At 44.3% G+C, this 138,698-nt stretch overlaps 5 protein-coding genes across 5 annotated transcripts; 2 read left to right on the plus strand and 3 right to left on the minus strand.

Annotated features, from left to right (window-relative positions):
• Positions 1 to 3,444: 3,444 nt before the first annotated feature.
• RASGRP3 (RAS guanyl releasing protein 3) lies at positions 3,445 to 33,959 on the plus strand (the record flags this gene model as incomplete). The annotated part of the gene is made up of 16 exons (XM_081998589.1): positions 3,445 to 3,514; positions 5,045 to 5,162; positions 5,806 to 5,862; positions 6,873 to 7,004; positions 8,288 to 8,435; positions 10,879 to 11,052; positions 11,466 to 11,582; positions 11,890 to 12,165; positions 19,004 to 19,081; positions 22,980 to 23,096; positions 25,375 to 25,490; positions 26,290 to 26,437; positions 29,896 to 29,932; positions 32,287 to 32,412; positions 32,963 to 33,327; positions 33,864 to 33,959. The coding sequence occupies 16 exons, from the start codon at positions 3,445 to 3,447 to the stop codon at positions 33,957 to 33,959; spliced, it is 2,175 nt and encodes a 724-aa protein (XP_081854715.1).
• A 9,754-nt stretch (positions 33,960 to 43,713) lies between these two features.
• FAM98A (family with sequence similarity 98 member A) lies at positions 43,714 to 60,848 on the minus strand. The gene is made up of 8 exons (XM_081998152.1): positions 60,781 to 60,848; positions 57,749 to 57,897; positions 56,047 to 56,181; positions 52,975 to 53,159; positions 50,494 to 50,574; positions 48,999 to 49,115; positions 46,122 to 46,289; positions 43,714 to 44,574 (listed from the first exon to the last, which is right to left on the minus strand). Exons 1-8 carry the CDS (start codon positions 60,831 to 60,833, stop codon positions 43,747 to 43,749), a joined length of 1,716 nt encoding a protein of 571 aa, XP_081854278.1. The 5' UTR covers positions 60,834 to 60,848; the 3' UTR covers positions 43,714 to 43,746.
• Positions 60,849 to 72,151: 11,303 nt separating this feature from the next.
• Positions 72,152 to 99,954, minus strand: ZNF318 (zinc finger protein 318; the record flags this gene model as incomplete). The annotated part of the gene is made up of 10 exons (XM_081997378.1): positions 72,152 to 76,170; positions 76,622 to 76,740; positions 77,773 to 77,872; positions 78,379 to 78,582; positions 81,493 to 81,779; positions 82,547 to 82,646; positions 85,622 to 87,046; positions 88,219 to 88,852; positions 94,278 to 94,423; positions 99,583 to 99,954. 10 exons carry the CDS (start codon positions 99,952 to 99,954, stop codon positions 72,751 to 72,753), a joined length of 6,807 nt encoding a protein of 2,268 aa, XP_081853504.1. The 3' UTR covers positions 72,152 to 72,750.
• A 7,677-nt stretch (positions 99,955 to 107,631) lies between these two features.
• On the plus strand, positions 107,632 to 123,443 carry ABCC10 (ATP binding cassette subfamily C member 10; the record flags this gene model as incomplete). Its single annotated transcript, XM_081997722.1, has 21 exons — positions 107,632 to 107,792; positions 108,729 to 110,097; positions 111,395 to 111,622; positions 111,816 to 111,972; positions 112,678 to 112,817; positions 113,299 to 113,378; positions 113,526 to 113,697; positions 114,636 to 114,734; positions 114,968 to 115,157; positions 115,538 to 115,615; positions 116,012 to 116,203; positions 116,634 to 116,769; positions 117,172 to 117,367; positions 118,163 to 118,506; positions 118,641 to 118,810; positions 119,115 to 119,275; positions 119,690 to 119,943; positions 120,261 to 120,406; positions 120,892 to 120,989; positions 121,167 to 121,279; positions 123,308 to 123,443. 21 exons carry the CDS (start codon positions 107,632 to 107,634, stop codon positions 123,441 to 123,443), a joined length of 4,620 nt encoding a protein of 1,539 aa, XP_081853848.1.
• A 2,554-nt stretch (positions 123,444 to 125,997) lies between these two features.
• DLK2 (delta like non-canonical Notch ligand 2) lies at positions 125,998 to 138,069 on the minus strand (the record flags this gene model as incomplete). The annotated part of the gene is made up of 6 exons (XM_081997044.1): positions 137,767 to 138,069; positions 132,457 to 132,558; positions 130,781 to 130,844; positions 128,124 to 128,254; positions 127,317 to 127,461; positions 125,998 to 126,775 (listed from the first exon to the last, which is right to left on the minus strand). Exons 1-6 carry the CDS (start codon positions 137,837 to 137,839, stop codon positions 125,998 to 126,000), a joined length of 1,293 nt encoding a protein of 430 aa, XP_081853170.1. The 5' UTR covers positions 137,840 to 138,069.
• Between the last annotated feature and the right edge of the window lie 629 nt (positions 138,070 to 138,698).

Consider the following 138,698-nt stretch of genomic DNA (forward strand, 5'->3'; position numbering starts at 1 on the left):
TGCATTGAACCATTGACTATCAGAATATAATTGATTTAATTTATGTAGATGAAATTTGTAGTTGTGTTTTACCCATCCATTTCTAGAGGTGATGTGTTGTTGGATACCATTGTGGCATAATATAGACAAGACGTTTATTGTTCTAGTAGAACACAAGTGCTTAATCACACAAATAATGATGCAATGGTTGTGGTGGTTGGAGTCTGCAGTCAAGAGATGTGATATCAGGTTTTGGCTCAGCTGTGGATATGTGGCTTAGCCCCAGTCAGACAGTTCTTCCTCCAGTGGAAATGATCTATTCTTCTTTTAGAAGCATTGTGAGAATAAAACCCTTTAGTGGTCAGATAGGCTGTTTCGGGGGGTGGTACAGTAACATCAGGATCTAGGTGTCTACTAGTTAAGTAGTTGTCATATAATTAAAAAAAACCCTGCAGTTTTACACAGAGCATTACTTGTTAATTACTGTATGGCTGCCTTTATACTTTTGCCAACAGAAGACAGAGATGATACTCTCCTATGCTATATGTTATGGAGGATGGTAATACTGACAATACTGAAAAAACAGATCAAATCTCTTCCCCTCCTACATTTCATGCTCAGCAATTTTCAAGGGATAGGCAGAACATGCAGTGGCTTTTCTCAATTCTATATTTTGAAGAGATGACTAAAAAAATTTTTAAATAACCAATGTAAAATTTACTTTATTTTTGTCCTCTTGAAAGAAAACCTAATTCAGATGAAGTTGAAAGAGCTAGATAGCTGGCTCTGTGAAAAATCAAGCCAGTAATTTAAGCATTTAAAGAACAATTTGGGGATGGTCAAAAAGGACAAACATGCCCAAAGAGAGATTCTAGAAAAAGTTAGGTGCCAAAGTACAAAGTTGTGCTCTTGAAAAACACTGCTCAACTTCTGGCCAACTCTCAAAGCACGTAAACCAAACAAATGCTCTACTCTACTTTTTTTTCACTTTGAAAACTTTCTTCGTCTTGGGAAGAAAGACTGAACCTAGGGTAACCCTGGCTCATGTGTGGCCTGACCAGCAGGTTAGAGAGCCATATATCTCCCTGTATTCTCTCTCTGGTTTACTTTGGACAACTTTGGGTTTTGTGTGACGGCACACCTCTAGCAAGAAGGGTTGAGCCTGCCCAGCTTAGCCCCAGAGCTAACTGTTAGGACACCTGCTACAATGCCAAGCATTGGTTCAAAGCCAAGGGCCGCTGCGTACCCACCTTCCCCTTTTTCTTCGGTGAGTGCTCTGGCTGCTTACTGTTGTGTGGAAGGAGTAGTTTTTCCCCGATTTGTTGCAAATAGGAGCTCTGCTCGATTCCTGGAAAAACAGAAGTGTGTTCCATCAAGAAGGGGTTCTTTACCACCAAACTCAAACAGGGGAATTTGCTTTCTTCTGGCTAGGAGGAAGGCACTAGCAGGACAGGATTGATGCTCACCCCTCTGCTCACATTTACTTTTGGCTGACTTGCACTGCTGTGGCGTGTGTGCACTGACTTGTAGAAACTCCTTGCTTGGTGAGCTGAGTTTATTTCATGCAGGGTCCTTCTCTCAGCTTCAGGGAAAAATGTCTCATGTCTAAATCCTTTGTTGGATGGGATGAGAAAGAATCTGGCTGTAGGCATACATTTAAAACTAATAGTATCTTTGACTGAATGGTGCATTTTGAAGGCTCTCCAAGCAAAACACCACTGCATGCTTAGAGCAGCCTGAGCCCTGCAGGACTCTGAAGCTGGTTCTATGGAGATTTATCCAATATGGGACACTTTTCCCACATTCCCGTGCTGGGATACAATACGCTGTGCTGCTGGAGGGTCCCTGACCAGTTAGTGGTCTCCTAAGTGGATCTGAAGTGCAAGTGGGAGTTAGCAAAGGCCAGCAATGGGCAGTTTTCACAGGCGATCTCTGGGAGATTGAGACTTCACTGGCATAGATATGGGCCAACCTCTACTAGTTGGCCTTGGCACCCGGGAGCCGGGCTGGGTATGGTCAGTTCAGTAGTGCAGACCTAGCCTGAATGAGCAGCATTTTCTCCTGTTTCTGGGAAGTAGGAGTTGTGCCAGGATACGTTGTCCCTGCCTTTTGCTGAGGAAGGCGCATGCCTGCCCATGCCATGGGTGTGAGCTGGCTGACTGAGGTGGCACCAGCAGGGCCAGCAAAGCTGCCACTGCCTGGTGTCCCTTGGGTGGCTGGACCACGGTGACATCTGCAGGGCAGCAAGTTCACCGGGACCTTAGCTCAGAGCACTCTGTGCTTGTTGTAACAGTGGCATTTGGGAGGGGGTCAGGGTGCGCTAGTAAAAAGGGTGAAGGACATCAGTCCTACCAGGACTGAATTCACAGTATGCGGTGATATGGTAGATTTTAAAGAATTGATATTTGATATTTGTAGGTGAATTAAAGCAGGTATATAGTTCATCGGTGCTTTACATGACCAACGTTTAAAAGTTATGTTACGTGCAACATCTTCTAAAAAGATATTTTCCAAATTCCTGCATAGTTTCTCTTCAAGGACCATTTCAGCTCTACTCTTGGCTTTTTTTTTGTAGACAAGTTGCTGGATGTACTTTGTTATTGTTTGTCACATTTCAAACACTTGTTATGGCCAGGCAGGAGTGGGGCTTAGTCACAGATAAACAGTAAAATATTGATTTCTTCTCTTCTTGAAATATAACCTATAAAATTATTTCTGAAAACTTGTAACAGGGTATTTTGTGCATCTTTCAGGTAAATGGGTATTTGATAATTAAATGCATAGTAGATTTCTGTAGGTGTTCAGCTTTTTGTCAGTGTTCAGCTACCATGGGAAGATTTATTTTTAAAAGGTGTATGGACTGATCTTAAAGTTCTTGGAAAAATTGCCTCATAATTTAATGTTTGCTATGAACTTCATTAAACATTTTATGTGGTCTGTGCCAATTAAGTCCATTAGCATTACCATGAACCGGTAAACTTAGGGAAAAAAAAAATGGTTATACTTAAAAACATAAAAGCAGAGTTATTAACAAGAAGTGACTTATCAAGTGTAAATAAAATGACCTGAACAAAATGTGCGTCATTGTACATGCATGCCCTCGTTTACCATCTGGTTTCTGTTTTATGACCCTTGCTATGGATTTATTTTGTGCTAGTGGACAAACAATTGGACAACACTTAAAAACACAAGCTGGAATGTAGGGAAAGCTTGTGGCAGTCTTTCACGTGGTCTGTATCTTGTGGGGAAAAAACAGTTTCTAGAAAAGATCAGTTGAACTGTAAACACTGCATCCTGATAAGTCTTCCATATAGTCATATAATTATTTCTTTTACTTTCTTCAGACTTTCCTTGAAGTCCAGATAAGAATGCAAGCAACAATAAAGTGAAAAAGCTGTGCAGCTGAAGAAGCATCTTTCTACTTGCTGAAAATGTCTCTTATTTTTTGACAACGATTAAAGGACAATGGGGTCAAACACACTTGGGAAGGCTGCAACATTAGATGAGCTTTTGAACACTTGTATTGAAAAGTTTGGTACGCTTTTTCAATATTTTACTTTTCTGTTCTTGAAATTCATCTTATAATATAACCCCTGCTCTTCTCTGATTTAGCCAGTCTTTCCCTTGGCAAACAACATTTCTATTCTGTAAAATTTTCCGTGTTTCGTTTTGGCCCAGAATCACATGGGCTGGAATTTTAATCAGATGCACACTGTATTAAATTTTGTTAATACAGAAAATGCACAATGGTGAGTATGGTGGTTTTTAAAATGCAGGCCTTCACCAAGAGAACTGTTTAGTTGAATTGTTCAAGGAGTTATTTCTGGCATTGATCTTTGTCTTGAGTGGTTACACAGCTGCACTTCTGACCAGTCATTTTTTGAAAGGTTTTCCAAATCATCATGCAGTAATTGGCAAGAATATGACTTAAGGGTCATGTAATATTTTTACTCTTATTAAAATGTGATGTACCGGGTTTGAGGGAAAGAAGTGATGAAATAGACCTTGATCCATAACACCATTAATCATGACATATGTCACATTGCAATCAGATGAATTCATGGATGGACTTAAATGTTTTGAAATGGGGCCTTAATTCACAAAGCTACATTTAGATTCTCTTGAAATGCAGGACAGCTTTAGATTGGAACAAGGTGTAGATTTCCCCCCCCCCCCGCCTTGTGGAGAGAAACAGGTATCTAAAGGTGAGAGAGATGAAATAATTAAGGGGCAGATCTTGCTACTAAGTGTAGTGCATGCCTATATATCCATGTTTGTTGACCGCTATCAAACCTGATGTTCTAAATACCTAATGAGAGGTAGCAGAGCCCATATACTTGTTTTCTGTTGGAAATCATGCCTCTCTTCCTGGTATACACACTCTTGACAAGTGTAGTCCATGTGTTGTTCCCGTTTCATACATGCGTATCATCTGCAGTCTTTTAAAAGAGTGACAGAGAAAGAATAATCTAAGATTGCAGATGTTGAGGAACACCGATGGTCAGCCAGCCTGCCAGGGAATAACTCCTTGTGTAGACTCAGCAGCTACATTGCAAAGACACCAGGGTCTGTACAGCAGCTGGAGAAGGGACCCTGGGACACAGACGTGAGGTGCTGCTTTGACATTGAACTCTTTGAGGCAGATCCCTTTTTTAACAATCTAATTGTTAACATGAAGCTATAAAGCTGCAATAAAACAAGTATTGGAAGTGGTTGTACATAAATCACCTCCCCACCCTTTTGATAGGCTAATTTTTGATTTGTTCTTTGGATTATTGGCAGTCTCTTTGTATAACCTTTAGCATACTGCTATCCATACCCTGTTTTTCTAGCTATGGCCTGTAATTTACACTGATTTTTAAATTTTTTTTTACCTACCACTACAATCTATCAGTAGTTATCACTAAATGAACATTTGTGTGCTTTCGTTTTGTTTCCTACCTCTTTGGTAGAAAATGACCAAACATTTCCACTTTTGATCCTTTCTCTCTGACTCCACTTGAAGAATAAAAGCTCCTCTCTATTCATGAATAATGTGGTTAACTCACTTGTTTCTCTTTTGCAGATGACAAAGGCAATCAGTGCTCCAGCCATTTGCCAAGAACCTTTCTTTTAATGCACCGGTGGTATCTGCCTTCCACAGAGCTGGCTGGCAAGCTTCTGTCCACATATCCTTTTAGGAAGTCTTGCAAATAGGCATTCCAATGTCAAAAGCAGGGTTTTTTTCTGTGACTGCATGTAAAAATGTGTCAATTAATTAATGACAAAGAAGGTTTAGGGGTGAGATTTTTTTCAGCCTAAAAGGTGGAAGTCTGTAAGCGTAGTTGTGCTATTGGTTGTGGACTTTTTCCATACGTACAAGTTTGCTGAGGCATACTTTGAATTAACTTTGAGTAAATGGAAATATAATGCCAAGATAACTTTTCAAAAGCGTAATGGACGGCTGGCCTTGGACTAGTATGAACTTTCAGTGGTAGCTAAGCACCTGCATGTCATTTATACCTCTTAAAGCCTTCAGTAATCAGAAGCATTATCGTATTTGGTTATCCAGAGCTGGCAAGAAACTGTTCAGCAGAATATTCAAAATAGTACAATAGAGTAATTTTTCCTAGGGCAAAAAAAAAAACTGGCAGCCAGGAAATGGTCTGTGTCCCCTAAGATGCTGTGAAAGTGAATGAAATATCAGAGCATACTGTGGTTATCTCTAGAAGAAAAGTTTGATACTCTTTTTTTATTCAGCTGGTCTAGCATCAGAGTCTTGTATGGATAAAAACATCATTACTGAATTAAGGCACACAAAACTTTCTTTAACTAGCCTACATATAGAGATGCCAATGGGGAGAATTGCAATGAATTCAGATTAAAAATCTGCTATTTCATGAGGTAAGCATGCTTCTGGTACTCTGGCATTTTGTTTTTAGGCTTCTGTGAATGCTATAAATGTAATGTCTTTTTGTAAAGATTAAAATTAAACATGGAAATATAAAGCTTTTCTTTTTTTTTTTTAATTTGATCTCCAGTCCATAGTGAAGAGTGAATTTCTGTGCTTTGAAAACAATTGTTTACGTTGAGCCATCCAGCCTTTAAGACTCAATTGTATTGACCTAAAAAGCTGATTGAAAATTTGCTCTGTAATTTACCTTGTGTTTGAGTGTGACACCTCTAGGAGGGAGACTAGTTCAGTGCCACACAGCAGAGACACATTTTGCTTCAAGATGTAATCTAGTGTGGTAGAGGAAGATTGTCTCTGGGCTGTCGACTTCAGTTCACGCAATACCTACATAACTTATGATGACAGGAGTGTGTTAGTGATGCCAAAGCTATTACAGGTCGGGTATGTTCTGATCTTCACACCAACTGTGTCTGACCTTGTTTCTATGGGAAAGCTCTCATTAAATAGCAGAGGAGACATCTCATTTACATGGTTGTCATGGTAGAACTGCCACTCAAATTCACATTTTCATTTGAAATGAAGAATCACATTTCAATTAAAATTTTAATTTTCCTTGAAAAATCTTTTCTGAGTAGACCCAAATGTCTCACTTGGACAAGGGATAACTGCGAGTGTCATTTGGGTGTCCTGGAAGTGTGAGTCAGGACACGTATGTGTTTTTTTGTGTGTGTTGCTGAGGTACTTTAATGTCACTTTTCAAAAGGGTGCTGCTGTAGTGAGTTAACCAAAGGAAATTATATGATAAAGTGGCTTTTGCCACTTCAGTGTCACAGATAATCACAGCAGCAACAAGTTGGGGTAGCTCACCCTCTCTGCCCAAAGACCAGTGTTTCTGAAATATTGTAAGTCCTTTAGAATAAAATGAAGGTACATATATGCAGCCACTGAATGTTACACCTGAATCCCTGGGCATCTCTTAACCACTGTCTGTGCATTTCAGATACTGGATTTTGGAATTTCCTGCAGAGTTTAACTTGGATCTTGGGCTGATTCGTTTGACGGAAGAGTTTCGAGAAGTAGCCAGCCAGCTGGGATATGAGGATCACATCCGTCTCATTGACATCTCCAGCATGTAAGCTTCAACATCTTTCTGTCTGCCTCTGTAACAGCAGAATTCTAGTTCTGTGCAAAATATAAAACTATTAAAACTTGATCTTCAGAGAGCAAAAAAGCAGTTACAAAAAGATTGTATTGTCTTCTAAATTTGAAGTTACTGAAAATTTGAAATTCTAGTTGTATTGTCACAATAAAAAGAAGATTCTTATCTGTATGTAAGTTTTTAATACAAATGGGAAAAAGGTAATTTTCCTGACAAAGCTAGTGCCAATTATGTGTTTAATATTACTTTTTTCCTATAATTTTTTTATACAGAATGACAAGCAATGCAGTGACTGGCATGTTGTGTAAATCTTGCATTTTCTCAGGGAAGCTTTTTTGTTCTCTCATCAGTAACTTGTTAATTTTTTCTAATGGCTTTCTGTGTACTTCTTTTCTGTGATTTAACCGGATAATCTCTACCATTCACATTTTTTTTATTGCATCAAAATGATTACACTACTATTTCCTTGACACGCTGAAATGAAAGTTACCTTTTAAATATCACCAGGCCAACTCTTATATCTCACCTGGTATTGTAGATTTTCTTTTAAAATATAGCATATGCATAGTGATTTTTCCTTATTAAAAAATGCCATAGTAACCTGGAAGGACTGCACTACTAATCTCAGTGAAGGTTGCAAGACTTCCTGCAAGAACAGTACCCATGAAATCACAAGAATATTGTCTCTTAAATCGTCATTTTAAAATATTGTTAGCAACCTCTTTCTGCTCTCTGAAGTGCTTTTACTGTATATGGGTAGGAATTATTCCACTGCTTGCAAGCAAACAATTTGCCTTTTTGTCCACTCACTTCTTACTGTTTTATTAGCTCTTTGACTGACTGTTTCTGCTGTTCGGTTATTTCATGGACCTGTAGTCTTACAGAGTAAAAATTAATCCTTGATGTTATTCAAGTCTTTTTTTATTCTGTATCAGAATTTGATGTGACCTGTTCTTCTTGTATTTCCAAGGCATTTTTAAATTATGGCTTCCTGTATCGTAAAGAAGAGCGCGTTGTCCTTTTCTTCTGATAGAAACCTGCTATTATTTATCATTTGCAGTAGCACCTCCAAAACTCTTGTCTTCTGTTACGCACCTGAATGGGTCTCACTCTGAGTGTTTGTTATGTGCTGGATGTCACAGATCAGAAAGCTCATGGTCTGCCTCTTGGTAGTTTTATACTATTTGTTCAGACCATGGGCTACACTCACATATACCCAAACAGAAATGAGAATTGTACCTGTTTTTCTGTTGCAGTCCTTCCTATGACTGGATGAGAAGAGTTACACAGAGGAAGAGGATTTCCAAGAAGGGAAAAGCCTGCCTGCTGTTTGACCATCTGGAGCCCATTGAGCTAGCTGAACATCTCACTTTTCTGGAGCATAAATCTTTTAGGAGAATTTCTGTAAGAAGCCTACAACTTTGTCACTTGCAATTAGGAGCCTGTCCTTAAAGAGTGTTCACGTGGTTTAACATTTAAGACTTTGTTCCCTTAACATTTCAGTGTAGTAAATCTTTATATCTTTCTATCTTTATCTTAAATCTTTATCTTAAATCTTTATAATCTTTATAATCCTTCCTATGATGTACATAGCCATGGCTGCACTAGCACTTCCTGATTTTTTTCATGACTGATGCTTTTAGTGATAGAAGTTAATTTGGTGGAGAAATTCTGGGCAAAAATTACTGCTAAAAGCTAATGCAGCCTTGTGTTGCAGCAGTTGATTAAACTAATATTATTGTGCAAAATCTTCAGGTGTTTTTTCTTTTTTTTTTCCCCTCTGTGGAAAATAGTTAATTACTTTTCAGGAAACATCAAAGTCTTTGCACTGAATAATTTTTGAAGAGACTGAAATACATATAATCCCTCCGTAGTCTCCATGCGCTCCCAACCACTTCTTCAGAAACTTTCATTTGCCAACTTAAGATCAGAAGATAATTCAGGTTGGAAGGGATCTCAGGAGGCATCTAGACCAAGCTCCTGCCCAAAGCAGGATCAGCTTTGAGATAGATCATGTTCCTTAGGTTCTCATCCAGTTGGGTCTTGAAAACCTGCAAGAACAGAGACTGCATAACTTCTCTTTCCTCCTTCTCCTATATTGGCACTGAGGAAAATTCAGATACAGTTGCTCCCTTTCACACAGAAAAATATATGAAGTTTTTTGTTTGTTTCAAGAGAGGAAGGAAAAAGAGATCAATGAGGAGCTGAGACCAGTCTGAATAGAACTGCTTTGACGTAATTTAATAACGTTCAAAGGTTTATTACTCTAGACTTCAAATCATGGGAAAACGCCCTGCTGTGATCTGTGCAATGCTAACCTCAAAGAAGGAGGGAGGGACAAAAAAAAAGGGATGGATTTCTAACTTGACTTAAGATATATTTTAATTCCTTTGGGAATTCCAGAAAGAAAACTCAGACCTGCAATGAATTTTCTTTTTACCTTGCTGTTTCTAATTTGTCTCTTAGTTCTTCAGCTTGAATTTTTCTCTCTCAGATGTTTCTCCGCAACCAGTTAGAGTTAATTAATCTTATACTATCCTGTAATGCAATGAAGAGGTTTGAAAGATGTGTTGCTTGTTTATATCAGACTGGTAACTAACAATTGTAAGAATGGTACATTTCCAGGAAATAAAGTGAAGGGCACACCTCAAAACAGGCCCAGTATCACTAACCTAATTTAAAGAACAATTGAGAGCTGCTACAGAGAAACAACTAGCATTTATTTGGAGATGTCAATGAGACCAGGTGATTTGTTGTAAACTGTTCAGAAATGTGAGAGTGTCACTTATTTTTGCAACATAGATGAAAGTGTTATCTCAAAGCTGTGCAGTTGTAAAAGATTATTAGTCTGAATCCTGCCTTTGGTTTTACCTATTTTAAAAAATATGAGGGAGAAGGAAAGGCAGTGTTAACTATAACAGAAGAGACATTTAAATGTATCTGAACACTGAGATACTGTTTATCTGCAGCTCTGAGATGAGCATCTGCTGTGTGAGAGCATATGCCATCATATGGTCTTCTAGCAGACAATTTTTGATCAGCTAAAACCAAGAAATCCATGTCGGCTGGCATTGCTATCAATTCCCTGCACAAGCTAAAGTTATTTCATAAGATTTTGAAAATCCGTCTTAAAGGGACAGCTGAAAAATGTTTTCCAAACATTTAGGGACATCTAATTCCTGGGAGCAGTAGCTCTTCCTATGTACATGAACATAACAGGGGCTGAACAGTAACGTGGAAAGAAGCAAGACTTAGCAGAAGTATCTCCTTGTGCTACAGAATTTTTTTGACATAGGAGGAAGAAAATGGGTGCATAGTTAGCTGCTTGCGATGCAGTTCAAGCTCCTGTGAAGAGTGACAGAGTTCTTAGTGATTTCAGTGGGGCCAAGATTTCCCCCTTTACATCAGCAATGTAGTTGGTCAGGATATTGGAGTGGGATGAAAGCCTTTATTATAAATAGTGCTTCTTGCTTGTAGCACCAGATAATTCCTATAGAGTATCATGCCATGAGGATGTCAAGTAAAACTACACAGAATAAAATGTTGTAAGTGTTGAGTAAATTATGGGAAAGATGATTCCATGGAAGTAGTAATCATGTTCATCACTCATGCTACTGTTATTACCTGACACACAAAGACTGAAGTTTTTAAGTTGACATTTAAGTAATAAAAAAGCCACCACCAACAACAGAATTTTAAGAAAGAACTGATATGCAGCAGGGTCTGCTAATCCTGAGTCTTGGTAACTTTCGAAACAAGAGGACCTTTAAAAGGAAAAAATTATCGAAGCTTCAATCTGATGCTTAAGTTGTCCACCGTTTTACTGAAAATGCCTTTCCTCTGTTAGTTCACAGACTACCAAAGCTATGTGATCCATGGCTGCTTGGACAACAATCCTACTTTGGAGAGATCTATCGCTTTATTTAATGGTATCTCGAAATGGGTCCAGCTCATGGTTCTCAGCAAACCAACACCCCAGCAAAGGGCAGAAGTAATCACAAAGTTTATCAATGTTGCACAGGTAAGTCTTGCATATGAGCCTTTTTCCTCCAGCATAAAGCAATAATACAAATACAGATTGCAATAAACAAATGGACTGGATGCTCTTTGTGCTGTTTCCTCAGTGAATAGCTGTTCAACATCACTGCAGGTTATTTGTTCAGGTGTGCTATGTCTGCATTTTTTAACTAGCAGACATAACTATAAAATAATCTTTCTTCGTTGTATTCTGGTTGACAATTGTCACTATTGCATGTTTCTTGTTTAAGCTAATTAAAAAAAGAAATGCTGAACCATTCTGTTATGTCCCCTGGTTTAGTGATTTCTGCTTTAGCAGTGATAGGTTGTTTCCTTTTGCGTGTCATGTGTGACACTGGATAGCTGTCACATGTTTTTCCTTGATTTTTAATTATGCATGATCAATCTCTCCTGCAGAAGCTCCTTCACCTCCAGAACTTCAACACACTGATGGCAGTTGTGGGAGGTCTAAGCCACAGCTCTATTTCTCGCCTGAAAGAAACTCATTCTCATCTGTCTTCAGAAGTCACAAAGGTATGGTAGACTCCAGAATATAGACATATTGAGCAGAACATCACCTCTTTGAGACCTGATGGGCTCTGCAGTGCAGGTGTCCCAGCAGCACAATAATTGGATCATGGCAGGGCATCCTTAAAAGGCACTTTGGTTGCATTCCTCTCAGTGGAGAAGGATCAGCTCATGGAGATCCTCTGCTTGATTGCCTGTGCCAGAGAGGAAATTAACACTGTCGGCACCCTGACATGAGTTGTGCTCATTTAAAACAGATTAAGGAAATGCTATGAATGCTTTCACAGAGACTTGCTTCTCTGGCTATTTGTAGGACTGGAACGAAATGACAGAACTGGTCTCTTCCAATGGAAATTACTGCAACTACCGCAAGGCTTTTGCTGACTGTGTTGGCTTCAAAATTCCTATTTTAGGAGTTCATTTGAAAGACTTGATTGCTGTTCATGTCATTTTTCCTGACTGGATAGATGAGAACAAAGTTAACATAGTGAAAATGCAGCAGCTTTCCATCACCTTGAGTGAACTGGTTTCCCTGCAAACGGCCTCTCATCATTTAGAGCCTAATATGGATTTAATTAACCTGCTAACTGTAAGTATTGAACATGTTTCAATTCACTTCCGTTATTCAGATGCTGGTTGTCAGTAGGAGTATTTGTATCTATAGAGATAAATGTGCATTGTTATCCCAGTTAAAAGAAAAGGGAGAGAATACAAAACAGAAACAAGTTCACATGAGGTGTGAATAAAGCCAAAGAGAGTTTCATTACTGTAGTATGTGATGGCTGAAAGCAGCAACAGGTTTATTATCAATTAAGTATTTTAAGGATGACAGAAAGAGGGCTGTATTTGTCTTAGGAAAAGTAAAAACTAAGTTCTGACTTCTTAGAATTGAGGCAAAGATTGGGTGACAGGTTGACATGGACATACAGGTGAAATTCCAGCTTGGGCATGACTCTATTCTCGCTCCCCAGTGCTTTGTATGTGATACTTCCTATCTAGTAAATAAAAGTGCTCTTGAATGGTGTTAAAAAACCCCTGCAACCCCTGCTCTTTCCCCTCTCCTTCCCCCTTGGCAGTGGCTACATTTGGGGAGGTTTGAAACTTGCGCACACAAATTACAGATAAGGATTTGAATGTCCCATGTCAAACCAAAGGAAAGTGAGATTTCAAAAAGACTGAATAAAACATATTTTTTTAAAAAGCTGCAACTGAAAATGCTAAAAGGAATTAATTTTCAGTCCCCTTTTTGATATGTAGACAATGAATGTAGTTTTAACAAATGTTACACTCTATTTCAAAACATACTGAAGAGTGGAGCCTGAACCATCAGGCCAAATGCTGTTTTTATTGAAATGTAGTCATTTTAGGACTGATCTCAACTGCAGCAGTGTTTGACCAGCACCATAGCTTGTTCAGGTCATCGGCAAAACTCAATATCTTGGAATTAAAGATAGGACCTGTGAAACTTGGAAAAAAAAGCATGTTGTTTGTTATAAAACAGTTGATGTTGCAAACAAATAAAAGTCACCTACTCACCTGAGAGTAGTCTGAAACATGTAAAGGTTACTCTTGATATGTAATCATTTTATGCTGTTTCTGTTCTTGTTATTTGACTTAGTCTTTCAGATCTCTAATCTGGACTGAAAGAGAATCTCTTTCTCTCCTTAACTCAATAGAATTCTTTTAAAAATAAACGTAAAACTAAACAAGGTCTCTATGTAAATAGGACAAATTTGAGAATTTTTACAGTGTTTATTTTGTTGGATAGCATGAACTCTGAGACCATGTTTTTCTTCAAATTCTTCTTTTCTTTTAGATGACAGAAAAAAATTTAGATCAAAAGCCAGGGGAAAGAATTTGACTGTCTCTGAATAACTGTGTCCAGAACAGGCAATGTCTCAGCATTGTCCCCCACTCCCTGGGGAGGTAGGAACCAAATTCCAGTTTTCCCTCAGTCAGGTCACAGGCTTGAGGTGACCCTCATTACCTAGTTCATTCTAGGTAGATGCCTTAACTGGAGGGCTATTGGGCGGGAGCCTTGAGGTTTTTCCCTTTCATGCTTTGCTTTAAAATGCTCAAAAATGTGCATATCTAGAAAGTAAACAGTGGTCCTAGTTTGTGACGGATTTATGCTGGGGCTGATCAGGTGCAGAGCTTTACACTACAAAGGCTGACAAATATGTGCCTGAGCTTGGAGCTACCAAGCTGGTGTCGATATACCTGTGGGTTCATTGTATGAGGAATGGGGAAGTTTGGGAGAATAGAAAAACCTTCTCCTGTTGCACCTTGTATGGAACAATCTGGGAAAAATTCCTAATCCTGGTTAGTGGGACAGGGAAGAGAAGGGACCATGTGTTGCCCCCTGCAACACCTCTTTAATTTAAATATTGGACTATAAAGGCAGATATTTATTATCTTGTTTTGTTTTTGTAGGGATTGAGAGTTGCTTTCTTATCTTGTGCCCCTCTTTCCCTCCCTGGTCGTTTCTGAAAGTTCAGTTTCTTACAAGCTTGGCTGTGAGTAGGGGGAAGTGGAATCCCAGGCTTTAGGGAACTTAGCAACAAGAAACTGAGCCCAGAAGGGCAGAAATTAGACAATGTGAAGTGAGAGATGGAAGCTGAACTGCTGCTGACATTTTCATTAGCTGTTCTTCTCTCTTTTGGGTGACAGCCTGCTTTCCAAAAGGAGCAGAATGCTTCAGATTTTTCTAAGACCTTTCAGGTTCATATCCATCAATGTATCAACTGCGGTTTACATAGTGTATCTGTCTTTCCTTTTCAAAAAAAATCTTTTCCTTGTTTTGTTTGTTTTCAGCAAAATGATAGGGATTTTATTTATATTTTCATATTTAATTCAGTATATTTCATTTACCAGGAGAAGCAATTGAGTACATGACGGGTACTTTTTCACTTACGATGCTCTGACGTATTCATTCCTAATATTCCTCTGCTGACTTTGGTTACAGTTGAGCCAATCTGATCGTAACTAAGTGAAGCTTCGTGCTGCAATGTTGATTCCAGACCTGACCACGTGTTAAAATCAACCTGTGCTGCTTTTTACCTGTTAGCGTGCTTTCATGGTGGTACCTTTCACTAATGATGGAGACAGCCATGGGTATCCTAGGTACACAGCTGTAGGTATCCTAAAACCTTTCCAAGGTAATTATGTCTCCATAGGCACTGGAAGTGTAGTTGTGGCTCAAGTACATTTGATAGTGTGGGAGTTTTGATTTAAGATGGTGAATCCTGGAAAGAAAAAAAAAAATGTCTACAAAAGGTTCCTAGACCAGAATTTTGTTACCTATCATAATATGAATATTCTCATTTTTCTTCTAGTATGTAGGTTTTGTCCTCATCTGTACGTATGAATACAATACTTTTTTTTTTTACAGTGGTCTCTTAAACAGTAATAATGAATTCATATAGTAGATGAAATGTTTCTGTCAATTTTTTTGTTAATAAGAAAGTTTTAATTTCTAGGCTGGGTTCAGAGAAAGAGGAGAAGAAAAGCTAGAACTGCTGCCCAAAGCTGACAAGAACTGCCGACTAAAAATAGTTGACTTTGCTATGTGCAAATAGCCTTTTAGCAGATTTAGCCTCCCTTGCTGCCAAAGTCAGTTTTCAGAGCCTGAAGAAATAACTATTCTACTTATTGCTAGGTCTTCCCTCTCTAATGTATACTGTAAAAAATTTTCTCATCTTTAACTTACTTAACGAAGTTAAGTTACTTAGTTCCTTAGCTCCCTTTCAAAATTAGTGAATGTGTATGAAAGTGTAGAGTGCTTTTCATCTGCCTGTGGATCAACTGACCCAACTATTTGTTCAACTTCTGCTGTTTTCCCATTAAGCCACTTCTCCCCAGGCAAGCTTTTAGTAGGTGTTTTGTCCTGATAAGCAATGTGTAAATCCCCTGCCTGGCCTCCATCCCTTGCAGCGTTGCCTTTTACACCACACTTAGCGAGTGCTAACAGCCTGGCCTGTGCTTGCTTGACGAGTAAATCACCGGGCGCTCGTTTGCTAGTCCAACAACTTACACAAAAAGATAAAATGGGTACTTCATGGGCATGTGGGAATTTGCCCCGGTTTTTCTTTTCCTCGGTGGTGGAGCCCTATCTGCTCTGGGGGAGCTAATACCTTTGAAGGGGTTTGGAAATGGTGACATTTGGGGAGGCTGTGTTAAGAGCTGTGAAGTGAGAGCTCGACTTAAGAGCTGGGGCAAGGGCTTGGTAGTAAACTTCAGGGCATCTGGTCAGGGGTCTTATGGGAATTTTTCAGATGTTGTTGTGTGTATAGACCAAAAGGTTGAATGGGGAGCAAGATGTCTCTCTGGCTTCAGTGGTAGCTGCTTGCATGGTCAGCATTTTGGAACGGTGGTCTGTCTCGTGCCTTAAATGTCTGCACACAATCTTACAAGTCTGCTTCCCCTCACCCCATATTATTGTCAGTATAAAAAATCATCTTCTAGCTCACATAATTTTAGTTTTGAACAAATAACTGAAAGAAGCCAATATTTTACATGGAAGTTGACATGCCACAAATAAGGCAAAGGTTTGCTGTGTGGAGGGCAGGGAGACAAATGCCAGGTTTACCTGCATAGGAGACTACAAAAGCTGAGAGGGAGCCTTTAGTGATGCAAGTTCTCCCTTGTCATGTGTAAATGAGACTGAGTTATATGGGCAAGAGAAGCAAACGCGCCCCAACTCATCTGCCGGTGAGCCAGAGTGTTACCCAAAGATGGACTCACTTCTTAGTGCATGCTTGCTCTTAGTCTGTGTGGTTCTTCCTCCTTTCCTGACTTATTGGCCACACTCGCTCCATCTCCACTGACTCTGTACCCGGTTCTGTACCAGGCCCTGGCATCCGAAACTTGAAGCTCAGCAGAAGTAGTAAAAGAGGACCTAAGCTCAAGCTTGGCAGTGCACCAGAGAGGAGTCAAAGTTCTAATGACATTTTCATCATTAGAAAACTTAACATTTGGTAAAGATGCTTAAGGGGTTTCCTCACCTGCTGTGCAGTATTTCCACATTGGTTTTATTTCACAACATGAATAAAAGCCTGGGGGTAAATGTTTCATCACTTTCTGTGGATTGGAAGACGATCTCAGTCTCTCAACTAGTCTAGAGTGTATTTATACTAACTGTATTAGAACCTATTTGGTGTCACCATTTTTCCCCCCACTATTTTTAGGTCTCAACAGCTATTTATCTAACCTGTTCTGAGACTATATGCAAATGACTGGAAAGTCCCAGTCATTTGTACAGTCTAGTGAAGGGAATGAGAAATATCTAAACAATCAAACTGAAAGTCATCCACCCTAACTTGTGTTCAGTAAGTTCCACTTACAAAAAAGAAGCCAAGCCTTTCTAATCTCTCCTCCACCCTCCTCCCCCCCTCCACCCCGCAAATTACTTGGAAAAATAGGACAGCAATGAAAGTCAAATTAGAGTGGAAATTGTCACCTGCTGTAAAGGTTGTCCTAGGAAAACTCTTATTAGACTTTATCTGTCAGAGCAAAGCTGTAAATGAGATATAAAATTAAAGTTTGTATGACTGCATAGTCATCATGCTTCTAATTTTTTTTGCTAGTATTTGAATCTTCTGTGCTAGGCAACACCTTGTCCACTGTTTGGGTTTATACATTGTGCCTAATGAAGTTATAACTGCTGCTTATGATAAGGTCAGATAATTCAGGGAGGGGAAATACAAACTTGTTCAGTAAATACTAATGCATTTCCATCCCTGAATCCTGCTCATCTGGCCTGCTGAGAAGATGATGCTCTTTAGCAGGAACAGGGCAAGGCCTTTTGAGCTAGAAATTCTGCTGTCAGTTCCAGTCTGGCCTGATAATATCATTTGCTCCAACTGAGTGCCACTTATTTATTCCACCAAGGAACTTCAAGAATACAATCACTGAATAAATAAGTATATGAGTGATATTTGTTACAGCAGCTACTGGATCTACGTTATCTTTAGGACAGGTCCTTACATTCACCTGTGACAGCAGCATGCTGGCTGGGTGAAGGAACCTGCAGGATGCTCAGGCTTTCACTGGTGTCCATAACCAAATTACGAAGCACAAAAATCAACATAGTGTTACAGCTAGACAAAATGAATAATGCAAAATCCAGACATCTATAAATCCATGTGTTCACTCTGGATGTGTACCTATCTTGGGAAAGGGCACAACTCCTGTCTTACCCATTGCACAAAATTCTGCCTACGAGAAGGTGGTTCCTAGAGGTGGTTCTGCAGTACCATGTCACTGGTCCTGCTTGTTACTAATATAGCACTTCAGGTTCTCTAGAAATAACCTTCTGTTACAGTCATTTAGTCAGTAATTCTGTCTGGCTGCTGGGAAACATCCTTTTAGCTCAATCTTAGCTTAACTGGGGATTTACAAGGCAGGTGATGACTTCAAATCATGTCAGTTACTCCAGAGCTAGTTAATGTAGGGACATGATCAGAGGAGACGTGCAATGTTTGTTTCCTCTCATTGCAAAGCATTGGCCACAGTGTTAATTACTTTTCTCCTTCATCACTCCAAGCAAGGGGGAATTTACTGCAGACCTGCATCAGTACAAGACCACAGCTGCCGAAGTAAAAACAGATTCATCTTACTTGAAGTGTATTTATGCCCCCCCTTTTCTCTCAATAAGTCCTCTAGGGAAAAGAATGAATATATGGAAGAAAAATCTTTCATTTATCTAAAAAGAGATGCTGAAAAGGAATTTGCCTTACTTGCTGAGAGGGGATTTGGAACAGGCTGAGCTGGGCTAAAGTGACTGGGATTGCTGTTCATGGAGCACTTTGCTGCATCAACAGCAGTGCCAAACCTGGCCTGTGTCTCCTGGGCTTGTCTCAGCAGTCAGCAGCTGCCCAGGGCTTTCCCAGAGAGGCTTTTGCTGCGTTGGCTGGTCTCTGTAGAAGACCTCCAGTACTCAGGCGCATCTTCAGGAACAAAATTTGACCAGAACACAGTCTGAGCTGCTTCTAGCCTAGCCCCTTTACAACTTCTTTGCTGCAGTTTCTGTATTCACTAGGTTATTTCTCTGAGATCTCTCATGACCATTAGGCTGCTGAAAGAAAGTCTTTTGCATGAGGGTGGTCTTTGATACCAATGTCCCTCTTTGGATAAGGTCAACGCTCAGCCCCTCTCATTCAAGATGTTGGGATGCAGGTTGTGACAGCCCTCAAGCACAGCACCTGCTGGGATCAGTACAGGCAACGTGTGCTCACCAGCGTGGGTTACGTTAGCACTGTGAAAAGCTGCTTTCCCAGCAGCTGCAAGCGGCTTCGGCATGTATCCTGAGCTCCGAGTAGCAAAACTTCTTGTTTAGCTTCAGTGGGAGGTGTATCTCTGCTTACAAGCCTGTTATATCCAACACAATCTAATACACATTACTGGTTTTCTCTCTTTTTTACATACAGCTGTCCCTGGACCTCTATCACACTGAGGATGATATCTACAAGCTCTCACTGGTGTTGGAACCAAGGAACTCCAAATCTGTAGGTCATCTTTTACTGCATTTTGACATATTTGCTTATTTTGCCCGCATACAATCGATTACATTTTTAAATGACAGTTAATGGCTTTCCTTATTTGTATTCAGATAAAGCTTTTAGTGTGTATGCTTGTGTAGTAAACACAGTCACTATTTATAAGTTTTAGAGCATATTGGGAGAAGTAAATAGTTAAGTATGCCAAACTTCATTATTAATTATTTTTCAACAAAACCTCTGCAAGTCCTGGAAACATAGTTCTGCTTTATGTGAAGATATCCTTTGTAAGCTTATATCAATTATGTATTGCGTGACCATTACTTCATCTTCTGGATGCTGGTACAGTTATATAAAACAATACTGAGTCCAAAGATTTGGTTTAGGTAAGCCACAGCACTAGCTGTATTGTTTTAAAAACTATTTGCTTATGTAGAATTGGCTGTATCTTGGGCTCTCAAGCACTGTTTAAACACCTCAGAATAGATACTACTTTTTTTTAGCATGTGCAACTAAAGATAATGCTGCATTGATGCATTTTTCATCATGCTTTGCAAGGCTGAGGATACAGATAAATGTCCTAATTAATAGATGGCTTTTCATTTGAAGTATGACTATCTCTCCTGCTGCCAAACTCTGGGGACTCTTCTTCCCTCTGAGCATTTAATCAGTGCATTAACAGACTTATTACCTGTCATATCGAGAACATGATGCTTTCAGGCTGATTCCTCTCAAGTCTGACACCAACAGAAACTAAGGGCAGCTGGAAATGCTTAGCAGCATGGGACAGCAGAGTCCAGTAGTCTGAGGTGATTCATTGCAGTGATTTTTATGTTTTTGAAGTATTCTTATAAGCAAACAGAGAAGAAAACCTGCATAAGTTCCAAGTACATGTCTTCTGTGGGTTTTAAGATAGTTTATCACTCTTGGAGACCAGTTTGAGGACGATGTGCATGTGCTTTCAATAGGGGATGATGAGCAATAGTAAGGAAGCTCTTGAGTATTTCCATAGTCAACACTAATTCAGTCTGAACACCTGGAATTTCTTCACTGAGTCTCCAGTCCTTGTGGGATATGATTTGACCACAACAGTTCCCAGCAGTCATTCTGGCTCCCTCGTGCCTCCACGACTGCCAGCAAAGTCGGATTGTTACAGCTCTATTTTGTGGAAGGACTAAAGGGCCACTACCGTAAATGAAGAAGATCATCACCTTGCGGCTTTGGTCTCCAGCCTGAGCTTTAAGAAGGACAAAAGCAATATAAACAGTGCTGTGAACTTTAACAGTACCCAGCAATTGTGGGAGGCCTCTGCATGATGATCAATGAATAACCGGTGACATTGAGCTGTTACAGCACCCTGATGGGTAGAAAGCTGCAGCTGGATCGACAGGAGCCGGACTATTTGAAGCATACTTCTCTTTGATGGAGCGCCAAAGCACACAAGATATTTTAGAGGGGGAAGAATCTGTAGAGCTTTTGTAGGTAGAAAAATTTGTCACAGGCAACATGACAGCATAGTGTTATCATTCCAACTGCTCCTTGATTTATTGCTGTAGGGGTGCAACTCCTGTGCAGGTGCACTGCAGCCTCATGCTGCTGCAGTCATTTTTGAGGCCAAAGGGGAGCTGATCTGTTAGCACTCCAGCCCGCTGTCAACAGCGACTTGAGCAAGACTTTCATTCTGCTAAAACTGGGAGGAGACGCTTCAGTCAGTGTAGTGGCCTAAAAAACTGCCGAAGACTGACCGCCAGTTATACCATAGCATCTCCCCGTCACACCGTTCTGCTCTTCCCTGCGCATTAGTTAGCTACCTTCTTGTTGGGGGGCTTGCTAGAAGACAAATCTGCCTAGCAGAGTCATGCCACTGAAGGCACACTTACACAGTTTTTTTGCTTTTGAGTAGAATTTATTTCGATGCCAAAATACGCAGAGGTTTGCATCCTTGGGATGGACACCATTATGCCTGTGCTGGTGAAGCAGATGGGAGATACAGGCTGAATCACAAACAGCGTGACCAGATACAGTGTTTCCGAATCTTCAATAAATTCAGCTAGGTAGTCTCTGGGCACTGGTTAGCACCTTTCCTCATAGCACACATTTCAAATACGTAAATAAAATTATGGTTGCTCATACGAATCTGTCAGTGAAATAGGAGGAACTGACATTTCCCTTTGGCTAGTGAGTAGTAACATGAAGTTTCCATTGCAGCCTATCAACAAACATAAAAGCTGAATGAGGCTTCAAGTGAAATAGCCCAGAATAAAGAGAAATTCTCCAGTGGATTCCGTCTCTTTCCGCCATTTTCCGCTTGGACTATCAGGAGTTAAAAGCTCTCTGTGAGGACTTGGTAGTCTAGCACCACTCTGACACTTTGATACTGATCTTTGAGTCCCTTTAGTCTAAGAGTTTTTTAAGCGAAGGCACATTTCAAATTTCTTCTCTGACCATAGCTGTAAGAGTATGGCAATACTGGTATGTTACATGTAACATGTCATCTTTAAAAGATTGCTCCATTTCTGCATATTTTTAGAGCAAAAACACTTGCAAGCATGTTAGTCTGTCACTGTGTGGCGACATTAATTTTAGGATTAAAACATGCTTTTGGCATATAGAGCTGGATGTCCAGGTTCACTGTATTTCCTCTTGGAATTGAATTCTGTGGATATAGGGATGTTTTTCTTCCTTAGCTTACCTGTGCAGATTTGTAAGATTAGTCAAGAGCCATTGAGGAACTGATAAAAGCTGTTCTGACAATTGAATAAGGAAAAGCCAAATCAATAAAGCAACCCACTAACACATCCTTTTTTTTTCCCCTACCAAACTTGGTAGAGCATGACCTTGTGACCATTTTTCATGTCGGTGTTGAAGTCTACAATATCTTTGTTAAACACAATAAGAACTAAAATTTTTAGATGGCTTAATGATCTCCCTTTTAACTCGCACCAATTAATAAGGGAGACAGAAGGGACACAGATTTCTTGCTCATCAACTAATGCAGGGGCCTTCAGAGGCTGTGGGTCATCTCCCTTCTGACCTAAGCCATGCTGACTTTTTTCCTCTTGACACTGCTTCACTTGCTGGATGTACAGTGGCAGATGCAGGAGAAGGCCAGTATGCCTTGCAAGAATTTTCATGCTGCCTGGTGGGTTTTGAAGCCTTACCTGAAACTGTGTTCAGGTTTGTCCTATATTTTCTACTTGGACAAACTGAACTATGTGCCAGAGCTTCTCCCAAGGTACCGTAGTGGCGTGGAGGGAGACGGACTGCGTGCTCTGTGCATCAAGTGAGCTGTCAGCTACCATTTCCTCAGGACATTTTATTTTCAAAATAAAATTTGAAAATTTTATTTTCAAAATAAAATAGTCTGGCTGGTGTTATCTGGAGAGCAAGTCAAAGGTTAACCCCTTTCTGCTCAGGCTGCCTAAGTGAATTAAGCTGTGCGTCCTGGCACGTCTCGGCTGGAAACCTGTGGGACTGAATTGCTGAGCACAATTCTGCCCCCGCTTCTGCATCCTGCTGTCGTCTTGGTGCTGCACAGAGCAGGAGCATTAACTTACTTGGGCCACTGGAGTCCCTCACATGGCTCCTGGGCATGGTCCCACCAGCAGGAGCTGGGGCCAGTCTGCATCGTGGTGGCAAGTTCCTCAAGGGCTATATTGGGGAAAAGAAAAAAAGGGGTTTGGGCTTTACTTCCTTCTGAATCCCACTGTGTCCAGAGACCCTCCTTCCTTCCCCCTTCCTCCGAGTCTCATTGCAACATCTTGCCTGATGTTGTGCTAAGCACATTTTTACAGCACGGGAACTCCAGTGGTTTGTGGTTGTAGCTCTGACATAGAGAGCTGCTTAACGGGAAATTCAACTTTGTAATTCAGATTTGAAAATCTTTGTGTTCTGATCCATCTCTCAGCAGCCTACCTCCCCGACCACCCCTAACAAGCCAGTAGTGCCACTGGAGTGGGCGTCTGGAGTGGTACCAAAACCCGACCCTACAGTCATTAACAAGCACATACGAAAGCTAGTGGACGTAAGTATTTTGAAGAATATATTGGCTGAAGGGAGCAAGAGCTTTGACATTATCATCACTATAACGAAGTTAAAGCTTTTCAAGAAGTTGTTAGGATTGGGATGAATTTCAGACATCCAATAACAAATTTGAGCTTTTACTGATACTTTCAGACATATTTACTTTATTTCTGCAGTCAGTGATGGGATTAGTAAGCAGATTTCTGGATGAAAAGGAGCAAACTTTCAGGAGCATCCAAAGCCTGGCTGCTTTTCAAGATGTTTAATGAGCAAATATAAATTGAAAGGGCAAAGTGGAGTTTTTGCAGCTCTAGCCACCCAGTTTATGTTCAGAAACAAAAATACTCAGAAACAAGGACTCACCCATTACTATATCCAGAGAAGGTTTCCAGAAATTTTATTTCTGGTTTTCAACTTGCTGTCAGTATGCTGTCCAGAGCATACTACCTATTGCTAAAGATAGCACTGTCTTGATACCACTTTAAAAATGTGGGCATGAGGTCATGAAGAATCATAGCTGAGACCTTCCAGCTTCCGTCTGGAAGGTGACATGTTCGGTACTGCAAACAAAACCAAACACTACCAGGTTCCTTTGGAGAGACTGAGCCCTGTTTTGCTGGTGTGTCAGGGACTTTCAGTGATGTGAGCGGCGTGCAGAAGAACCAGGAATGTGTTGTAGATAATGAAGCAAGATTTCCTTCTGCTTTTTACAAATTAATAACTGATTCTGGGAGGAACTACGAAATTCTGACTTCATCTGTGTTACAGGTCATTATTTGGGGTTGTGTTGTTAAGAGACCTTAAATGAAGTCTTCAGTTCTCTCACTCAGACTTCAAATATATCTCGTGGTTTACTTTTTGTACATGCTCTTTTTTTAAAAAAAGTTTCATTTTGCTCTTAATGTGGGATGCCAGAACTGCACATGCTGTTCCTGTATTGCCTTTGTCAGCGCCATATGTGTTGATAAAAATCACTCCACATCCAAAACTCTGTGATAGCTTGTTTAAATAGGAAGTCTGTCGCAACTCCTTAATCTTTCCAGAATGTGCTGAGTGGGGTGGTTGTTCTTGTTCCTGTGGGTGGGGGAGATGCAGTCCCCCATTCCACAATTTTGGCCTGGTTCAGGATGTATGATCTCGAGTTTGACAGGATTAAAACATGGTTTGGGGCTGTTATGGATATGGCTTACTGACAGGCCCACACAACCCTCTACAGCTGTCTTTGTTTTGCCAGTCTTTGTCATTTACTAGCCGCTTCAAGTTGCGCTTTAATGTGCTAGGGGTTTTTTTATTATTGAAAGTGTTGAATACTACTTGGGTTTGTGTCTTGATTCCTTCTTGACAATGTATTCCTGAGGTCTGCCAGTCATTGGTTACAGGTATTAGGTGCTTAGAAATTGGCTTTGTCACATTCTCGTTAAGATAAGGACAATGCAAACACCCTTCAGAGGTCTCAGTATATTTAATTCTTGTCTTTGTCAACCAAATCTTAACCTGATGAGACAGTTTGTGCTCCGATGTGTCTTTCAGATAGTCATGTTGACTTTGACATGCTTATTTTTCCCATCAGCATCACATTTAATGCCCCTTACACATCTCTGCAATTAGTAAGGCAGAATATAATAATCCCCTAGCAGCTAAGGAAGGCTTCCATCACTTTATGCGACCTCTTAAATTTGATCCCATGTCTGTTTTTACTTAGTGGTGAGCTGGGGTGAGTTGATGGGAGAGAGTTTTTGTTAGATACAAAGTGTTCGTGATCTGGACATCAAAGTATTAGTGAACAAATCAGATCGAAACAGTACTGTGGCAGAGCAGAGGTGACCAGCTAAAAGAGAAGAGAAGCCAAAAACATCTGAAATACGCATGGGAAAGCTGCTGTTGGACTGGTTTTGGTTTATTTCTTTTTTTGTGATTAAAAAGCATACTTAATGAAGCAAAGGGAATATGTCACATGGGGCAGAATTTTAGTGACATTTCCAAGAAAGAAGAAAAATATAGCAAGAAAATTATGTTTGAAGAGGTGTGGAGGACCATCACAAGAAAAATACTGAGGTCAAGTTTTCTTTAAAAATTAGCCATTTTTTCCCCTACAGTCTAATAAATATGCATATTGAAGTACCAAGTAGGAATAAAAGGAATAAAACATGGCAGCAGAATATCTAATTAGTAATGTTGAACTAATGTTGAATTAATTTACATGTAATCATAAGGTTCAAGAGCTGGTGTTGATTCAGGATAGGTTGGATATTAGGACAATAATTTCCTTTTTTTCCCAGTCTGTCTTTAGGAACTACGACCATGACCATGATGGCTATATTTCTCAGGAAGATTTTGAAAGTATAGCTGCCAACTTCCCCTTTTTGGACTCTTTCTGTGTGCTGGACAAAGACCAGTAAGTTTGGAGTTTTCTTTGTGGGTTTTTTCTTTTCCTCGATTTAAAAACTCATGAAAAACAAATATTGAAGAAACAGTGTCTCCCAGGCTTCTTGTGTCTGACATCTTGCATAAGGAACCAAAGATCACTGAAGGCTGATTTCTGTTCTCATTTAACTTCTTATGCTGTAATCACTTCTATAAGACCACTCAGGCTGGAGTCCTGCTTTACCTGGTACTTTAAAAATCATTTATGTAATAGCTTAACGAGGAATGGGACTGAGTCAAAACCCCTACAGTACTGTCAAATTAAAGTGGAGATCCTGTACCCAGACCAGGCATCAGATTTTCAGCCAGACTGGTGAAACAAGTTGTGTACAGGACAGGGGAAATAAGTGTACGTAGCAGAGAGAGGGTAACAATTACTCTAGGAGGTATATGTATTTTCTAGCCAGTTGGGCTCGATAATTCTTGTTGTCCAGAGTCTCTTTGACTGTCAAGGCTGGTGGTCAGCCAAGAGCATGACTGCTTGGTCTGTGTGAGCAGTAAGTCAAGGTCTTTCACGTGATGTCTATGGTCTGTGCTCTGATACCATCAACAGGTGAGAAACCAGGGTCCATGCAGTGAGTTCAGTGTTTGCTGTTTAATGTAGGGTAAGAACCGCAAAGGCTTTAAGGTTTTTTTTCTGCCAGGACTGTTGAGGCTCTTTTGAAGAATCTGCTTTATGATGTGCTGCATTGTTTTTGCAACGAGAAAATCTTGAATTCTTCAGCGCTGTGAGCAGTGACAGATCTACTCCGCTTTTTTTTTCCGAACAGAGATGGTCTTATAAGCAAAGAAGAAATGATGGCTTACTTTCTGAGAGCTAAATCACAGTTCCAGTGCAAAATGGGGCCAGGGTTTATTCATAACTTTCAGGAGATGACCTATCTTAAACCAACTTTCTGCGAGCACTGTGCAGGATTTGTAAGTATGTTTTTAACAATAGCATATCTTAAACACAATTTTTTACCCTTTAACATAGACAGGGTGAAACTGGCTCCACACATTGCTAAAGTCTCTTGGCCAAATATCTCATTGCATTCAGAAGCTGTGAATTGTAGCTGTGCCATCCAGTTTTGTTTTAGTAGTTCCTGAATACTGGCATTTCTGAGAATTACTGTTGCAGGAGAAAAAAGAAAATTATGTTAGCTAAAGGATATTAGAGACTATATGAATGGCCTTACTTGGTTTATCTTAAGTTCTTTAATTTTACTTGATTTCCCATGTAAACAAGCTCAAGGGAAAATGGGTGTCTGGAACAGAGGATGTAGATGAAGCAAAAGCCGTTCTTTCTCAGGAAATTGCACATGGCAACATAGCTATGTTCATAATTCTCTGAATGGCCATAACAGCCTTAATCCTTTCTCAACTGAATTAACAGATCTTCTAATTTGGTCAAGAAATCAAAATTGCTTCCAGCAGTTCTGTACAGTAAGATTTTTTTTTAATTTATTTGAGGTTTTTTTTTAATTTGCTTTTTCTCTCAGCCATAATTTATCAGATGCCACTTATTAGAGTGTTTTATACATAGCTGGAAAATGATTGGTTTTTTGAATATTTGTGTTGCTTGTAAACCTCCAACTTTTTCACTTCAAACCAAGTATAGTAAAGAAAAAGGAATTCCTATGATTTAAAAGTTACATTAATGTACAAACCCCACTGAAATCCCATGTCCGCATTTAGACAGCTGAAGCAATAAGGGCAGAGGCCCATGTGCTCTGCTTATGTGTGGCCCGTGCACGGGGTGTAAACTCAGAAGAAGGTCCCTGCTCTCCCGTGCAGATCTGCCTCTGCTCTTGGCTTGTACTGCGTGAACTTTTCCACTAAGCACTATTTTTTTGTGGCTGAAAGTAACAGTAATAGCACCGCGAAGGGCCAAAACATGCCTTCCTCTCAGACAAGCTCTGGTGTTCCTGCTCTTGCCCATGCTCCCGTCTTCCACTCACTTCTTTCGCGATGCATCTGTCTTGCTCAGATGCTCGTGGTCCCTATCGCAACCACGGATCAAGGCCACAGAGAAGAAGGAATTCCACCTATTTCTGCTAGAACTGCAAAAACCTTGGAGGCAGCATCGTCAGTGCTGATTCAGGAGCGTGCTGGTGGGCTCTTGAGCTGACAGCTCCGGCAGACTGATGGGGCAGGGGCAGTCACTGGCCTGAGCCTATTGTTTCAGGCAGCCTGGAACCTCAGGAAGACGTCATGGCGTTCGTGACACTCAGTTCATGTTTGGAAGGCTTCCATAGCAAAGCAAGGCCTGAGGACTGCCCTGCAATGTCCCCTCCACCAGATATTTTTCTCCAGTATCAATTTGCTAATTGGCCCTCGTTGGATTTTTCATGTCTCCCTGATTACATCCAGTGCAGGAATACAAATAAGTAAGGGGTTGTACAGGAAATGGAAATAAGGTCATTTTTCCTGTCAGCGCACTGAAGTCATTGGCATTGTCCTGTGGATGACTTGGGCTGATAGGACAGGAACCAACTAGAAAATCTGCTGTGTATTTGTTCCGCATTTCTGCGCCGCTCATCCGTGGGTGGAAACCTAATTTCAAACTGATGCACTGATTCACAGTCAAAGTAATGTGCGCTGACAGTGCAGCAGGATGAATGGACGTGAAAGTGCAATGCACACAGTAGTCAATAAAATATCTGTTATTAAACCGTTACGAACTTTAAAGGTCAAGCTAAAACCTAATGCCATTAAGCAGCATGAAATGGATACGCCCGTGGCCGGCCACAGTTCCGTCCCACAGCTTGAGTTGCGCCACGTGGCGGGGTAGGTTACCAGCCACCCCGCTGAGCTTTATAATCTGAATTTGCACAGATCCTCTTACTTTGGAGCTGGCTCAAGCCAGCTTTGCGGCAAAGCTGTGTCAGACAGATTCAAAGCTTTAGGTCAGAATTCATGACATGGCACTTCAGCTTAAGCTTTCACTGCTGTGTGTAACCACAACAGTGGTGCCAAATACGAGCAGGAGGAAGGTACAGAGCTGAGAAGGTGAGGCGAAAGCTCTGCAGTGGGAACAGATTAGAGCTTAAATGAAAGAAATAACAATCCATGTCTCTAACTCTGATCCTGGGCAAAAAAAGTCATTGCTGCTCTTCCAAGAGGGGCTGGGGGGGCTCCGCTGTCGCTGCCTGACCACAGCAACTGCGTTCACTGTGCATATATACAGCATTAGCAGGAAAAGAGCAGGCAGCAGGCTTTCTATGGACCCTCCTTCCACTGTTGTCCCTTCTGTTCTTTTTATTCACCGTTCTTCCACCTTGCCTAATCTATTTTGCTTTCTCCAAGCCCACATTAGTCCTTGCAAATCCTTTTGTGCAGCGTATAGGATTTTTTTCCCCCAGAATCTTCCTATTCTGTTTATTTTACTCTTTCCTTTGTATTCTGAATGTTCTCCAGCTCTCCCTTTTGAACATTTCTTGACCATGTTCACCCCCTGCACACTGCACATGGATTCTTATAAATATGGTGAGGAGCCACGTGCAGTTTCAACTGCCTGGATGTGCTCACCCTCCCTGGTAATGTTTCAAATGAGTTCAGGATAAATAAACACTGGAGTCACTGATTTTCTTCCTTTAATGCTAAAGCTAGAAAAACTGTTCCTTCCTCTCTCTGCCTCTCAGAGTGGAAATGCTTGTTTTTATAATGCCATGCTGTAGATACAGCACTTCTGAGTGTATAGATAACAGTTTGCTCCTACTTCCAAGCAATCTTGTTCATGTTGCAGTGAAAGCTTCCCAAAAGTGGCACCGCACACCCTCTCTCCTGGAAGTTTAGCATTTGGTTGTTATATACATCAACAAGGACAGCTTCTGGTAGAAGGCAAAAATGGAATTTAGTGTCTTTTCTGCCTGTTTCAGTCTTCAACCTTTTTTTTAGTGGACAAAGTCAGGTGGACAAATCAGATTGGTATGGCTAGGTGTGCTGGAGACAAGTATGAGAGCCAAGAACCTAGTTTTTATCCCCAGTGGTGTTTTCTTCTGCTGTGTTTGAATGGCATGGGTCATTCATGTATCTGGAGAATGAATGCACACTGGAAAATCCCCCACAGATAACGTTAAGTGAGCTTAAAAGCAGAATGTGCTCTGCTGCTTTCAGTAAGCTTCATATGATGGCAATTTTTCACCCATTCCTGGAAGCAAATGTCATCTGTGTCTCTCCTTCTCTGGTAGTCCCACTGTAAGTAGTAGAAATAAGGGGGAAGCCACACAAGTCTTATCACAATTAGAGGGGGAGGTCTGCCTAACAGGAAGGGTGTTAAGAGCAGTTGTATCCTGTTTGTGCTTTTGTAGCCATTGGTACTTCCTCATTGTGACCTTGTTTTCCTTCCAGCTTTCTTTTCTGATTCCTTGACGTTCTTTTGTCTTTCTTTGCAGCTCTGGGGTATAATCAAACAAGGCTACAAATGCAAAGGTAAATAAATTTTTTACTAAAATGGCATCTATTCAGTGAAGTTTTGCTTCTACACTTGGTACTGTCTGTGAACAGTGGCTGCTGGTACGCTATGATGTCTTACTGCATTAGGGGACATACCACCCAGTAGGAACACATTGGTTCTGTGAGCTAAAGGCCCAAAGCAGATACTGACTCCATGAGGTGTTACTTTCTACTAGCAAAGACCTTGCATCTTGGAAAACCAAGTGTCCTCATCTTAACACTGAGACATCCTGAAATCTATCTGCTGAGGCTTGGGGTCAGGAAAAGGTCTGCTGGCAATGCTGTCTGTCATGTACATCCGCATGCCTGCAGTGAAGTCTAACTGACCTTGCAATGCAATAGTGGCTGAGCTAGGAATAGAGAAATATTTAATTAATTCCTAGACTGCCCAGCAGATCTCACTGAAGATCTTTTGCAGACATTCAACTTAAAAAAAATCCTAGAGCTCTTACAGCCCTCTCTGTTGCTTTCATAAAATGTTTAATTTCTTATGCAGTACTTACTTGCACTATATTGAGCAGGTCAGACCAAGAATGACATTGTAGTGATCTTCATTGGCTTTAAAGTCCCGGACCTATTTATTTCTTAGGAAGCCCAGCTCTGTTGATTTTCACAGTTGTAGCTACATCTTAGTTATTCACAGGGGAATATTCACGCTGGGGCTTCATAATTCTAATTATATGCACTCTTTCCTCTTAGTCTTACACTGGCTTCCAGGAGAAGGGTGAAGAATTGGCAGGATTGGTTTCTAAGATACACCGTATGCCTGCCTCCCTCTCCACCCATGAACATCTCTTCCTCAGAGAGGGGTGGGGAAAATGTCCCTGGCTAAACCAACGTATCTAATTCAGCTATTCCTGATTACTGTCATCTGAGCAGCTACGAAAGGGCTAGTTGTGGTCTATACTTTTACTGGTAGGATGAGGGAAGAAAGACAGAGTTTTGCCACAGCAGCCCTGTAAACTCAACTTGAGATCTGAAAGCTGAGCTCTGTCCTGCGTCATTGCTTGTAACAGTGGCCCAGCAGAGAGAGAGCAAAAGTGGTTCTGTAGAGTCAAAATTATAGGCAATGGAGCATGAGAGCAAGAGAGCAGAGCTTCTTGCTCAGATCCCAAAGTGGTCAACAAGTGTAATTAGTGCCTGCCCTTTGCTGCAGCAGCTGCCAGCTGCTCCATGTGCCAGCATCCCTGGAGTGCTGCACCCATTACGGATGATTTCTGCCTCCGAGCACAGCGCTGTCATCTCCTGTTTTGAACACCTGACACCGTGCTAGCAGGGGGAGGGAGTTCATCTCTTCAGGTCTGCTCCTTACCCTGGCACTGTGGATAATGAGATGAGATAAAGCTAGACTATGCGGTCTGCAAGTGATGAAAGAGGTTCTTCACTGCCAAAAAGAGATCTTCATTTTATTTGGGGAGGTGTTTACCTTTAGGGCAGGCAAAACCATAGCTGGGCACGTACTTTTATATTAGTCATATGAACAAGGTGATGGGAGAAACCAGAACTCTCACCCATCATGCTAGAGCTGCTGCCTGGAGCAGAATGGTTCTTTCAGCAGAGAGTTACAAACACAACGCTTTGGCTTGGCAGTGGCTCACCTAGAACAAAATGTTAAGTCCTGGAGCAGCAACAGAGAAACAAAGGGAGGTGGAAAGTTTCAAAGAAGGGCAAGGGACACAGAGGAGAGAGCGCCTGCGTTTGGGGCACACATCCTCCACCCTCTGGCCCTTTCTTGCAGATAAGATCTGTACTGCAGTCATACTTCAGATAAATGTACCTAGTGACGAGTGTATCTGCAGTGAGATGCAATGCTCAGCAGAGGCACATGTGCAGGCCCTCAGCTAGTTTCATCCAGGTGGATGACACATGTCCACAGACCTTACTTGGTGTTGGTGTTGCTTGCTGAGCTGCTAGACTGTTTTTAACCTACAGTGGTCTACACTAACCTCCAGCCCTCCTTCCAGAGGCTCAGAGTACGGATGCTCCAGTGTTTTCTGGTCCAGTGTGTTTACTATAATGGGCCCTGCTGGGTCAAATGAAAAAAGCAAACCTTTTTTTGGAGACTTATATGGTGGAGCAGAAGCTTTATGCATGGCATACACAGGGTCATACCAGTAATTCCAGGTCTCTTACGCTTCCCTTCTGCTGCCAGATTTCTATTAATGGCTGTGCCACAGAAAAGATCCATTTTTTGTAACACCCTTCGCACCTTCTGTCAAAGTATTTGTTCCTTCAAAGTCCCTCCTGGTATCTGTCTGCTGATAGCCCTGAGGGATTACCAGATAGTTGTGGCTTCCCATTTGGTGACTTGACAATTCCTTTCTTTACAGATTGCGGTGCCAACTGTCATAAGCAGTGCAGAGACCTGCTTGTGCTGGCATGCAGGAAATTTTCCAGAGGAACCTCAGTAGGCAGCAACCACGGCTCTCTGCCTAGCAGTCCGTCTCTGCCTCCAGGTGAGAGCACTTTTGTTCCTATTTATTTTAAACCTTTTCTGGAATCCTCTCTAACGGCCGGTGTCCTTGCTGCCATTTTTAAATTTTTCCTTTGTATCAATGCACAGAGCAGCACATGTACTTTCCACGGCACTGTGGCTTGTGTTCAGTGCTCAGATTACAACATCCCTTTCTGCAGTGATGGCCTTAGTCTCCTGCCTGAGGGTCCCTATTCTCTATACTGGCATCCCTACCCCAGCTGAAAAGAAATCAAATTATAATTAGGGAAATTGTACTTCTCCTTGTAAGCCACTTAGGGGCAGGGGCTGGGAGACAGAGGGCACAATTCTAGCTCTGCCTTATCCCCTGAGCGTGCAGACGGAGGGAGAAGGCAATGTGCACACACAGGGCCAGAATCAGTTTCCAACTAGCGTATGGATATTGCTAATTATACCACTGCTTCATATAGGGTGTTACCTCCCACCCACCCCAGGCTTAAGTTATCTTTTTGTAAAGATCTTCATGTAGAATATTTAAACTAAATATTTTACAATTCCACCCTCTCTTTCAGTCCAAGATGAAGTATTTGAATTTCCCAGTGTTGCAGCGGAACACCAGGACCTCGATGGCAGAGCTATCACTCTTGTCACTGGCTCTTCGCGGAAAATTTCGGTGCGGCTGCAGAGGGCAACCACCAGCCAAGCAACACAGACAGAACCACTGTGGCATGAGCCAGGCTGGAATGATTCAGGTTCCCATACTTTCCCCAAAATGAAGTCCAAGTTCCATGGCAAAGCTGGGAAAAACAAAGGCTTTGCAAAATGGGAGAATGAAAAGCCCCACGTGCAGGCTGATACAGAGCTAGAAGCCAAGGGCCCACAACACATACAGGATCACAACGGAATAGAAACGCTCCCAGAAAGGCAAGAATCTGAGGTGAGTTGCAGAAGAAGCCAAGACAGTTTAAAATCTGCTGGAGTCTGAGGTCTCATGAGATCATTTTATGAATTTCAGGATGCTTTTTTCATTCAAATTTGCCATTGCTTCTTGCACAAGAGTTGCTTTCAGAAGAATGCCATATCATCCATAGATACCTATTTTGTATAATGCAGTGTGCATTTAAGGTTAACACTGTAACTGGGGCTTTGGCTCTTGGTGTCTGGGATGTGCTTTTAGGAGTTGGGCACTTTTCTTTTTGAAAATCATTAAAATAGCCTGGTGGATATATGACTGAATTCTGTGCTATTTTACCCTTGCAATGCACAGTTCAGGGCTCCATGTCAGACACAAAAACTGGCATTGGTAAATATACATGTCCAGGCTAGGGCAAGATAGTGGTCTGACTTCTGTTGCTGTCACCCATAAAGTTTATATTTCCAAACCCTCGTGCTTTTATTGACCATCTTTGCTAGCATGTTAAGTGCCTATTTTCTTCTGGTTACAGGATAGCTGACTGCTCACCTGTCTCACAGAAAAATGAAGATGACAACGGTAATACAGCAAGCATCAATGGATTGTCACAGACCACATTTGGCCATGAGAAGTTTCCCTGGACCTCGTACTTTTAAATTCAACCATTGCCTGTTTTCTTAGCTGAAAGGTGTTTTAAAGCACTATTTATTTTCTCACCAGTAAGCCATTTGGATGAACATTGCACGGACACAGCAGAACAGATCTCTGCACTTAGTGTTTTTTCTTGTATGACTTTTGTGGAAACTTCCTCTACATGCCAGTGAGGATATATTTGGCCTCCTTTAAATATACTGCATCATTTCAGTACGTCTGCCAGCAACAACAATGGTGAGAAGCCAAGCATCTAAGTTTGTTTGATAACACTCCTTTTTCAGAGACTCGTAATGATCTTTTAAGGAAAGAAGTAGGTGTGTATGTTGATTAAATCTCAAACAAAAACCTTTCACAAAGTCCTCTATGCTGAAATTCTTTGCACACCTGGGGTTTTGAATTTTGGCCGTGTTTACATTGCTACAGTGAGCGTATTGGTGTTCAGCACAGCGACACCAGTTCCCAGACTGGGGATCCTTCAAGTAGGCAGCATGTGGCTGACACTGAAGGAATTCCAAGACACTATGCATATGTCTGGTTACACCGCAATGGAGAGGGGTCAGCGCTGATTATGGTAAAACTAGTTTGTAATAAACAAACACCTTAGTTTTAAGTGTGTGTGTATGTATGTGATATGTTTTTCTCTGGTTAGCAGCCTGCACATGTTAAATGTACTGAAAAGCAACCTCCAAATTAGCAGCTTGCTAATAATCTGTAACAGTCTGAGAAGCAGGTTTGAAGTGGCATTTCTCAGAAGCATTAAGTTACTTAGGGAGCACAGCCCTCATGTAGAAAAAAGGAAAACCAAAACAGCACAAAGCTCAAACTTGGAAGGTGCCATTCCATGTATTATTCTTCTTACCCCATCTCCCCACAAAAATAGGTGTGTATGGGGAACACACACTCTGAATTAAAGCAACTCGATTATAAGATTTCCTACAAAATTCAAGTTATTGCACCCTTCAAGTTCTAACCTCTCAAGCCCAGAGAGTACTTTCATAGATTTCCCTAACCAAAACTGAGAGCTGCACTCCTCTATGGCAATTTGACTGTAATCTGCACTGTGACTACATGATGCCTGCTCAGGTTTGCATCTCGAGTCCTGCAGGTTTCCTTTGTTTTCCAACACAAATAGTAACGATGGTAAATTGGGGAAGGGAAAAAAAAAAAAAAGAGAATATGCTCTTACTGTTTTAAACTCAGAGAAATAAGCACTGCAGTGAGCACTGAGTTCCAAGCTAGGATGAGGGCCAGAAGCATTCTTTGCTCTTACTGCTGTGGGCAAAGAGCAGGCTTTAGCAAAAATACGGTCTTTATTTCCTGTGGTGGCTCAGGTGACAGGTCACAACAGGCTGACCGCACAGCTACCGTTACAGCGTATGGCTTGCACACAATAAAAATGATGTGGTAGAGAATTTGAATAGAGAAATTTGGTTATGATCCAGGCTGTTGATGGATCTGTTGAGATAAGCCTTTTAACACTTCATAAATGAAATGTTGATGTGCAATTTCATTCTTAGCAACACGTAAGAGTTTTAAACAGTGCTTAATCTGTAGACCTTAGCCTATTTCTTGCAGGCTTTTAATAGTTGTAACTCTTGCTCTGAAAGGTACCTGCTTTCCTAGTACTATCAGGCCCACAAACCATGCCTGTTTCCATTGTGCTGTTGAGTGTTTCTCATACATAATCCTATCTATCTTCTCACTTACCTGCTCTCCAAGATACTTACAAGCTTCTTGCCTAAACTGTGCAAAAGGGTAAGTAAGTGCTCTATGTTCTTCAGAGGAAGGCGTTCTTAAGGACACTTTTTTTTTTTTAACATGTATACTGTCATAAAGGCATAGGTTCACATTTAAGCAAGAAAAGTGGTATCATCTACAGCAGTAGCTCCCACTTTCTGGGGGACCATTCTACTAGTAAATAGACTCCTTAAGTTTCAACCTGCTGTAGAGATTTCAGTGAATCCCTGGGAAGCCTGGTAGCTTTGGTCAATTAGGTGCTTACCTCAGCAGCAGTTGCAGATCAATCATAGATTGCAGGCTTATGCCACTGATCCTTCTAAACAAAATATCACAGCATCCAAGGAGAATGACTCATGCTAGGTGAAAATTTCAAGCATCTGCTCCTGCTGGAAACCCTTGCTTTAGGCATTTCAAGAAGGGGAACATTGAGAGGGTGTTGCTGGCAGAAAGTGTTCACAGCCATTGGAAAACTTGAGAAAAAGACACTGGGTAGAAATACAGCCTTTTTTTACCACCGCCCCCCCGCCCCCCCAAAAAGGAATAGGCCTATCATAGACAATGTAACAATTTAATGGGAGAGAAAAAACAAGCATTAACAGGCTGTTCGTAGCAAACTGCTGATCCTCAGTTCCACAGCAAGCACCTGAGTGAGGAGAGTTGGCAGGGCATGAGCAACCATTTTAAGAAGTTGGTATAAGATGAGCTCTTTACCTTGGAGGAGGCCTGAATAAATGAAATTAAAAAATCTTTTTCTCTCCTTACTTCAAGTTGACGTCTTTTTCTGAACAGAGGCAAGACAATTTTAGTTTCCCAATCTGGGCAAAGCAACAAAGATTTTTGTATTCACCTCTCCTGACTTACTTAACAAAAGGCAAAACATACCAGCCACCACCGTTCCCAGCTGAGCTATGGGCCTCTGCTGGTCTTGGTGAAAGCCTGCCTGCTAGAAGTAGAGCAATTCCAAGGAAGCGTCCAGGAGAAAGTGTCATAGTGACAAGACGGCTGGATTAATTAAGTAGCTAAAATGAGATACAATCCCAGATGATGCTGGATACTTCTACCACATCCATTTGTCCCTGTCTCAGTCCTCAGGATCTTTTAAGAAACTGGGGAGAGAAGTGAGGTGTTTTTAAAGCAAACAAACAAAACACCAATCCCACACCACCACCACCCCCCAGTGGAAAGAAGGAAGATTATGCCAAACCTTATTTTACAGCCTGATCTGCAACTGTCAAAGAATACAAGCAACAAGAGTTAGGTGGAAAATGCAAGTGCTTACATAGGCCCTGTAAGAGACAATTTGGCTGTTCAAGCCAAACCCCCTAGGACTTTCTGTGCTTGTGCAAAACCTGCGCAAAGCCTTGTGCTGCAAATAAGGGAGCTTCAGCCCTGCTGCCAACTTTACATAGTAGCCCTGGGTGCTATGCAAGGAGTCAGGGGGACATCTGGCTCCTTCAGAGTGAAATGCAAAACCAGGTTTGTACTGCAGGTCTATCCTCTGCTCTAGATGTCTTCACAGTCTTGCCCTCCTCTGCCCGCTCAGTCTTACCCAGCTGTTGGGCTTTAAAAGAACAATCCCAATGCTACAAAGAAACATTTTCCTAGACACAAGCTATCTTCTCAAAGGAGCCTGCCTCAGGCAGATGAAGTCCGAGGGAGGGGAAGTGGGGGGGGACAGGGAACAGTAATATGCTTGCTGGCCAGAGCTAATCTGAAGCATGTATTTTCCCCAGCTGGGAAAGGTGAGCCTTTTAATACAGAAGAAGATTAAAAGGTGAGCTGCAGAGCAAGTTTAGGGGCAGCTGCTGCCTAAAATACAACATTTTCCAAAATGGAGCAGACTGGCTGCCATCACCTCTGTGGACTCTTGCTCAGGGACTCCTCTGTGTAAGCCAAAGTGAATGCATGCCCTAACGCAGCCCCAAGGTCTTCCTCACAGGGAGCCTGGAAGTGTTTTTCTGAGACAGCATGACAAGCCACAGGAGGGTCCTTGCAGCCTGGGACATGAGTTCCAGAAGCTTTAGGCATCTGTATGGGAAATAGCTGCATGTGAAGGATCCTGGACACAGGAGGCCAAAAACCAGAGAACAAATAACAGACACATGGGTAGTAAGCATGGGAAGAAGCATGCTAGGAGTGCTCTCCCTTTCTACGTGACACCAAGAATAGAAGGGGATCCCAATGGAGACCAAGCAGAGGGAGAAGGAAGGAAGGAAAGAAGGAAGGAAGGAATCACAGAATCACTAGATTGGAAAGGACCTTCAAGATCATCAAGTCCAACCATTAATCCAGCGCCACCATGTCCCCTAAACCATGTCCTGAAGTGCCACATCCACACGTTTTTTAAACACTTCCAGAGATGGCGACTCCACCACCTCCCTGGGCAGCCTGTTCCAATGCCTGACCACTCTCTTGGTGAAGAAATTTTTCCTAATATCCAATCTAAACCTCCCCTGGCGCAACTTGAGGCCATTTCCTCTTGTCCTATCACTAGTTACTTGGGAAAAGAGGCCAACACCCTTGTCACCACAACCCCCTTTCAGGTAGTTGTAGAGAGCGATAAGGTCTCCTCTCAGCCTCCTCTTCTCCAGACTAAACAACCCCAGTTCCCTCAGCCATTCCTCATAAGACTTGTGCTCCAGCCCCCTCACCAGCTTCGCTGCCCTTCTCTGGACACGCTCCAGCACCTAAACATCCTTCTTGTAGTGAGGGGCCCAAAGAAGGAAGAAAAGAGATCCAAATGCAGATTTCACAGAGACTCAAGAGGTAGGAAAAACAAGGGCTTCTTGTTTCATGATCTAACAAAGGTTTGCTTCTTTCAGCATCAGCTTGCTAAGTGATGGACCTCTGTACGGCATAAAAAATAGCTCCAAGTACTTCTCAAGAGAGTCTTGACAACAGAGTTGGCCCACTTGGGGACACTGGAGAAAGAGATGTAACTTTGGAACAAGTTTTGAGTTATCAATCAGCACTGATCTGAACTGGATTTTCAAAATAAGCACTGTTTAGCCAACAGGCTAAACTCATTGGCAAAATCTGTGTGCTGAACTCTGAAGTCCTGTTTACAGCTGCTGACAATCTGGACCTAGGAGACAGAAAAGCCATCAGCAAAAGGCTACTGCTGGGGCATTATGAAATTTAGCCAAAAAGTCTGCGTTTTCCATGAGTTAAGCCAATGCCGGAAAGTTTAAAGGGTTATTATCACCTTCATCTCTGCTTCATGTGTGAAAACGAGTTATGACCTTCCACCTGCCCACAGCCCAGGCAGCCTCCCTCTTTCTTTGGTTTTACAATAGTGTTTTCCTACTGTTTGTACTTGTTTTTCTCTCCTCTGTTGTGGGAAAGACCCACGTGGACAAGAGGGGAAATTACTGGACAATAAAGGGGAAACAATGACACTGACAGTGCTCAGAGCTGTAAAAAGCGCAAAGTAAACACAAGGGGAAAATATTTTTTCCCTTCTGCCCTTGTTTGTTAAGCCATTAGAGGTGTGACTTATTTTCGGCCAAAGAGGGGAGAAGGCAATGTTTACAGCTGGTAATAGCACTTGCTTTTTCAGATTGTCCCCCTTTGAAAAGGCATAACCTGAAACAAACAAGCACATGAGTATTTTGAGAGCCTACACGGGGAAACAGAAGTTCACATCCACCTCGGTGTACTGCTCTTCGATCACAGCACTGGTGTGATTCTAACCTAAGGGTATGCTAGGAGGCTGATAAAGCAAGCGTGCAGTTTAGCATGAGCCAGCTTGTTTGGGACTGCTAAATCACACTCAACACCTTAAAAATGCATACATACTTCTGCAGCATCCCTGTTGTCCAAGGAAAAGCAGAAGTTCAGAGAGAAAGCAGGATCACAAGCCTGACAGCCTTTAGCAATGACACCACCGAGACTCTCTGCTGCAGCCCTAAATATGGCAGAACTAATAATAAATCATGTGCAATGAGTAGACAGTTGAGGGCTTTTGTGCGCTGGCCTTCATTAACTTAATAGAGAGCTGAATTAACTTCTAGTACTCTAAGAACCCACACGAGCCTTTTGGACACCTAAAAGAGTCATCGGATCTTAGCGAGAATCCTCTTACTTCCCATTCAACTCTTCCCACTTCAGCACAGTTAAATTTTCATTTCCCAGGTGCATAACCTGTTAGGGGGAATACTCTTATGCCACAGGACTTTCCAAGCTCCAGCCACTTCTCATAACTATCTACTGACATGAATCTTGCTTCCCTTCTTCCCAGTTCTATCTTAGGTACTTGACTGGTGTATAGTTTCTAATCAGGCCAGAGGTTGGTTGAGGCACTTGCCACTTTCATTCATTCAGATGCAAATAGCAGTCTGATGGCAACATAGTCAAAGGTCCACCACCTTAAAGCAGGTTACCCACATGCTCTGGCTGAGAAGTCTAACCAGTAGCTGGAGGAGTCCCTCTGGGGTCCACCAGCTGTAATGGCACATCACCATGAAGCTGCACACTTCATGGGTTTGACTAGAGAAGTAGAGGAATCACATCAAGCAAGCTAGGGATTACCAGCCAACACCAATCCTAAAGATGGTAAACTACTCAAGAATAGCTACAAGCAAAAAGGCTTCCTGGGATGAATGATGCATGGTGAAAGCTCAGCCTGATGCTCTTTCCCTTGTGTTACTGTTTTGCACACAGTTAAGGAATAAATTTTTATCCATTCCTTAGACCTGCAAGGAAAACGCAACTGTGACCACAGTGCATATGGATCATGGTATCTAAGTCATGTACTACAGTGCCTGATGTGGGAAGCAAGTGTGTCCTCCACTCTCCATAGTTATTTTACTGCACAATGACAACACTTTGAGAGAGGGTCATCCTAATAGATGGAATGGAAGGGCAATGCAAGCGAAGCTTTTAGGAAACAAAAGTTGCTAGAGAAAGAAAGGCAGATAGAAAAATGGAACAAGATGCCTAAAGCTTGTGGAAGAAGAATGGCAAGAGCAACCATGGTTAAAAGGAAGAACACTTTGTTCCCCTGTATAAATGCTTGCTTACTTAATTGCCGCCTTGATCTGCTGGAGTTCTGCTTTTGATCATGATACACAATTAAGCATGTATATCCAATCCACAAGCCTAATAATCTCCACAACCCACCTCTCCTCTCCCAGCTTCCAGTTAAGAGATTCCTTCCAGTACAGCGAGAATCATGTTTGGAAAACAGTAAATACCACAGCATCATACAGACAAAAACAAAGCAGTGGCTGTTTGCTTTCATTAATCAAAGCTGCTCTCTCCACATATACAAAGCTTGTTTTCTCCAGAGAACAAAGAAGTCACAGCACACTAGAAGGAAACAATAGAGTAAGGAAAAACAACAACAGCTGGCAGAAGCAAAATGTTTTCTTTCCTGTTAGAAGAGTAAAGCCTCCTGTTTTCCCGCCTTCTGATTTATTTTTTTAAGCTTTCCCCCCCTCAAACAGCAATGAAGTGGGACTCAGTTTACCCCAAGTCCTGGAAGAGGGAGAAGGAGAAGCAACATATTTTGAGGAGAAAAATCTAGCTGGAATAAGGGGGAAGGGGAAGCTCTGTGCTCCTAAGCCTCCCCAGCATCATTTCACCATGTCACAGTGTGCAAAAGTGAGACTACCCACTGCAGCAACAGTCAAAGCCTTTCAGAGAAACTGGCAGCTCTAGCACAGAAAGTCTGTGAAGGTGCTGATGCAACTCAACCAGAGGCTCCCTGAAAAGCCTCCTGGGTTCTCTCTTGCTAGGAACAAGTTTGCAGCACTTGAATGCACCGAGAGAAAACACCCACCTCTTTACAGTGAGGAGCAGTGTGAAGAATAGCAGAAGCTGTCAACTTGGAGATACTACATTCCCAGCAAATTCTGTCAGTCTCCATCTTTCCCAGTCCAGGATTGACCCAGTTGTAGGACTCTTAATTATTGAAAAAAACACTAATTATTTTTGCATGAATGCAGCTAGTCACCAGCTAAGGGTCACAACAAGGTATTACTCTCCCCCAAGGGAGAGATCTTCTCTGGAGCATCCTGCTGTAAGAAGGCATCAGTACCTTTGTGAAGCTGCAACATTCATTTTTAGATGGTAGTTTGGACTGTATTATGCTGAGAAAGACTGATATTGGTGAGCCTCAGAGACCTGGATTCTACATGGAAAACTTTTCCATTGTCAGGCTTGTTAGATATGTTTGAAACATGAAAGAAATAGAAGAGACATTAAGTCAGATTCCCGAGTGCTTTCCATGGAGACTTTTGTTTCCAACCTGTGAATCACTAGCAGCACCTAGTGGCCTCAATAAATTAAACGGGAGATTTCCAGGTTGATCAAGGAATGAAATACAGGGAAATCAGTTCTAAACAATGTTTACAAGCTTGTTTACATGATTAGTTTGAACTACAGCAACATGAGCATTACACAGATTCTCTCAAATGCTCGTGTTATTTCTGTAATCCAAAGAACTCCTCCTGCCTGCATCAACCTGGATTCAGCCCCAAGGGCACTTCAGGTAGCCAGAGACTGCCATCAGCATAGCCTCTGCTACAGCAATCTGAGCACAGCAGCAGGAACCTACATTTTCAAGGCTGGAGAGCATCAGGAGAGTTCCCAGCAGCAGCATACCATGTTCACATTGCATGCCGGAGCATAACCTGGGAGATGGGTGCTCACATACATCAAGAATAACTTTACACAGTGACCCCCCAAGAGACAGACCATGCTGCTACACCAGTTCAGAATGACGAATAGAAAAGATCAATTCCTCCCATCCACTTCTGTTCTGACAGCTGCTCAGGGGGCAGAATGCACAGTAGGGCTGGGATGACCAAAACATCTAAAATAGATTAAAATATAAAATAGGTGCAGACAGAAATCCCCACGAATTCCCAGCTACTGTAGCCACTGCTTTTCACTACCAAGAAGGAAAAGAAACTAAAGCAAAGGGAACATACAGATACTTTTATTGCTCACCTTTTATACAACAGCACACCTTCAGCCATTTTCTTTCACAGCTTGACAATATTTATGTACACAAAAAACCCAGCAGAAGCATTATGTGGCTTTCAGTAAAGAAAAAAAAAAAAACAACCAAAACACATTAGAACATCAAACTCAGCCAGGCTTTGTTTTCTGCAGCAATAATAAAAGGGCTTCCTCCAGGCAGGAACTAATCTTCCCAGGCCGTAGTGCATTTTGTTAAAAAGACAACCCCCAAAACAAATTGCCCTAGATTTGCTGAGCCAGTGGTATTAATTTGCAAATAAAATAAATGTCAGTTTGTAATTTCTTCTAACTGATTTCAAGTAAAAATTAGGTTTGGAGGAGGAGCAACTTGTTTTGGATGGATGCAGGTCATTGCTACACCTAACTACAGGCCTACACACACTATCGGTTCACAATTTAGCTTAGTTTTAAATCATCTTTGCAGATTTTGGCGGTGGTCAGTCTTCAGAGTTGAGCAGGTGGAAAAACTTTGATTAGCGAGAGATAAGGCTACCGAACACGGCATCCACAGTAGAGCTCATAAAACAAGACAAGAACCCCGTCTGTCAGAGGGAGTTCACTGTGCATGCACGCATGTGTGTGCAACATCTTTGAAACTAAAACGAGAGGCCAGCAAGGCAAAAAAGCAATACTCAGAACTGGTTTTAGAACATGTAATTCAACAATGATTAGGGGCAAAAAATGCAGAAGTTCTGTTGTCTATTATAATAAGACAGGTCTTGATATTTCTCTAAATCAAAGCGGAAGGCAAACACAGCAGGCAGTTTCAGAACAAGTGTTTTGAGCAGAGGGAATCAGTCCAACATCTAAAAAGCATGGCTTATTAGTTGATGTTTAGGGTGCAGTGACGATGCATTTAATTCAGACAGGGTCGGGGGGGGCAGGGAAGGAAGGGAGGAGAGGTCTACAAAAAGTGGTACTTTGCTCAATGCAAAACATCCTACCCAAAGAGATTCTACCTGCCACGTACAAACCTGTACTAATTCAAGCAGCGATTAAGCCAGGCCTCTGAAATCAGGTTTCTATTAGTGAGCTCTACTGAAGCAAAAGTTTTTAGCAGCCTCAGCTCGTGAAGTGTCTTCCTTGTCCAAAGCCAGACTGATTATACTGATAACCTCCGTGCTGGAAGTGCTGCTCAAACTGCCCCCCTTGATTAAAGTTCTGTCCACCTCTGCCTCCCCAGCCTCCTCCCTGACCTCCACGGCCACCACGGCCACCACGCCCACCCCTCCCTCCTCCACGCCCACCCCCTCGGTCAGTGTGAGGCCCACTGTCTTGGTATCTGTTGTCTTGCTGGTAGCCACCACCACCCCCTTGGTAGCCACTTCCTGAATATGAAGATGACTGGTAGCCACCATAGCCTCCTCCTTGGTAGCCACCACCACCAGCACTGTGGTAGCCACCCGTTTGAAAACCTGCATCTCTGTAGTTGCTCTCCCTGTAGCTGCCATCCTGGTAGCCACCACCTCCACCATCTGTCCAACCTCCTTGAAGCTTGTTTCCTCTTCCACCTCCTCTGCCACCATGATCATAACCACCACGTCCTCCTCGTCCGCCTCGATCATGGCTTCCTTGTTCGTGACCTCCTCGTCCGCCTCGATCATGACTTCCTTGTTCATGACCTCCTCGTCCGCCTCGATCATGGCTTCCTTGTTCGTGACCTCCTCGCCCTCCGTATGAGTCATAGCCTCCTCTTCCTCCTCGGTCATGACCCCCGTGGTCATAACCTCCTCGCCCTCCATATGAGGATTCATAGCCACCCCTTCCTCCTCTGCCACCGCCTTGCTGTGGACCGGCCTCTGGTCTTTTCTGCCATGGTGGCATCTCAGGAGGTGGTGGTTCAATTTCATTTGGTCTTCCTCCTCTGTCAGGCACTCTGCCCATTAGCACCTGCAAAGGGAAAGGGAGATCTGCCTTAGGAGTTGTAACACCTCACAGAAGAGTCACACTTACTGATACTCACCACAAACAGCAGCCACTCAAGGGTTCTTATACCCAGAGGATTTCATCAAGGCAACCTTTTGTATGTTTGAATGTGACAGACCTTTGTCTCCAATTAATAAAAATTAAACAGGGATTATCTAGTATGCTAAGCACTGCTAACAAGACAAGTCTGGAGAGCGGTTTTTTTTTTGTTCAAACAGCAGGCACACCAGTAAGGCAGCATCAATACAGTCTTTCACTAGACTGTTTACAGGTGCAGACTGCTAACCTCAACCAAGCACAAGTACAGTACAACACAGTCTCTCTCCTAAATAGTGCTCTGAATTGCTGTAGAAGTCGTTGGCTAAGATGATATCTTCGGTAAACCAAGTGCAAAGATTTTTATTTTTCAGCGAGGACACACAGAGACAAACTCACACCAACAAACACATGTCAAACAGCACTGAGCAGGGCTGAACAAGACTCTATAAGGTCTTTAGCTGGCCAAGGATGCTGTGACATTAAGAATTTAACAAGACTTAAAATGGGACAGGATACTTGCATTGCTTTGAGTTTTAAAGTGATATAACAGAAAAACTTAAATAGAAGCAGGTTATTTTGTTACTTCATGATACTGTCCCAGAAAACATGTAATATTGTCAGCGGAGATAAGTTCACAAGATATGGATCAGCAGCAGGGCAGTATTGCATACCTAGTAAAACATACCTACAGTCTCATGATAGTTACACCTGTCCTCCTGCTTAATTTCTTTTAGATTCCACATAGCAGTTACACTAAAAAGTTGTAAAATTTGTTTGGGGTGAAAGGGGGTGATCAAATCAGCACACCGCCATTCCATCCTAAATGAATTAGAAAATTACCTGAAATACAATTGATACCCAAAATGGGGAAAAGCATGCACATACACCCACAAATTTTAAAGTGCCAAGTACACTGCTGTATATACCTACTGAGCTTCAAGTTCAGCACACGTACTTTTGTGAGCCTATTACTCGTGTAAAATCATAATTTTTTAAAACAAAGGAAATTGCTTAGTCTAAATCGTATTCCTACGTCATTGCTAAAATGACAGACTTGACTATAATCTAACCTGTGAGATCCTTGCTTTGTGATCTTAATACATTCTATTTACATAGACCAGAAACATGGTTACTATGTAGGTGTTATTTTAGACACTGTGACAGAATTAGTTGCAGCAGTGTAATGACGTTAGTAATTCTTACAAGACACAGCAGGCCTACTCCCACTGAAAGTAATCAAAGATATTTCAGCAATCTTTTACTGCCCCTACGCATGGGCACTCTGAACGTAAACAGGTGAAACTACAGCTTCCATAATGCACTGCTGCATAACCTGAAGTATAAGCACCAAGTTTCTTATCCTTTATTTCCAAATTCCACTTAACAACCCTAAAAAAAGAAGGATTTTTTTAAACTACATTCAAATTACTTAAATATCCATAACAGAACAAGCCATTTGTCACCAAAGGTACCTTATTAATGGCACATGCAGTCTTTTCTCGGATGGACCCACTGCTTGTTCTCATAATCTTTGACAGATCCTGCCGAGCTGCCAAGAGATTTGCAACGGAAATAGTGCACTTAGTAGATAAGAGGGCACGTTTTGGTTGGTAGACTTTAGCCAGTTTTTCTGTTTGACTCTGTTGGAGAGAAGAGAAACAAAACCAGTCAGTTAAAGTATTAGGAAAGCAATGGGACACCTCACCAAAAGAATCAAAGCAACACTGAAAAACAAGACACCACTGCAAATAGAAGAAAAATTCATATAAAACCAGTGAGAACCACTTTGTAATCAAGAATCACTATAACAAATCTAGCTTTTCACAAATTAATTTCTTAAGTAATATAGGAAACAATATTCTGACTGAACTGACAAGACACTGATCTTCTGACAATTTTAAGATTAACAATATATACATGCAGACCACATTACTTTTAGGCAAACACAGAAGTGTTATACAAATTCCCACTGATGAATAAAAAATATACTAAAAGTGAAACACGTCTGTGTCCAGCCTCCAGACCTCCTGTGCCTGTACCCTGACCCACACCCATTCCCATTATGCTAGGATCGCTGCATCTCCAACACTGCATCAGCCAGAAAAAGGCTGTGTTAACTCTTTCGCACTCTTCATTCCAGTCAGCTTCTTCACAAAAGCAAGCCATCAAGAGGTACTCGAAGAACTAAAGTTCTCAAGTGCTTGTTCCAATTCAGTCCTTTGTCTCACCTACATAGAGCCCAAGCTGGAAACAGATCCTATGCTTTGCCTTGTATGTAATCTCCCTTCCTCTACTGCCTTTTGGCATTAACTGTATTGGCTTTTTTTGAACACCTCAGAAGCGTGATAGCAGTTTTCCAACTGACAGACAAGAGAAATCTGTGCTACCAGCCATGAGTTAATACATGAGCTACTTCCATCTTCAGTTATCAACAGAGTATAAAGTGTGATGCAATTAGGATAAACCAGATTGCAATATGCACACAGACAAAAGGGCTGCTTTTTGTCTGGACCCCAGATGACAGCAGTGAGGACAGGCAAACCAGGTTTTCCAACAAATCTCTTGATAGGGCAAGAACTTAGGAGCAAATTTTAAAATCCTAAAATCCTGTTTTCCATCTAAAGGCAGAAAACTGGAACTGGGAAAAATTGAGAGTATGTATTTCCAAGTGACTCAGTGATAAGTTTTTAGAACCAAAAGCTTCTACTTTTATATTACAAGCTGAATAAGGTTTGTTCAAAGTGAAGGAAAACATGCACATCAGTTACCTGACACTGGCTAAAGACAGGAGAAGCAACAGTATTCACCAGAGCAGCAGTTATGTTTTTCCCTGGCAAGTTTGACGAGCTCTGAGCACAGTATTTTGGTGCTATGGTATTATTCTTTTAGGTGAAATTTGAAATTTTTGAACTTAAAAATGTAAGTAATAATAAACTATATAGCTTTTACTGGTGTTCTACTATCTGAAGAAGTAGCTATTTAGTTATACTACCGTATTCTGATACTTTTCAAGTTTTAAAATTAAAAAAATAGATTACCTTCATGTATTAAAACATTGCTAAAAGTTACTGTAAAACAAACTGTATTGCATGTCTGGAAGACTATAGCCACATTCTCCAATTTTGTATTGTTATGGTCCTAACAAATTTAGATTTGCATTTCAGTAGATATAAATGCATATACACAATTTGTGTTTTTTTGTGAAAGGATTTTATGTAGCTAGTCAAGTTCAAAAGCATCTGAGAATTCTCCTAGAAGAAAAAATGAACAAACAAACAAACATGGATTTGGATGCCAAAGCTATAACACAATTAGAAGTTCCTGGGTTTTAGCCTAATCCATACTTTTGCCCTTTTTCAGTCGCTATTAAAATATTCAAGCAATCAGATAGTTCTTCAATCATCTATTAAAAAAACTGAATACAAGGTTTAAGAGGAAGGACACCAGTAGAAGTCCTGTTCAGGTGATGAAAGAGAAAAGGGGAGAGGTCACATTTTATTATTAAAATATAGTTGCTTTTTGAATAAATCATTTATCAAGAAAACACACTTGCTGATTCATATGTCACAGTTTATCACTAATAATTCAGTCTCAAACACTGCCAGCAGTATAATTAACAGCATGTTAGCAGATCTGGTTTAGTCCTAGAAAATAAACGATATGTACTATTTTGAAAATCTTGTAATTCCTTTTTCACTGTGACATGTAAGAAATAGGGAAACCATGTAATTATTTTTAGAAGCAGAATATGTATCACATACTCAGAGAGGACAGATGTCATGTCACAGCCACTTGCATGGTTCAAAGACAAAAGCAGCACATAAAATATTACCCTCTCTATGAGGTAAGAGAACAAGTAGTGCCTTAGCAGCTTTTCTCATGTGCATCTGTGGAGTTGTGCTGGCAGACACACTTTGAATTAAGGAAATCTGATCACTGTGGACAGCACAAAGTAAGTTAAGGGACGGTCAACAGGAAGATGCTTTTCTACCATCACACAGACGTAGCACTTAATGACTCACATTATGGTACTCTGAACACAAATGGTTGGATCAGTAACTTCTTACTATTTTTTTTTAGTGGCCTATTTAACTGTATGTTTTGGCTTTGTGTAGTTACACATAGCCTATCATTTCACATACTGTTTTAAAAACCAACAAATCAGTTTTAAATAAAAGTTTTTGAGTCATCTTACATTGCCATAAACTTCTTCAGAAACTCAAACCAAAACCAGACAACTCTGGTAGTTATTTCTTAATCATGAAGGATGAAACAATGACACAGTTTTCCAGAGATACTTATTATAAAGCATTACCATCAACCAGGACTTCACAGCAAGTTGTTTGTACCTTAGCTCTATCTGACCAGCCAAAGGACTGCACAGTAACGTCCAAACGTTTGACTAACAGTTTTCTTCGTACTTCGTATTCGTTGACTATGGCTTGATTAATTGCTTCAATTTTTTCCTGAAACAAAAGTTTGCAAACATAACCTATAGATTATAGATAAAATGTTTCTACTTAAGACAATAAACTATGTGGATGGAAGAGAATAAGACACACAGAGGTATTAAGCAGCGTTTAAGACCACAGTTATCTACCTTGTCAAATGGGCTCACTGCAAGCTATGCCTGCTGACGTTATTTCCCTGAAGGCTTCAAAGGCTCTGTTATCCTCACATTCAGCCTTCTACCACTTCTAACAGCACAGCTGTCTGTTTTTCACAAGGGACATAAAAACCTGCACGCACTGCTGAGGCATTTCTCAACATCCACCAGGACAGAGAAGCAAAAGTGAGAAAATACTACGTGCAACAAGCCAAAGGAGATGCAAGGACACAGGTAAGTCCTAGGGACCAGGGTGTCCTTGCCTTCTTAAAAAGTAGCCTTCCTAAAAAGCAGTGAGCTTAAGAACAAAGAGCAAAGACAGAGGAGTAGAAGTAAGTAGAGTACTTCAAGCACAATCTGCATACAGACAAGACAAAGTGTCCTACAGGGAAAAGCCATCACTAGAAACACACATGGTAGCAAACAGTGGTCTAGTCAGAGTAACAGTTGAGATATGCACCAGTAATGAAATGAGGTATGGATTGACTGAAGCCTGGCTGGAGGGGGGCAGTGGGGCACACTTTCAGCCTCCACAACACAAGCACTGAAGGAAGCAGTCTGTTGGGAGTAGATAAGCTTTAACCTTAAGCAAGAAACACAAGAGAGACTCTCAGTCTTGGAGCAGTAGCTATAGCTTTGTGCTGGTGCAGCAGCAGTATCTAACCCAGGCACCATCCTTCTAGAACAGCAGGCGACAAAACCCATCTGAAGATGATCATGGCTCTGCCACCTGGGTGTACAGCCTCTCCCAGCTTCCACCCGTGCACTCACTGTTTCTTGGAGAAGAGGCTATGAAGGAAGCAGACTACTCCAGCAGGACAGAAAGAGAGGAGGAAATGATGGGAAGACCCACAGGTTAGCTGGAAGAGAGCCATAGGAGGGGATGTAACACCATCTCAATGAGGTTAGGCCACACTGACAGTGCTGGCAAGGGGCAGGAGAGGAAGGCTTAAGCTACTGCACAAGCATGCAGGTCAGCACCACCACCGTAAATAATAATCTTCTCCTTTATTTTGGAAAACTTTCGCTTCCATCTGGACATACAGATTAATAAGCCTAAGATCTTATCAGTTGTTGAACATTTATTGTAACAACATATATGCAAAATATGTCAAGAAACTGTCTTATCTTTAAAAAGATGTAAGAAAAATCATTTTGCAACATTACACACAGAATCAAGATCAGTAATTTATATACATGAAAAAGAGAAATGGGGTCTAACACCTGCAACTACTTACCCAGTGAGCTGGTCCCAGTTGTTTCTTCAATAAAGGTTTTCCAACATGATCAGGTGGAACCTTGGCTAGGGTTTCCTTCAGCTGTTAGGAGACATATAAAAATATAAGCATTGTCTAAAAAAAAAAAAAAAAATAAAATTAGCTTTTCAAGATTCAAAGCACAGGAGAGGACTTTTGGACAGTCATAGGCATGAAAAAGCAACCTCCAATATCAAGTTGTTTTCTCTGGGACAGAGAACCAAGCCCACTTCTTTTGGAAAGCACCATTTTTATATTTCTGGTAGTCTCAGCTATAATTATTTAAAAATTAAGAGAAAGGACTATAGAGTAGATCTACAGCTAAAACAGAAAGATTCCATGAGGTATAGCTCCCCTTGAAGATAGAGGGATTATTCTACACACCATCTCTTTAATTCAGAAAAAACCCCCACACTTGTATCAAAAAGGTTGTTACTAAGATGATGTGAAATACAACATGATCTAAAGAAGGACGGCACTTTTCAATCAAAAGGAGAAAGTCTTCAATATAAAAATTTAAATTTAACTTTCATTTTAAAAGTTTGAGCGCAGCTTAGGTTATCTTTCCCATCGCAAAATTTCTGAGGACTTCAGAAGGAAGAAATGGAGTAGCAGTGACAAAAGCAGGTTGGAGTTATGAAACTTCACTTTTCCACTGCTGCAAACTACATTTTTCAACTTCCTTGGCTGTTCATTCCAGCAGTTGATTTAACATATTCAGTGACTCGTTCTTCAAAGGTGCTGAGCCCAATTTGTTTAACATGAAGACTTTAAAACCAAATGCTTTCAGAATAGCAGAGGTAGCAGTTCGTTCAAGTACCAGCAGTTTCTTTTTTTGATGTGGTGGACCATTAACAAAGAAAGTCAATTATACAAAGATCCTACTCCAAACTGTACTATGTATGTGAAAAGAAAAAGGTAGCTTGATTTTCACATGCTAGATCAGAATATTGCCATTCTAAGACCCTCTTTTTAAACACAAGAAAACTTCAGGGTAATCTCGTTATAACCATCATCTTACAGTAAAGAGTAAAATTTTCACTCTATATTATGTAAGTTTTCACATTTTGCTCAACTTTGTGACATATTTTCATTTACAAAGTGAAATAAGTTTTTCAGTTATTAGTCAGCTTTACTTTCTCCTTCTCAAATACTACCAACATCAGAAGTGTTCGGACTGTAAGCATCACAGCTATATATGATTTCTAAAAAACCCTGCATGAATTTTTTAGCTAGAAGGACTATTCAGGTCAGCTGAAGACAGCTACAAGGACCATTCAGGTTTTTTTTAACATAACCATCTATGGATATAAATCAATGAGATAACATTCATTTAATCTTGCAAGGCAATGTAAAAGAAAAGTCAATTAGTAAAACGTAACAGAATTCCCAGATTAAAAATATTTTGATCTACTTTGTATTCTCTATTTTTACAGAGTCTCTTTCACCAGCAAAGCTTGCTAGCATTGTTCATTGTTACGAATATTTTCTACCTTTTACAGCAAATGGAAGCACAGATTTCTAATGTATCTAACTACTTAATGCCCATGACAATGCCAAAACCAGAAAACAAACTGCTTCCATTCTACACCTTGGAATTCTGCTGGAAAAACATATTTCTCTTCTTAAACAGGTCAATCCAAACTGATTTCTTGCAAAGAAATGAAGCACTGTTTTCAGCTGCTGGGATTTGTTTAAGTACAATGCAACTACAAGGTTAGTCAAAAAAACTCCTCTGAAAGTATTTTGGGGAGCTTTGTAATCCTACCTGTTCTTTAAATTTCACAAAGGCTCTCTTCTGCCGTTCTGCTCTCCCCTATCCTGCAAGTTACTTGACAACTTAAAAACTTTCTGTACCCCCCTCTTTGGTCTGTGCACTGGACAGTCCACTCCATTCCTCTGCTTTATAAAAACTACTCAAACAAAAGTAAACTTCTTTTTAAAAAAAACACAACCACCTGAAGAACACATACATGTAAAGGAACAAAAATAAATGTAACCACCAGAACTGATGAAGCCTTATGGAAAAGGTGTAAACTTGACTTTCGTTACAACACTTTTTAACCCAAACATTTCTAAAACAGTAGGTTCCTGTAAAAATTTGTTTAGGTGTATTTCTTGGAATACGTTTCTCCTCAACCTTCTTCCTGAGGCCTAAGCTCAGCATTTTCCATGTCTTCTACAACAGGTGATGACATTAAAAACTAGAGGGGAGTAAGAGATACCTCACCCCATAAGGCAATGATAGCAGTAGGCCCTGACCTCATGCCTTGGCGTGGAAAAAGCCTTTAAATTCATTTTCAAAACCCTGACCCTTGGCATACTCAGTAAACCATGTTAACTTTCCTTCATAATTCAAACACTGGAGTTTCACAAGAGGCAAATCTCTCCCTGGTAGCAGAACTATTTTCCATTAAAACAGCAACATCATAAATATTCTAGTTTTGTTCCTTTGGATCTTACTTTTTTTTCAATTCCACTGAAGAACTGGAACATCGTTATGTTGGCTGGAGGCTTGGACATGCCTAAAGCAATACATATGCCTTTTAGCTCCTGAAAGACTTCACTGCCACCTCCTTCCTGTGCTTTTTTAGGAGGGGCATTCACACACAGCATTCTGGCAGCTTCCAGTTCTGAGATGAGGTATGCTGGGGTAAGAAAAATTAGATTTCAGCATCAGATATAGCTGAGTTAAGTTATTTTAGAACCAGTGAGAACTCAAGTGCTTACAACCAACAAATGTGCAAATGGACTGTTTTAGAAAGAGTTATGGCTATAATTTTGGTATCCACAGAACACTCATATTTTTAATAATCACTGAGCCCAATGCTAGAAACACAACAAACAGGGGAAAGGTTTAGTACAACCAATTAAAGCCCGGAAAAAATCCCTATGATTCCGACAGGTATTAATTACAGAGTTCAACAGAGCACAGCTCTTTTTCTTCAGGCTTTGCCCAGCAAAGACAGGAGACTAGGAACATGGAAATAAGCAGGATGAGGGACTGGGACACGTACTTTAGGCTAGACAAGCAAGCACTCCTTGAGGCTCTAGGAAACAGAACAAGGAAATGAGTACAGAGAAGTGAAATGTTGGATGAATCTCCTCTACTTCCCCAGGCAAGATGCAGAGTGGAAAAATAACCCCATTTTTAAAAGTACTATTGAAAATTCAGGTTTATAATAATCCCAGGAAGGAAGGCAGTAACTGATGAAACAGAAGCTAGAATAACTGCACTGCTTTTCAATATCAGAACTGCAAGAGCCTACCATCACATTATAACTCCTTTATCAAACAAACAAAAAAATTAACATAATTTCTGAACATGTTCTACAGCCAACATTTCAGCATTATGTGTAGGCTACATGATATAAATTTGGTGCACAGCCTTTGCTTGCAATTGTCACAATTTTAAAGTTTGAATTGAAAAAAATGCACAGGTTTAACAATATTTTTATCATTAATCATACTGAGTGACTGTAACAGTAACATAAATAATTATTTCTAAAAATAAGGAATTAAAAACAGATGCTGCACTGATAAAGACAGTCTTGTGAGCAGGGATGTAAACCCACGGCTATACAAAAGCAGCTTACTACATATAAAATTGGGACAAATTGAAAGTTACAAAAAGAAAAAAGCAGTTTAATGATCTCTAGAATTTCTTCTAGATCTCTAGAACGTCTTCTGCTAAAGACACAGAACACCTTATAAATTATAAAATTCTTAAAATGTGTAAAGCAGTGAATAACCCTTTGTAAGTTCTGTCAATGACACTTCATACAGATTTTTCTTGTATTCAACTTTCAATTATTTATACCCTGTTAGGACCTCCTGAAAAAGAAACCAGCAGCAGAATTTTGTTTCAAGAATTCAGAGATCACATTCAAGCTACCTTCAACCCCCTCTGACAAAGACTGAAATTTTTAAGTCTATCACTATAAGACACAAACATCCTCCAGATAGTGATTCTTTTTTGCAGACCTTTTCTTAACCAACCTGAAACTCTTCTACTTTTTATTTTTGCCAATGCCAGTACTTAATATTGTATTCTAGTGATGCTGCACATGAAGACAATCCTAACTACTTATGTTTATTTGGTGCTTTCCTCTCCCAGCAATACTGCTACATCTTCCAATTGACTAAACTGTGCTGCATTTTGTTAAAATGTAAAATACCCTGGCATTCCATTAAAGAGGGTTATTCTGTTTTTCCTTACAAAAATCTGGTTTTGTGGCTTACATATAACAGATTATCAATGAGTTACCTTAATGTAGGTAAAGAAAGCTATGCAAGAGTTTTAGGTATTACTATCATGGTACACACAAAAGGAGTTTGGCATCTATTGCAATTCCAGTAAACATAGTATTCCTGCCAGATGGGATACCAGAATTCAGCTTCTGAACATGGCCCTATATTACCAATATGTACATCACAGAGGACCTCTGGGACAAACTGTGTGTCACAGACAAGCCAAACTTATTGAATGGCCTGGCTTACAAAGAAAAAGCTGAAGGGCAGATTGTTTGAGCTACAGAATATTTTAAGTGCAATAATTACCTCACTCCATCTGACATTTCTGAACATACTACCAAAACACATTCAGATTAAGTCTTACTATTGATCTTTCTCCTACTGTTGAAATACAGGAACGTACTCTATAATTCATTTCTTACACCTCAGCTGAGGGCAGAATTAAATTTCTGTTTTGAAAAGTTAAAGAATCAGCAGCAACTGAGGAAGCAAATAAAACATTAATTTATGTTGAATTTAAGATCAGATTAAAATTAGTATTACAATTTCTAACTCTGACACTTATAATTTTTTTTTTTTTAATGTGAATCAACATCACACACTTTTTCCAAATTTAAGTACTATTTCTTCTCCTCTAACATTTCCTAAGTGGAATAAAACCAGTTTAGATATTAAGACCTGCTGGGTGGAAAAGGGAAGATGTCACCATTACTACTACTAATTTCTTTTCAATCGGCAGAAAGCAACATTGAAGCTATTTAGTAAGGGAAATAGTCAAGAGAAGTGGGACTTGGGATAAAACATTTTTTCTTTTTCACACCAATTTCAATTGTCAGAGTGTAGGAAAATCCAAGTCTTATTGCACCTTGCAAATCATCATGGTGGGGGCTCCAAAATGATGATGCATCTGATGTTAGTGGCCATTTTTACAACCCTTCTAAACAAAGTTCAGTGGCTAAATCCTGGCAGAAGTCTTCAAATTATTCCCTCTTCAGAGTACCTTTTGAGAAGTAATAGGACTGGCTTTTTGCTAATGAATGTGAAAAAGGTTAATACTCAGAGTACTTTCTATCATATACCGGCTACAAAGTGACTGGTAAGTTTATGAGATCCAAAAGTATAATATTCCAACACTGTAAACTATAGGGAAAAAATAATTCATAATTTTAGGTAACTGTTTTTATACATTGTGGTAAACAAAACAGTATCTCAATAAGCATAAGAAACAATACTGATTCTTGCACAAAACCAGAATTGCTTGCGAGCACCCCTTTAACTTACTAAGCAGCAAGAGACAGTTCTTTTGATTATGAAGGCGTTTTGTCACGTCTCCTGATGTTAATGATGCATATGGACAGTTCATTTCAGCCAGCAACCCACTCATTTCGAGTTGAAATTCTTCTGCTTCGTTTGGACCTTAGAAAGAAAAGAATAATAATTTGTTTACAGCTAACGTATCTCTCTCTCTCTCCCCCCATGTATGATTAGAATGAATTCGCTCTTTTTAAAAAAACATAAATAACACTTTACTCCAGTAGGTATTTAACATTAAAACCCTGCTTTTAACGGAAGTCAAATGCGTTCTTTGGGTTCAGCACAAACTACTTGGAGCCTTAATATGCCTCATTATAAAATTAAGTTTCACTGACAGCTTCTCCCAGCTACAAGAAGACAGCCACTGGCAACTTCTACAACGAAAAGTAACATTAAAACATCACAAGTTTTACTGGAATATTTTAAACATAAACGAACTATTCCCACTACGATAAAGTAACGAATAATATGGTTTATCAGCTCATGTTTTTACTACTTCTCACTATAAGCTCACATTTGTCAACTGATGTTATTTCATACCAAAATCATTTAAAAAAATAAAGTCATGTAACCCAAAGCTTAGACTGATATTTGTGTCAGAAATTAGTGAAACTAATCTGAATTTGTTAAGCCACATTATGCAAAAAATAGTGACAAATGAGAGTTAACAGTTTTTCTTCTTTTGAAAAGGGACTTCAAGCCAAAACGTCTGTTATTTATAAACTCAAGTCACACAAAATGAAGGTAGGACTTGATGGTACTACAGATAAAATGTTTCTATCCCTGTCTTTAGAGAATTTGAAATAGGTATTAGAACATTTCTGTATTGTATTTTTACACTGAACTTACAGTAGGAACCTTATACTACTAGAAGAGGTGAGATGCTGTATTGGTACAGAGCAAGGCAGTCAAATACACTCAAAGAAGAAAGGATGGACATGTCAAAAAGAGAAAGAAAGGAAAAAAAACAGATGTTGAGGTGAAAGGCAGGAATCTTTGGCCAATGAGTAGACTGAAAGTTAAGATCATAAAGGCATCATGAGTTAATATACTAGATATTCAGAAATACAGGCTATCATACCAATTCAACAATTTAATTTGTAGAATGTCATGATACTTGACTGAAAATAACATTTTTGGAAAACTGAGGTTTGCTTCCTCCACCAAAATGATAAACAAACATTTTCAGGCTCCATCTCACAGTGTTTCATAAAGAGGGGAAAATACATAGTAAGCATAGAGGTAAGGTAACCAACAATAAAAAGAAAACATGATTATTGTAGTCATGAAATTTTTTCCTTGAACAGTAGGTATTTCTTACATCAAAATTACAAACATAAGTGTTGAAATGAAAGTATTCTCATGATCTAATTAAAAACCAACTCACTAATGTTTCCTTAAATCCATGCTAGAACTTTAAAAAAACCTCTATGGTTGAGCAATTAAAAGAAAAAACTGATTTCAGAAGAAAGACTGTTTGATCCTCACTATTACTTTAACCTCTACTGGCTGTTCATTAGGCAACTTTGAGGTGGCAAATATCCAAAATCTGACAGCATGCAGATGATACTCCCTGGTACAACAGATTTAGCAATTGTCAGCCCAAATCTTTATGGCATGCAAGAACACACATTAAGTGCACGTTTGTGCTAGAGTTATGGCTACTTACTGTTAGTTGCCTGCACATTTTCCTCTAGTTTACAGAATAGCCGTAACTCAGATACCAACCAAGCACAGAGTTTGGTGAATTCAGGGGAACTGGCTCCACGAGAGACTGCCTGAGCCAGCGCTCCATCATCTAACAATGGACCTTTGTAACTGACAAGTGAAACAAAAGCAGTTTATTAACGTTTGCTATGACTGATGTCCTGTGAAAGATTTAGTTTATGCTGTATACATATTGACAGCTACACCCTCATCACACCTGCAACGCTAAACATCTAAACTGATAAGATTCTTGTACTGAACTGTAAGAAAAAGCATATTGAGTAAACCCAGCATTTCCATGCACATTAGCTTACTGCCAAAGAGACTGTGTCACAAAATATCATCATCAAAGGTTTCATCCTGGAGAACGTTACCACATATAGCTGCAACTTCTCTGCTTCTATCTCTTGAAGATGTTACTTACAATATACTTATCTAAGGCAACTGCAGTTCCAAAACATCATTCTTGAACACTGCTTTTCAGTATAGTGAATAATTACTGCTGAATTAGTGCATCTTTTCTGTCATTTCCCATCATGTATTAAAGGGTTGCCATGCAAAACAAAGTCTTTGATACAAATGTTACAAAAGCAATCTGCAAAATCCTATCCTCTTTTGAAAAATTACCTTCTTAAATGGGCACAAGAAAAACAAGAGTTAGTTCTTTGCTAAACAAAGTAAGCCAAAATCAGGCCTAGTGTAAGAAAGCTTGAGTCTGCAGATTGGGTTTTCGAAGACGTCATTTTCAGGACATCTGTGTACTGATATCCTGTCAGGAGGAGGAGGAAGAGTATGGAGAATACTGCCTTATTAACTACCTAGAAGCACAAAGTCAGAGCTTACAAGAGTATTTAAAAAAAAATGCACAACATTATTTTGATATACTGCACCCAAAACAGACATTCAAGAGTGAGGATAATCAACTGAAATCCCTCTTTCAAACTTCTAGATAAAGTCACCCACTATGTCACAGCAACCCAGTGAGTCCAGTCAACTCACACATAAAGGGCTTGGTCTTCACTGTAACAGCTTGTTACTTCATCCAACGAAAATGAAGAAGCCCCACTCAAAAGTAACTTTTACCTCACAGAGCAGCTCAATTAGCAACAGAGAGTTAATCTACTAGCAGCTGATGGGAAGTTGTAATCTGATGTAGTATATCCAACTACATTACCACAGTGGGCCAGACTATTCCAACAGGCTAATTAGAGCAAGTCCCATCCCACAGATGTGTCAGACCTACACGTGTATAGGAACATATGGGACTCAGAATAGAAACATCCAGTTATAGATCAAATTAGAAGAGAAGTGATGACAAGCTTTTTGCTTTGGCAGGATCTGGATTTAAGTCACTGGTCACGTCAGAGGCCCCTTTTCTAGAATTTTTCTTTGACGGATCTGACATCTTGACTGTGTTATCTCTGATAATTATAACTTCAGCTACACATCTATTTGGCCAGTAATCCAACTTGCAGATTCCTGACTGCAAGCAGCTTTTTTCTCCCATTCCTGCCTATGGCACATGTTCTAGAGCTACACTCCTCTCTTGTAGCATTATGCTGTCTGGTTTGTTTGCTTTTTCAATAGTTCAACAAACTGACTTAAAAGGTAAGAGGCCATTATTTTGAGCACCTTGGTCACAAATCCAAAAGGAAACAATTCTTCGATGTGCAATGCTATTAAAAATATAATCAAGTAATATATTAGAAATGTCTTCGGTTGAACTGTGAAGGATCATGGAGCTACTGCCAAAGCTTAAAACCTCAAACAGCCGAGTCCCTCCAGACACAAACAAACAGACGTCATTTAGTCACACGCAGTAGTCTTCCCAGTTGTTATCAATACTCTTGAAGCCCCATGTCTTTCGCCCTCCAAATTTTCTTTCCAAGCACTGTTGCCAATCTTGGTTCATATGACTTATTTTTTAATCTGCTTTCATTGTTTGCTTTATTTATTTATGCCAAAAATCAACCGCAACACTTTCTGTCTATAGTTACACAGAAAAGAAGCATAAATCACAACTCCTTAAAGCCAGTAATGTCCTTTTAAATATACGGCAGAAAAAGGAAGCTGATCACAGTATGTGCATCATGGCAGAAACCTTTTCACATTTCAGTCAGAGAAATACCTGCCAAAACAGAAGCCTATTTGTCAAGCTTTAGAACTATCATCACCAGCTTAGCCTGGAAACATAATCTTTGTTGGAGCATAATGACTCTAGCCACAAAGTGATTTATGGGAATGTGGCCAATGTGAGTAAATACAGCTGTTTGCATAGAACCAGCAGCAGTAAAAGTGTGACTGCCTCCTGTCTGAACTCTCAACAGTTTACAGAGGGAATGCAAGTTTACAGTAGGACATGTTCTCCTTGCTCTCCCTTTAATATTTATATAGCCTTTACTGACTCTCACAAAGTAACAGGTTTAAACAACAGAAGTTTCCTGTGCTATATTATATTAAAAAAGAAAGTGAAGGAAAAAAAATACTGTTACAATTTTTTTTTGCTATTATTTTTCAGTATATATGAAGTCTAAAAGTTCTCCTCTCCCCTGACTCTCTTATAAGGTTTTTTTCCTCCCTTCCCCACCCTCAGCCAGGACAGCTCTGTTGAACAGAGGGCTCACGGATCACATAGCACCACAGGAATCGAGATCAGCACGCAGAAAGAGGTAAAATGTTTGGAAAGGCCGCAGAGCTAAAAAAACCGCTTGTCTGGCTTCGTGCTTTTCTCAAGCCCAGCAGGCGCCACCACCAGCCCCGCTACGGGGGCGGCACCTCAGCTCTGATGAAAAGGGACCATTCCAGGTGCCGCCCCGGGCCGCGGCCCCCCGGGGCGACACCGGCCCCCCCACACCAGGGGCCCACACCATGGCCGCCCTCCCGCTCCCAGCCCACACCGGCCGCCCGGGGACGCCACAGCCCCACCAACGGTCACCCCCTCCCCCCGCCAGCGCTGGCCCCAGGACAGGGCGTCGCTCGGCGCCGGGCACCTACCCCAGGTCCTCCAGCGACTCCAGCACGTCGCTCTCCAAAAGCTCGAACTCCATCCTGCGGCGGGGCACGGAGAGGGAACCTGCGCGACAGCGGGACTCAGCGCCCCCAGTACCCGCAGCCCCGCCGCCTCCCTTCCCCGACCACCCCTCCCCGCAACCCTGCCCCGTGGGGGGGGCTCAACGGTCGCACCCCACCCCCGCCTTGCGGTGTGAGGGGAGCGAGAAGCCCCGTCGCGCGCCCGTCCCCCCGCAGCGGCCCCACGTACGCTGCTCACACGCTGCTGCGCCGCCGACTGCCGGGTTGGCATGTCAGGGTGGGTAGGGAGGGAGGAGCAGGTCCCCGGCCTGACCCCTCACCCGGCTCCTCTCGGGCCGCCCCGCCGCTAAGCCTGCTCGGCGCGGCCCCACTCCGCGGCGATCGCCGCCTACTCGCCGAGCCAGGCAGCGTTGCTAAACGGAATCGTGGGTGCGAGGACGCGCAGGTTATTTCTGTGGAACAGGAGCGCGGGATGAGCCACGGATCCTACTTTTCTGTTCAGGCGCCACCTCAGGCAGACCTGAGGGAAGGACCCCACCCTTTCCACAGAACAACCCACGCTGGAATGTGCTTGCGGCGAGCGGTGTCGCGGCAACTAGCGGAGGGGGACGGAGCGGCAGAAGGGTCAAACTACATCAGCGAGTGAGCGCCTCCCTCACCCAGGAGGACCACCGGGACCACAAATCCCAGCATGCCGTGTACCACACAGGACCTTTTGCGGGCGCCGTAGGGTCGCCTCCCGCTCTTCCTGTGGGCTCGGGGCCGCCGGGGCAGGGCGGGGGTCTGCTACGCTGGGCCCGGGAGCGTTGAGCGGAGGCGGGGGCTTGCGGCAGGTGTCGCGGTTGCGGCGGGAAATACAAATAATAAATTGAAATCGCCACTTCCGCGGGTCTCGTCTCTCCCTAGGCGGGTTTGCGGTGGGTGATGGCCCGTGCCGAGGTGGCTGGGAGGCCGCAGGGCCTGTGCCTCGGAGGCGCTGGCTGCACCGGTGCCTCAGTGTCCTACTGGTGATGTGGCTTTTGAGGATGCGGAAGCAGTGCTGGCCATACCAGAGGCAGCCCGACTTTGTGCTGGCAGTGAAACTCCTTAAGGCTATGCTCTGGGAGCTTTTAAAAAATTATTTTAAACTTTAGGGGTAGGGGGTGGTGTAACACTGTTCACTTCTTTCAGTTGCTTCATTGCCAGCATCTTCAGGAAGGAAAGCCATGCACGTGGATAAAGATGCATCCTTATTCATGGAAAAATCAATTATAGGGGGTAATTTTGCCTGCTCTTACTAGTTCTCTTAGGCAGCATTGCCATATTGCCTGGGGCACAGCAGTCCTGCAGAAAGCATATCTGTACTAAAAAGGAAGCATGGATAAGAGAGCAGAGCATGTTGTAATGGCTAGGTCATGCCAGAGAAAGCCAAAAGTGCATGTGCCAAAAATAATCCCAGTCCGTCAACAGCAGTGAGTTGATGCTCCAGCAGAGGAGTCCTGGCTGCCTGTACTTCATGAAATTGCCCTTGGCAGGCATAAAGAAGAAAAGCTGCAATCAAGTAAGGAGGGATCTTGCAGCCTCAAGATAGGTAGGAGGACAAAGAAACAGTATCTTGAAGGGCTAGAAAGAAGTAATTCTTCACTAACAGATGGCTCAGTCATTGGTTCTGCTATTAAAGGCAGGTCAATCTACAAATTTAGGGGAAAATTACCTCCTAAAGACTAAAAGCTTAGCGTGAAAGGAATAGTATGGGCATTTCTGTTTCTTTGTGTATTTGCTTCTAGTTGTATAGTGGTTGCTGAAGATTAGCCATAGGCTATTACAGTTTCTTAAAAAACAAAAGCAGATTAAGGGTCCCGGCAAGCTGCCTTATCACTGCTGGCCTAAACTTGGCTCTAAGAATTTCCAGCCTTGACTTCAGTTCATTCCCTTTGGATTTACTCACAGCATCTCAGATGTTCTGTCTGGGAGCCTTGCCTGGCTGGGTACTCTTAAGATGGAGGTTTGGGGGACTGGATTTTTTTCTACCTGAATTCAACACTGCAGCTGAAGGCTTGTGACACTTTTTTGACGTAACTGTTGCATTCAGCTTGCTTGCACAGCTGGAAGTATACAAAGAAGGGCAGTATGTCCATAGTCTGCCCCTGCTCCTCAGTTGCTGCTGCTGCTGGGCATAATGTTTAGCCCTTATTTCTGAATGGTTTTTGGTCTTTTTTTTTTCCCATCTGCTTTTTGTTTATTTCTCTCTTTGATTAAGTCGTGGCAGTACTACAGGATAGGGACAAGATGGAAGGCATCTTCTCCAGTCTGTACTGCTCAATTCCATAACTACCTTATTTCCCTTTCTGTGCAATTTCTTGAAAACCATATGGATCTTTTGTTTGGGAAGAAGAACAGTCAGAGATGTGATGTTAACCCCGAGCAGGCAGCTACAATTTCCCCTGAGGACAAGGAAGACAGCTTTGCTTTGTCATTCTGTGTCTTGTCAGTTGTGATTTTAAATTTTTTTCCTAGACACATAGGTGGTTTTTTCACCACCCAAATTTTGGAGGCATGGGAGGTTTGAATAGCAGCAGTGCAACATCCTGGCCTCTCTAGAAGAAATTCACTTGGACACTGTACAGTTAGTTTTTGTTTTGCATACAACTGGTTCTTGAACAAATTAATCTTGTTTGCTGTCACGCAATGAGATCCATGGTTTGCAGAACGGTTACTTCTGGGAGCAGCAGCCACTCAGACTGTCAGCTTGCACCAGTGCTGTAAGTGAGGTAGCTGATTTCCATGGGCTACCAAAGCCTCTGCAGAAGACTTGTCAAGCTGCAAAACTCAGCCCCGCTGTCCTCATATTTGTTCTCTCCCTGGTTGGGTTTGTTACAGCTCCTTCCCTCCTCACCCTTGCTTGCGGGGAAGTGTAGCTCTGGGAGTCCACATGGTCCTCAGGCAGCTTCAGCGTAGTGTCCTGGCTGGAGTTATACATGATTCCCTACACTGTGCCAGCACTGGAAAAGCTGTGCAATACCAATTTCCCCTACAGGAAGAACCAGACCAGGCTGCTGCTGTCCTGTCCATTGGACCCCTGTAAACCTGCACCAGCCCCCTCAGTCCTGGAGGGATGTGGATGTGTACGGTGGGTCTTGGTCAGGTGCTCTCAGGCTGTGACATTAGCTTAAGGAAGTGGGCAGCCTTTGCGTGTCCAGAGGCTGCGTAATGGCCAGAAACATTTATTCTGGGAGGTGTGAGGTGCTCTACTGCTTTGATGCCAGTTGTGATTTAACAAAGACAATTAGTTTCCTGTGTATTTGCCTTTTATGATTGATTAGTTTTGGTGTCCAGGATGATGCGAGCTCTGACTGAATATAAAGAACTTCCTCCTGAGTGGATTCTCTTGCATCTAATGTGAGCTGGCATTGCAGCCCCTCCTTCAGTTTTGCACCAAAAGGACCTGCTGCAATTGTGGAGGAGGCTTGTTCAACTTGCCTGGAATGGGTCACTCAGTTTGAAGAAACACACCCTGATGGTGTAAACTTCACTTCCATAAGAAACTTGGCCAAAGATGACAACCTTAAGGCAGGTATTATTCATTACAGCCAAATTATTTTCACAGTGTTTACACCACACCACTCCAGGTCTTGCCTGTTTACTCTGTGGTTGTCAAAAATCCCCATGACAGAGGCATCCTGAAATCTGCAGTTGTGGAACAGCATGAAACAAACTTACTGTTACAAGGTGCAAAGTGTGGACATTAAGGTGCTGCTAATCACTTCTGTATCAAAATCAAAGTTTCTTCTAGTTTCTCGGAGGATGCTGCAGCTTTTCCAGAGTGCCCAGATGCAGCAGAATACAGCCATTTTGTTGCACATAAAATCCCACTGGCTGCCAGGCATACAGCTGTACTTATGAGTCGTCTAGGAACGCCAGTTCTGGCTCAGACTACACTCCAGTTAGCCAAACAGCCTGTTGGTAGTATTAACTAAAACCAGGTACCATGAGAAGATCAAGAACAGGACAAGCACATAGGACACTTCCCTTAATACTCTTCCAGGCTCTGACTACTTTCAACTCTCAGGACTTTCTTCAGTCCTTACTGCTGTACTGTCAGGTTCTGCCTGAGAGGATTAGAGATAAAGAGGGCACCAGGGCCAGCTACTGGGTGCAGTGCCTAAGGCCAGTTACCGAAGGGATTCATAGTCTGTGTGTGCCTATGTTTGTGGGTGCAAGGGAGTCTGAGTACCAGCAACCTGAGTGGGGCAGTGGGCCTTGGGGGGTTGTATAACCAGGTGTCTGCAGCTGGATAAATTTAGTATCTAGGGCCTGTTACTGGAGAGACCCATATTGTATGTATGTCTGTGTGTTCCACTAAGGAACACATATTGTATGTATGTCTGTGTGTTCCACCCTCCCCCAGAGAGGGGAACAGGGTGATGCTGCTGGTCCTGTTTCCATTTGCACAACTGCTTTCTGGGTTTATCTGTGTGGCTGGCCACATGTATGCACATACACGTGTTTGTATGTGTGCATGCCTACTGGGACTACGCACTCAACCTTGCTACTTGCTGGACCTGGGGACACGGAGTTGCAGGCAGCTTCACCTCTCTCAGGCTAGCAGATTTAGCAACTCCAAGCAACACTTCTCTCCTACTGCAGGCAGGAGGTAATTTTTGTTAAAGAACCAGGTTAAAATGCAGCCTTCAAGCGGCAGTTGAGTTTTTCACTAGCTATACTGTACCATGTTCCTGAATACCTTATCAGCAGAAATACATGCTTCTTTTATTTTCTAGAGTAGCTGGATCTCTGCTACTTTGCTGCTTAGGTTACTGAAGAAAAGGATGAAATTACAGGCAGTCTCTTCTAGACAGGATGTTCGAATCCATCCCTGGATTACACCTCTATTAGCCAACGGATGTCAGTGCTATGGTAATTAGTTTACCAATCAGCCTCTGCAGTGGCAAATTAAGGAAGCAGAAAGGGAAAGTTGATCTAGAACGCAACAGCAAACTGAGAGCTGACAATTCAATACTTAAGATTATACAGATGGGTAAGACTTATCAGGCACTGCTGCTAGGAAACATGTTAGCATTGTGTGGAGCTTGTGTGGGGAAAAAAAATATTTCTGAAGCCTTCTCCCTCTCTGACCAGAAGCAACAAACTAGTTTGTGGGTTTTTTTCATCACAGATATAAAGCAGGATGAGCATATCTACACATTGTAAAGCAACCTCTTACATATTATGTTCTAGGATAATCAACAGCAATGATAAATCTATGCAAAAAAAGCAGGCTGTCTGTCTTTATTCTTTTACATGCTTGGTAACTACTGTCAGGACATTTCTGTGGTGAAACACAGCACCATCTCTCTCAGGTGAAATAACTGTGAAAAGAATTAGCAAGGAACTTCTGTGAACATATGACAAAAAAGTTTGCATGAATAATTTAACATGGTAGCTAAGTTTAAAAATAGCTGGAAGATTCCAGATTAAGTATTGAGACAGGAATTTTTAAAAGCCTTTTAAGCAGCTCTTCCTATGTTACTGTAGGGCCATAAAGGCCCTATGAATCAAGCAGCTTCAGAACCTAGCGCCCCCTCTTGCCACTATTAACACTTTGAAGTAGCCTGCACTTTCTTAATCCTCTTTAGAGAATAATTTTTAAACAAACAGCACCCAGGATCCAGTGTTATTTCATAAAAGTTTAATGTTTGTTTCTAAAATAATACTGTTTAATCAAGAGAAAGGAAGCATCCACACATACACTGTGTGCATTACAGACATACCCATGGACAGCAGGTTGCCCAGAGAGGTGGTAGATGCCTCATCCCTGGAAACATTCAAGGTCAGGTTGGACGGGGCTCTGAGCAACCTGATCTGGTTGAAGATGTTCCTGCTTATTGCAGGGGGGTTGGACTAGATGACCTTTAAAGGTCCCTTCCAACCCAAAGTAATCTATTTTTCCATGATTCTATGTTTAACCATTAAGAATATATAAAAAGCCTCGCTGATTAATCGCATTAATAATAATGAAAAGAATGTGCCCTCATACCAAAGAGAAGAGAAAGAGATACCATTCCAGTCATGCAAATCTGCACCCACCTTCTCAGAGTAGGATTCCCGAAGTCCAGCAGTTCCAGATAACATTTTCTTAGCTCCTGTGGAAATTAACCAAAAGCCAGCAAAGAGAATGGGCTTGTTACAGCAAACTTGACACTCATGCTAACATCCTGCTTGCTGAGCACCTCTTGGGTTTGACTGTTACATTCCCAAATCTGAGGCCCTTTCAATACCAAAAGCTTTTCACGTAGTTTGGAAAAATTCTGGTAAGCTTAATACAGCTTAATGAAAACAGCTGTAGTTGAACATACTGTGAATGTAGGTAGTGCACAAGGAGAAGAGATTTGTAAGAACTGGGATAACTAAAAGCTATGTATTTGATGCTTTGGTCTAGGTTGCTAACCTTAGAAAGCAGAGGGTTTCATCTTACAAACCTGAAATAAACTTTCAGTCTGTAAGCCTTTCTTGGGTTCTGAAACACAAATTTAACTCTCAGAGGAATAATTACAGATCGTTTTGTATCTTGGATGATATCTCTTTTTGTCAATATTGTAGCCAGCTTGAAGCAGGCTGTCCACACCTGTATATCAAATGCCAGATATATCAAATGTGAATTATAAAATACTGTAGCAAATGCAGATATGGGATTTTTTCCTCCCCTGGCCAAAATGAATCCATTGCATGAGTTAATTGCATTGAATGCATGAAATACAAGTGCCAATTACTTTTGTAATGCTATCTTGGATGATAACGGCTAGAGACACAATCAAGATATACTGGTTTTCAACCTCTCATACATTTGGTAAAGCAATATAATCTGTGAAACTAACTGGCAGAGGACATGAAGTTTAAACAGTACCTGGAAAGCACCATATTAAATGGGTTTAATTGCATTAAGCTTTCAGTTCTTATGAGAAAAAGCAGTGACTGAGACTCCTTTGCTAATGGACTTTGTTCTTTTTTTCCCCACTAATCAAGTATTTCTAAATACCCATCTTTCAGGTGCACAGCTACAGGAGTCCTTCTCTCATCTAATTATTTATCATTTACCTTTTAATATCTGACAGGAGATGAATACAGCCTAACATGAGTACTGATGTGAGGATCATCCCCACCATTTCTTTACCAGATAGCTGTCACAGAGCTTTTTATAGTCTTCACAGCTACCATAGCTCCAAAAGTGTTATTTTGTTTCTACATTCATCTAAAGTTTGGAAACAAAATAGGATGGTATCCCAAGTGATTGGTACTAATTTCAGTCTTGCTTAGGTTCTAGCTAAAGCACCCCCACAAAAGCAGATTAAGAACTGAAAACATTACCTTGTGTGTGCGATTTCCTGTCTGTAAACTGAAGATTCTTCACTCAGCCTACTGGAAAAGGGAATGCCGTTTCCCTCGAAGCAGCCCTTATACAGGTGTTATTTCCTGCAGGTATTCAACTGTTCTCCAACACCCACCCAAGCAATTCTAATGGCTGTGCTCCCTGCAACCCCAGTTGCTGTACAGCTTCATGGGAATTACTACAGCAGCTTGACTCATTTTATCAGAGCCTAGAACAGCTAACAGATGGTAATCACCCTTCTCATTGCATGCAACAAGACAGCCCAAGAAGAACCAAAATCCAGAAACTAATACTAAATATGGAGCCTCAGGTTTCTGCTCTAATGCAGAACATAACAGCCTGCAGCTGTGTTATTTTGCTCAAGTTGGTTACAACCAGGAATACATCCATATTGGCTGAAAATAGCTAACAGAAAGGATGGTCTGGCAACCATAACCTGCATATCTCTCTCCTTCATGCTAGACAGAGGCAGAGGAGTCAAGTAAAATCAATTTTATGGCTGCTTCATACTCCCACAGTGGTGGCAAGTAGGCTGTTTGCACCTACTCTGTGCAGCAGGCAGAAGAGGACTGAATTCTGTCTCAGAGAATGATTTTGCTCCCTTTACCTTTCTGTAATGTTCTGAGCAATAAACCAACGCAGTATTACATCAAGTGCCACATAAAAACCTGTCTCCCTTTGCACTAAAGAAATATAGTTTTATCATGTTTTGGGATGCACTAGTTTGGTGGATGGTTGTGGGTTTGTTTATTTAGAGGCTTCTGCTATCATCACTTACTTTCACTTGCCATTTCTGAAAACTGTTTGGGGTTTACCAGACTAAAAAAATAATCTGTCTTTACCCATTTTTCCTACTATCTGTTTCCATGGGCAAAATTTAAGATCTTTGTGCAGCTTCCCTTAGTTAAGAATTAGGCATTTATTTCCACCCTTGGCAAGAATTAAGAAATGGCAGAGACCTTATATCTTTATCTACTACTTGTACTTTTTACCACTAGACACAAATGCATTTGGAAAAAATTAGTAACAGAATGCTAGTTGATACATTTCTTCCCTGCTCACATGTCATTTAAAAGTCTAAAACAAACAAAGAAACAATCCCCCCAAAAGCCTATCTGCTGCTTAGTTAAAACTCAGTCAAAGACATGATTGCAGCAAGCTAGAAGCAAGATTTACCTGCCCAAGAGATCACCCCAAGAAAAAAAAAAAGACTGTATATTGTCTAAAACATTACTTTTGCTTTTAAAGTTTTCTGCAAATTGTAAACATTTGAGGGCTGCTTCTCCTCTCCAAATGCAGCCACAGATGTTAAAAGAAACTGGAAGAAGTGCTAAAAAACCACCTGAACTTACAATAGACTGACAGAACGCCAGCAGCTTTTCCATGGTTCTTCTTCCACTGCCTCTTAATAAAGCCTGGTTTTGCAACAAACTTCATCCAGGAGAAAGGCCCTTCTGCCAGCCTCCATCATGGCAAACTAAAGGTTGCAGCATCAAATGAAGGCTTAGGGTTCATTTATTGTCTTTTGAATCTACTAGGTATTTGTGCTTGAAGTAGTGCAAAGAAAGAAACATTCAAACTAGGCTTATTTCCTATCAGCAGCTTTCTAAAAATCAGGAGAAACGTAACTTCTTATGCCTTATGCAGCTTTTAGAGGACTAGGTTGGGAAGGAGAGGTAATGCTGTATTGTACCATTCAAACACACAAGTAAATCCCCTCCATTAACTCACCCCTCCTCCTGAGGATCTGGAGTCAAGAGTCCAAGGCCAGCCTAGAACTTAAGGCTTCCCAGTCAGTGCACTATGCTACAGCTCTGCCAGCACAGGGGACCAGTACAGTGGATAAATCATTTACTGCATGCCTCTGGAAACCACAGCAAAAAAAAAAAAAAAGAAAAAAGAAAAAAAAAAGAAAAAAGAAAAAAAAGAATACATAAATAAAAATATATGCCATTTCATGAAATTGCAAGACAAGTGTTAAAGCTTCTGCCTGCCAGTCTGCCCAGATGTCATCACCTACACCATCTGTTTTGTTCTTGTGCATTCCAGCAGTTGCAGGAGTACCTTTTAGTCCTATCTCAAAAAAGACCAAATTAATCTTTCTTCCAGTGTGGAACAGAGAGCCCTGCTCCACTCAGGGACAGAAGAACAATTATTTGAATAAACGGCATGAAGAGAAATACTATTTAATTTGTACCATAGGAAGGTTCAGCTCCTGGAAAGCTGAAGACAAATATGGGGTAACAATTCTCAGCTTCTCATTTACAGAGCTCTTGCTTTCCCTTGGTGCTAGCTGCTTTCCATTCGTGGCCAGTCAGGTTCAGTGCTGACCACCACCGCTACTTGTAGAAACAACTGCAGAAGAGCAGACAACAAGGATATTGGATTTATATTGAAGTCCTTTCCCCCAGAACAGTTCATCAAGAGGATGTCCCACACAGGTAACACAGAACTGAATAAGATTGTCTGAAGAAGATGATTGTCCAAATTATTCTGTTTGCTGCTGCATGCACTGAGACCTTTATGAAAACCAATCTGCAAAAGGAAACTAATGAGAAAGCATGCCTGTATTCCAAACCAGCACCATCTAAAATGCAGAACTGTGGGAAAGTTCAACCTTCCCTTTAGTATCTCCCTTCCTGCACTGATATCCCTCAATACAAGGCAGGCAAGAAAATCAGTTCCCCTCTTTCCTCAGTGGATTTACAAGGGACCAGGCATTTCACTGAAGAAATTGGAGAGAAAAGGGGGGGAAGGGCAGATTTAGCTGTCAAATGTAAACAAATAAACTCAGATATATAATTAAAAAAATTTACAGAAGAAAACTGAGAAACAACTACAAAGGACTTTTTTATAAACCAGGATTTAAGCAATCTCTACTCATCACCCAACTCCATTTTAAAAGTATCAAAGCATGTCAAACCTTGCTTGCTTTGGTTTTGACAGCAAATTTGAAGAAAGTAGGGCAATGACACTAACAAAGACAACTTCCATTCAATGCAGTAACTGCTTCACATCACAAGAACAGCTCAAAGAACCTTTCTCAAAACCCTCTTCCCTTCTTAATTACCTTTTTTCAGTGACTTGACCATTTATACTAGATTTCCAAATTCAGCTTAGATCTCACATTTCTAATATGAAAACCACCATAATGACTCTGAAGTGTGTTTCATACCTTCTTCACACACAGTCATGGAAACAGAAGAAAAATTGTGATTTTTGCCCCTCTGGAGGTTCACATGCTGGTAGTGATTACAGAAATATGAACTCTGCTTGAGTTCCCCCCCGATGCCCTGCCTCAAGATTTACATAAGGCTCAGGACTTCAAACAAATTTCCTCTGATGATGTTGACAGTAGTTCTTCCATTGACTTCAGCTGGGAATAAATAATTTTTTTACTGAGCAGTCTAACTGTTGAGTATCTTCATTGTCTACAGTTTCTCAATTTTATCAGCTACTACAGGAGTTAGAAACTAATTGGAAATAAAACACTTTCCCCGAGTTAAGAAAAAAAAGAAAATCAAGAAGTCTTGTTGACAACCACATTTATTTTTTAAACTATTTACAAATAAAAATGTTATACTTATCCAAGCAAACACATTTAATACTTTAGTCTTTTAACAAGCTATACAAATGAGAACCATCACACTAGAGCTTTTGATAGCTTAAGGACCATTCAGGGTAGGCATGCATGTGTCTGTATCACATGAAGCGAGTCCAATTCCTGACACCAAGGTTCTGATCTTCTGCTTCTTCAGAGCTGGTCAGCTGCTAAATGATTTAACACAAATAGTTACTGGATCACAATACAATGAAAGAAAGACCATTTCAAATCATGTAAGTGACCTCAATATGTCTGGTCCAGGTGTCAGGCCACAGAGCCTTACCGATTAGTCTTCTTCTCCACAAGCCAGTTGGACAGATTTTCTCCCCTTGCTTAGTGATGTGGCATCCATACATGTGCTTATACAATACAATGAAACAGCTTAAGTACAGATGTAATACAACAGTAATTACAAATCACAGAGACAGATAGACAAACAAATAAAATCAACTCTAATCACATTCTTGCATTTCAAACAATGAAAGTAAACAAAACCATGCATTACAGTTCAAAGAAATGTTCAGTTTTAGTTCTTCTGAAAGTCTCCATTTCCTCAAGTTCTAAATTGCTGTTCTTGAGCTTGTCCCAGCATCTGGTTTACTCATGGTGCTACTGACACAAACAGGGTGAGCTGGAAATCATCCACGAAAGGTCAAAGAATAAAAGCCCCCAAAAATAAACAACAAAGACGCACGCATTATAAACGAGAGATTCCATTTTAATAGCAGAGTGTAGAAAAGAAATTGGCAAAAAAATTCACATGAAAAAACATTTTACACAATTAATTATGTACAGAATAAAGTATGTGTCTGGTTTCCAATGATGTAAGTTTCACTTCAGTCAAGTCCTACCACAGGATGCAAAATACACCCAAAATCCTCAACTGGAACAAAAAAAAACAAACAAAAACATATACATAATCCCAGCTCTAGCTCCTCAAATATTGGGACCGGCTGGGTTCACTTCAACCCACTGGGCTTTCTGCTAAGCTTTCAGTGATTCCTGAATTTTTTGTAGCTTCCAAACTACTGTCAGCAGTTTCTGTTTGCTCAGTCTTTTTGCTCTGAATGGTGCATATTCCCTTGCCTCCTGAGCCACCCTCCTTTCCAGGTGTTTCTTTGAGCCCAGGAAGGAAAGTTTCCACACACCCAGAACCCTGACTTTCAGTGCTGCCTCCATCACAACTCAGTGATGGCATTTCAACAGTGCCACCTTTGCTCTCCTCCACTTGCAGAAGGATCTCAGACGCAGGAGAAACGCCCTGCATTTCTAGAACTGGCATGACCACTTCTGTAGTGTCACTATTTGAGGACTGCAATCCAAGCTGCGGCATAGCTATTTGAGAAATCCGTGTGCAAAATTTATCTTCCCGACTACCAGGAGTCAATGTAACAAAATCAGTAATCTCTGTTTCATCCACTGTTTTTTCAATGCTGAGCTTCTTAAGTTTACTGGACTCCAGCCTAATGGATGCAATAGTTTCTAGTTTTGAGACTTCTTCCGTACTCTCATTTAAAAGTCCCGCTGTAAGAATGCTGAAGCATTCATGTTTTACCTCAGCATCTCCCAAACTGAAATCAGTGCTTTTGAACTCAAGCTCTGCTTTCTGGGAGGGAATCTCATTGTGTTTCACATCTTCTGATGTCAAAGAAACTTTCTTGTTACCCACAGGAACATTTGCCGAGAGACTTTCAGATTGCTCGGTGTTCAATCCTGAGTGAGTGGTATTCAGATGAAAGTCAGTGGCTGCTGAGGTTCTTACAGCCTCATGCTTTGTTTCTGGGGAGTGGACAGCTTCTTCTGAAAAATGCTCCCTTTGGAAATCTGCTGATAAAGCAACTACTGAATCTTGGACAAGATGAGAGCGAGCCCTAGAAAAGCCTGCAGTCCCTACTTCTTTTGCATCTCTCTTGGCAAAAACATTATCTAACGTCACATCAGAACCAGTGTGCCCTAATGATTTTTTTTCAACTTCAACTACTAATTCTACACTGGATCTGAGTTCAACAACGTTCGTAGAGCAGGCGTTGACTAACCATGCAACTTCCTGCTTTTGGGTTTGGTTATCTAATACTGCATGGCCTGAAGGTTCAGGTCGAACTTTTTCTTGAGCTTCTAATATGCAACTTCTAGTTTCTGTGTTGTTGAGAGAGGTGTCTGGCTGTACCTCCGTCAATTCTGAAGCACTAACTTCATTAAAACCAGTTTTTATTTCTAAATTTTGAGTATTTGACAGATTCCAAGCACTTTCAGAGCAAGAACGGGTTGTGAGGACCTGTTCTTCTCCATTAATAGTTCTGGAAGTGTCCCATTCACCAGGACTTCTTGTCAATTCTGAAATCTTAATTTGGGTTTCTGAAATTTCAGGACCTTCACCAAGGACTCCTTCCAAAGCTACACTTTTCAGTTTTACATCTTTTAAGGAAGCATCAATAGAATTCTGCTCTGTCATTACAGCTACTAAAGCTTTTTCTTTTGAAATGTTTTGAGAATCACAGAGCAAGTCTCGGCTATCGATTTCTGACTGAGTTCTACAGTTAACACTTGATTTTTCCTCTACCAAATGGGAATTTCCCAAATTTTGATTTTCATTCTGTGTTTCAGGTAACAAAGTCTTTGGGTATAAGCTAAGCTCAGGCTTTACCGCTTTTATGTCCCAGTCTTTCATCTCTGCACCTTTCTCCAAGGTACCAGGAACATTTGTGTTAGTAACCACAGTTTTATTTGCATCTTCCTGTCCAACTTTCTCTTGGACCTCTGTTTTCTGTAGATCACAGAATTTCTGACTGCCTACCTGCTCTCTACTTCCTCTATCTACAAGTCCAATTTCTGCAGGCATCTGGATACCAGAAGCAGTTTTTGTTTCTGGCAATTCTGTGACCAACATTTCTGATAGCTGAGGATGAAGTGATTTCTTCTTCATTTCAGCCTGATTCTCACCAAGAACCCAATTCCTCGTTATTTGATTATTACACTGTGAGGAATCTTCTTTCAATTTAGTCCAAACATCTGTTGAAAGAGGAGTCTGAAATTTTTTAGCTACATCTTTCTGAATACCATTTTCAATGTCAGGGCTCATCTCAGTATGAAGTGTTAAAGTGTCTTGAATATCAGTTTTCTCCACTTCTGAGCTTCTCTCAGCTGTGTGGACTTGGCTAACGTCAGTAGCCACATTCTGAGAATCCTCTTTCAAGGAGGATGAGCTATTATTTGTTCTAGGGTTTGCAGATAAGTCTGAAGGTTTTGTTAGGTTAGAGTTTTCTCCATTTGGAAGTGCAGAACTTGCAAGCTTGCCATCGGCTGAACCCTTTCCACCACTACTGTAGAAAATATCATAGAGATCTTTAGCATTGGCTGTGGCCAAGCAAGAGTTGCGTTTCTCTACCTTTTTTGCCTGTTCACTGAAAGCAGTTGAGGGTGGTGGTGGAGGGGGTCTCACAGGCATTGCCAGCATTGTCTGTTCACTTTCAGACACACCAGGAGCTACTTCATCTGCAAGCATGACAGCGGTCTGCTGGACTGCTGGTGGAGGAGGGAGTGGAGGTGGTATATCAGAAGTCTGAGAAGACTCACTTTTCTCTGCTGCTTTCAAATCCTCCTCTGCCCCCTTTAAAATTACTTCTTCGCCTCCAAAAGCTTTTGAGATGATATCCGGAGGCAGTAGAAGATCTGCATTGGTTTCTTTCACCACAGGCAGTGGTTTGGTGGTAGCTCCAGAGGATTTTATGGATAAAAAGGTGTTCAAAGGTGCTGGTTTGCTAACTGTTGCAGTTGTAGACTTCCTGAAAATCATGGTGGGGACTGGCAGATTGGGTAGAATTTTTGCTGGTATTGTCGTGGAAACAACTGGTGTCCACGGGCTAGTGTGTGGAATAACAGTTTTCCCAGACAGCTTGATTTCAATGGGCTTGACATGGGGTTTCCCAGACTGACACTTGTTCTCCTCTTTGTTTCCTTCTGTACTCTCCTCCTTTGGAATAGCTCCTCCTGGGGTTTTATCCTCTCTCTCAGTCTTTTTCCAGCTGAATTTCCCAAAGGAAGTCTGGCTTGGTGATTCCTTTTTAGACTCCTCTTTCTTTTCTTCTTTTTTCTCCTCCTTCTTATCTTCCTTCTTCAGCTTAAGCTTGATACCCATTTTTCGCCCAGAAGAATCTATTTTGCCTTGAGTTTCACTAGTCCCTTCTCCAAGCTCTGGAATGGTCTTTGCTTCCTCTTTCTTTATTATTTTTGGTTTCTTCTCATCCTTTTCTTCTTTCTGTTTCTCGACTAGTTTCCGTTTCAGCTCGCTCTGCCGCCTGCGCTCTGTTTCCAGAACTACAGCCAATCCAGCTTGACGGTCTAGATTTCTCCTCTCTTCATAGAGTGGGTTTTCATCTATGTATTTCTGTGGACATAAATGGCACAATTTTAGCTACTGTGTCAATGATAAATAAATAAATAAATAAAGCTCTGTAACAGGTTTGACTTGTTCGGTAACTGCCATCTCAACACTAAGAGAGCAGAGAACTTCTTCCTACCAAGAAATTGAGATGCTACAAACACCACATTCTGTAATGTAATGTGAATTGAGTGATAGCTTGCAGCAGGGCAAGCAGAATGCTTACAGAAGCATTTGAAAATCAACATTGGGACTTAAAACACTGCTTCAACCTCATGCATATGAAAGGTTAGTCTCTATGTAGCGGGAAGTTCTGCGTTTTAGTTCAATAGAAGGTAGTGTAGATCACCAAATACATATACTCCAAGGAGTCAAATGTCGTTCTTCAGGAAAGGAAGACAGAACAAGTAGAAGCTAACACAAGGAATGACTCACTCCTGGTACACCAGTTACCAACCTTATATTTCTCATTGTGGGGATGACTTTTCACATGCTGCTCTGCTGAGATCTGATCTCCAAAAAATTCATGACAGAGCTGGCAATAATATCCAGTGATGGGAATCAGAAACTCAGAGCCTGAAAAGGCCGAAGAAAATTATCAGAGAAACAGAACGTAATAAATGCCAAGCTCTTAACAAAGCCAGATAAAAATATCAAAGAATAACAGCAAAACCGCCAGCAATGTTCCTTCTGGAACAGTTAATGCTGCTCTCCTTACACTTACAGTATGGGAAACACTACCACCAGAAGCAAACATGTAGAGTGAAGAAGCTTGATTACTATGATTCAAAAATTTATTTTAGTGCTCTCCATCATATTAAGGCTATCCCCTATTCAAGTAGGTTAATATTTCCTATAGTCTTAACCTATTTTCCATCTTTGTGGTATAGTCTGCTCAAATACTGAACACCTGGTTTACAAAAAGAACCCAAGTATTTTCACTGAAGTTCAGCAAGACTGCATCCTTGTGCTTACAGAATCAGCTGCAGTTACCTAACATGCTGCAAATTCTCCTTTAGCGAGCACTACTAGAAGTATGTAACAGATTAATAAATTGAGATTGATCACTGGCAGGCCTATTTAGACATTCAGATCTTAATATTAATTTTCAAAGCACTTACAGTCCCTTCCATATTGCTTTCTCAGACTCTCTGTATCCGCGCTCTACCAAGTATTCATCAGTGATTTTTCAGGGACACCTCTACTAAAAATGCATTGAACAGAAGAGTCTGTTGCAAGACTGTGTGGAGTACTGCACAAGATCTGCCCAAACACAGCAAGCTCTTGTGGTTATGTTCTGAATTCTAATATGTTAGCAAAAATCACTTCAGAATACGCTGGAGAAAGAAAAAGTCACCTGGTATTCAAAATAAAAAACTGAACTCTAAGAAGAGAAGAAGGAACCATGCTGTTTTCCTACACTCTTGCTTCATGACCTTTTCCACAAGAACAACCAGGAAATTAAATCATTTGCCTTTTACCTAATAATAGAGTATCTATATGTGTTCCTATAACAAGATAAAGTGTTGAAATTCTTTTCTCTGAGCAACTGGAACCTGCTGGAGGGCAAAGGGAGATGACACCCAAGTTAAAAAAAAATTAACGTACCTTTGGCAGGAACAGTTATCTTATCAATGCGTTTTATGGAGTCTTGTTTGGTCTCACTCTGGGTCTTCGAAGCCCAAGGTCTGTTGTAAGGATCCAGGGTCTATTTGCACAGTGACAGAGGTATACAGGCTCATATATTACACTAGCAAGGCAAGTACACTTGACTTTTTCCTTTTTAACATCCTTTCAGAACACTGAACATTAAAATCAATGTGCAAATATTTATATATTTATATTTATTCAGAAGGAAACAAAGAAATGTTTTCCTTTCTTTCCCCTCCCATTTCACAATTAATAATGAGAAAATAACCTGTGAAAAGGGTAAAATGTAAATGATAGCAAAGAACAGGTAAACATATAAAACACAAATATCAAATGCTAGCTCCCAAGCGAACTGAACACAGGCCCCATTTACACTAGTCAGACCACACTGGTAGCTGTGCAAACTGCTTAAGTCCAACATTAGGGAAAAAATTTTGATAAGCAACTTCTTGGGTTCGTTATTACTTCAGGTTCTCTTGTAAAATGTAGTTCTGTGATGTATGTTTTGGTGTGAGTATTTATAGCAATATGAAATGTACTTAGTGAAGGAAGCCTGCAACATACCTGTCTGTGTTTCTTATTATGCATGTGTGTGAAAAAGTCAAACATGGTCCCGCAGATGGTATTGCAGTCTTTGCACCAGTGGTTCCCTGCATCGTAATATTCATAAATATTGGCCAACTGGAAAGGATGTTTGGTGGACTGTGAAGAGGGTTCTGCTGGCTTCGGGCTTCTACCTCTGGATTTTTCATTTGTAGTTTTTGATTCCTAAATTGAACAAAAGGAAACACTTCTCTAAGACAAGGCAGGAGAGACATAATGCTCTAGAACTCAGAACCTGCCTCCAGCAGAAGCCACACACACACAAAAAAAAAAATAATATATCACCTGCTTTTCAGCGCCCAGGCTAATTCCACTGTTTCAGAGAGCTGGTATTGCCGACTAAGACGCTGCGTGGCTGCAGTGAAGAGCTTCCAATAAGGCTCCCAGATGTAATGGCTGCATGGTTGTAGGTAATCAAGGAACCAAATGAATAAATTCCCTATGGCATGCACCCTTCCCACTTTATGGGCTTCACATAAAGATCTGAATAGTTCCAATTTACCATACTAGCCAAACAGTGCCCAGAAGACCTAAAATGGTTCCCCAAGAAGCATTCAAAAGTTACTGTAAAAGTAGCGTGGATGAAAGCAGAATGAAAAAGGAAGTAAGAATTAGTTGACTAAAAGTATTTAACTGAATCAGCTTTATCAGATTATTTGAGAGTTCCTGAATTCTCCAGAAGATCTGTTGCTTAGCAATAATAGAAAGCTGGTGTTCTGTTAATTACCTAAGTATATAAGGTGAAGCATCTTGTGATTTAAGCATGTGATATTTGCACTTATATTGATTTGTACAGAAAGATGCCATACAGTGATACACAGTCATTTCAGGACTCTAGCCAAAATTAATACTAACCTAACACTGCAGACTAGCAAAACAAGTAATCCCTGAAACAGATCATGAATGAGCCCTGCTAATTGAGATTACAATAGTACTAGATGTATTTTGAGTTTTGAGTTACATTTTCAATGGCTGAAAGCCCATTATCTTATAATTTCTAATCCGCATGGCAGTCTGGAAAGAATAGCATGTTAACTTAGCAGACCCAAGTTGGTTGCATGATTTCCAAGTTATTCACTACCAGTGTTGAACAAATTTACTTAAGCAGATTCAAAATTGTTAAATAACATCTGCCTTACTTGAAATTCCTTTTGATAAACAGGGATAGATTCTCTCCTATTAACACCACCCCAGACAACATACATTGTAAATCAAACAATGAAGAGGCACCCAGGTCACTATGCACCCCACAGATACCCATATCCCAATACAATCTGGTTCTTGGTAGCAGAGTAGGAAGTGACCCAATGAATATTTGCATATATTCTGTCTGCAAGAACATAGCAAAGCTGACATTCTCTTAAACAATGAGAAGATCAACTTATGATCTGCAGTAAGTGCATGGAAGGGTGTTCATGAGATCTGAGAAGCGTCGTTGTTTATGTTATTTACAGACATTTACATATATCCTATAATAATACTATCTCAATCGTAACTTTGAAAAGACAATGCTTCTCACATAGCTAGGTGACAGCCAACTCTTAACCCCAGTTTGTGCTTAACCCCAACTCAAATATGCCTTTATAATTTGCTGCTCTTTAGAGCCCAGAAGGGGTGATCTGTCTAGTACAAAGCTAGCTTCACCTCTGCACTATGTAACTACAACACATAGACACAGGTTCAGCAGCAAGGGACCACAAGGTAGCCTGCAAGTAAGTAGAAGGCCATATGTTTTTGCCCTTAAGTTGGCAGAGTCAAGCGATCTCAAGTGTCAAAAGACCTGCACCATCTTTCTTTTCATTAAAAGAAGTTACTTATCAGAATTACAAGATGAATCTTCAAGACTAAAGGCATTGTTCTATGTGCCTACAGATATCTGAAAATATTAAATGTTCCTGGCCAGAACTCAGAATTTTCCATGTTAAAACAAGGAACTATGAAAAGGGGATCAAGTGCTTATGGGTTTGGACAATACAAACAATGGAAGTTAAAATAATGAAAAATATATTCACACATGCCATATGTCAAGAAAACAAAGCAACATAACAATGTAATGTAGGATTTAACAGACATTGTTGCCAACTGTTGCCTAGTTTTACAATGTGGTGACTGAAGTAAATGATTTGTAAACATAAGTGGTGGATACTAAACTTCAGTGATGTTTAGAGAAACAACAAAAACAAAACACAAAAGCAAGCCTTAAAGTGAAAGACATCTAATGAGTTCTCTGAACCAGACCAGGATGAAGCATAAGGAAAAAATTACAGGATACGTAGATTTGAGTGACCGTGCAGGAAATACCTCTTACCCTACTGACACTTTCTTCTCCGCAAAAAATATACAGTAACGTCTACACAAAAAGCATCTACCATCTCCCATCAGCTATGTCAGTTACATATTTGAATAAACATCTGAAAAGCAGGATAATTAACCTCCTGAATACATGCATAAACTTTCAGATGTTACCGTCATACACTACATCCAAAGTAAAAACTATCTTCTGGGATGCAATAAGCCTGTTTGGTATATTCAGCTCTCAGTAGCCCAGACCATGTCAGAGAGACCATACTGATGCATACTGAGATTTCTTAAGAGAGAACATGTAGCATGTAAATAATAATCATGTTAAGCTGACAATCATATGTAAGTCTTACAATTTGTTAATATCATCACCCAGTGAGAAGACAAATGTGCTCCAAACTTGCAGAGAGCTTTGCTGCTCCAAACATTCTTCCTTGACAGGCCATGCCAGAAATGTTGTAGAGAAAAAAAGCCTGTCCTCCTGGTATGGCATTGATACCAAACACGTACAAACACTCATGATACTGTTCAATCCAACCAACACCTCAGCAAAACCAAGATAAAAAACAGTAAGTGATACCAAACTGCACAAACCCTGAGGGAAATTATAAACACTGATACATTGACTCTCACCTGCATGCACCATCAAAACCAGCATATGAGATGTGATAACAAGTGATATCAAATGATCCTCTAGTAAATGTTTGGGAGCAGCTGTCTCCCCAGTGCCCTCTTAGTGGGAAAATCATTAGTACACAAGCCAGAAGACTTTACCTTGTTGGAGGAAGATGTTTTCTCCAGAGTTTTTACATTTTCTGACTTGCTGTTCTTTTCTGAGGAATCTTTGGTTTCCACAGATGGTTTCCGGGGTTTTTCAAATATGTTAATCCCCAGGATTTGTGCTACTTTGTCAAGCTCAGACTGCTTCTTGTCAGCTGCATCAGATTCTTTATGCAGCTCTGAAATCTCCTTCATAATATTCTCTTGTAGTCTGTTCACCTCAACCAACAGGGGGTCTTTGTGTCCATCCTTCTCACGACGTTTTTTCCTCAACATCTCTCCTGAGTCAATCAAGGATGTAGAAGAGTTGGAAATGCAACAGGAAAATTGTCTTAAGATCTGTACAACTATTCCAGCAATAAGTAAAATACTAATATAAAATATTACAAATGAATCTTCACTAGGAAGTTGTAAAGATGGAAGTGACCCTCAGATACAGCATCACTAAATCTGCATGATCCACCTCTGTAAGGATTGCCTTAATACACACCCCTAAGAGAGGCACCATAATCCTCAAGAGAGAGAATCAGTTTAATAATGACTATTTCCCCGTGTGACCAAACAAACAGAAGTTAATCGTACATTCTAACCTGAAAGTATCATTTTCCAAAGGTGAGGGAAATTACTATTTACTTGGACCAAACAAAAGTTTTAAAAACAAAAAATTAGGTCTGTCTAGAGAGGACTTTTCCTTCTCTAAGATTCATGAAAAATTGAAAGGCACAATGACATATCTTCAGCTACTATTTCTCACTTCTTCTAAAGAGGCACTAAAATGCACAAAGTGCAATTAATTTAACTTACTGAGCTGCCGAAGAAGATGGAAGAGCAACTGCTTGCTTCAGTGTAACAGCCAAATTTTGACGTAATTAATTTTAATACAGAAATTAGGTCACTGCATTCCCAAGAGTTCTGCATTACCCAGAGTATGAAAATATTCATTTTAAACTATAGACTATTATTATTATGGTCTTCACTTCTCCTAGGAGGTACTAGGACTTGTGACACAGCCCAGTGGGAAAAAAAAGCAGGGGGGCATGCACTGTACCTTGCTGTTTACGAAGCCTATCCAATTCAGTCTTGAGATAGTAAAGTTTCTTCTGCCGTGCTTCTCGTTCATTCTTCAGTTTTTCTCTCTCTTCTATCACCTAAACAGATTGGAAGGGAACTGGATTTTCTTCTCTTCCCAACACAAGTTAATCAGTCTTGCAAGGATGACAGCAAGACCTGAGTTTGCCAGTCACAGAACATTACTCACTATTCTCAAAATGTTCTTGAGTATTTTAACACAACAAATACACCTCTTCCTCTGCATCTGCAGGTAACTATATCATGTGCTTATGCTTCAACCCTATATGAAGGAGATTTTTTTCTTTTGGATAGTGTATTCCCAAAAATTGCTTTGTTTGTTGCACCATTTCCCAAGGCACTTAGGCTCAGCTGACTATCTTCTACAGGGCTAAGCAAGGTCAATGCTAAATGGCTCTTCAAAACTCATGCAGTATCTCTACAGCATGTTCCATTACTGACAAAAGACTTCACAGCCCTTCATCTTGCCTCCTGCTTTGACACTGGTCAATTTTAGCTATTATTTAGGCTTCTGCTTCAATATGCTCATAACTGCATCACCAAATATATTTTGCAGACATTAACTGTCCAAAATGAAACACCTGGATGAACTTTGTTTCTTGCTCAGTAAGGTAAACTCTGGCATGAAGAGCTCACAAATCTGCTTTTCCCAGATTTTCATTGATTTTTTTTCATTGATTTCCCATATTTCCTTCTCATAGAAGGAAACCAGGCAATATGCTAAAATGAAACCTGAAAAGTTATTTCCATTTCCTTCCGAACTTCATTTTCGAAGAGACAAATCCCAGGTTTTTTTACCTTCACAATGCTCTTAAAGCTTACTACTGACTCCTCCCTTGAACAAACAATAACTGACCCAAGGCCTTGTCTTCCCTAGAGAATCACTACTACTATGGCAATGTAAATGTTGGCAGGATCCCTAGATCCTGCCTGGAGTAAGCCCTGGAAGGAGTTCTACCAACAGTTAGGACATGTCCTAAATGCTGCAAGTTTTCTGGGGTTTTGTGTTTTTTTTTTTTAATCACCAAAACACCATTCCCTCATTCTGGGTTTTCTGCCAGCATAGGGGCATCAACTGGAGCATGCAAGTGTTTATACTCCAAGCCATCCCAGCCAAAAAATGGTGGACTAAGCCCAAGCCAAAGATGTCTGTACTGCAGACAAAGCCCTAGAAGTTGTGGCAAGATGCACAGGTGAGCTACCAGGGTATGTCATGGCAGGAGAAAACCACACACCTTCAGCCAACACAACTCTTCCAGAAGTGCCAAGTTTCATTAACAACAAATTTTCAACTGTGGTAGCTGAAGAAATTATTATCCTACAAGCAGTGAAAGCTCACTTATCTGCTGATGTCACACTTTGTGTAAGTACTCCTCTTTATGTCACTTCAAAGAAAAAGCAGAGAGGTTATCTCAGAACAAAAATTTAAAGTGACTTCTTTTGAGCCTCTCTTGGATTTAACGGTCCATCTTCCCATGGCCTGGATTTGTTCTGAGGAGCGTGATATAACTGAGTAGGCAAAAAGCTTCCAGCCTCTGCCATGTGCAGCTCTTCTACTAGCAGATCTACCAACACAATGTATCATTAGCACAGCTACACTGAAAGAATGTCTCTAACGCAGATATGCATACGTAAATGAAAAATTAGATACGAGCCGGCAATGTGTGCTTACAGCTCAGAAAGCAAATTGTATCTTGGGCTGCAGAAAAACCATGGCCAGTAGATCAAGGGATGTGATTCTCTGCCTCTATTCTGTTCTCCTGACACCCCACATGGAGCACTGCATCCCGCTCTGGGGCCCCCAGCACAAGACAGACATGGACCTGTTGGAGCCATGAAAATGACTGGAGGCTTGGGACACCTCTCCTATGAAGAAAGGCTGAGAGAGTTGGGGTTGCTCAGCCTGGAGAAGAGAAGGGTCTGGGGAGACCTTATCGCAGCCTTTCAATGTATAAAGGGGGCTTATAAGAAAGACAGAGAAAAACTTTTTACCAAGGTCTGTAGTGACAGGACAAGGGGGAACAGTTTTAAGCTAAATGAGAGTAGATTTAAATTGGACATAAGGAAGAAATTTTTTACAGTAAGGGTGGTGAGACACTGGAACAGGCTGCCCAGAGAAACTGTGGATGCCCTATCCATGGCAGTGTTCAAGGCCAGGCTGGACAGGGCTTTGAGCAACCTGGGTTACATGCCCTTATTTTAACAACAATGACCGAATGGACAACTTTCAGGAATTTTCTAGTCCTTTTACAATTATATAACTACAGTTTCCTATTTTAAAATATGTTATTCCCCACTAGTCTCTAATTATCATACAAACCAAGGTAACTACAATAGGAAAACATTAACACGCATAACCTAAACTGGTGTCAGAAGCACCAAGTAAAAGAACAGTTTCCCTTAAGTTTTTCTGATTTTGTGATTCTTTTAAGGGATAATTAATACAAATGTAGAGGGAAAATTGTATGCAACTGTGAATTATGACATCCTTTAGAAGGTATTGAAGAATGTCTAATATATGTATAACCATGGTATTATTGTACCATGTACCACATTCAGATGGAGCGTCCTGTGTTTCAGTTTGTGCCCACTGCCTCTTGTCCTGCCACTGGACACCATTGAAAAAAAAAACAGCTCTATCTTCTTTATACCGTCTCTTCAGGTATTTATATATATAGATATCTTCAGGTATTTCAGTATCTGAAGCTAAGCAGAATAAAGCCAAGCTGCAGCCACCATGTGTTTCTTCTGTAAAATTTTGGCTGGCCCCAAGGACTTCAACTTTGTGCTTGATCTCATCTGTCCAGGCATAACCTACGGGCGTACAACTTAAAGGGATTTTAAACGCATTTTTTAAAATTGTCAGAGTAATATAGACAAATGCCTATAAATCCTTAACAAAAGCAAATTTAGTCCAACTGCTTTTAAACTGGAGCCACTTAGGAAAAAAAAAGCCGCACCTGAAGAGGAAAAGCTTCTACCCCAGCAATAAAGCAGTCCAACATATTTTGATGTATCAGAATAGAAAACATACCTTCTGCTTTTGAGCTGCCCGATTTTTTTCATCTGACATCTTTTCTGTGGTATTTTTGAGAGGGTGCGAAGACAGACGAAGGGGCATTTTGGAATGAGCAGGAGTGGTAGGGACATGAACGAGCACAGAACCATCTCTTTTTAAATCAGGGACATCCTTTCCCATAGAGACTGTCTCAATCACCCGGAGGTTGGGACGTGTGGGGTTTGCTGTCATGGCCATAGTAAGAAGACCATGAGCTTCTGGCAGTGTAGGATTAGGCTGCTGAGCAGGGGGGTACATGGTCCAGCCAGGGGCTGCATACGCCATATAGTGTCCATATGCATCATATCCTGGAGGAGCCATTGTGGGAGGTGGATAGTTTTGGGGCATTTGAGTGGCAGTGAACTGGGAATAGTTGGGAATTTGGTATTGGGAAACAGAAGTAGGTGTAGGCGGCAAACTAGCAGGAGCTGATGGAACTGAGGGAATGAGAGAGACAGAAGGAAGAGGCTGTTCTGCTGCACATGGAGGTATATCCTGTCCCACTGGCTTGTTCTTAGTATATTCTGATTTCTGAAGAGAGGACGCATCTTTAGACTGCTGGAAAGAGACTGGAGGTGATGCTGAGCGCTGCTGGCCTGACTCGGGAGAACGAGTGTCACTCCGGCTGCGACGCAAGTCCCAAGGGTCCAGTCTGCGAGGATCTGAAGAGCGACGATCAGGAGAACGAGATGCCAACTTTTTGCCATGAAGGCGTTCCTGGGTACGAACAGCCAGTTTTCCAATTTCAGCAACACCAATGTCAAGTCCAATGGTTTTGAGTAAGTCATGGATCTTTGCATACTCAGCATTAGACTCTTCTAAAGGATCCAGCTTGACAGCTGGAGCAGGAGAACGAGATGGGCTCACTTTCTGGCTTATTATCTCATTGCCACAACTCACTGGGGGCTTCTGAATGGGGAGAGATTCAGTTTTGGTGTCTTCTTCCTCATCACCATAAAGAAATTTTTCTTCATCCTCGATGTCAGGAAAACTACGCCTCCTCTTCTCCTGAGCACTGACAGAATCAGCCATCATGCCCAGAATCCGGGAGAAACCACTGCCATCCTGACTGGCCCTCTCGTGAGGCAGCAGGAAGTCAGTATGGCGATCAGTAGGCTCTGACTTAGGTTCTATCTTTTCCTTGTGACTTAAGAAGCTTCCAAACTTCTCTTCAAATGTGAAAGCGTCTTTGGGAGCCCCAGAAAGTGGGCTCCACTCATATAAACCATCACGCAACTCCTTGTTTGCAGACTCCACAACAGAGTCTTTGTTAAACCGTTTGAGAAAGTTCTCCACTTCAGAGGCAAAAGGAGCCGTGTTGTTGCTCTGGGGCAAAGATGAATGACTAGAAAGAAGAGGAAGATCCTTGCTTGGAGCTGCACTGCTTGAAAAGCCCTCAGACTGAAAGAGAAAGAAGTTACTATTTACTACAGCACCTTTTGAGGCGACTATGCACCTCACAGAACAAATAAAGGAACATGTTAACTTCTCCTTGAGTTCACAGCTGAAGAAAAGAGTTAGAAAAGACAATATACAGTTGAAAGTGAACACAGAAGATTACAGAACAAGTTGCCTAATGATTCTGGAACGTCATGTCCAGCAATGAATGCTTATCTCAGAGAATACACAAAATCACAATTATATTTCATTAATTTTTTGCAAGCATAGGAACTGAAACTTTTAAATTGAAACCACATAACTTAATTTTGGCTACACTTTGAATTTAACCACAGACGAACAGGATTTCAACACCTTAAGACAGGTAAAAACAACTGCACTGGGGTTATTCCCAGTCACTTTTTCAGATATATATAATTAATGCCATGTTAAATAGGATTTCCAATAATCGGTATACAATGGGATCCTCAGTATTGGAGCACCTCCTGAGATAAACATGTCACTGTCAAACAAACACTGATCAGAACAACGGGCAGATCAGAAGTGACGCATTAAAACGTGAGAAAAGGAGTCAATTTATCACAGTCGTTGCTAAAACATGAGAAAAGGAAAGTCAATTTATCACAGTGTTTGCAGCCGCTTATCTTTCCATTGCTCTAATTTTCAGACTCAATTGGTATAGCTTGTGTACAAACGAAGTAAGGTTGATACCAGCCTACAGTCCCAAGCGAAAAATAAGGAAACTCAAAAATGTTTTCAGTCAGAAGTACTGAGGATGCATTAGGCAGATAGCTCTAAATCTATAAAGAAACAAGAAAGAGGCACTGTGACAGGCAGAGAACTTCGATCAATGTCCTGACTGCCTGTGGTACAAAAAGACTCAGCTTTTCTATAAAAGCAGGCCCACATCTCAGCATCCTCGGCTGAATTTCAGCAAGGATATTTTATTCTGCCTCAGTTTTTATATATATATGATTCTTCATTAAATACCTTCACGGTTTAAAGTTTCTAATGCAATCATAACTTGTATAGGACTACAAAAAGATACCCATCCTCTCAAAGACAGGAAAATGTAAAGATTTGCCTTTTTTATTCTGGAAAACATACTAACATTCTCTATCATGAAGTGACTGCTTTGGAAAGTAGAAACATATAGACAGACAGACAGATCAAACCTGAATAGGAGACTCTACTTCCATCTCCACTCGTTTCTTCAAAATAGATTTTTTGGGCATGGATGGGATTTCCTCAGGCCTGTACGTATACCGAGGCTCAGAAGTCTGTAGTGTGTTAGCCAAGCCGGGGATCACATAACCACTGCCTGAAACATCATGATTCAAGTTTCTACTACGCTCTTCTTCTTCTCTTTTCCTCCTTGCACGGTCAAGCTCTCGGAATTCTTCATTCAGGTATGACGGGCTCGGGCTTCTACTGCGGCTGCGGCTTCGTCTGCGATAGTTTCGTGTTCCTGATGAGAAACCTTGATGCTCTCCACTCACACCATGCATCTTCTCATCCTTTTCGTACCGTGGACGCTTTATTTCTCGTCCCCTCTCTTCTGGCCTTGATGGGTAGGAGGATTTCCTGAGTTTGTCACCATCTCTGTCAGATCCACGAGGCAGCTCTTCTCGACGACCATAATGTGGACTATAATCTGAACGATGGAGGAAAACATCTCTGTTGCGGTAGTCTTCATCATGTCTCATGATGAAGGGACTTGAAGGTTGATCTTCATGCGATGGATATCTATCAAGGCCTCGAGGACATGAGAGGCCTCTAGTGAAGATCGGACCGTCAGCCATATCATCCCTGTGTAAGAGAAGCACAGAATAAACATAAGTACTTGAGTCGGTAAATCAAGTCTTACTCCTACTCAAGAGTAAGAAATTTCCAAATGGGTTTCAGAATAACATCTCCATCACTAAACAGAAACAACATTTTATGTACTTAAAGGCCAGAGGAGAGAGGGAGACTTATTTTTAATGGTACTGTACATGCCTGCTAGGAAATCACCTGCAAACACAGTGACATGAACAATTCAACTCATACTGCAGAAGGAGAGCCTTGAAAAATTGATAGGATGGATTTATTTCCGTGAAGGAGAAAGACTACATGTTCCAAAAAAACCTTACTATCATATTTCAGACCACAGTCCCTTTCCTCACCTCTCCCAGCAAGATGCCAAGGTCACATTTCATATGAATTATTCAAGGTGTAATTCTGGCAAATGCAACCAGATCCTCTTTTTATTTTCAGCTGTGGGCAAGGACCACAAATTCTAGCAACATTTTCTGTTGCAACAGATCTGTAGACAGGACTGTCACTAATCACATGAACTGCTATATCCAAAAAGAAGCACTTTTTTGGTAAGATATCCATGAACCAGGGATAGTAAATGTAATAGTATCATTCCTTTGTGCCAGATCCTGCACTATTACACACAGTGAACATGCAACTGGCAAAACACCAGAATAACTAGCTTGGAGTATCTTCTTTTGGACTGATTCCTACAGAGCCCTCCAATTAGGAGTAGTGTTTTAACTAAGGCCTTTTTACTCACCCCTAAAAACTTTTCTGGGACTGTTCTTTAGATCAGGCAGAAAGAAACCAAACCACTTTAAAATTACCAGCTGCTTTTTACTCACAGGTATTTAAAAAATCTACAAAGATCCTCCAAGAATGGGAAGCAAATGTGCTCCTTAAGTGAAATCAATGGGATAGAAAACCCAGAGAAGGGACAAATCAAGTCATGCCAGATGACATCTTAAAAAAAATTTGCAGATAAATTACAGCCTCCGTGTTTAAAGTCACCAGACTAAAGAAGAACAGACATAAATGGACAAGGTATTTTTCTTGAGTATTTTCATAGTTCACACATGCATATCTAAGAACAATACCAACACAAAACTCCACTTTATCTCTAACCTGCATCACTGCAAAGCATTTCATACATTATTAGATGATTTATCAGTCCAACATATCTTATAAGGCAAATATGGCATACATTAGTACCCACAGTATTAGATGGTATCTTTCCAGTTTCCAGCAAACTACACACCCTCCAAAAGCATCAAAATATCTAAAAAGTAGCTAGAGTTAAATTTGCTGCTCACGGCCTACATAAAGCTATGTCTATCCCCACTGTCGCCTTTTCCGAGAGCCTGCTAAACCAAGCTGCATGAACACACCTGGTGGAGTAACAGATCTATTTCACCATACACTGTCTGCTGATTTTTGGGCAAATAATTTACATGCATGCTTGCCAGGTGTCACCTACAATTCAAATGCTCTGACTGCAGTGACAAAGCAAAAGGAATATTTAATCATACTTTGGAAAGAAAAGAACAGCAAACCTACTATATTTACAACTAGAAAGATGTTCCAAATACACTCTGAATAGCTAAGATGCAAATTTCAAACCCAAAGATTAAATACAGGTGTGAGGAAAAGGATTACCTGCCTTACAGAAACTGTGATTCTTTGAAACACAGTTTCTGTAAATACATACAGAGCTATGTCCCTCTTAACTCATTTCTGTGCTTTTAGCCAGCAATGTCCACTACAGGCTATTGCATCCCTGACAGAGGATACAAGGTGGTCCCACTGTGACCATCCCAGTTCCTTCACCAGGACAAAATCCATGAATTACTAGAATTTGCATTTTCAGAGAAGGAGAACAGACCACAGACTATATAGACATGATGCCTCGGAGAACTATAACTAGCGTAAGGTAAGTTTACTTTCTGGCATATTTATTCACATACACAGAAACAGAAATAAATAATAGTATTCTTGTAAAGGGAAATAAATTATTGGCAGGATATTGTATTATACTTAGAAAATAATAGAAAGAATAGCTGATAAATAGATATAGTCTGGTAGATTTAATTAATAGAATGCAGGTGTTTACAAGACAATACTGATAGGTCCATGCCAAAACCACTCGTTTGTCCCCTGTATAGCCCCTACCATGGCTGGTTTAAAACCCAGTCAAGTTAAATCAATAGATAATCAGTCTTAAGTATTAAGTTTAAGACATAACAAAGATAGGAGGTAAGTGATTTATATAGAGAAAGCAATTTAGAAAGCGTAAAACATTCAACATTAGACATAGGTTAAGCACATGTTAATAAAACATCCTGAGTTTTTCTTAGAAGACTGAAGGTGAAGAATGATAAGAAAGATAAGCGACTGTGATGACCGAGATTGCATCAGTGAACAGCAACTTCAGAAAAGGAACTGAAACAGAATGATAAGAATAAGCTGAAGCTGGAAAATTGATGGATTGGTTGGATGAAATACTAAGAAATGAGACTTTGTGGAAAAACACCAAGATCTTTTGTGTTACATAATACTACGAAGGACTATATATAGAAGGTCTGTATTGTAAGTTTTTGCCACTCACTGAGGTGATGGCCCAACTCTGAGTTGTTAATAAAGCAAACCTAGAGATACCCACAGTCTGGTGAAATTCTTCAACATTCTGCTGTCAGCAACCAACAGGACCTTAACACAGAGTCTTTGAATAGGAAGACAGATGAGCTGTTCACTCAAGCCAACTGTCACTCTTGATATTATGCCAAAAAAAAATGCTATTTCAGAGCACAGCTTAACACAGACCAAGTCTCTGCAGTGATATGGTCTAATCTTTTGGATTAACCTCAGCTGAAAGAATTGGTGGGATGCTCCGTATAGCTTATGCCAGCCCACATAGTAGTAGGATGTCTTAAAAATACTGACAAGGGGAAAGATGGAAGACAGAGAGAGTGATAACAGATATTCTTCACTGATTCTGAGATTCAGATCAACCACTGAGATTCTGGAAGACAAAAAAAACCTAATCTGTTGAAGTAGAAGACTGAAGCTGCTTAGGTGACCTCGAAGTCACAGGCCAGCAGCATTCAGTATGCTTACTTAGACATGTGCAGGAGGCCAGCTGCCCTAGAAACTCAGGGCAAGTTCTTACAGATGTTTTAGGATGAACCTGCACGTGGACACACACCTTGAGAAATTCTCCTGGGCATCCTGAAAATCCACTGCTACAGAAGAATCCAAAAGCATCCCTGATTTCTATCCTTTAGTATTTTATTTCCTATATAGGCAAATGAACCTCTCTACCATCCCAGGGCCCTGCAAATTACAGAGAACAATTTGTAAAAGTGAGTGCTTGAAAACTCTGAGTAGTTAGCAAAAGTACCTGAGAATAACTAAATTCAGAATTATTTGCTTCAATTACTTCAACGTTTGAAGAGACATCTTCAGAAAACTCTCTATTATTTTTTTTTTATGAGAATGAGAACATACCACATGCCAAGTAAGAATGTGATATGCCCAGTATTAAATCCAATGACGATTCATAATAAGGGCTACTTTAAAGACCGATGATATATATAAAGTCAGTGACCCAGTACCAGGGCAGTCACTCAGAGGGGAAAAAATAGGTGACAAAAAAAAACATTATAAACAATGTCCTTAACTGAATACAAAGTGTCTTTTAAAAACAACCAAAATGGCTAAACAGCGAAGAAATTTGCAATTCAGAAGCAGTACCTAGAAGATTTAGGAAAAGCTAAGGGATGTCTAGGTTGTCACGCACTTTAAGCTTCTGGACAGTAGGCACCACAAGCACAGCCAGCACAAACAGATTGAACCAAAAAAAAAAAGTAACCACATGGAGTTCTTGCATACCTACACTACAAATATATGGGAAGTCACTTAAAAATTGAAGTCTACAAGGTGTCACTTTCTCTTACTCTCATTTTGATTCATCTGTCACTTTTACACCTTCTTAGGAGTCTATCCTGATCATTTTTTTTCATCTATGGGTCCTGTAACAGAGAGAAAGTGAATGTTCTTTGTCATTTTTACTCTTATGTTAAACTCCACTGTACCTCATGTTACTTCCAACTATGCATCATAACCACAAAACAGGTTAAATATAAAACCTCACAGGAGAAAAGGAAGCAATGGGACAAACACACCTCCCCGCCCCACGTGCTTTTAATTTGCCAGAGCAGTGCCAATTCTCCTGCATACCATTTCCTGCTCCTTCCAAACACTGTACTCTCCCTGGGCATATGCACTCATTTCATTCAGAAGACTGCACACTGCACAGGGAATTTACAAATCAAACACTAATCCCAGGAGAACTGAGGTAAAGGCGTAAAAGTGACAGTACTGAAAACTAAACTCTCATTTGGTTTTATGCACCTGCTGAAACTTAACATTACACTTGAGAAAGACAGGAAATTCACTTACTCTGCTCACTTCCCTCTGTTTTTTTCTCTCTCTCTTTTACTTTTTCTTTTTTTTTTTTTTAAGTTGGGGATATTTGCATCAAAAATGGAAGTTATGGTGCTTTTTTTGTGCTGGATGCTTATCCCTGACTTGAAACAGCAATTGTATGCTTTGAGGCACAAACTATGCCACCTTCAAGTTTGCAATTCAAGACAAAGAGAACAATTTTATTTGCACAAAGTCTTCTGATTTTACTTCTTTTGCCAGATTATACCTGTTCGCCTACTGAAGGCAAAGATTTCCAAACAGTATCTACTAATATTTATACTTCACTGTTCACAGCAGTATTTTTAACATAAAAGATGTCTCTTCATTAACTATATTTCTCTCCAATTCCAATCAAGGGACCCTAAGAATTCTAACACTTATTTTATCATGAGACTATCTGACTACGTTCACTTCTCTTCTGCAGGGTTTTTAGTCAAAATAATACATTTTCTTCAGGCTACATTGGAACTTTCTTCTGGACTATTCTCAAAAATCAGGGAAGTAGATTATTCCTCACAATAAATGAGGAAGTTGAAGCTTTAACACTATCCATAAACAACCTTCCTTGCAGTCATGACTACGTAGTTTGATAAGAAACAGAAGGTGGCTGAAGCTGTGAAATGTCAAAAGAAGCAGCTCCCTCCTGCAAAATACTCTGGGCACTTTTAGTTTATATGGGTTTTAGAAGCAGTTGACAAAAATGAGAGAAGAAATAACTGTTCAGAGTTACTATGAACACAGGCAGCGACTTTTGTTCAGGAATCCCCTGCACCATGATTTGCTGGAGGCTGGGAGAGTATTCCAGGGAAGCATCCCTACACGCTTGCTCTCTTATCCTCGTTTCCTAGGCATTCACTGGGCTAATCAGATGTTTGGTCTCACCGAGTACAGCCATTTCCACATTCTTACTGTTTCACACACTTGAATCCCCACCTGCGGAGGACCATACCTGTCACTCAGGTTATCAATTGGTGAGCCCAGTCTATCAGGCAGCCTCCTTCGCTCTGGTGTGCCAATGCAATACCGGTCATTACCAACAGTAATCCGCAAACTCTGTTCCAGTGAAGACTCAGAGCGGAGACTCGGTGAACGTCTCTGTAAATTGAAGAAAGAGTGCAAGCCCATCAATCAGAGAATGTTAATCTCACCTACAGAAAGGCAAATTACTCTGCTCTGCTTAAAATATGAGACTTGGGGTGGATGGATCAATTAAAAAAATCAAACTAGAAGAACAATTGTTCCAAATGTTTAAATTTGTCTTTAGTTACTAAAGAAAGGGGAGGATACTGACTGCATTTCATTTCTCATCCCAGCTGACAATAACAAGCTCTATATATACATTATCTAGAAGGGAAATTTTCAACTCAAAAATACATTTCATAAAGTACTGTTTTGGAAGGTGGAAAAACAGAGAGAAGTTCAAGAAGTCCCAGATTTGCTGCTGTCCTCCTTTCTTTGTAGAGGAGAAGCAGCTAAACAAACATTGCATAAAAAACAGTGCCAGGAATTTCTTAATAAAAGTGTCTGGATTTCTGGCCCTTTCCAACTTTAGTAACAGCATGAACCAAAGTATAAACCAGTGTAAACAAAGACCTTCCTAGCAGTGATGTTTTCAACAGTCTTCCTCACCTCATGCTGCCTTCAGCAGATCAGCGCAACATTAATAGAAAAAACACCAGTGACTACAGCAACACCTTCTGTAGTAGAATTCCCATTATCTCTATTTGCTATTGGTAGAGCTAAACCAGACCTAAGTAAAGTTGCCTTTGAAAAAAACTACAGCAGAGAAGGCCTGAGCTAACTGCCTCTGCACAGACCTTCCTTTGGACACACACCCAATACAGAAAATGTCATTACTCATAAGTTGTGCTTAACTAGTTATGCCTCACACCAGTCTAGAGTATGGCCCTAGAATACAGGAATGATCAAAGTATGGGGAAACAGATGAGACTGCCTGAAAACAGAGATAATTGATTTGCTTTTTTAAACCAACACGGTTTAGATTCTGCTTAACAGGAAGCCATGAACCAGCTTCAGTTCTGCCAAACCAGTCATGCACTGCATATTGCTTTCACGGCTGAAATCTGCAGTAGCAAGCAGCAGGTGCACTGTGTTGTCTGCATCCACCCTGAGAAGATGCAGCAGATTCATCTCCATCCTCCAAGAGAACCAAAAGAGTACATAACAAGAAAGCAAAATAACTCCCTCACAAATTTGCCTGAACAAAATATACTTGCAGTACCAAACTACACTAGAATCCATTGTGCACATAACCTTGTCCTAAGGTAACATATTAGTGATTTCTATTTTGCTCTGTTAATGTGAATCCCCGTATTTATCAGAACACATTTCAATTACTTTTTAAGGCCAACTGCGTTGTATAGCACAATATGATCCTGCAACAGCATGGCTGAGATACAACATATACAAGGTGCATGTGTCTCATGCAAACACATTCTGAAGGCTCACATGTGCCCAGTATAACATTGAATTTTGAGGGCTGCCTCAAGAAGTGATTATCTTGAAGGGCATCTTCTTGCCATCAACACTGTCTGCAAGTTGGGCACATACATGAGAACCATCTCTAGGAACTGGAGACAGCGAAGTGCTGATTACATTTCAGAACAAACTTCTGAGCAAAGGAAAGAAATAGTTTCCATTTAGAAAGTTTGGGATGTTAGGATTGCCTATGACTACCATACAGATTGCCCAGAGACAGCAATTATGGTGGTACACATTTGAACTTTGCAATTTTTTTTTTTTTTTCAGTTTGAGAAATTTCAGTTTTAACAGCTTTTTCATTTGGAGCACTGAACACCACCACTAGTCATTCCTACCTACGTACTGCACTGTATTTTCTTCCCTTCCTGTTCCAGCACCTAAACCATAGTTATCATTGCCATATTATTGCACAGGTTGCATACGAGCTCTTCATTTCTTCTTTCTCTTTGACCCAAGATACTCCAGTCCTCTAATTTCAGCCAATTTTCTTACAAGAAAGCAAACAAGCTGAGAGAAACTATGAAAAAAACAAGCACGCAGGTCAGCAGGGACAAATAAAAGCAGCATGTGTCAGCCTTGCAAGAATAAAGTCTGCCAAAATCCCCCACTGTACAGCCCTTACCTTCCTCTCCTCCATTACATTTTTCAGTATTTGCCCCAAACCTTTACCTTTACTCCATGCTCTTCCAATTCCCACAAAGTTTTCACCAGCTACTAAGAAACTAACACCATCTATACTTACAATGTCCAATACGCAGCTCCACTGGCAGTCAGCATCCCAGTTATGCATGAGAAAATGGGCAATGATGCTGATAACCTGGGAATGCATGCACTCCATCTAACCCCCTCCCCCCAAAATAACCCAAATAACTCCCAGAATCAAAAAAAGGGAATAAGGAATCTCTAAGGCTGCTCTTCCACACTCTAATTCATATGAAGAGTAGAGACAGTAACTTAGAGCTTGTACTCAAAACTTTTCTGCATTTCAAGCCCATGCCCTTACCCCATCAGTCTTCATTCCACATCCTACATCTTCTACCCTTACACATATGCTCCCCTCTTCCAAGTCCTCCCTCCTTGTTGCAGCTTAAATTCCTCTTCCTCAGACTTCTGTCTGAATTCATCTCCTTTCAATGACAGCTCCAAAATGCCTCTTACTAACATATTTGTGTAACTCCACATTTTTCCACACTTCGTATCCTTAAACTTCTGCAGAAGGTGTCTTCAGTCATACAAATCTGAAAACTTTATTAAAACTTTACCATCTAAACCAACATATCTGCTGTCTGCTTTGTTTTGATCACACTGAGTTCCACTGTTTGGAAAACGTCAGCACAATCCCAACTTTTATCTTTCTCTAATTAATGCTAATTTTGTAAACAGTACTTCTAAAAAGTAAAATCAACCTGTATGTGTGTTTTATACTTTATAACGTCACTATTAAAGAAGTCGTGGTGTTGGTCAAACACCTTTTGGTGGACAAAAACTTCCATGAAAAAATGTACACAATATACACTCTAAGAATTACTTACACTGGTCTTTAGCATAGGCAAGAGATGGCACAATACAAGTTAAGGAGTTACATTTAATTGTCTCAAGATCCCTCTTATTGTGAGAGCTGCTTCCCAGAGAACGGTTTTCCTTAAATGCAGTAATATTCTTGTAAATACACAAAAAATCTATTTGGCTCAGCAGTTCAACACTAGCTAACTTGCTACAGTTCTAGGATTAATAATTTTTCAATCCTTCTCTGAAATTAGAATAGGCAAGAAAAACATCAAGAATCTGCAACAATTTTCTGAGATGACTGCTGTTGCTTGAGCCAGAAGGGTGCAAAATAACACTGGAAAAATAGCATGTGTCAAGAATAATGTTTGTGTAAAGTGGGGGGGTTTGGTGGCTTTTTTTTTTCACCCTAAAAGGGGAGTGGAAGGCTTCCAGTCAAAAACTCCTATTTCAAATTTCTCCAAGTCTGAACCACCAACACATTCAGCATTGAAAGTTTTGTTACAGCTTGTTTGGCACAGGTTCATAGCCTATCATGCATACAGTGAAATGGCAGACTGAGTGATGGTGAAGTCAGTTTAAGAAAGTTCTGCTCCTTTATCCCAGTTTGTCATCCCGTCAATTGTGACCATGCAACTGTCCATCAAGCCACAACACAAACTGACATGAATCAGATTTAAAATTATCTCCTTTTAAAAAAATTACTTATTTTCAACCTGGGTCTTACTAGCAATGGAATTTGCAGAGCTACCCCACAACTTATAGGACAGGCAGAACAGTGAAATACAGCCTAAAAACAAATGGCCAGAGGCAAGCTTCTCAGCCTGGCTTGGCTTAACTGTCAAATACAACATCATCTTCCCATAGCTTCAGGACAGCTCACCTTTAAATAACAAATAGCACCAATAGCTGAATTCTAACTCCACTACAATCACCTGTGATCTCTTCTATGGCTACAGCTCCAAAGAAATCCAGCAAGAACCTGTATGCCATCAGAAAGGGCAATCCCCATTCTCTTTTGGGGTCACATCATGCAACGAATCATAGCAGACAATACATTTTTGTTAGGCTGACTTTCAGCTGCATTGTTTTCTCAAATCATTTCACTCTGCAACTTCACAAATGCAAGTGTGAGCACAAGGGAGGGGGCAGAATATACAGCAGAGCGAGAGAAAAAAGTGAGCGCACCATTCTTTTTATTGTACATGTCCTGGATTGAGTGACCATGGAACCATAACTTAAAATATCCCAATATGAAAATCTCTTTTTTCAGCACAATACAACCACACAGTGAACGTACTACATACCGCGGGTAACTGTTAGCAGACGAGACAATCACTGAACCAAGAAGTAACAAGAGAAAACTTAAGCGAGCAAATGCCACTTGCTCAAAAAAAAGTACAATGATACACTTCGGTTTAGTACGAAGGCATCTGCATCCAAGATGGTATCACTTCAGCTGCCAAATCAGTTTCACACACCCAAACCAGATTTTGCCAAGACTGAGTTGAGAAGACTGGAACACCTTGTGCACAGCTCCAACTACAAAGCACTGCCTATCAGAGAATACCTCTCAAAGATATAAATCTGTAAGAGTCTCCTTTGTACGCCCATGACAGCCGGAAGAACTCAGACAACATACTCATTCAACATCCTATTTAAAAAGTTATCTTCCCATAAATTAAACGATATTTATACAATAACACAAACCAGTGTTAAATGGAGGAAAGTGACTAGTTACATCCTTTTGCCTTAGCAAAAGATAGCATCATCTCTGAGCTTTATCTAAAATTATTCTAGCTGGTAAGAGAGAAATAAAAATGTAATGGAAAATAAAGGAAAAACATTACTTAAAATAGAAATCAATGATTTTATTTTTTTTTCCCCATTTGGCTCTCTAAGGAACAGCGGGGAAACAGCCCTTCTCCCTCCGCAACGGGAGAGCCCGGGGCCGGTGCAATTTTGCAAGGACACCGCCGCGCCAACTTTTGGGGCCCTGGCCCCCTTGCCCCTTGCTCCCGCCCTTCCGCCGGCGGCGACACGGGGTGACCGCAGGGCACAACCGTGGGCCGAGGTACCGCTGAGGGGAGGCCGGTGCCGGGAGAGACACTCCCCGTCAAGGGGCGGGGGACGGTGGCCGCTATCGCCGGGGGCCGCGGAGGCGGCGGGGATCCTACGCGGCCTGACAGCCCCGAGGGAGGGGGCAAGCCCCGCACCGAGACCCCTCAGCGCACGGCGGTAGTTACCCGGCTGCTGCTGCCGTCTCCGTGCTCGCTTCCCCGGCGGCCCCGGGTCCCCCCAGGCCCCGGTCCTCCCGGCGGCGATGGCAACCTCCTGCTCCGGTGCGGCGACGGGGATCGGCGGGAGGCGCCGCGGTGGCCCGACGGGGAGCGGTGGCGCCGCGGCAGGGGACGGGGAGAAGCGGAGCGCGGCGGAGAGGCAGAGGCGGCAGAAGCGGCAGAGGCGGCGGGTGGCGGCGGGGGAGGCCGGCCGCGGCCTGGCCCCGGCCCCGATGTGCTGGAGCGGGAGGCGCGGGATCCCGACGAGCTGCCTTCTTTCAGCCGGTGGGAGGAAGACGAGGACGAGGGGCCAGAGCGGCCGCTGCTGGAGCGGTACATGATGGCGCCGGCGGCCCGGGGGTCCCGGCGGCCTGCGCGGGCGCCCCAGCTCCTCTGACCCGGCCCCCCCCCGGCTGCCCCCCCCTGCCACCCGCACGTGCGCGCCGCCGGGCGCCTTGCGCGCGCTCCCGAGCCAGGCACCCCCGAGCCCGGCGAGGGGGGGAAGGGGGCGGGGTGAGTCCGGGGCGGGGGGCGGGAGGCGTTGCTTGGGGACGCCCGTACAAAATGTCGGCCGCCGGGCTCCGGTCACGTGTAGTGGGTCGGGCTGCAGCCCGGCGGGAGGCGGGCGTTGCCGCCGTGTTCGGCGGTGCGGAGGGACGCTTCCTCCCTCCCCGGTCGTGGTCCCCGATGTCTGTGTCCCCCCCAGGGGGGACACGCTCGGGTGCGGGCAGGTGGCTGCTCCATCCTGTTTGCCTCACCTTCGGGGCTTCCCGCTGCGCTGCCCCCCTCAATGGGAGCCCTCCCGATCTGGGCGAAAGCGGTGGGGTGGGAGCTTCGCCTGGGCAGGTGGGGGGGCCGTGGTGGGCCCCCCCACCTCACGGAGGCTGAGGGGAGACGCCGTGAGGCTGTGGGCCGCGGCGGCTCCTTGCTGGAGCTTGGTGTGCCTGCAGCGGTAGCAGCTTCTGGGTTGAAGCCAAAAGCAAAAAGGCATTGGTTTGGGTTTTTTCCCCTGCCAGTGTGCTGTGGAGGTTTTCGGTATGAGTGTTGTCCTTAAGCAGAAGCGTGTTCAAGAGCAATCCTTGTCTGCTCGATGAGGTGATCCTGAGCCTCCAGCTCAGAAAATTTCTGAAGAAATTTCCTTCCTGCGGCTGCCAGGAGCTGGGATGACATGACAGGGAGGAATTGCTTCCCTCCTCCTCCTCACCTCGGCACTAGCTACCGACCATGCTTAGTGCAGGCAAGTGAGTATGACAGTTTCGATTCTCATAAGGGAAGCATGAAATATTTCTCTTCTTTCATGCCGGGGGCTGTCGCTGGTGAGGAGGAGGAAGAGTGTTTTCAATTAACTGAAATGGGCTAGCAGTAAAAAGAAATTAATGCAGAGAAATTAAGGTTGTGATTAAATTCTCCATTTTCCAAATTCCTGAGCCTTTACATCTCGTTTAGAAACTGTGAGAAGTTTCTTGCATTGGATTTTTTTTTATTAGCTAGATGACATGTGAGGGCTTGTATTTGAAGACTCGGTCAATTTTTGCAGTTTTGAATGAAATTTTGCCTGTGTTTTTTGTGAATTTATTTTCTGGAACGTAACACACCATTTGGAGCATACAACTTTGGAGCAGCAGGCTAATGGGTGGGGGTCTGTCTGAAACTATAATAAGGTATTTCAGCTAGGAGTGGTTGGGTATGACTGTGTATTAAAACTAACTGCCCCACCTTAACATTTTCTGAGTGAGTGCACCATTACACAGGCTCAGGAAATATGCTTGGTTATGCCAATCATCAAAATAAGCATGAGCTATATAAAGGCTCTTATTTTCCATTGCCATTGTCTGCTCCTCCCCCTTCTCTCCTAAGGTTAAAAATGTTCATCGGTGACCTTAATTGAATTATAAGTATCCTGGGATAAGAATTCCATGTCTGAAGATGCCCAGCAGACTGCGGATCTGCTTCTGATGGGAGCAAAATGCAACGACAGTGGAGGCAATGGATACTCAACCTCTTCCAACTAACTACCCTAAGCAGCAGATTTGGTGTCACTCGGACAGGCACAGAGCTGTGCTTTATGATAACTACGAAACTGATGTGTATGTAAGAATTTCCCCTCTAGTTTTGTCTTGTAGATCACATCCAAGGAATGTACTATTATCCCAAATGCATTCTGTTTTTTTTCATTAAAAGGAAAACCACATTTTTATGCGTCAGGTGTCTGTGTCAAGTGCTCAGTGTCATCAACTGAAATAAGTAAAAACAGCCTAGCAAGAGGGAGCAAATGGACTACTTTGGTTTTGACATCTCTACCATGGTGTTGCTGCCTTTACATCAGTTTTAAAGAAATGGTTTTAAACCACAGTTTGGTTTCAAAACAGTCAAGAGTAAAAAGCCACAAACCCAAGAAACGCAGCAAATTCTTTTTTTGTTTTTCTGTTGGTTTGTATAAAAGTTATGCATATAATATCTAAAAGCTTTGCAAAATGCCAGAACGTGAAAGTATTTTCTAACTACTTTTTGCCTTGTATCCAAAGGAGGTCTACAGGAGATGTCCTGGTGGTTTCTGGTGGTAGATTCCAGTGGCATTTGGAAAGTGAAGGAATCCAGATACCAATAACTAATCAGAAAGTTCATTAAAACGTCTGTCTGGACACCAGTAAGTAAACTGCTTGAGCGAAGTGGTAAAAAGAAAGCAAACAGCCTATGTGTTGTGGTGTTAGAGTTCAGAAGGAAAAATTCTGTTTGTTGGAGAAAACTACTTGACTGACTAGTGCTCATTAGCATCTTACTGAGCATTGCTTTACAATTACAATTTATAAACTTATTCTGTACTAGCTGTAGTGTCATCTTTCAATCACATGCCTTACTGAGTTAAGTTTTTTTTAAAGGGACTGAGCACCCATAGTGAATTCAGTTAAATTATTCCTAAAATCAGTACTGAAATTTGAGCCTAGTGGTGCAGAGCAAAATTGAGACTCTTCATATATTTGCCAGAGGAAGCACTACAGTTTGTCAGGGATTGAAAAAGTCGGGTGAGGTTCTTACTTGTTTTGCAGAGGCTTACGTAATAGCTGCAACTGGTGCTCTAGACTCTCACTGGACAAAGGAGGTGCCAGTCAGTCTGCTTTGCTACAAGTCCAGCTCCCAAACTCCTCTTTGGAATTCCAAAGCTCATACTTGAACTTGCAATTAGCTGCTGCTTGGAGAGTTTTTAGCTAATTGGATGCTGAGGGCAATGTTTGGGTAACAAGGTGTCTCTGCATTCTCATTAGGTCTCAAATAAGAAAGTCATGGGAGCAAACAACATTGAGAAAGGAAAGAATAGAATGAGAAAAGTTAGCAGTAGCTCGGTATGAACAAGTAAACAGAAGTCAGCATTGAAGTTAATTCAGGTTAAAAAGCAGTACAGTAGCAGAGAAAAACATAAGACCTTAATTCTAATTTTTTTATCTTCCTGTATCTGAGTCAAGACTAGATCCAGGGGCATAAGACAACTATGCAGCACTCCCTCTAATGTTAAATGGCTAGGCTACTAGTAAGAACAGACAGTGCCTCTGTTTTTATGACAAAATGAGTGTTCTTACGAGAAGGTGCAGTGGAAGATATTATTCGGTCTTCTGAACTTTGCATTGACACACCACCCCCCACCCCCCCACCCCGAAAACGGGGCAAAGTATGTTGTGTCTTCAGGTCCAGGCAAAGAAGCCCATTCATGAAAAATTTTGGACTGAGCCAAGTAATCAAGCCTTCCTTGGTCATGACATCATGGAATTTGAGGATGGTTCAGCTGATAGCAGAGCCCTGTCTGGGAGCACAGAAAACGCATCCAAATAGACAATTGCTTTCAGATATTTTACATCTATAATTACAAGGTTGATATTTCTGAATTTAAGGCTTGTCTTGGCTGGCTTGTGTCAGCTCAATATTTACTTTTAGCTGGGAAGTGGAATGGGCATGCAGCCTATGCTCATTCACTGACTCTGAGTCTTGGGAGGGCTATTAAGTAATCTGTTACAAAATAAACTCACAAGAGAATGTGGGGGGCAGTTTCCCTTTGCCACATAGCTCATCCTCACTGTGGGTGTATCAATCTAGAGCATTAAAAAAATCTGGATAATAGAGAATGAATAAAATCTGGTCTGCATTGGCCTGTGGGGGTGGATTAAATTAAACCTGATGTTGGAGTGTTTTTTCAGTTACTCTGAGTTTTTGATAAATGTCAGGTGGATGATGATGTATCGTGTGCAAGGTACTTTGTAAGCAATATACCCACAAGCCTTTACTCTACATGGCGCACATCATAAATCAGTCAAACACATAGCAGTAAGTGTCACAGGCAGTGATATTCAGTAAGAGGTGAAATAGTCAAAAGGAAGCACGAAAAGGAGGAACATCTATTTAGATTCTTGCTGTGCTCTTATTTAAACGTACTTATGCAGAACAGGCACCAGTGATTTCAGATCAGTTAGGGTGAATTGGTATTCTCTTAGGGTTCCCCTTGTTTTTTTAATACCCTTTATGTTTGTTTTCCCATATGAGTGTAGATAATACTGTCTGGATTAAAAAGGGACCTGTGGCATCTGGAAGATGTCTATCTTTCAGTTGAAGTGGAAAGGTTAATGTTATTGAACATGAAGAGGTTAGGAGAGATGAGCAAGCAGAATGCAGCATATGAAAAAGGAGAACACTAGAACACAATGTGGCTGAAATGGAAAAAGCTCCAAGAGTGATGAGCTCAAGAGAGAGGATGGTCTTTGCCCTGATATCTGAGAATTTCTCTGGTGTCTTACTAAGGGGAAGTAGTTGTTTGGTTGTGTTTTTTGTTTGTTTTTTTTTTCCTTTTGCAAATATGTAAGACATCAGAACCACAAAATCTGAAAGTTTCACTCATGTGCAGCTCATGTTCCAGCCTCACACATCACCTATTTACTGTCTTGAGAGTTGCTGCTTTCACAGCATTTTTTTTGAAGGGAAGCTTCCTTGAGGAGAAAGGACATGAAACTTACTATCAAGGCCTCTACAGGAAAGTTTATTCTAGAAACCTTTGGATGACCTGTGGGAGAAAGAGCAGACTGGCCAAATACACACAGCACACAGTATCAGTAGCTATCTTGGTCAAAAGAAAAGGCAGCCTTGCAACTATATATACATAGGTTTAGGAGAACTGTGCTCTTCTCCTGCTCCTTTCAGGGAAACTATGGTTAGAGGGTACTGTGGCTTCCAAGCTCTTGCTCTTAGCTGTTTCACACTCCCTCAGCCAGGTCGCTCAGTTCTCTCAGATGAGAATGTTAGTGATATTTTTGTTCCTCAGCACCCCACTGATAACACTTCTAAGCTCAGAGAACGCTTTTTTATATCTCTGAGGAGCTGCCTGTTGAAAGTAAAGTTTGCTACCTGTGATGAATTATTTACAGGGATATGTTAATTTTTCCTTGCAAGAGAGAGTACTGAGGGAGGGTTTGGGAAAGTGAAGTATCCAGAGCATCTGCTCTAAAATCACCAGTAGCAGATAAAATTGCCAGATGGTGTGTTGATGTTTACTGCAGACTCTTGTTACTGCTGTGACAGTCTGGAGGGGATAAGGCTGGATGTCCTCTCAGGTTTGTTTTCTCTCGGCTGGAAAGCTGAGCATTTACTCACCACCACCTCAATGCAATGTCCTCTTGCAGTGAAAACTGAGTGTTGTATTTGGGGATGCTGCTTCTGTGTCTGTTTATGCTCTGGACAAACATAGTTGTCGAGCACAATACAGGTAAAACTGAATGGTTTTGTTTAGCTTGTTGCAAGAAAGTAACATTTTTTGTATATGCAATTAGTACTGTATGAACTGGAAATTTAGACAATTTTGTGCTGAAAATATTTTCTCCCAGATGTGTCAAATGTACTATCAGTTTTAATTCCACAGTAGAAATTTTAGTTCATTTAAAAAATTACTTGCAGAAGCTATATTGAAAGATTGGAAAATGGTTGAGCAATCAAATCGTCTTGAGAAGAATATCTTTGAAGAAAATGTGGTATCTATCTATCAAGTTAAAAAAAAAAAACAAACATAATTTAAAAAAGAGAAGCAGGAAAGTTAAAATAGTATGATACTGTGCATTAAGTAGTCTAGAAAGTTTTCTTGGTACTCTACTAAATACAAAGGGAATTTTGCTTTAGGTTATCAAAATGATCTTCCTTCATATGGCTAGTGCTGCACTAGGAGAGCTCTGCCACTTTGGTTAGACTGATCTATTGTTGGTAAAGTGCTCTTCTAGTAATGTCATCTGCTGCCAGCAAAGAATGCTGGACACGTAAAAGCACATTTATACCCATAAAAGTACTGCCTGGGCTGTACCTGCTGGTGCTGACTTTTGAAAGCACAGCAGTGTGTAAATATTCCTGTGCTGGTCCACAGAGTTACACTGCAAGGCTGTAACATGTGTCTGGTGCGTCTCGGTATAAAAATGTTCAGGGAGTGCCAGACGCTGTGGGCCAAATACGATAGGAGGAGAGGAGGGATAAGTAAGATCACCAGGAAGGAACTAGAAGAATTTTTGGGAAAATCGCATTTGTTCAAGATCGGGGACTGATTTGTAGTTCGTTTTTTAACTAGAAGATAAAAGTTTCAACCAGCTGCATGTTTAATTCGTTTGCTTCTCCTCCTTATCTCGGCCTTGTGCTTTTGACCGAGCTCCTGAACTCCCTCGGCTTCATGGTCTACCTGCCAGCAGCACGGCTCTCTGAAGGCGGTTGCTCCTGCGTCGCCTTCCCTGCGGCCGGGCCTCGGGCCTGGGCCGCCGCCGGGGCCTGGCGCTCCCGCCTCCCAGGGGCATCGCTGGTCCGGATCGCCCGGTTTGACCCGAGCTCTCATCGCTGCCCGCCGGCAGGTACTTGGCCCCGGCCCTTCGGCGTCTCACTCCGGCCCCGCCCCGCGCCCGCCAAGTGCCTGCAGCGCGTCCTCCCGCCCCCGAGGAGGCGCACGGGGCGCCTCTGCGCCGTTTCCTTCCCCTCTGCGGTTAGCGCGGGCTGCCGTACGAGCGCGGTACGGCGGGGGGCAGGGGTCAAAGTTCGGCGGGAACGTAGTGGGGGTTGCCGGCGCCGCTGCGCGCCGCCCCGGTGGGAGTGGCCGGGGGGAGTCCCCGGGGGTCCCGCCTGCTGCAGGCTACGTGCTAGCCGCTCCGCCTGCCCCTTGGCTCAGCGAGGTAGCCGCCGGGCCGGGCCTTAACCGAGGGCTTCCCCGCACCGAGGGCTGTACCGGCGCAGGCTGGGAGGGCCGCTATGACAGGGCCCGGTCCCCCGGCTCCGGTGCTGCAGTGCCCCGTTTCTGCGTGCCGAGCTCGGCCCCGCGCCGAGCCTGTGGCTCTCAGCCGGTCCCAGGCTGGAGATGGGACCAGCCGGTGCGAGCGGAAATCGCCGTAAAGCCGAGGCCTTCCCAGTTGTGCTTCGGCCCGTGGGGCGGCACACGGGGACGGAGTCTTGCTGGTTCCCCTCTCCCGTGCAGCTTGGAGGTACCGCCTGCTTTTCTGGACGGACACCAGCATCCCCTCCCCTGCCACCTGGAGGGTGTTTAATGTTACACGCTGTCTTAAGGACTACCATTGTGGGAACTGTTTTGAAGATGGAAATGTAACCGATAGATTACAGTTTAAACAGCTCAAAATATTTTTTAGAGTGATCAACAGAAAGGCAAATACATCCTGCTGTTCATTTCAAAAGAATGAACTGGCCACGGGAAAAAATCAGCCTGGAAATAAGCAGAAAGCTAAAGATTCCCAGAGCATTGAGGTCCTGGGGTGTCTTAGGGGGACAAGCAACATAATTTATTTTAAGCTGGAGCTTGATCATTTTGTAAAGTAGATGATAGCAAGTGCACAATAGCAGAGCCTGGACTGTGTGACCCAGGAAGTTGTTTCTAGCCCTGTGTTCATTTCTTGTCACAGTCACCTTGGACTGGGGCTGTACGTTTTTTGTTTTGTACTTCATGCTGTTTTTTCTTTTCTACTCTAGGAGCTTTTGTCTTGTTCTCTGAATTTCCAGCAAAGGATGGAGAACATCCTGGCTGGTTTGTGTGGGACCGGCCCAGAAGATCCACTCCCTGTGTGGGTTCGTGGCAGCGTTGGCCATTGCTTTAATCAGCTGACATTAAACATGATTCCTCATGTGATCCTTGCAGTGGTCAGTGCCTGCTTTCTTGGCACTCCAAGGTATGACAACTAACTTGTCTAGCTCTTGATTATTATGCAGGAGTGGATGTGGGGTGCAAAGGCTGGAAATCAGATCTCCCTGTGATGTGCTAAATATGTAGTTAAGAGAAGGACACAATATTATTATGCTATTATATTTGCCAGCATCTGTCCTAATTCAGAGTATGGTGTACAGCTCTGGTCCCTCTATTGCAGAAAGGAATCCGGAAAGACCAGAGAGGGTAGTGAGCATAAAATCACAGAAAATAATTTCAGTGAATGGGGATTGGGAAGACTGGGAGTCTTCTAGGAGAGGATATAAATCCAAGGTGCCATGGAAGATGTATATAAGTTAATACAGGGTTCAGAGAAATCAAAAATTGTTTTTATGTTCACCCTCTTCTGCAATTCATAAACATGGCAATGTTCACTGATACTGAAGGGCCACAAATGATAATGAGTCAAGTGATAATGAAATATTTTGTTGGGCAATAGATTATGGGCTTTACATACACAGCATTACTGAAACCAACAGTGATAAAAATAATGTTTCTAGACAAAATACCACAAAGACAAGAGGAATCAAGGATCAGAGATGTGACAGAGAATTTGATCATCTAGAATTTGTGTTAAAGAGGTTAAATATACTTTTTTTTGTTAATACTCAAGGATTGGAGTCTGATTTGACCACAAAATATTGCAGTTTGCAAAAAAATTTCTGTAGAGAAATGCTATTCTCTGGTAGTGTCTGAATCTCTGGTATTGACTGGGTTATATTGACCTGATGTAGCTTAGCAATGCCTGCAGTCTGAAAAAGTTACAATTCTGGGGAGGTGAATCCAGGAGGTTAAGAGTGAATGGATAAAGGGGGGAAGAGGAGAGGAAGAAAGGGGAGTACTGACTTAGAGGTCGTGGAATTTCAAGTGTAAATTTTGTCTTTGTTCTTTCCTCCTCTAGATCTGGCTTTGGGGTGCCTTGCAGCCCAGGCTGGGGATGCAGGATCGCAGCCTCCTTCATACTTGCTGGCCTATGCCTTGCTGATACCATCCCAGCCACCATTTCTCAGCAGGAGCTGGGCCCTGTGTACCTGGAAGTGCTGGCCAACGGCACTGCTGTCCTGACATGGTTCACACACGGACTTGCTCTTCTCATGTTCTGCAGGTCCATTCATGGCTCTACCAGAGGCCCTGTGGCCCTGGCTCTCCTCGCTGTCTTACCCCTACCTTCCTTCGTCATCACGCTGGTGTGGTATTATCAAAGTGGGACAGCTTGGTCCCCTGCCCACCCTGCTGCTTCCTCCAGGTTTGCCATTCTCTGCCTGCAGCTGGTGTCTTTGCTTGCATATGTGATTGGCTACCTTTTACCCACCACTGGCAGGCAAGACTTCCTCTCCATCAATCACGCCTGGCAACAAGATCAGCTCGTCTCAGAGCCAGGGATCCCAGTGCCTGATCGGCAGAGAGTGGCAGAAGATGGTGAGAGCTGGCTCTCGCGCTTCTTTTATGTTTGGATGAACCCTCTTATGAAACATGGCTATCAGGGGAAGCTGAAACAGCCGCAGGATGTCTATGTGCTTCCTCGCCAACTCCAGGCTGCCAGGGTCTGTGATCGATTCTACTCTTGCTGGCAGAAGAAAGCAGCTCTGCACCAACTAGAGGAGGAGACGGTGTCTCTTACTAGCCCAATCGTTGCTGGAGGCAATGGGAGTAGCGATGCCCCAGACACCTTGCACTGTGCCCAGGAGGACGTGCGACTCTTCTCAGTCCTTCATGCGGCGTTTGGTCTTCGTTTCTACTCCCTTGGACTTCTCAAGCTGGCCGGCAACCTGCTGGGTTTCTCAGGTCCTCTGCTTCTGAACCTGCTGGTGAACTTTATGGAGTCACGGCAGGAGCCCCTGAGCCATGGGGTGCTCTATGCCCTCGGGCTCTTTGCTGGCTCCTTCCTGGGCGCTCTCTTGCGGAATCAGTTCAGCTATGAGGTGAACAAGGTGACACTGATGGTGCGGGCCGCCATCATCTCTGCCATCTATCGCAAGGCTCTGCGTGTCAGCAATACCAGCCTTACACGCTTCACTGTGGGGGAAATAGTCAACTTCATGAGCACAGACACCAGCAGGTTGGTCAACTTTTGCGTCAGCTTCCATGAGGTGTGGAGCCTGCCTTTCCAGTTTGCCATTACCCTCTACCTCCTCTACCAGCAAGTGGGGGTCGCCTTTCTGGGAGGCTTGGCCCTGGCACTGCTGCTTGTGCCCATCAACAAGGTCATAGCCAACCGCATCATGATGAACAACAAGGAGATGCTGAAACACAAGGACACACGGGTCAAGGTGAGGGGCAGCTGGTGACTCTCTGAGTTTGTTGCTATATATTTTCTCCCTGTTTGTCCCTAGAACATTGGCTTTTTGGCTGCTTGCCGTGATCCCAAGCAGATTAATTGAATCACAGCTGTTGGGTAAAAATGCCAGAGAGGGCACACACTTGGTTCAGAAGTGTTTCAGGGTGATGCAATTTTGCTGTCTAGAAGACAGTGGACCTCTAATGAGTGTCTTGCCGCCTGGGCTAATTGAAGTTCCTTTGCAGGCTTCTTTTCTGTCTCTAGTAGTTAAGGTACGTCTCCTGATTGCTTCCTCCAGAGATGCTTCTCTCCTATTATTCCAGTAATGTTATCAATGGTGAGGTGGCTTGCAGTCTGGACAGAGAAAATGGTTACAGACGTAGTGTTTTTATATCACTTGGTGATATAAGGTGTTATATATCCTATATAAGGATATAGGTGAAGGTGTGGCACCTTCAGTCAAGTTTTCCACTGCTTTCTGCGTATTTGCAGTGCCATCTCTCTCCTTGCCACGTGTCAAACATTTGATTCCCACCTTTTAGCCTTATATCTCTGATGTGAGGGGATGGCATTTTCACTCGCTGTTTCTGTCATGCTTTGGAAGCATGAAACATGTCAGCTCCATGGAAGACCTGTTGGGAGCTTTAAAAATACTTCTCTTCCTGACAGAAGAGAAATGCATCTAGTGCATCTAGTTGTATGGGGTATGTTGGACCTTCTTCAACTATTGCAAGGCTGGTTTGCTGAATGAACTCTCACTTTTTAGTTTAATGTCAGGTACAGACACATCTTGGGTTGCTCTGCACATGCTGACCTGAGAGGAGGAATGAGAGAGCAACATGCTGCAGGGACACCTGAGCTGCTGGATGTGAGCCAGCCAGGCTCTGGATACAGACTAGCTGTGTCATGGCAGCACCAGGCCTGAGAGTCAGGTGGTATTATCTCAAGGCACTATCAGGCCAACATAGGTAACTGGAGCCATTAATTCCACATGTCCCTTCACCTATGTTACACATCCTTCAGTTCGGTAGTAGTGTAATATTTTGCCTTTTCCTGAGCCGTACACAGCACAGATGGCTGAGGAAGCTGGTGGAATGAGTGAGAGCAAAGTTCCCAGTAGCTGCCACTTGAGTTTATGTCTTTGTTAGCAATAAATGGTTCCTGGTATATGTAGCCTGGCCATTAGCAGGAGGCAACTACAAACCTGGTCCAAGCCCAGATGTGTAGCTGGCATTTGGTGTATTAGGCAGGTATCGGTTGGTCTATGTGTTTTTCCTCTTTGCTTGCAGCTAATGACAGAGTTCCTATGTGGCATTCGTGTGATCAAGTTTTATGCCTGGGAGAAGCACCTCAGCACCAGGATAAATGCCTGCCGGGCTAAAGAGCTGCAGAAGTTACGAGCCATCAAGTACTTGGATGCTGTGTGCGTGTATCTGTGGGCAGCACTGCCTGTTGTTGTCTCCATTGCCATCTTCATCACCTATGTCCTGTTGGGTCACCAGCTCACTGCAACAAAGGTGAGTAGGCAGTAGGGAGTGTGCAGGGGCAATCTACAGTGGGGCTGCAGTCCTGAGGCATCTTCTCTGGGAAATGAACACAGCCCATGTCTCCCCAGAGCTCTTCAGGCTCTCACTGGTGAAGCTCTTTGGAGGATATAAGATGCAAGGGATGTACTGCCTCCAACTCATGGCTGTTTCCTTACCCGTGCAGGTGTTCACGGCATTGGCTCTTGTCGGGATGCTCATTCTCCCCCTCAACAGCTTCCCATGGGTTTTGAATGGGACCTTGGAAGCCAAAGTTTCCCTGGATCGAATCCAGCGTTTTCTTGAGCTCATGGACCAGGACCTGGAAGCTTATTATACCCTAGGTAATGGCAAAGGATGCTGCTGGGCTTGGGGCCCTAGGCAGGGCAGCATTTGGAGCAGAGACCTGAGGTGTGAGGCCCAGGGGCAGCACTGGAGGGAAGCTGGCTGTCACCCCATGACTCAAGATGTTTGGTTGTCAGAGGCAGAGTGAAGGCACTTCATTTTTGTGGAAAACATGAGACAAGGCTGTAACATTCCTGTTTACCAACCATAGGCCATTGCTTGTCCCCATGGAGCCCTGCCATTAGTGTCCCTTTAGAAGAAGCTGCTCCCTCCTCTGACCAAAGCTCCTCTTAACACTGAAGCCATCAACAACCTTGGCTTTGCGTAGCACAAAGGCTTGAGTGGGTGCCCCTTTCCTAGCTATCTCAGCTCATTTTCTCTACTTCCTTGCCTTTTGCTAGCTCCCTGCCATTCTTTTACCTTCAACCATAATAAAACCGGGTTATCCTTATAGTGTCTCCCTGACAGCCAGAAGGTCACCATGTGTGTCTGGTGGGAGCTGGAGGAGAGAGGTGGGAGGTATAAGTTTAAGGACAAGTCGGTAGGCAAGCATCTCATTCTGTGGTTGGGTCAAGAGCATCATGGCGGTGCCCAGTCTGTGGTCTCATCCGTTTGTGAACAAAGCTGATAGTATTTGTGATGCCAGGTACCTTTCGTTTTCTGACCTTCTCGTAGTGCAATGCTGTGCTGCTTTTCTCTTGCAGATAACCCTTCAGGTACTGCTACTGCCATGGAGATGCGATGTGCAGCCTTCTCATGGGCACCAGCTGAGGAAGAAAGCACCAGGCAGCCCTTATCCACAGGCACTCTGCAACTGCACATTGAGAATCTGTCAGTGAGAAAGGTGAGTAAGGATGCAGGAGGTAACAGAGAAGAATGACACTGGAGAAGCCAAATAATGGAGCAGGGGTGGCATGTTTTCATGTGTTCCTGGCCTTATGAGCCATGCATCAAAATTTTCTCTTGGTCAAAAGGCACAGGGCACATACCACATCTCAGAGCTGAAGGGTGCTGGAGGAGATCCAGGCATGGCTCACAGACAAGAGATGAACCAGCTCCCTCTGCTTTCCACCACTGCTGCAGGAGAGGACTGGGCAGGGAACACAGCTGAGCTCCAGAGTTAACGCTCCTTGCAGACTTGTGTCCTGCCATCTCAGGAGTCTGGTTTACCCAACAACTGTACCCAGCTCTGCTGCTGAACCTGTGAGATAGTTGTAGTTTAAGAGAGCAGTCAACTTTCTTACAGGCTACGTGTGGCTTGGGAAATCTGGACAAGCCACCCAGTATTAGCGCATAAAGTTGCTCATTTTTCTTTCCCTTTGCAGGGGATGCTCCTGGGGGTTGTTGGGAAGGTTGGCTCTGGCAAAAGCTCTCTGCTTGCAGCCATCGCTGGAGAGCTCATTAAGTAAGTAGCCTTAAGACTCCTTTCTGCCTGGTCCCTCCATGCCACGGCAGGCAGGGACTATCCAGTGCGATCCCTATTTGTAGGCCATTTGATTTGCCAACAGTTCTCCTTTGTTGCCGTTTCCACCCACTTTTGGTGTGCTTGCAGACAAGGTGGACAAGTGTATGTTTGTGACCTGGAGCACGGATTTGGTCTTGCCACACAGGAGCCTTGGATACAGTTTACCACTGTCCGGGAGAACATTCTTTTTGGGCGGGAATATGATGCCAGGCTGTATGATGAGGTGGTGGAGGCCTGTGCTCTGTCTGAGGACCTGAATGTAAGTGCCTAAACTGTAAACCTGCCTTGGTCGTCTTGGACAGCTTTTGCATCCAGCCTGAGCCTCGCTGGGAGCAGTTCTCATTCTTTCAGGCTATAGACTACTTGTCCAATGTCCCACAGCATTACTCTGATTACCAATCCCAGACCATACCTGGCCCCATCGTTCTTTAAGGTGTGAAGTCACTCTGGTAGCACTTTGGGTGGTTTCTTCTGCTGCTGAGACAAAAACTCTTGATTGTGGGGAAAGGAGATGTTCTTGCAGAGCTGATGACCGCTGTTTTTTTCAGGCAGAACCTATCAACAGCTGATGCTTTTTTGGATCAGCAGGAGCTAGGATCTGGAAGGGCTGAGTCTGTGGTCCTCCCATCAGTAATACACATATTCTAGGTTTGAGGCTTATGGCTATATTAGCCAGTAAACCTGGCTGTTACATATGATAGGAAGGTAGGCTTCTCCAAGTTTATAACCTGATGCCTGATTTTCTGAAGTGCCAAGCCCTAGGAGCTCCTGTTTGCTTTGGCAGGAGTTACGAATAATCTGTAAAGGCAAGATACTTATTTGAGAAGTAGTGTACTATGCCTATGCTACCAAATCAAGAGGAAACTGTTTCCAGCTACTGAAACTGTAGTTTCTACTGCTAAATGCTTTGGATGGGCCCTGGCATGATTTTGGTGCAGGCACAGCTCTTCCTCTCCCAGAAAATTCCCAGGTGCAATTTCAGAGTTATCTCGGACCAGAAGTTGTTTTCATTGGGTAGTACAGATGGAGTGTAAGAGAGTTTAGTTGCATAAATGCCAGTTATCTGCATTGTTTAATTTTTGGTAAGGTGTCACCCTAAGGAATTACTGCCAGAGGCAGGAGAGGTATCCCAGTGTTCTGGTTTTGGGTCCCCAGTAGTTTCCTGTCCCTTCTAAATGGATTTCTTGCATGTTTTAGATTTTACCAGCAGGTGACCAGACAGAGGTGGGTGAAAATGGTGTGACACTCAGTGGGGGACAGAAGGCTCGAATAGCCCTTGCCAGAGCCGTTTACCAGGTAAATAGCAAAGCAGTCATGCTGTGGCAGACTGTGCCCAATGCCAAGTCAGATGTAAAGAAGCTGGAAGCACCCAGCTGTATGATGTGCTCTGGCAGCATGTTTCAAACCGCATTGTACTGGCCTAAAGGTGCTGGCAGTGTGCCACACAGAGGTACTTGCGCTTTTGCCTACAGCACTGCCTGCTCTCTTAGGGATAGCAGCTGTATCCTTGTCTTTTGTCTCCCTCTCAGGAGAAAGAGCTTTACCTCCTTGATGATCCCCTGGCTGCTGTTGATGCAGATGTAGCCAACCATCTTATGCAGAAATGTATTCTCGGAGTTCTTAAACACAAAACCAGGATCCTTTGCACCCACAGGACGGAGTTTTTGGAGAAGGTCGATGCCTTGTTGTTGATAGACAATGGCAGGATAGTTAAGACAGGTACACTGGCTGTTTTCTCAGGTATTCATTTGTGCCTATGTGCCAGTCTTGAAATGGCTTGAGCAAAGATGAACATAAGGGATTAGGATTAACTAGTGGGGAACTCAATGATAAAGAGTTTGAGGACACTGCATGTGTGCAAAGATGGGGTGGAAGGGAATGTGCGTATGCATGGATAAAACAGGACAGCCCTAGAAGTGGGAAGCTGACAAGGCAGAAGACCATGGCAGGTTGTATGGAGTAGGGCCTTCAAGGGTGCAGGTGCTGTGAGACAAAATAGGGAACATTATGAGAAAACTGGGCCATTTCATAGCAAGAGGCAGTAAGTAGCTGGGATCTGTTCCTCACAGACTGAAGCATTTGTATGTCTCTCTTTGCAGGCACACCAGCTGATATCCTGCCACTCGTGGAAGCCTTCCCCAAGTTCAAGGATATGGACAAGAGGCGGAAGGATAAAGGTCTATACCTGGCAAGCTTGAGGGTGGCTGGGGCAACACAGCTCAGTTGAATACCCAGACAGAACCTGTACCTGATGGCTGCTGGCCTTAGAGCAGAGCTCCCACCACCTTGCTCCACTGTGACAGTGCTGGTCTGTGCATAGTGTGTGCATAGAGGGAGAGAGGAGGCTGATGTATCGTTGGGTGTTGGGCTGGAGCAGTATTTGAATCTGTTGTTCCACTTGTGGTCCAACTTTAGATGAAGGTCTGCCAGGATTGGTGCACCTGTCTTGAAAGGGGAGAGAGGAGGGAAGAAAAGTCTCCCTCACAGCCTAGACTTGCTCTATGCACAGCAAGGAGCAGCTTCAGGAGGAACTTACATTGCACTGACCTTTGCTTTTGCCTCCATTCCCACAGCCCTTGATGAACAGGGCCAAGAAGACGCCATAGAGACAGAGGCAGAAGAATCAACCCAAAACAATCATCACATCCACAAAGAGGAAGAGAAGAAAGAAGGGGCAGTGGCTTTTCAGGTGTACAAGGCATATTGGCGGGCAGTGGGCAGCTGCTTGGCATTATCCATCCTCTTCTCACTGCTCCTGATGCAAGGTGAGGCAGTGGCCCAGCAGCATATCTCTCTTTAGACATTACTCTCCTCTTGTTCCTGGTTGTGTGGAGTCCAGGTAATAAAAGAGGCCAGGGGTTTACACGCTCTCCCTGCAGCAGGAAGACTTCTTTTCTCTTCCCAAAATTGAAGTAGCACAGTTGGGAGGGGGCACATGTGGGAACAGCATCTGTCGTCTCACTGCTGCAGTTGCATGTCTGCTGCTCTAGCAGTACCCTGTTGCTGCTGCAGCTCAAGGCTGTTGCCTTGCTCCTGCTCCACTACTAACAGTGGAGAATGAAGGCAGCAGAGGACAAGACTGGGCAGTGAGACAGTAACAAAAGTTGTCCAGCAACTTCCTCTGCAGCTTTTCTGCTTCATATTTGCTGATTTGAGGGTTGAATCCCTCTTTATGCAGTCTGTCTTCCTCTGCAGCATCCAGAAATATCTCAGATTGGTGGCTGTCACACTGGATCTCCAGCATATCCCAGGCAGCAAATACCTCTGTGATGGTCTGCTCAGCTTCCCCACCTTCCCCAGAGCTGCTTCTCTTCTCCATTGTTGGGCTTGTGTAAGTGAATGGTGGTCAGGAGATGCTAAAGGCAGCTGGAAACACACTCCCGTTTTGCCCTTAAGTGCATTTCCTGTGAAGATCCTTGTTAAGAACGGGAATAAACTGACCACCCTGCTGCAGGGGATCTGTGTGGCTGCTTTGACAAAGAAAGAGAATCGAAATCTCTGACCTGATGAGGTGCCCAAACGGCTCCTGCCTGGGGCTGATGGAAGACACCTAACTCCATAGTAATCAGAGTGTTTGTCCCAGCATGCCAAAGGGGTGCTCTTTCACAGGAGTATCAGGTTGAAGTATCCTGGTTTCCCCTTGAATGTACTCCTGGGTTCTCATGCCCTGTCTGTGAATTTACTGTCATAGGAACCTTGTCAGATTCATAATCTTCCTCCTTCTGTGTTCCAGCTCCCCTATTCAAGCCCTGGATGCCACCCCAGTCCCTTCCAATCATTCACTGGATGTGAAGTTCTACCTGATTGTTTATGGGAGCATTGCAGGAGCCAACTCCCTCTTCACCATTCTTCGAGCCTTCCTCTTTGCTTACGGCACTATCCGTGCTGCCACTGTCATTCACAGCCGACTACTCCAGAGGACTCTAAAGGTAATGGTCAGAAAGTCCAGGACAGGCTGGGGCTCCTGCAAGGCACTCTGCCCTGATGTTCTTCCCATAGTTGGGAGTAAGGGTTTGGGAGGTGGATTAGGGTTGCTGCTGGTATTAGCTGATCAGCTGTCCTTGGGACTATATCCAAAAAGAGCTGTACCACAGCCAGCACAAGGGGCCAGTGAGCTATATGTCCTGTAAGGCTTGTTCCATTCCATGGAGAGCTGTTTTATGGCTGGCACCTGCATCTGTTCACTCATTAGGCTTAGCTATATAGCCAAGATGAGGGCAGATTGAATCATAGTAGCTTTTGCAGGATCGTGAGCTCAGATTCAGATGACATTGAAAGGAGTCATTAAGCAAGATTTAGGGCTGGTGCCGGTATGTACGAGTTAACTTTCTTTAGGGTTTGGGCTCCCTTGTGTCCTCAGGCTAGAGCTAGGATTAGAGGATTAGAAAATAGGATTAGAGGCTAGGTTTAGAGGGTTGTCTCACTGGCTACTGGTGGACCAGTATGGGATCTGAGTGACTGCTGTCTTGATAGCTATCTGCCATTCGCCACAGAAGTTCTCCTTCCATTTACCATGTGAACAGCCCGAGTTGTTTGGCTGCAAGTGAATGCTGGCTTTGGGGTCTGAGATTTCTCTTCCAGCTGAAGAAAGGAAGGAGGCTGTGGTGGCCACCCCTTCGTGACCTTATCTACTTCAGCCTTGGTGCTGCTCCTCTAGGCACTGTTCTGTGGCTGGATCTCACTGCAGCTGACCAAGTCTTACTTTCTGGTTCACTTGTTGCCAGGCCACAGTCACCTTCTTTGACACCACACCAACAGGCCGTATCCTGAACCGCTTCTCCTCAGACCTGTACTGTGTGGATGACAGTCTGCCATTTATCCTCAACATCTTCCTGGCCAACCTGTACAGGCTCCTGGGAATGCTGGTGATAATCACCTATGGCCTCCCTTGGATTAGTCTGGTCTTACTTCCTCTGGCTGTTCTCTACTTCTCCATCCAGCGCTATTACCGGCGCACGTCTCGGGAACTCAAGCGCCTTTACAGTGTCACCCTGTCTCCCATTTACACTCACTTCTCAGAGACCCTCTCGGGACTGAGTAGCATCAGAGCCATGCGGGCAACACAGAGGTGAGTGGAAAGAAAGAGGACCCAGAGAGCCAGAGCTTTGGCTTTATAGACCAGGGCCATCCTGATGTGGGGCTGGTTATAGGGTGGCAGGAATGGAGGTTGGGTGGTGCAAACCTCTGTTGTATACCTGCCAGGTTTGAGTTGGAGAATGAGCTGCACCTGGAGCAAAACCAGCGCTGCCTCTTTGCAAGCAACACAGCGATGCAGTGGCTGGACATCCGCCTGCAGATGATTGGGGTTGCTGTGGTTACCACTATTGCAGGAACTGCCATCATCCAGCACCAGAAGCAACAGGGAAATCCAGGTTGGCTGCCAGGGATTGTTCTGTGCCCACCTCTAGGCTGTGGCCCAGGGGTTCCTCCTCTCCTAGTCCAGAGCTTCACATCTCCCTACACCAGGGTGGGATCCAGAGCTCCTACTCCCTGTCCTGCTGCAAGTCGCCCACAGTGCAGTGCTTCAGCCCCTGTCCCTCCTCCTGCATGTCCCCATCCTAGAGTGGGATCCCAGATTCCAGAGTGCTGACTTCTCCCTTGTTTCTTTGGACTGCCACCAAGATCCCAGGTCCTTCCCTGCCGGTAACATTCTTGGTTACGCTTTTGTCCTTACAGGACTTGTGGGCCTTGCGCTCTCATATGCCCTGACTGTCACGAACCTGCTCTCAGGCCTCATTTCTAGCTTCACTCTGACAGAGACCATGATGGTGAGTGTGGAGCGGACAGAGGAATACACCACAGACATTCCCATGGAGTCCCAGGATAAACTGGTCCAGGTAAAAGCTCAAAATACATGCTGAGGGACTGTCCCATCTTCTGGCTCTGTGCCGTGCACTTGCCTCCTGGGGACATCACAGGATTCCAGTGAATGGGTGGAGGGCCCTCACACACAGAAACCATCTTGATCGCTCATCCTTTACTGGTACATCTCCTGGAGGGGATGAATCTCTGGCAGGAGCTGGTGAAGGCTAGAATGACAGGAAGGGGTAGGAGAGCAGAACAGGTCCCAAGTCCTAGCTGTGAGGGGAAAAAAAAAAAAGCCTAGGAGTGGGATGGAGATGGAGCTGGGCTGTGCATTGGGTCTGCTCAGAAGCCACGCAACCATCCAAAGGGATGGATGGGGCTTGGCCTGTGGCGATGTGAGGCTGAAGGTGACATCATACCCTGTCTCACTATGGTATTCTTCTTAGGTTGCTGCTGACTGGCCAAGCCAGGGCCTTGTGGAATTCCAGCAGGTGGTCCTGGCCTACCGAGCAGGCTTGCCCAATGCGCTTGACGGTGTGAACTTCACTGTTTACCCTGGAGAGAAGGTGGGGATTGTGGGTCGCACAGGATCTGGAAAATCCACTCTTTTCTTGGCCCTTTTCCGCATGCTGGAGCTCAAATCAGGCCGGATTCTCCTGGATGGTGTTGACAGCCAGCTGGTGGGCTTGGAGGAGCTGAGGTATGGAGGGCTGAGCAGAGTGGAGGGCAGCTGGGGGGCCTGGAGTCTGAGAGCTGTCAGTGGTTGGATGCCAAAAGGAAGAGTGAGGAGCAAAGGACTTACTGTCATGGCACCCTCTTGTCTGATTGTGGCAGCTTCTTATGAGTTGCTCTGTTGTTTCTGATCAGCTGTGCTAAGGACACCAGGCTGAATATGTGACCCATGTCTCGGTGCCTCTAAGATACGCAGCAAGCCAAGACACCCCACACCAGGGGAAAAAAAAAAATGCTTTTCTGCAGCACCCACCCCATGAGCCCTCAGCTCTTGTTTGCTTGCAGGTCTAGGCTGGCCATCATCCCCCAGGATCCGTTTTTGTTCAGTGGCTCAATCCGAGAGAACCTGGACCCCCAGGGAAAACGGACAGATGCTGAGCTCCATGAGGTGCTGGAGCAGTGCCACCTGCAGGATGCCCTTACTCAGATGGGTGAGTCTGAACCCAGCGAGAAGAAGCTGGTGAGCCCTGGTACTGGGAGAGGGAAGAAGGCCTCAGCTCAATCAGGGAGCTGAGGAAAAGGAGCCAGCAGGTGTATGCAGTCGGGAGTTGGTTAGGTGAGGCCACAGTAGGACAAGGGTGGGAACAGGTCGGTGGGACCCTGGTGGCATTCCCTGAGATTTGGTGGCCTGAGACTGGCAGGTGATGGATAGGGTGGCAGGATCTTGCTGATGAGACCAGGCCCCAGTGGATGTTAGAGCAGAGCCTGAGAGAGAAGCCAGCCCCTAGTTCTAGGGGAGCGTGGCATCTCTGTGCTGGTCACTGCTTGCGTCCAGGCGTAAACACTCCAGTTCCCAAGACCCGGACCTGAGCAAGATTAGGATTTTGAGTGCTACTGGGAAAACTCCAGACTGGAGGAGCCATCTGGGTCCCTGTGCAGAGCCTGGTGGGGTGACTGCTGAGCTTGACCCCTGCAGGTGGATTGGACAGCGAGCTGGGAGAGAGAGGAAAGAGTCTATCTGTGGGACAGAGACAGCTGCTGTGTCTGGCAAGAGCCCTCCTGACGCAGGCCAAGGTGAGTGCCCTGCCTCCATCGGAGGGAGGGGGAGGGTGAACTGCTGATGGTCATGTTCCAGAGTTGGAATATAGTGGGAACAGACAACCTGTGTTACCTTCTCAGGCAGTCCCTGGGCAGGGATTGGGTCCTCCGACATGGTGCTTGGAAGCTCCCTTCACTTTCTGTCCCTGGCAGGTGCTGTGCATTGATGAGGCCACAGCCAGCGTGGATCAGAAGACAGACCAGCTGCTGCAGCAGACCATCCGCCAGCGCTTCGCTGACAAAACTGTTTTGACGATTGCTCACAGGTACAGAGGAAGCAGCCCTCTATGCCTAAATTCATCCTACTGCTCACAGGGAGTGGTGGCTGTGCCTGCTGTGCCTGGGGTATGAGCTGAGCAGGGAGGTCTCCATGATGAGGCTTTTCAAGTGCAAAAGGCTGGACTTTGCCTATTTGCCTTTTCCGCTTTATCAGCCCCTGAGTGCGGGGAACAATTGGATGTGAAAACGTTGTATCCAGAAATTGGGGGACAGCAGGAGGGCAAAACGCCGCATTGTATGGCAGATGGCTCTTCCTGGACACTGCCTACTGGGACCGGGGGAGAGAATCGGACCTTGTCGTTCTGCCAAATTAGGGCAGGGACCAACGGAGAAGTATCCTACAGAAAGGAACAGCATGGAGACCCGGGAGGAGCAGGTGTCTCTGGCTCAGTAGAGGGCACTGCAGGACAGCCGGCGGTGGAGGGCTGCAGCCAGCTCCTGGCCGGGGGCAGCAGAATGCTGGGTAGTTCTGTTTTCCAGAACCCAAAGTTTTAGTCCCAGCCTAGACACTTGCTAGACATCCTGCCCAGGCAGGACAGACCAGCAGTGCTTGCCCCACAGCTGAGAGATTTAGTATAGGAGTGGGGACAGTAGACAGTTACAGGCAGAGGGAAGAGGACAAAACACGAATACCGTGAATACCGAGAAGGGATGGGTTAGAATTAGGCAGTGCTCCCACTCTTGCCAAGTGGAGGAAAATTTGGAGAAGGGTTATGTGGTTGTATGGAGGGTGTTTTCAAAGCACAAAGTTTACCACAAAAATAAAAAACAAATGAGCAGGTGGCAGGGCTGGTGTCCTGCACAGAAGTGGGAGTGATGGATGACAGGCAGGGTGGGGTGGGTGCGGCAAGTGAATCCAGTGGGTCTTGTTAAATACATCAGATAGGAGCGAGGCACAAGGGGTGTAAAGGGAATGTGGTTCCTACACTGAGGATATTATGCATAAATAGAGTAGAAAGGTAAGGGCACCGTGGGCTGAGGTGTGTGTTTGGGTTGCGTGGGGGGAGGCCACCTCTGATGGAGGACTAATTAGAGAGGAGAACCAGCAGAGGAAGGAGTGGCAGAAGGCAAGGTGGCAAGACTGGGTTGAAGGTGGCCCCAGCTCCTCTTCCACTGGGATGAAGGGAGATGGGGGAAGAGCAGTAAGGATGGGGCTGTTTTGTACCCATGGTTATTCCATGCTGTTCAACTTCAGGTGAACCATTAACTGCATGGGTGAAATCTAGGATGGGAAGTGACTCAGTACTTGTCCATTGCCCCTCCAGGTCACTTCCAGTGCTGCAACCTGGCCTTCTTTTGGGGATGAATGTGTAACCAGAATCCTGAACTCTAATGCTTTTTACCTGCTCAAATCCTGTGCAGTGTCTTCTCTGTAACCTACAGCTTTGTAGGACTGTGGTTTCACACTGAACTGTGCATGACCATGCAAAGGCATTCCTGCTGCCCTGTCTTCCTTCCCCAGGGCCAGAGGTTGCTGCCCTGCTAGTAGTCTGGGCAGAACTGGGTGCATATGTGCGCTGCAAGTGATGTCGTTGGCAGTCTGGCAACTACAAATCCACTGGTGGTGGCAGCGTGAGCAAAGATGCCAGACTGCTGGGGAATGGCAGCTGATGCACAAGTCCCTTTCTGCTGCCCTCAGGAGGTGGCAGGTGAGGAAATGTAAGGGCAAACAGAAGCAACTCAGTAATTCTTCTGTGGGAATGGAGACATCTTGTGCAACCCCAGAATCAGGCATGCCCTGAGCTCTCCCTTGACAGAGCTTCCCTTTGCACTTCTGGTGCCCTGCCATGCCCAGCAACTGGAAGGCATCTCTGTGCTCTCCTAAGGGGTGGTGTGTTTCAGCGGTATGCAGAGGCTCTCTGGGGGACTGGGCTACAGTGTGTCTCTGCACAGGGAGAAGCTCTGCAGGTCCTGGTGCTGGGCATGTCTTAGGCGACCCCTTGACAGCAGAGGAAGCAGATTCAGTGTTTCTCCTCCGATCCACCAACACGTGTCCTGGCATTTGCTGTCCACAGGCTGAACACTATCTTGGACTCGGATCGTGTGCTGGTGATGCAAGCTGGGAGAGTGGCAGAGCTGGGATCACCCACCCACCTAAGCCAGAAAGATGGCTCCTTGTTCCAGCGCCTCCTGCACAGCGGCCAGCAGTGACCTCCTTCCTGGGCTGAGCCCATGCAGCCCTCCTGGCTTTGTGGCTGGCTTTCCTCTCGCCTCAGCCAGCTGCACTATCCCTGCAGGGCCAGGAGCTGGTAAGGTGAGGGAAGGTGTTATTCCTGCCTGTAGGCAACAATTATGTGTCCTCAGGGACAGGAGCATGACACTGCTGCCCTTCCTTCAGTAGGGAAGATGGAACCTGGTGTTTAGGGTGATGCAAGCCTGGCCAGTGGGATACTGCTCCCCTCCAAGGCTCCCCTTTGAAATTACAGAGGGCTTTTCTGCTCACTGAAGAATTAGTCACTCTTAGTCTGACACTTAGTCTCACATGTGTAATTTAAAATAAAGTGGAAACATCCTTGTGAAGTTCCGTTATTCAGGTTTCTGTCCCCTTTCCCCCCAAGACACAGACCTCCTTGTGAGATACAGGAGTGGTGCCCTCTCTGTGCCCTACCTGCTCCCTACTACTTTCTGAGGGCACTGACCTTTCCAAGTCTAGAAGGTTGCACCCAGGGACCTTGCTGCTCTTCCTCCCATTTACAGTGGAGAAGGCCTTCCCCTGAAGGGCCAGAATGTGATTACATTAAAGGCCTCTGATGCTAGTTTATTTCAAGACCACTTTTCCAAGGGAAACTCCCTATCCCTCCTGCCCTGCTCCCAGCTGCACAAACCTACAGCTGCTTTCAATTTTAGGATCAGACTGCTCTTCCCATGGGCACCCTTGGACTTGGTCTTGGGCAACGCCTAGTGGGTACACACCTTTGCTATGCTGTCCTGAGGCAGGTCCCATTCCTTCCCCTGAGGCTGCAGGAGCCATCTCCACCCCTGCAGCCAGAGCATGGGGCAGCGCAACTCCTGTGCCACAGGAGTGGCATTCTTGAGGAAGTGATGGAGACACTCATCCAGAACAAGTAGCTGAGCTACCTGATCTAATTGGATCTGCTGAGAGCAGGAGGTTGGTGTCCAGAGGTCCCTTCCAACCTTAATTATTTTATAATTCTCTGATACACTGTTTCTGGGCTTGTATTTGTTTTATTTGATAAAGGTACATCATCCATCCATCCATGGATTAAAAAAATAATCTTTCTGATGAAGCTCCAGTCCATTCTCCCAGGTCTCCCTGCTAGCTGAGTGCCCACTCCTTTCTCTGTTCTCTTTGCACCATCTTGAACCCAGCTCTGCAACCCTGCAGGCCAGTAGTAGGATTTGGGTTGTGGGGTTTTTTTACCCCACTGCTTAGCCCTCTGTGCCCATGAGGAGGCATGGAAAACCTTGGCCCTGGCAGGGGTGCTGATTGCTGCACACCAGACCAGCACAGGCAGAAGCAGACCTACTACAAAGGCTATGTGACCTAACCATCTACTGCCTCTTAGCTGTACTTTAGCACTGGTGGAGAAGGCAGTACTGCATCTGCTTCCTATGGTCATCCCAGGCTTGGTAGCCTGTCCTCACATCTAATGCAGGGAGCTTAGCCTTTGTTGTATCAAGAAACACTACAATGGCTGATTTGAGGTTAGTGCCATCTCAGAGTGCCTGGGAGAGGAAAGGCGGATCTGGATCTTGTATTGCTCCTGAACCAGCCACAGCACATATCCAGCCTTGTCCATCTCCAGTTTCACCTGCAATGGCATATGAGAAGGACCAGCTCAGGCCCTGAGGACCCCAGAGAGGAGCAGGCCATGCTCCTCTCCATCAGCAAATGGTGAAGCAGAAGTGCACACTGGACCAGGAAGGAGCTTTGTCATTTGTGGCCAGACCAGAAAGGACGGCTTGGTAAGTGGGGGGAGAAGACCCCGGATCATCAGGAGGAAAGTACAGAACATGTTCGTAACCCCAACTTTGACAGCAAGAGGAGGGGGCATCACCCAGGGCAGAAGAAGGGCATGAGGAGACCCCAAATGATCTCCAGAGTCTCTTCAAACTGGCTCACAGAACCACAAGGCCAAGGAGTGAGGAAATCTCTTTGCTCCCCAGGGACATGGCATCTGAAATGACAGCCTCCAGAAACAGCAGGGAGCCACACCATCCAGTACCGGGGTAGGGAGAACTATGCAGCCACAACTGTCCCAAAGGCCCCAGAAGAAACATCCTAACACCAGTGAAAACAAGAGGGCAAAACCCCTTCCAGGAGTCACAAAGAGGTGTTACACAGGGCCTGGCAGAATCTGGGCTTGCAGGAAGGCTGTGCCCTCCTCCAGCACTACCCGTCCCGTTTCTGAGAGCTCGCGTCTGTGCACGTCAGGCAGTGCTGGTTCTGCATGGTGCGGGCTGCCACAAGCAGCACATCACCACCCCCCTGCAGGGCTGGCCCAACACAGCCCTGCTTTTCGATGCCTATGGGTACCGGCTGCGCTGGCCAAGTGGGAGATGGCTCAGACCCAAGTGGGGCCATCGCACCAACGCTCGACGACTTGGACTTTTGTTGACACTTCTGCTGCCCTGGGAGCCCTTCCCTGCTGCCTCCCTTGTGCCGGTGCAGCTCCCCAGGGTGCAGTTCGAGAGGTTTGCCAGCATGATGACCTGCCAGGGCCCGGCTCAGCGTCCTCACAGCTCACAGCTCCGTCGTCTTCCTGGGCTCGATCAGGATGGTGTTGAGCATGCCCACTTGACACTCCTGGTCTTGGAGCTTCCTTGCAGCCTGCGAAGGGCTTTGGCACCAGTTCGACCTCTGACGGCCCTTCTGCCAGTTCCTCAGCATTAGCAGGACAGTGATGAGGACCAGCACTGCTGTCAGCACCCCGAACACCAGCACTGTCACCAGCTGGGCTTCGCTCAGCCCCGAGTCTCTTTGGGTCACCACCTCCTTCACAGAGATTTTCAACAACCCTCCCCCTAGCTCTTTCTCACTGTGGTTGGCCACACGCCGCCCCGTGACCACGGTCCTGACAGGCTCTGGCTGTGTCACCCCCGGCATCTCACTGGTGGTGCTTTTCACCACCCCACCATTCTCGTTGTTCACAGACTGGTAGGGGAGAGCCCAGGTGGGCTCGGGAACGGAGATCTCGCAGGTTTTGCCAGTGAAACGGTCAGGACACAAGCAGTCATAGTCATTGATGCGGTCGTAGCACTTTGCCCCGTTTTTGCATGGCTGGCTGGCGCAGTCGTTGATGTTGATGGTGCAGAAACGCCCTTCGAAGCCCACCTGGCACTGGCAGGAGAAGCGGTTGATCCCGTCATGGCAGGTGGCACCATTGGCACAGGGACGCATCAGGCAGTCGTCCACGTCGTTCTCACAGAAAGCCCCCACGAAGCCAGCGAGGCACCGGCAGGTGAAGTTGCTGGCAAAGCCGTTTTCATCTTGACACTGCCCACCGTTCTTGCATGGAGACCTGCGTGGAGAGAGCAAGGACAGGTCATGGCCCTGTAGAGCAAGCAGCTTCCCCTGCCCCAGGGAGGTAAACACAGACAGCTGCTCGTGTAGCCAGTGGGTCCAGCGCTGTTTCCCTCCATGAGGGCAGCTATTTCAAGAAGATGTGGGGCAGGAGTTTCTGCCTCCCCACATAAGAAGCTGTGGGACCTCCTCAAAGGCTGTGGCTGTGCACACGCCCACCACCCTTTAGGGACGGTCTTCAGCCAAATGATCTGAAGAGGAAACATGCCTTCCTGATGCTTCCCAAAAGCATGATGGGTGTCAGCTCATCACACCTACAGTGGCAAGGAATGGGAATCTGTTCAGATTGCAACAAAGATCTTTCCCCAGCAGGATCCTGTGGTGCATGTAGCTAAACCAAAGCCAAAGATGGCTTTGGCTTAACTCCATTAGCACATGGAAATCCACAGATAAAAAATGAAGCTGGGCCACCACTTTGCAGTGCATGACCTGAAGCTAATGCTGCCTGTAATCTTGCTGCCCCTGCTGCCATGTCTCACCCTGCCTTCTCACATGGCCCCGTCTTCATCTCACAGTCCTTTCCATGGAAGCCTTCTGGACACAGGCAAGAATATTCCCCATCTCGGTCGTAGATGCACTGAGCCCCATTCTGGCATGGGGACTGGTGTTCACAGATGTGTATGTCTGAGGGGAAAGAAAAAGGTGGAAATTGGCAAGAAAAGAGACGCAATATGGTCAATTCAGTTCCAACACAGCCTGTCAAACCCACGAGGGATGGAGAAATGGCAGGAGCTTCTCCCGCCTCCCCTCCCATGGGCACCTGCAGCAGTAGAAGTGCAGCACCTATGTGGTACCTCCCAGCTACAGCCTGCAAAATGCACAGACTTGGGGGTGCAGAGAAAGCAAATCGTCCTGCAAATCTGTGTGACCTGAAGATGCTGTGCACACCATCTGGCCAGCCAGTGCAGACCCCATGGCACAGAGGAACCTCTGAGGCCGGAGGAGGGGACTCCACTGGCCACCTGCTGAAGGCAGGAAGCCCCAGGGGAAGCAGGAGGTGCTGCCCGGAGCCCAGGCACAGCGTGGGAAAGGCAATGAATTCATCTGCTCCGTTTCCTGAGGCCGGCCAGTGTCGCAGCAACCAGGGAGCGGGTGCCAGCAGCCTGACCTCTGCTGCAGGAAGGGGATGGTCCCAGCTGCGGCAGCCAGGCAACATCCCATCTCCCGAGCAGCCCAGGCAGTATCACCTGGGTGGCTTCTGGCTGTGCCGGCTCGCCCAGTCATGCAGGGTGTGCTGGGCTTCTGCCCTCAGCACCGGAGGCTGGGATGTCCAGCCCACGACTCACCTTTGTCACAGAACTTGCCAGCCCAGCCGGTGTGACAGATGCACTGCCAAGGCTGGTGGCACGTCCCATGGAGACACCCCGGCATACGCACGCAGTCCTCGCAGTACTCGCCCTCCCAGCCTGGATCACACCTGCAGGAGGACAAGGCATGGCAGCGTGATAAAACCCAAGCAGGGGCTGCGGAAAAGCTGGCTGCTTGTTGTGCAGGGTTCCTGCAAATATGGTGGCGCTGGGAAACCCTCCCAAAGCCCCCTCCGAACCTGCTGGCTCCCTCCTCCAGAAGAGGTCAGTACTGGCATCTCATCTTTCCAAGGAAGCAAGCGGACAGAGCAGGATGAGACTCACCCTCTGCAGCCAGGGAGGTTGAGGGGGTAAAAACAGAGCTCAGCAACTTCACTTTTAGTGCCCACGTCCCACTGCTCTCCTCCAGCCAACCACTCCGTATACACCACTGCATTAGCTCAGCAACTCCTGCGCCTCCCTCATCGCACAGCCAGTGTGCCGGGCAGAGAAAAGGCCCATCCCTAACCCTGAACTCCCTGAGGGAAAGGGACAAGAGGCCCCTGAGGCCCGTGCATTTCATTGCGCCCCTTTGCGTTATAACAGATGTCATTTTTTGTCTGAATTGCACCGTAATCCAGCTGCAAAACCTCACTTGCCGTGGCTGGCGTATGGAATAGACTTAGCGGCCAGCTCACAAGGGCAGTATGATGGGAAAACCTGCAGCACACAACGAGCCTTCCAGTCCCAGAAGAGTGGAGGCCATGATGGTGGCTAAGTAAAGCCAAGCTGTGTTGCTCCAGTGGCTTCCTTCAGACCTGCCAGCTCCAAGGGGAAAGCAAGTGATAACAAGACGAGAGCTGAGTGGAGGTGGCACCAGCTGCAACAAAAGCTATACTCAAAACAGCATGAAATTAAACCTAAGAAAAACAACGCAGTCTCTAGAGTAAGCAAGGGAGTTCATTTTCATGGCTGGGGGTCATTTTAGCACAACGTGCAGCGACTGCAGCTTTGCCAGGCTGGTCCGATGCTGAACTTTCACATCTGAACTGCCATCCACAGTAAAGATGTCACTGCAGGTTGTTCCAAAGAGATGAGGAAAATGGTTAAAAAAATAACCATTTTTTTAAAATGGTTTTTAGTTTTAAATATTTTTATTAAAAAAAAAACCACAAAACATGTAAGTTAATCAGAGGCGTGTTGACAGGAATGGTGGCAATAGCAGGTGCCTGATAGAGTCTGGGGAAATGCTTTCATACCTGGACAGCCATGAGCTTACAAGAGGGCTGTGTGCACCCCTACCCCGCAGGGAGCAGGCACCATCAACCCTTCTCTCAAAGGGAGATGCCCAACCTAAAAATTGCCAGGGAGGGGGCCCAGGCAAGCAGCCAAGTCTCCCTGAGTTTGTGGTGATTTCAGTGGGTTACTGCCAAGCTGCTGAAGGGTTCAGCAAATGCTCTGGAGGCCTAAAATCTGGAGCAGCAACTCACACGTGCCTCCACCAGAAAGACCTGCAGCTGGGCCACCCGCCACAAGACGAAGTGCGGTGTCTTTGGCCAGGGCTTCGCAGCACCGAGCTCCCCCGACCAGCCCCAGCTGCCAGAAGGGCTCAGGGAGGAGCAAGCTCTTTGCAGCTGCAACCAGGGGCTGACCAAAACCAGAGCTGGACGCTCCCTGATGCGGCAGTTAGTGTGGTTACAGTCACCGCCAGGCCACGGCTGCTCCGTTAGGCAAGAACGCACGGCCCAGGCATGGCGTGGCACTGGGGGCTGTGCTGCGAAAGGGGGCTGAGCATGCCCCAGCGAGCAGAACGGGGCGGCGGTGGGCAGTCTGTCCCCTTGCAGCACAGGCCTCTGGGCCAGCCCAAAGCAGCCGGGGGCTGCCCTGCAGGATGGGGGCTCCGGGTGGCCCTGCGGTGGGACAAGAGGCAGTGTCCAGGGCCTTGGCAGCCCAGGGCAGCCATGTGGTTGCTTCCCAGGCTGAAGTGCAGGGTCAGGCTCTGAGCTTTGCCCACGCAGGATCTGGGCAGCAGCTGGAGCTGGGGTGCCAGGGATCACACACGCACTTCTGCTGTGGTAGCCCCCAGCTTGCTGGCGAGCCCTTTGTGAAAACACCCGGAGATCCCCACCACAGCCCAGGCTTCTGCGAGGGGAACCCTGATGCCCCCAGACGTTTATGTGCACACTGGCAGCTCTTCTCTTCCATGCCCCCAGGGAGATCATCCCCATCTTAACCAGTGAGGAGGCCGAGCAATCCAGCCGATTTGGGATCCAGCCTGCCCTGCTGCCTGATGACTTTGCCCATCGAATCTGAGCCTGAAGACTGCCTCCCATCACCCAGGCATGGCTGGGCTGTCCTAAGCTCCTGTCTAGACAAAAAGGACTCAGCAGAACTCAGGTCAGTGTGTGGTGGGAGGGACCCTGGAAGTACTGGAGCAAAGGTTGAGGGGGACCAGCAAGAGGTTGAGGGATCAAAATTTCCCGCTCCAGAGGGTGTCAGGTAAAAAGAGAGCAGAGTCATTGATTCCAGGCGTGGGCGAGCAGAGGAGGAGGTGCTTCAACTTGGGGCAGGGGTGTAGGCACTGGGGACACAGCATCAAGGAAGGGAGAGCAGTTACAGTCAGGGGCAGCAGGCGCGGAGCCAAGGACAAGCCATACCTGCACTTCCCATCCTGGTCACAGCAGCCGTGGGCGAGATTACAGCGCTCGCTGCAGTCATCACCTGCAAGGCAGGAGATGGGTGGAGTTGGGTTAAGCAGAGACCATAGAAGACTCCAGATCTGCCCGTGGCCCTGCTGGCTCACAGGTTTTTTTCCTTCCTAAGTGCTCAGCCAGCCCTTCCCTAGAACTGTAAGGTGGGGGACCTTCCTTTCAATGGCTGGATGCCACATGAGAGATGAGGATTTCGCAGTCACCCAAGCAACAGTAACACTGCCTTTATTGAGAAGTGGGACGCTGCTTCAAAACTACCCGCTCTCTGATGATCTTCCCCACCTTCTCTCTGCTGCCTCCGTTAGACTTTGGGCCCTTCTGGACAAGAGCTGGGCTTGCCCATGCATTAAGGCACCTGTGTAATAAGGCCTGACTCACCTGGGACCTTGCTCCCACGGTCATGCAGCAAGTATGGTGGGAAAGCTCAGGGCCAGGTACTGCGAGCAGCACAAAGGGACCAAGGATGGAAATGGAAAGAATGGCTCCTCTTTATCTCCCATGATGTCCCCATCCCCAGGGACGGCTATTGGCGCAGAGTAGCCTGGTTGGGGCTCCTGCCCTCTGCCAGGACCCAGCTGTCAGCACTCCCCCTCTGGCATGGGGAGGCAGGACAGGGCATCGCACGGGGCCAGGTATCCAATTCTGTTTATTAATTTAAAGGCCACAGAAGCTGCAATTGAGCCACGGCCTCGCCGTGCCACTTCTCATCCTCCACTCGGCGCTGGCCTGCTTTCTCCAGCCAGGTGTCCCCTTTCATCTCAACCTTCCCCTCTCCCCCAGCACCTGCTTGCATCTTAGCCCCACGGGGAGCTGGCTCGCTCCGGCTCCATGGGCAGTAGAGCTAGAGCAAATGTCAGGAGGCAGGAATCAGCGTGATCCCAGGCCAGGCCCAGGAGACGAACACCCTTACCTGACGGAGCCCCTCCATCCCGGGCTGGGGCAGGTTAAAGCCCCCACACCACAAGGCACGCTCAGGCTTTCCTCAAGCTGTGCGATGTGCTGCCTAGGAAGCGAGCAGGGGGAGAAATCCCCCATCCGCATGCATGCCTTTTTGCTGCAGTGAGGCGGCATGTCCCACTGCTCAGGGTGAGAGCCTCCCAAAACAAGCCACTGCGGAGCTGGAACAGCACCCCGGGACTGCTCAGCCCAAGCCTGGGTATTGTTGCCCTTCTTATTTGTAACCATGTCTCCTGGCAGATGGCTTTGGGAATTCATCGCTTATCCAGAACAGGGGGAAAGCAAACTAATCTTTGGGACGGAATTTTTTCTCACGGGATCCCGGATTAGCCATTCAGTTTCGGGATCTTCTTTCCTACCTGCCCTGCCTCTCCAAACAGGCTTATTGGTTCAGGCACCCATTCACCCTAAGTGTGAGAGACAGAGCAGCAGGACCTTTCACTGCTGGTCTGCTCGGGCACTGCCAGCCTCACGGGCACCAGCACAGGGGTCTCTACAGTTGCCACCAGTCACCCGCCAGGTGCTGGATAACTAAGCAGCATTTTCTGGTCTTCCAGGTCAGGCCAACTCTATTTTGCGTGGAGAACTGAGGAGACCAGCAATGCCAATGACAGGTTTGGAAAGATGGATATAAGAAAGAAGGCTCCATGTCTACAGAGACTTACCTTGGGCAAGCTGGTGATGGGCCAAGAGGATCCAAATCAAGGACATCAGCTGAAGACAGAAGCTCCTGAGCATGGTCAGTGTGGCCCCACCGAGATGAACACCTACAGAGAGAAAAAGTGCAAGCTCAGAAAAATCCCCTGGCTGACACTGCAGCTTTACTTCACGCATCCCTTCCTCTCCGCTACCTGGCAGTTTTGAGTTGAAACATCCGGTTTTGTATGGACTTGTCACTGCACTCCTCTCTGTCCTTCCAGGCTCCTTCCTCTAAGGCAACATTGGAGCACTAAGAATCAAAAAGCCTTTTAAAATGCGTGTATGGGAGAACTGAGTGCACACACTCAATCCTGAGCGTGTAATAGCTCAGGCTGTTACTTTGCACCTTGGAGCACCTGCCTCTGCTACCTGCTGTCAAGAGAGCAGAAGCCTCCAGAAATACCAGCCCGGCTGTGGGGACCTTCATCTTCCCTCCCTAGATCTGGGGGCCTTCAGCTTTGTGCTAAGCAAGGTCCCTGTAGCGCATGTTCAAATTAATAGATGGTCTGAGTCGTTTTACAGCACCCAGGCTGCTTTTCAAGCCCTTCAGGAGAGCAAGGAGTCAAGTACATCTAGCAGATGAGCGGACGGTAAACGACAGCCCTATTTCATTTTCCAAGCAAGGGAGTGAGGCAATAGGCAGTAGACCTGGGCTGCAGCCCCAGCTAGGAAAGGCAAACACACACCTCTCGCTAGGTGCGGTCCTTTTCCTCGGCTGTCCTGCAGAGAGCCCCGTCCACCCAGGGTTCCTGCAACCCACCTATTTTCCGACTGCCTCCTGCCCTCTTGAAGTAACATTAAATACTTTCCAAAAATGCTTCATTCCCTCCCCGCCTTCTGGGGTTGTTAAGGGCAGGAAATTCGAAGGTGATATCATAAATGTATTACTATAATGAGATGGGAGGGGTTAAACAGCTCTGCTATGAGAGTGGCGAAGGTATGGAGCAGACTCCATCCAGCTGCGTGGGTGTGATGGACAGGGGCCATTCCACTTTCAGCTTGACTCTTTAGTTTGGCAAGGTTGTGTTGGGTCGAGAGTTGCATGAAAGACTTCTCAGATGGGGAGAGAAGTCCTCCCACCCACATGTACACATGTATTGAAGGAGGAGGTTTTGGGGTCCCTGCTAAGGGCTTCACCTGCCCGGACCAGACAAAATAGCCCACAAAAAGCAATAATGTTGCTCAAAGCATCTCTCCAGCAAACAAACCATCACCTACGAAGGATGCAGCATTTTCAGACGGGCTACAGGATGTTATCGTCACTGCCCCAGCCAAATCCCAGTGCAGACTGCTGCATCTTCCCTCCCCATGGTCCCCTTGTCACCATGCTCGCAGGACCCTCCTTTGCCTCCCGCCCCAAAACACTGGGCAGTGGCAAACAGCTGCTGCATTTCAGGGTGAAGCAGTTCCTACGAAACTTATAATTTAGGGCTGAACGGTTGGTATCCTGTTCCTTCAGGGCTGTGAGGAGCTCAACCTCCCACTGCATGTCATTGCAAAGGTCGCTTCCCCCACGGCTCCCCACAGCCTCCTCACTCAAGGCGCAGCCTCTCAGACCTCCTGATGTAGCCGCCGCACGGGCGCTGCTCCCAGCGCCCACCCAAGGGCCACCCTGGACCCCAGCAAGATGCTGGGGCCATCCTGGGGGACAGCTGGTGCCCGAGGGAGGTGTGAGCAGCACCCGGGCAGGCCTGGCTTTGGGTCACAGGGACACAGGGGAGGCAGGTCCCTCTGTCCCACTCCTTGGCTATGGCCTGGCCAGGTTGGGGGCTACCAGACCCTCAGGGGCTGCGGGCTGTTAGGGACACCCCCGGGAGCTATTAACCTGCCCCTCGGGAGTATTAGGGACCTTCATACGGTTGGGGGCTACCAGGGACAACCCGAGGAGGGGGTCTATCAGGGACCCCTCCGAGCTGGGGGTCCGGCGGCAGGGGTGGGAACCTACAGAACGCCTGGCCGCTGCGGCTCGCCCCTCCAGCCCCCCCTCCCCCTTCGCCGCAGTTTTGGGACGACCCCGAGCCCTCCGTGCTCCCTGGAGGGGTACGGCCACGGGGGTGCCCGCCTTCCCCCCACCCCCACGGCCGGCCCGAGGGGACGCTCCGCGGAGCCCCGCACCGCCCCGGCCCCGCCGGTGTCCCTGCGGCCGGGGCGGCGGTAGTGGGGGGGTCCCGGGAAGGAAGAGGGTGGTACTGCCGGTCCCCGCCGCGCGCTGACCCCCTTCCCCCACCCACCCCCATCTCACCTCGGCGACGCGGCGGGTCGTGGGGCTACCGCGGGGCGCGGCGGCGGGGGGCGGCCATGCCCGGCGCGGCGGCGGCGGGGCTGGGGAGGCGCGGGGCTGCGGAGGGAGCTGCCGCCGCGTGTGCCGCGCCGCTCCGCCCGCCGCCGCCGCCGCCGCCGTGCAGCCCCGGCCGCCTGCCAGCGGCTGCGTGTGCCTGCACATCCCCGCTCCCTCCCCGGGACATCCCGCCTCCCGCCGCCCCAAACCGCAGGCAGCCCCCGGCCCGGCCCGCCCTGCCCGCTCACCCCTGCCCTGCTCCCGCTGCCGGGGGCGGGGGGGGGGGGGGAAGCGGCACGGCCCCACGCGGGCCCGGCCGCCCCGCACCGCTCCGCGCGGGGGCTGCATCTGCGAGGGGTCACAGGTCCCGTCCCCCAGGACCGGCCCCCCGAGGATGGAGAGGTGCCCCGGGCTGGGAGACCCCCACCCGGGGCTCGGGCGTGCTGCAGTGCTCGCCCCACTCGCGGTGGCACACATACACTCGTGTAGGGGCTCTGGCCTGCTGCTGCCGGCCTCCGCGGGGCACCTCCGCCCCACAGCCTGTTTTCTCTTTCAAAAATGTGTGCGGTTCAAATAATCATTTCGCTCAGATTATCCAAAATAAGGGAAAGTGCCTGCTGCAGTCCCTCCCTGCTGGCTTCAGGGGCCACTAACACACCTCCACTAGCAAACCATAGGGTTAAGATGCCCTATCCTTAAAGTAGAGGTGCAATATGCAGTGGTCACCCCACAAGAAAGAAGCCATCCGGTGAAGCTGTGGTCCTCGGCACTTCTCTGGCTGCTGCTCACAAGCCATGGACACCAGTCCCTCGGTGAACAGTAAGACAACCCTGGGAGAGGGGCTGGGCTGTCACATTTTCAGGAGGAACCGCTGCCTACTCTCCTCCTCACCTTGCATGGCCTTTCTGCTACTTGACAAGATTGTATCTGCCACCTTCAAAGGTCCTAGCAATCCTTAATTAGATGACAAGTTCACCTCAGCCAGCCCTCTTCTACCCCTGTGCCTCATGACTTTTGCTGTCTTCCATCAGGAGGGAAGAACCACATCCTACTGGCACTTACATGGATGCTTTCACATCCCATCTCACCTCACCAGACAAAGCTCACCCCATCCCGGCTCTCACCTTCTCCAGTCCCCCCAGCCTGCTGCAGTTTCTGACAGCCCTGTCAGCACCACGCACCCTGTGGCAGCCGTGGGTGGCACTGTGGGCCTCAGCACCCTGGGATGGCACAAAAGGCGGCAGCTCCGTCAAATCCCAGCTCGCTGATGGCTCTGACTGAGGACCCCTGCTTGCTCCATCCTCGACAGGTCTGGACAACACATCTCTACAGAGCAATAACACAGGAGCCTCCCACCCTGCCCACTGCCACAGGAGCTGCCTCCTTCCTGCCTCTTTCCTGCTCTCCTGTCGTCCAGGAGCACTGTTCCTTTCCTTGCCTGCCTCCTCCTGTTTCTCTCACCCCACCTAACTGCTTCAAGGTCCCTGAGGGCCAGAGAAGTCCAAAACTCCCACTCCTCAGTCTGCTCCATCAGCTCCTTTCCTAGCCATAGGTGTGCACCAGCTCTGTTCTGAGATGCTTCCTGTGGTTCTCCATCCATTCTCATCCCCTGATCCTTCACGTCCAGCTCAGCCTGCTTCTGAGTCCTGGTTCACACCGAATCTGGAGCTTACAGCAAAAGGGAGAGGGGGAGGTTGAGGTACTGGTACTTGGTTAAAAACCAGACAGGCTGTTCTTCAGTCACTGCTGCTCTAGGACCTGGGAGGATCCACCTTTCTCCTCTGACCCCCACTACACCCTGCCTTGCACTCTTTGCTTTGCCAGTCATGGTTAGAGGCCAAGTTTTTACTGGTGGCACCTCCAACACTGACTGTAGGCTGCCCAGCCTCACCCTCACCTCCTCCTTGAAATGCTACTGCCTGCACCAACTGTCTCAGATACAACATCACCTCCCGCAACATCCTCACCCGCTCTCATACTCCTCTGCTGGGATCTGCCCCGGTTCTGTCCATGCTGGGCGGCAATGCCATTGCACAGCCATGCCTGGGTGCTCTTAAACCTCACTTGGTTAAACGCACCTAAGAAAACCCTCTGGACGCTGTGTGTGCGTTTGAATGGGCAGGTAGGAGGGTGCTTGCAGAGGGGTCCCTGCGCACGTTGATACCCGTATCTGTGGCCACAACACGAGCGCTGTGGGAGAGGGAGACAGGGTTAGGCTGCAGTCAGTGGAGTGGGACATGTGGCTCTCCCTGTGCTGCTTCTCTGGGAGGTGAGAGCCACGGCGTGGAGCGAGGGCCGTCCAGGCTGAGGAGGTAAAGCTGGTTGCTGGAGATCTGAACGCCAAGGGAGAGGAATGGAGAGCAGAAACCAGGGTGGGATTTCAGAGGGAGGGAAATGGGACTATTTGAGGAAATGGAGTTTGGGGTTTGAGGTCTGGTTTTGCGTGCAAGTATCAGACAGAAGCAGGCAGGGACGGGTGGGAGTAAAAATGGTGGGTACAGAGGAGGGGGAAGGGACTAGAACCCTAAGCACTGTGGTCCTTGGGTGCGCTCCTTCTTCAGCACTAAAGGGCTGCTGTCCCTTATCCCTTGGCACACTCCTGAGTCCCAGGCTTGCTCTGGCAGTCCCTGGGTTGCCCAGGGTGACTCAAACAGAGCAGCTCTATTTGTGGACCCAAGAAATGGGCATTGAGAAGGGGATTCCTGCACTTGGCTTAGACCCTGCTCTACTGGGCTCTGATCCCTGCCATGCCATCCCTAGAGGCGTCTCAGATGCAACAGCTGCTGGGTCAGAATTAGGAAGGATTTTTTCCTAGCCATAAGAGTCCCTCCACTGCTTTTCCCTCCAGTGAAGGAAATCCTACAAAGCAGGGACCTGGAGTGGGGACGGGAATGACCTGTCACCACGGTGTCCCCCCTGCCACGTGCCAGCCACAGGCTCCCTCCCCTGCCGTCCTTCCAACGCACCACCTCCACTCCCAGCCGGAGGGAGGAATTACCTGTCAAAACCAGCTGGAGCTGTTTCCCTTTCTTCCAGCGTCTGGAACCTGCACCTTGGAGGCAACCGGACATCAGGGGTGAGGAGCAGTGCTGGGTTTAGGGAACAGGTGATGTTGCCTCTTCTCCTCCACCAAGGAGCTTTCCCCAGAGCAAGGAGAGAAAGAAACTCTTCCCTGTGCAGAAGCCCGGAGAAACTCACCCCTTCCTGCCCACTCCAGTCCCTCAAGGGAGGCAGAGGAGCAGCACAAACCAGCTGGAGAAAGACCACAAACACTTCTGAGCTGCCAACTCAAATAGTCATCCTCTCCCGCAGCTCTCACTCCAGGTCACCCTCTCTGCCTTATGCACGGCACCAGCCTGGGGTCTCTGGCTTAAAACAAATGTTCTCCTCCATCCCACCCCCCTTGCTTTTCCCATTCCACCCCAGCCCACAACAAACATCAGCAGCTCGCTGGCCCTGCAGCCATGTAACCCAACTCCAGCCATTGTTCCCCCTTTCCCAAGGTCTATATTTGACTCTGCGGCAGCACCGTGGCTGTGCGTGTGTGTGTGTGTGTGTGCACTCACTGCACACGCACGCTCCGATATTTGTTCAGAGCCTCATTCCCTAGATGCCCGGGATTGCTTAGAAATAGCTTCCATGGGCAGTAGGTGTTTGTGCCTGCAGAGGGGAAGTGGAGGGGGCGGGTGAAAGAGAAGCAGGGAGAGGGGGAAGGTCGAAGGTGCAAAACCTCCTGGCTCTTCCCTCCCAATTTGCACCATCTTGATGATCTGCCACCCTGCAGAGCATGGCCGGGTTGACAGACGGCAATGCATACACTCAAGAGAGGGACTGGCAGCAGATCTGGGGAACAATGGAGAAAAGGCCAAGCTGTGGCCTTGGTGAATCCATCCTGTGTCACCCTGCCCTAAGTTTCGCTCTCTGGTGGCA

This window comes from Phaethon aethereus (genome assembly GCF_964289735.1).
Source record: "Phaethon aethereus genome assembly, chromosome: 3".
In the NCBI taxonomy this organism is placed as follows: domain Eukaryota; kingdom Metazoa; phylum Chordata; class Aves; order Phaethontiformes; family Phaethontidae; genus Phaethon; species Phaethon aethereus.

What these genes read in the sequence shown, in the direction of transcription:
- FAM98A (XM_081998152.1), bottom strand. Translation starts at nt 60,833, where the DNA reads ATGGAGTTCGAGCTTTTGGAGAGCGACGTGCTGGAGTCGCTGGAGGAC. An exon ending in AAATGTGCAGGCAACTAACA is followed by an intron (nt 56,182 to 57,748) that starts GTAAGTAGCCAT and finishes TTTCTTTCTAAG; the next exon opens with GTCCAAACGAAGCAGAAGAA. An exon ending in GCTGGTCAGATAGAGCTAAG is followed by an intron (nt 46,290 to 48,998) that starts GTACAAACAACT and finishes TCTCTCCAACAG; the next exon opens with AGTCAAACAGAAAAACTGGC.